This window comes from Poecilia formosa, unplaced genomic scaffold (genome assembly GCF_000485575.1).
Source record: "Poecilia formosa unplaced genomic scaffold, Poecilia_formosa-5.1.2 Scaffold42, whole genome shotgun sequence".
Lineage (NCBI taxonomy): Eukaryota > Metazoa > Chordata > Actinopteri > Cyprinodontiformes > Poeciliidae > Poecilia > Poecilia formosa.
In genome coordinates, this window is record NW_006799981.1 from 1,042,038 (window position 1) to 1,186,216 (window position 144,179).

At 40.3% G+C, this 144,179-nt stretch overlaps 3 protein-coding genes and 1 long non-coding RNA gene across 11 annotated transcripts in view; 1 reads left to right on the plus strand and 3 right to left on the minus strand.

The window, feature by feature from the left end:
• Nucleotides 1-4,350: 4,350 nt before the first annotated feature.
• Nucleotides 4,351-47,262, minus strand: LOC103137630 (fibroblast growth factor receptor 2-like). Of its 4 annotated transcripts, none has more exons than XM_007551445.2 (21): nucleotides 46,875-47,262; nucleotides 46,475-46,549; nucleotides 44,133-44,302; nucleotides 41,520-41,643; nucleotides 38,672-38,862; nucleotides 38,198-38,333; nucleotides 35,511-35,768; nucleotides 31,346-31,515; nucleotides 29,138-29,261; nucleotides 25,736-25,926; nucleotides 24,476-24,620; nucleotides 21,264-21,457; nucleotides 19,761-19,900; nucleotides 16,243-16,364; nucleotides 15,131-15,241; nucleotides 14,845-15,035; nucleotides 14,187-14,309; nucleotides 12,435-12,505; nucleotides 8,846-8,983; nucleotides 8,272-8,377; nucleotides 4,351-5,961 (listed from the first exon to the last, which is right to left on the minus strand). In XM_007551445.2, exons 1-21 carry the CDS (start codon nucleotides 47,245-47,247, stop codon nucleotides 5,797-5,799), a joined length of 3,318 nt encoding a protein of 1,105 aa, XP_007551507.2. In that variant the 5' UTR covers nucleotides 47,248-47,262; the 3' UTR covers nucleotides 4,351-5,796. The 4 variants fall into 4 exon arrangements, with proteins under 4 accessions (XP_007551507.2, XP_007551504.2, XP_007551508.2 ...); XM_007551442.2 differs by having other exon boundaries at nucleotides 21,258-21,457; XM_007551446.2 differs by lacking the exon at nucleotides 24,476-24,620 and adding an exon at nucleotides 25,167-25,305.
• LOC107836174 (uncharacterized) lies at nucleotides 41,656-55,730 on the plus strand. The gene is made up of 2 exons (XR_001662034.1): nucleotides 41,656-42,512; nucleotides 54,449-55,730. It is a non-coding gene; the product is annotated as an uncharacterized LOC107836174 (long non-coding RNA).
• Nucleotides 54,650-70,558, minus strand: LOC103137629 (fibroblast growth factor receptor 2-like). 2 transcript variants are annotated; one of them, XM_007551441.2, is made up of 5 exons: nucleotides 70,022-70,558; nucleotides 67,101-67,363; nucleotides 58,819-59,076; nucleotides 58,419-58,493; nucleotides 54,650-56,246 (listed from the first exon to the last, which is right to left on the minus strand). In XM_007551441.2, exons 2-5 carry the CDS (start codon nucleotides 67,282-67,284, stop codon nucleotides 56,035-56,037), a joined length of 729 nt encoding a protein of 242 aa, XP_007551503.1. In that variant the 5' UTR covers nucleotides 67,285-67,363; nucleotides 70,022-70,558; the 3' UTR covers nucleotides 54,650-56,034. The 2 variants fall into 2 exon arrangements, with proteins under 2 accessions (XP_007551503.1, XP_016526666.1); XM_016671180.1 differs by lacking the exon at nucleotides 70,022-70,558 and adding an exon at nucleotides 67,493-70,013.
• A 28,055-nt stretch (nucleotides 70,559-98,613) lies between these two features.
• The window catches only part of ate1 (arginyltransferase 1), a 54,469-nt gene continuing 8,903 nt past the window's right edge, over nucleotides 98,614-144,179 (minus strand). The window contains exons 6-13 of one of the 4 annotated variants that reach the window (XM_016671206.1): nucleotides 142,203-142,399; nucleotides 138,723-138,851; nucleotides 136,666-136,794; nucleotides 130,477-130,509; nucleotides 125,755-125,936; nucleotides 121,293-121,392; nucleotides 104,044-104,164; nucleotides 98,614-99,203 (exon numbers count right to left, since the gene is read on the minus strand). In XM_016671206.1, coding sequence (XP_016526692.1) covers nucleotides 99,025-99,203; nucleotides 104,044-104,164; nucleotides 121,293-121,392; nucleotides 125,755-125,936; nucleotides 130,477-130,509; nucleotides 136,666-136,794; nucleotides 138,723-138,851; nucleotides 142,203-142,399 — 1,070 coding nt within the window. In that variant the 3' untranslated portion in view covers nucleotides 98,614-99,024. Of the gene's footprint in view, nucleotides 99,204-101,398; nucleotides 103,667-104,043; nucleotides 104,165-121,292; nucleotides 121,393-125,754; nucleotides 125,937-130,476; nucleotides 130,510-136,665; nucleotides 136,795-138,722; nucleotides 138,852-142,202; nucleotides 142,400-144,179 lie in introns of those variants that run through there. The other 3 variants (XM_016671207.1, XM_007551448.2, XM_007551447.2) reach the window with 3 other exon arrangements.

Consider the following 144,179-nt stretch of genomic DNA (forward strand, 5'->3'; position numbering starts at 1 on the left):
CATGCAGAACAAGACATGGTGCCTTGCAAGCCCTTAATCAAACAAAAGTAGACCCCTCCCTCGTGTGAGCACTGACCTGGCGATGAACCATTTATTTTCAGCTACTAAATGGGAGCTTTAGGACCAGAGCCTTCACCGATATATACCCAGAAACTACTAAACATTGGATGAAGGGGTGAAATTATAGATTTGCTTTAAGAATCATAAGATTAAAGTATAGCAGGAACGCATTTGTCTTCCAACCAGAAATGAGACCCTTGGTTTCTCTTATCATGCAGAGCTCAGCTCTGGTGAGTGGAGAAAGTGTTCTGCTTAGGATTGAGCCATGGATATGAGGGGAGTGGAGGAGGGAGGGTCACATGGCAGCTTTGTTAAACTTTAAGTCACCCTCGAAACTACACAACCTCCTCCCGTCCGGCCCCTCCTCCTCTCCTGTAGTCCGTGGGGGTCTTATCTCCTGTGGATGTGGGCTCCTCTGGCCCTCACAAAAAGCCGCGTGTTGACATTCCTGCAGGCCGAGCCTTGTGCAAACACACCAGACCCCACCAGATGGCCAAGCAAGGCAGAGAAGGACTGAGATGTAAAGGATGTGGAGGAAGATTGACAAAAGGGGGAAGAAAAAGTAATAATAATTGGCTTGGTGAAAATCGCATTTACAGCCAAAATGTCAATTTATCAGCCTGACACATGGCCAAAAGGCCTTCTGTTTAACTCTGAGGCAAATTAAGTTCTGAGCCAAATGTTTTCCTTAACAAAACCTTCCTAATCCAATGTGGTTGGTTACCTATTAACAAAAGAGAAGTTTTAAAGTTTCTGAACATGTCAGATTTGCTCTTCCTCACTTACACTTAAACAGAGTTTCTACAGGTTTATCATCATTATAATAAAAATTTAAAAGCTACATGAATTACGAAATAAAACTTATAAGCATATATTATGTACATGTCATAAACGTATATTATATTGATTATTTGTATCACTACGAATACTCTGGCAGGTTTTAGAGAACTGTACCCAAATGTAAAAGCTCAGTTTAGTGGAAGGAGAAAGTGTGAAGTCTTCCACCGTAAACATGGAGGAAAAGAACAATACCATTGGTCCAAGATATTCTATTTAAATACAAGAACAGTTTACATTTCATTTGGAAATCTGGGATCCAGTGTTTGGACTAAGAATGGAAAGCCACAGAATATGAGCTGCTTGAAGTCTAATGTGAAGCACATCTGCTGGTTTTGGTCCACTGTGGTTTCTAAAGTCAACGCACAGTCAACGCAGCCATCCACCAGGAAATTTTAGAATTGCTCATGCTTATCTTCTCGCGAGCATTATGGAAATGATTACTTCAATTTGCAGTTTATTTGGCACCTGCCCACTTCTGCCAGGGTTGATTATGTAACTTGCCAGACCTAACAATGGAAAGAAGATGAAGGCCGTTGTCTAAACCCACCTTAGCAGCGCCACACATTGCAAAGGTCTTCTGCAATATTCAAATGTTCAGATAAACTAAATTGTGGCTTTTCATTCACTGATAAGCTGTGATGCATCACTCTTCATGCAATGAATCAATTCAATACACAAGTTTGACTTTTTGAACTGCGTTGCTGATCTGAATTTAATGAACTTGATTTAAATTATTTCACTGATGGGAAAAATGTCTTGTTTCACTGGCAGATTACTTTACTTATACTTAGTACTTTTCCATCAGTATTAAGGAATTATGCACTGAATGCAAGCTTCTACGTCTTGCTGAAAACTTACTTGGAAGTGATTTTTGTCTCCATTCAAGTGTACTAAAATATTTGCGCTAAATAGACCAAAAATACTCAGTATGATTTTGTGTTGTTGCAGTGTACAATTTGAGACTTTGTATGACAACCTTGCAGAGGCCTTAGTAAATTTTCCCTAAATTATGAAAAGTGTTTAATAACTTTCTGCTGTTTACATTAATAATGCGAGGAAAACATCTGAGATGCTTTGAAAAGTCGCCTCCTCCAGCCTTCCTCCCTGAAGACATGCAGAGTTAAGAATTAAGGGTCAGCGGGTTAATCTTTGGGGCAGTAGACGACCAGAAGCCATCCAAACGGAAACTCATTTAAGGGTTCGGCTGAGTGCGGTGGGTCATGTTTATCAGCTTAGGAGAAGAAAAATGTCTCTCAAATTAAATGAAGATGTAAAAGTTAAATAAATGTTAGGCAGATTTGTGTTAGATTTGCCCCTAAGGACAAATGCCCAAATCTTACCCCAGGTTGCAGAATGTACTGCATCAAATAAATGCGGGGTGATCTCTGAAAGCATTTTCTGAAAAAGGACAGTCCTAATCCTCTGTTTGGTGTCCATGGAGTTCAGCCCTCCTTATGTGTACCATCAGCCTACAGCACAATAGACAGTCATTCCAATAAAAGTCTGAAAGCCAGTGTGGATATCCGGCTCTCTTTTTCTCCAAACTATCCCTTTAATGGTTTATCCCGCCACCCTTTCTTTTTGCTTTCCCAATCCCCCTCCATTCCTCCATATTCTATGGAAAAAAAGGAATGTCTCTCCGACTGAGTTTTTCCTCCCAAGTCCTTTTTTCAGGTTCCGGAAACATGAGGAGACACGTCTACTGGAGGGGATGAACCTGCTGGATGAGTGTGTTTGTTCAAAACAAGCTGCACCTTGGTGATAGATAGAGGGGTCTCTGGGTTTATGCAAAAAAAAAGAAAAAAAAAAAAAAGAAATCAGTCTATAAAACACTTTATTTCCTCACTAAATTACAATTTGCTGCAGCTTGCAGCTGCTTGTGGCCCAAATCATAAAACCACGTTTTTTATGGAGAGCTTCCTTCATGTCAGACTCACATATTTAATCATAGTAACATCTACCAGAAAGAGAAACGGCAAAAACATTAGCTATAGACAATCACAATTTACAAAGTGATTGAAAGTGAACATCCAGCTCTTCTGTATGGACTCCTGTGGTTTGGACTGACACAGAGTTTGGTCAAATAGCTATGAAATTAAATACAGAGATTTATGTTCAACCACAAAGGGAATTTCAGTCACTTTACTGACTTATTGATGTTTCAGACTCTGTAGCCAGCAATTTTAGTTAGAAATGCTTCATTCTACAGCTAAACACAAACATAATCATGCCCCCAGCTGATTGAGGTTTTAAATGATTTACCCAAGACGTTTCTGACAGGAGGTGAGACAGGCAAATATATATATATGTCACTATTTATTTAGAATTTATTTCATGTTTTTAATAATGGACTTTTTTGAAAAATTATTAGGGAAGATGAGTTTTAATTTTATCATTAAATGGGCAACCCAAAATAGTAATAAACCTCAGATCTGGATATTTAGGAAAGAAAAAGCAAGGTTTTTGGTTTCTGATTGTCACAACTATTGGGTAAGAAGTAATTCTAAAACTAAATAAGAGTAAATCACAAAAATACAAGTAAATATTTTAAAAAATATATTAATAACTAAGCTTTCCCCATAGGCATAAACATGAAATAATATGTCAAGTCTAACAAATAGGCCTAGATATATTATATGTGTTTATGCACAATTTTGAGTGTCTAAGTTGGAAATGTTTGCATTGTTACTTGCACGTAAAATCAGCCATGACATCCTCTGCAGCAGCATAATCTACTTTTTATATTTTTAACATATTGTACTTTTTAATAAACATCCCATAGGTATTGTGTGTCAGATGTTAATGCTTAATAATGTCACACACTCATGTATTCCTGAATTCCCCCTTTGAGGGACAATAAAGTTTCTATTTCTTCTATCTGCCACATGTGTAATATTGTGCAGGGCAGACAAGCAGCCACTAAAACAGAGCACAGCCACATTTACTGCTGCTAATGAAACCCCATACCAGATCTGCTGTGATTAACTTAGATCAAATCAGGTAAATCAGCCGTTCGCTCTGCTGAATTGAATCTGTCCCGATAAGAGGAGATCAATGAGCCCATCCATGAACATATTAGGAGGGCCAACAAACCGTTTTTGACTGATCCCTCAGACAGATCGCAACGCAAAGCGGGACCATCATTACAATTACAAGTTTCCTTTTTCATTAATGGAATTGCTTCGACATCATCCCATGAATTAAACATCAATTTAAGTGGATTCAATCTACATCTGTGCTGAGCTTTGCAGTTTTGTTTTCAATCTGGGCAATCCAGATGTGTTCACTTATAGCTCCTTCGCAGATTTGTCCAAGTTCTTGGAGCCTAAAACATGAAATGAAACCAGAATGTACTGTTCAGTAATAACATGGGGTGTACCTTTTTGGCACGTGTACAGAAAGAAATGTCGCTGGAAACAGGCGAAACTCATAATCTGAGACAAGCACAGGTAGGTATATTTTCAACATTTATTCTTTGCAAATGCAGCATGAATGCCTGCAAAACAGCATCTTAATGTTGGTCCAGTAGAAAACAAAAACAAAAAAAACACTTGTTTTAATACTTTGTTTTTCATATTTCAATTTTGTCCTGGGAATTTTGAGTTTATCTTTGTTTCAAATGAGGAAGCAGATTGCACGTAGACATTTTCAAATTATTATGTCTTTTACTTATATATAAATATCCAAAGAATTTCATATCTCAAACCGCGGCAAAAAAAAACAACAAAAAAAAAACTAAACAAACAAAACAAAAAGAGGATAGAAATGGCATCAATATCTAAATACGAAAAGGATTAGATGACTATAAAATGTACAGTTTTTAAAAATTTTTAACTTAATATTCACATTCATGTATAAAACTTACAAAAGCTGGATCTCTCCAAACTTCTAAAAATAGAACCTTTCTGTTAACTGCTGAAGGATTATTTTTAAATTACCATACATTTAACGGATTATTCCATATCATCAGCATTAATGTAATAATTTCCACCATCTTGTTTTTTTTTTTTGTACTTTTTTGATTCATTTTTTTTTAAAATATGTAACTCAATAAATTAACATACTAGCGCAGTCCCTGAAAGCCAATACTTAACTGTGTTACTGAGAAAGTGTGTGTGTGTTTAACAGAAGGTGTGTGAGGAGAAACATAGGACATCTTGTCAGCATAACCTGCCTCATAAATGGGAGCAGGGTGTGGAGGTGGGGGTTGTTTCCAAGTCCATACAAAAAATAATTCATAGTAAATATATAATATATTTTTATACATATTTGAATATATTTACAAATATAGCCAGCACTTTTCATTACATTGTGGATTCCTCCTCCAGAATAATCAGGGATGTTTATCTAGAGAACTGGAAAAAAAAATGATGCACCAATATTACAAAATTAACAAGAAAAGTTTTTATATTTGCTCTCCTCGTATTCCTGTTTTGTTAGTCGGTGCTCCATATGCGAGTCCCTTTTTTCCTATTCGTCTTCTAGCTTTATGTTTTCTTCTTCCTTTGTTTATTTTTTCGTTCATACCAGTCCTTACATTCCTCCAGGAGTAAACAAGTCTTGGAATGCCAGCCACCGCTACTTGATCACCAAGCAAGCAGCGCTGTGGAGCTTCTGGGTAGGAAGATGAGAACCGAAAGATGAGAAAAAGCTGCGTGTTTACACGAGAGAGGAAGAGGAGGCCTCAGGGAATGTCAGCTCGTCCAGTCAGTACGAAGGAGCTTCCGTAACGCGCTCCGTCCCCTCCGTTAAGACCTCAAGTGTTCTGAGTTGGTGTGTGGCAGTGCTAGTCCCCGATCGGGTCCGTTTCAGAGAAGGTGTCTGTGCTACGTGTGTTCAGTGACTGTGAGGTTGGGGCAGGCCAAGAGTTGGCTCAGGATCCAAGCCGGCAGAGGCTCATCTCTTGGCGTTCCCGTTGATGTGCTGGTACTTGGGGAGGCAGGGCTCGTCCGGCAAGGGATCGTGGGAGAACACGGAGTCGTCGCCGGAGGAGCAGGAGCTGCGAGTGTCAGGGAAGCTGGGGGAATACTGCTCCGTAGGAGCACACAGGTCCAGATATTCCTGAGGACGCAGATAGAGGAGAAAAGGAGTGTTAGAAACAAAAAAAAATCTACATTTGGATAAACAACAAAAAAGTGGCACAGGATCAAAAAGCAAACAGGAGAAAATAAATTGAGAGCTGAAACCGGGTCAGCAAGACCCGGGACTTTCCAGAGGAGGACTGGAAAAAGGGTGGGGTTGAGAACAGTATCACCTTCATAATGATATTTATCTGAACCATACCAAATCACCCAGGGAGGATATAAAAAATGGAAAAGAAAAATAATCTTCAACTGGATACTACATGAAAATATTTGTAGAAATAATAGGTAATAAATCGAATCTCGGGCTGCTGTCTGATCCAGCAGAGCTAAGAAGGAAAGAAAGTTGACCTGATCGCTCAGCAGAGCAGTTCAAGATGGGCTGGATGTTGAGAGCAAAACTGGCAGTGTATGTGGAACAACTGTGAGCCAACCAAGACATGAACCTGAACTGACAGGCAGGACAAGCAGAACATGAAAACAAGAGGCAGCCAAAGGACTTATTAGCTCTGAGGGAGCTGCAAAAATCCACAACTCAGGTGGGAGAGTCTGTTCACAGGGTAACCATTAGTCATTTATGGAAGGAAGTGATCTGGTCAGTTTGCATAAATGTTAACCTTTTTGGCAGAGACACGGAGAACAAGGTGAAGCAGAATCCCTGCCTGAACATATACTATCAAAAATGGTGGCAGTAGCATCATGCTTTAGGATCGCAACATAATGGGACTCGGCCAGCTGTTTTCAAGCCAAAGATTGTAAACTATGTATGTAATTTTCCGTAACAAAGAAGCTGTTAGTGGATAACTACCAAAAATATTTTAATTTTCATCTCCTAAAGAAGCAGAAACAGGCATCTAGTAAGTTTTAGGATCAGAATTTTTTCCAAAGTTTTGCAGGGAAGGCTGAACGTCTGGAATTTTTTAAAATGGAATTTGAAACTTGAGTTTTAAATTGATAGTTGAGATTGAATTCGAGACCATGCATACAGTGCATAATTCAACAGAATAGTTCTGATTGAATATAAATGTGTTTTAAAAAAAGGCCAAGTCAAAGTCCAAATATTTAATTTGAACTCAGACAAGTTAAAAATTGATGTTCGCAGAGGCTCTTCATCAAATCCTATTGAATTTTAGCTATTTGGCAAAGAAGAAGGGCAAAAAAAAATTCATACTTTGAGTGTGATGTTACCCAAAAAGATTTGTAGCTGAAATTGCTCAGAGAACTCACACAAGCTGACTACAAAAGCATGTAACAATTTTCAGATTCATATTTGGCTGAAAACCACATCTTATTTTCCTTCCACTTCACTATTTAGCAATACTCTGTCCTAGTCAATCAGAAAAAACAACGTATGGGAATACGTTAGTGGTCGTAGCAAAATATAATTTCCCTGAATTCTCTTGGAAACTGAGGAACAATATACTGGCCCTCTACTGCATCCTCTCCCACAACTTCAGTCAAAACAAATCTGAAACCTGGCCCTGAGAAGCTTGACATAAACAACAGGAGATGGTTTGAAAAAGAATCAAGAAGCTGGCAGAGCTCAGCTAACCGCCATGAAAAAGGAAAGATGAAAACCTCCAGAAATCCTGTTATTAATTTTTGACTCAGTCCAGTCTTGTGAAGATGTTTGTGTCTGTTGAGGCCCCCTTTTTTCCCCTCTGCTTGTCTTTAATGGCTGTTACTGGGTCTCGCTGTGTGGATGAAGAGTTTTTGGGGTTTTGCAGAAAAAAGAGCACTGGCTTCCATTTTCCCAGCTCAACACGAAAAGGCTCATATTACTAAAGATCTCCACATCTGCCAGCGGTTTGGGGTAGAGGTGAAGGAAGGGGGGAGAAAAAGGGGCAAGAAAGGGGAGCTTTATTACATTTGAAAAGTTCGAACTCATAGTTGGGGATTTTTGGCGTAAATACGCGAGGGTCTGACTCCGGAGCAGACACATCTTGACAGCTCTCTATTGGCGGCCTCTTTTTTAGGGAGACAAAGAAGGGAATGGAAAAAAGGCAACGAGGCATCAATGTGACGACTGGACTGCAGCAGCTATGCTGAGCAGCGATCGGATCATCCAGTCATTTCTCAGCAATGGGCCTCATGTCAACCAGGCTCCATAAACTTTCTGGCAGTGCTCAGCCCAAACCTGGCATGGTCCTGCGTGTATCATATTTTGGTGTTTCATCACAATTAAATGTCTGTTTGGAAGGAAGGTGCATGAGGCATGAATTGTGACCACCCAAAGCGAATGAGTTAACAGAGGAGGTTCTGGAGAGGTGTGAAAACCGGCTACACTCACCTCATTCGTGTTCAGGGTGAGGATTCGATCCAGGTCCTCCACTAGCTGCTTGAAGGTCGGTCTCTGCGAGGGGATGGCGTGCCAGCAGTCCTTCATCATCATGTACCTGAGTGAGGAGAAGATATCGTTTTCATGAGGAGTACACAATGGAACGATAACACCGGTACTTTTTCCCTACTTTGTGTTGGTGGACAATTTGTGTTGGGCTAGTCATTTCTGAATGCAAGTTCTGAGACTGCATTTTATTTAGGTGGATCAAAGTAAAGAGGGGTTGCACCAAAAGTATGTCACTTTTCAGCTTGCTATGAGTAAAACAATTTGGCAACAACCTCATAATAATGTTTTATTGTGAAGTTTATGTTGAACTATTTAGGTGATTTCTGAATGCAAATTATTGAGAATTGAGACACTGTTGGTAAATGATCCCAGTTGTACAGATGCCTGACAGAGTCTCAGAGGCATTTTTCATATGCAAACGAGTCTCTCACAGAGTCCCAAGGCAACAATTAATGCTAATTCAGAATATGGATTGGTTGGAAAAGATTTGGATGTTGGTGAAAAGTGTTAAACTTACAGCTCATTGGTGCAGTTTCCAGGCTTGTCCATGCGATGTCCCTCTTTGAGCAGCTTGAAGAGTTCTTCTACGGGAATGCCGGGGTAGGGTGACCCCCCTAGGGTGAAGATCTCCCACATCAGCACCCCAAATGACCAGCTAGTGGGGAAAACAGGAAATATACATGCTTTATTTGCAGAAAAGATGTGGAAAGGTGAGATTTGTATGCAAAATCCAAAGAGAATCCATTATAAGGGAGCATTGGGACCACTTGGCAGATGATTTTCATCCTTTCAGCTGATTAATGGACAGAGGAAATGCAACACAGTAACATCAGTGGTGTCAGTGCCCACTTTCTGTCCTCTAGTGACTTGTGGTGCAAAGCCGCTGGCAGTGCTGCTCGACTCTGATCTCAATGACGCCTTTTGTGCCCAGCTGGCTGGTTACAGAGCCTGGCATTGTCCAGTCGCACCAAACCAAAGCAAACACTGGACCACCCACAGCAGACAAAAGAGAAATAATCAACAAAAGACGTCCAGAGGCGGAGGTGATGACTACTAATTATTAACTGCTTCCTTGCCTCAACTTCCTGTTGTTGAGCTCCACTTCTCAAATGCTAACTCTTCCTTCAGCGGCTTCATTATTGATGCAAACTCAAGAGATGCATTATTTTGTGCAACATAGTGTGCATTACCACAGACTTCAAGTATACCGAGCACATGAGTGGTTCAGCAAGAAAAGTCTGCAAAGACATGAAGGTAGGGCATTTATCATTTCTTTCATCTGTTTACACAGTCAGCCGGCCAGGTCTGTTCTTTCCTCTATCAGTGTTTTGCATCTCAGCCGTTGTTGACACACTCGCCTCTCCTTTCTGTGACACTTTGTAACCATCGCTCAGCACTTGTCAGCTTGTTTAGCCGTCCAAGATGGTGTCCACCTGCAAGCAGCCATGACTTACAAAAATAAACACACAAACTCAGGGGGCTACTTAGCCGAGCTGGCGTACTGCCTTAGAGGACAGCAGAGCACTTATGTGTTTCAGCCAGCTTCAAACATAGATTATGTTTATGCGAGTCATTGAATTAATGAATGCCTCTGTGTAAACAAGGTTAGAACTGAGGACTCATCCATATCTCATCACATTTAAGTCATAATGCTACGTCATACGCTTCTCCTGCAGGACTTTCTCATTGCTGCCTAAAGGCAATGTAGATGTGAATGATAAAACTATATTATGTAAATTGGTGGCTTACTAGAGATGCACACAAATTTGGCTAGTGAGTGGAAACAAAAATCCAATTTACAGCTCAGCCGGCCCAGACTGTTGGACAGTCAGTTTGAAAATACATTCTTTACTCAGTCAGTCAGTAAATGCACCATGACTAAGTGGTCTCACTAACTACAACACTCTTTTAGTATAGAGGTTGTGACTGAAGGAAGAAGAGTTAGGTTTTAAAATTGGCTGGTGTTGGCCAATATTTTCCTGTTCTGGTTCATGACCAAACCAAAGCGCTATAAGGCTGCACTAAGAAAAACGATTCAAGGGTGTGTCTGAATCATGAACTGCAGCCTCCAAAACATTCGGTCTGCTCGGCTGACGAAGGATCTGGCCTGCAAAGAGCTGAAAGGAGCATGTGTGAAATTTGTTTTATTCAGATTTATTCCCGCCCTTGCCTCGACAGAAGTCCTGTCTCCCTCTTCATCTGCTACAGCTACAAAGACAAAAATCTTGAGACACTAGACCCGTCCTCTGAATCTGGGTAAAATCAGGACACATATGTGGGATGAATTTGGAGGTGTCTTTAAATTTGGACACCCTTTGTTGCACCGCTGTGACTTAATTGGCTGTTTAAGGATGCAGCACAAGTCAGACTAACCACTTTCACTCTTTGGTGTGGAAGCGGTTACCGAAAGAAGAGCATTACAATTTTCATCTCCTGGGAAGTCAGAGAAAACATAAAAGGCATAATGAGCTTTACACTTCTGGAACAGGAAGGTTCACTGGATGACAGCAGTTGCTCTGTTTTATGAGCATTCAAAGTTCTTCTATCATGGTGTGTGCTGAATTTGCAAATGTTGGCGTTCTTTAGAAAATCTTAAGAGTTAAGACAAGTATCAATGTTCTCTAGGGAATACAAGAATCGACTCCGGTTTACAGTTCAGATGCTGTGAGATGACATCTTAAAATATCATCTCAGCAACTCACACAATGTGACGTCATCCTTCTCCAAACAAATAGTTTATAATTGCTCAAAGCTAACAAAAATAGTTTAATTGCTGTTAATAATATTTACAATAGTAAAATTAATGTTAGTTAAAATTCCATTAAAAAAAAAAAAAGAAAGTTGGAAATTGGTCAATAAAACCAGTGAAGCTCCAGTGAAGCTGAAGTCTGGCTCTCTGCAACCCTCCACTCATACCTACACTCTCCAGAGCTGCTCCGCTGAGCTCATTTGTTACAACCGCAGAGGGGGGAGTGTCATTGCAATTCATGTATTCATTTAATCTGATGTCATGTATAGATCGCCTGTGCCTTGTGCCGTTTGATTCAGCTCCGCCTCCTCCCGCACACGCACAAAAAGCCAATTACTAAATGTGAGTGATGAATCGTAATTAGGAGTGAGCCAATACAGAGCACTGCAGGGATACAAACACACACACACACACACACACACTCCCTTTCTCCTTAGCTCTCCTGCGTTATTGATTGGCGAACATGAAGGACGCGGTGTGTGTACACAGACTCTTTTATGTGCACACAACGACCGCAGAGGGAAACCAACTTAAAGCGCTTTCCCTGCGTTAATTGAGATGTTTTGTACGCTACTGGTGTTTGGCTTAAGTGCACATAGCGAAAACCTTCTTTCGCTAGGGTCAGCATGCGAGGCATTTATCTAATTGCCACATGCGCTTTTCTGCCGCCAGTGTCTGGAGCAGAAACTTCAAACGACGCTGTCAGGACGCATGAGACTCAAACACCAAAAATAGAGGGATGCTCTCGCTTTGTTCTGTTTTTAGAATGAATACTCTTGATCTTAAATAAAATGAGGAAGAGACAGAGACGGGTCAACGATTCACATAACAGATGAAAGGAACTAAGAATGCTGGGATGAAAGAGGAAGAGGGGGAGTTATTTTGATGGTGAAGCCAGTCCAAAACGATGAGCAGCAGCATGTGCAGAGTTTTGCTGAATGAGGAGAAGAGAGCGAACCGGGGGGGTGAGGTGGGTGAGAGTGAATGTAGGCCCAGAGCATTGTTGTGTTCAGACTTTGGGTAGAGGCCCGAAAAGGTGGGGAGACTTCCGAGCTGAGCGGGAGAAGCAGGAGGAGAGGAGGGGTTCTGGTGGGCTTCGGGCTCCTTCCAGGCTCTTTGAAGACAGTCAGATTAGTAACACAGCATTGGGTACAAGTCTAGCGTGAAATCCTCACTTTTGCCACAGACTGGCCAACACCGGCTCCCTATAGCCAATCACCCCCGCAGTACCCGAAACCCCCCCATTCCAAAAATCCAAGACAGCACAAAAAAACTTCATCTCACTTAAATCTGATTGCACAAACAAGGAGCAGTGATCGCACACGCCACACTAGCTCGTCTGTAGCCTTGTACTCACACATCACTCTGGTGCGTGTAGACCCGGTCGAAGAGCGCCTCTGGAGCCATCCATTTAACCGGGAGACGACCCTGAAAACGCAAACACAGAGGAGGAAGGTTAACTGAAAGTCAAGCCATAAGCAGTCCTTGGAGTCCTTATTCCGGGCCTCATCAGCATCTTTACAATTATTCACTAAAACAGACTGAAATGTGAGAAGCGCCTCGGGATTAAGGATGTAAAAGAAGCGCCTGTCTGGGAGGGGAATTCCCAACGGAGCGTTTATGCTGTTTAAGCAACAGAGGTGATAAACAGGGTCACGGATAAAGGAGAGTTTATCTCTGTGTGCCATTAAAACGGGCCGAGAGGCTAAGCATTCTTGCAAGGTCAAAGTGTGCATTACCTTAATGCTAAACCTAATTTCATGAGCTGAATTGACTAACTTACTTCCTTAAAGAGTGGATCAGGTTCAGTTCTTACATACAGAGCTTTATTACTATTCACATTAAGAACAGTCCACTCATACATATAGTCCACTAAAGTTAAAGTTTTTCTCATCTTGTCATGTTTTACTGCCAGGAATCGTGAGTGCATAAGGAGCTTGAATCATCTGCTGACCCGCTCTTCCACCTGAGCTCTGGATCTCTGCAACTGCTCCAGAGTTACTACGGGTCTTTTGACTGCTTCTCTGATTAATGATCAGATGTTCAAAGCTCGGAATATTGCTTTATAATCAAACGTAGCTTTAAAATTCTCCACACCTTTCTCCCTGGTCTGTGGGCCGTGTTCCTTGGTCTTCATGTTTGTTCACTAGTGTTCTCTAACAAATCTCTCATTCAGAGAACAGCTGGATTTATACTGAAATCAAATTACACACAGGTGGGCTCTGTTTAATAACTAGGCAACTTCTGACAGGGTTATTGGTTACATTTTAATCAGGCATATCATGGTTAACAGGGGTTGAACACCTACACACACACACACACACACACACACACACACACACACACACACACACACACACACACACACGAGTCTCTTTTAGATTTTTATCTACAATAAAACTGTATTTAATCTTTGTGTTTATAACACGATAAAATGGTTTGAATAACTTCGCGGTGCCGAATACATACAGTTTATAAAACAAAAGCAAACGTTCTATAAACGTTTTATTTTGTGGCACCAAACAATAAAAAGTAAAAATTGATGGCTCAGTCAGATCCTAAAAGATCATCGCTGGAGCCGTGGTTATTGTCCCGCTGCTCACCTCCATCATCATCGTCAAATACTGTTGTGGTTGTCAGCTAGTTCTCAGCATGATCGTGCATGCAGTGAAAAGGCAGTCATGCATATTAAATGAGGATGTGCAGGCTGCGCTGTTCTGTGGTGGGAAAGAAAGACACCACTGGGCCACTATGGAGATGTCAGTTATGTTTAGTCTGCTCACTCTCTCCCCTCACCCCCGACTCTCTCTCTCCGTGTCTCTTTTGGGGCTAATTGTGTAAATGTTGATGAAACCAAAAGAACAAGAGACTGAGGGGGTAAACTAGGCATGGTCCGGAGAAGCACTACATTCAGAGCCTGCCTGGGAACCTGTAGCTTCTGCCAAGACACCAGCAGAGGAAAAGGGGTGAAGCAGAAAGACGAGGGGAGGGAAAAACACAGAGAAAAGCCGAAACCATGTGAGCGGATTTCACACTGTTTGCAAAAAACACTCTATAACCTACCAACCTAAACCTTTCAGAGTGCAGCATGCACGTTGTGAGAACTTACATTGGTCGTCTTTTTATAGTAGTCAATGTTGTGGACGTCCCTGGCCAGGCCGAAGTCAGCGATCTTCATGACGTTACTCTCTGTGACCAGGACGTTCCTGGCTGCCAGGTCTCTGTGTATACACTGGGATGGAAACAGTGGAAAAATGAGGTAAGAGGAAGAAAAATGGGATGGTCGAAGCGAGGGAAGAAAGTAAAAGCAGGAGAGGGGTCAGGTCCGTAATTATTTGGACAAATACACGACCCCACACAAGAACATGGCTGGAGATGATTCATACATAGCCATGCATACTGTAAATATGTAAAGACCAAAGTATGTGTGCGTGTCAGACAGTCACATTCCAACAGTGAGAGAGAGCGTGAGGCTGCATTTGGCCAACAGGGCTGTACCCCCATTGTGAGAACCTCCCAATTCTTCTGCACAGAGGGGCTTTTGTCGTGCAATGGGAGACAATACAGGGATTGGGGCAGGGGGTATGAGTAGTGTTTTCAGGGGACCATGTTCCCACAGGGACGCACAAACAAGCTTCCGACATAAAACCCTCCTGGATGCTGTTGTTAAACCCTAAGTACTGAGTACTGGCACAGAGATGTATCCAAGCAGCCAGGGGCTGGAAGGTTGATGTGAAAGTAGGACGTTTCGCCTGTCCTCCCCTTACCTTTTGAGATGCGAGGTACTCCATGCCCCGTGCCACCTGATAAGTGCAGGAGACGAGATCTTTGAAGGTGAGCAGTTCATCGGAGACACGGGCGATGTCGTAGGAGTACTCCATGCCGGGAGGACGGCGGGCTCTGAGGTACTCTCTGAGGTTGCCTTTGGAGGCATACTCTACTATCACATATAGGGGACCTGCACAAGCACAAGCCACAACAAATAGGTGTTCAAACTCCATCTTGAACAGAATGTATGTAATGTATATTAAATTAAAACACCGGTCCCCTCACCGTCTTGTGTGCAGGCTCCCAAGAGGTTGATGATGTTCTTGTGTTTGCCGATCATCTTCATCATTTCCATCTCTGACACCAGGTCAGAAAGGTCCTTTTCTGTGGCATCGTCTAAGAACGGAGAAGTTTACAATCAGAAAAATAGACACAACAAGCGTCTCTCTTTAACCGTTTGACTTTAAACTAAGGGTGTGTCCGGTTCCACAGAAACCCGTCTGGAAGGTGATTGTGATTAGACCGGGACGACAGACATCGTTGGCTAAAGTTACAGCTCCTCACATAGAGTACAAAGGCTTTCAGAGGTAAAAGGAAGAGTGATGTGGGAAATTAACTTCATTGAAGACAGAGGAAGTTTACCAATACACTAAGATAGTCAATGCAGCATTGCGTGCATTCTTCAGTACGATTACAGTAACTTGAGTCACTGTTAAAAGGACTCTACAGAGGAGGAAGGTACACAGGACCTCTGCTGTACCTAATCTTACTGTGCCCTGCAACCCCAAACCAGTCCAGCCCCCTTCTCCTGCTTTCATTAATCACAGCAACTCTCTTAATGTGACTTGCCTCATTGTTTAGATGCTGACAGAGCGCTACCCAACTGCTGCTTTGGGGTCAGGTATGCGACCGCCCCTAACCCTTACCAATCCGACCCACCTTCCTCAAGCCGTCAGTCAGCAGCCACCAATAACAAGTAATAACGCCAGCCTAAGGCTCCACCTTGCACCTTTGCTGAACCCCCGGCTGCAACCTGAATCAGCTAAAGAAACGTTCTCATTTCAAGACAGAATGAAGCAGAGTAAATCTAACCCCAGAGGTCTGACCTCAAGTCACATGTTTAAGAATGAAGTGAGACTTTGATGGTGCAACAAACAGAGACTAGATATGATATAAGATATGATATCATTTTACATCATACCTCTCCTATTGTTTAAATCCTTTTAATAAAATGCAAGGCTAATTGGTCTGAGTTTAATCTGACAATAAGGAGCATACCATAAGTCTGTCCTGCCCTTAACCCGATGAAATCTTCTTCTAATTACTGTGATACAATGAAACTGTGGTATTTTAACTCATGGTTAACACACAGCAGAATCTCATAGAAATCCACTCACCTTTCAGCATCTTCACTGCAACAGTGACCGCCTCCTTGGGTTTGTCCTTATCGATGCCCAGAGCTTCGGCCATCACAACCTGACCGAAGCAGCCTTCACCCAGAGGTTTGCCAAGGGTCAACCTAAAAGAAAATATGTTAAAAAAAATAAAATAAAAAAACAACAACTGGATGCTGATAAGTTCAAATGGTCCACATAATAGGCCTTGCACTGACTCCCACTCTGCAGATATAAACAAGCAGGAAGAAGTGTGGGATCAAGATAGTTAATGAAACCAGGCACAGAGCCACACCCATCTTTCATCCCTTCTGTGTTTCAATCAGATTCTGTTTGTGGGAGTGCTTTTCTGGCTCGGTGAAGTCTTTGCCAGAACAGTAGGTAAGAAGACACACATGGCAGAGATAATCTCTTAATAAACCTGAGTTGAGCCACTCTTTTGTAAACTATTTATCCTGTCTTGGCATGTTCCAGTATACAATTATAAGTCTTTGCAAAGGAGGCAGCTCAGCCCTGACATATTAGCCTGTGATGGATGAATTTCTGTCTTTCTTTTGCAACTAAGAATTGCTGATGAACCTTTTCTTTTTCTTTTTTTTTTTACATTATCAGCGAACTGCAAAGCAGCTCTAGGTAAGTCAGATTGGATTGAGAGTCTGCAAACATCAGTTCTCAATTGGCTTAAGGTCTTAGATTTTGACAGGGGAATGAATATGCTTTGATTTAAACCGATCCATTAGAACTCGGCTGTTTCGTGAAGCTCCGCCCTCCTCCGTCCTCCTCCATCCTCCCGAGTCATCGGCGGCATCAAACAGGTTTTTCTTCCAGCATTGTCCTGCATTTATCACCACCTGAAGTGTCCTCCCTATAACTCTGACCTGCTCTCTTCCTTCATAGGATTGTGGCTACTCTTTCCGTTCTTTATGAGGTGCTGAAAATTTGGGATAATGCTTTGAAAAAATAAACCAGCTTTAAACTTTTTCACAACTTTCTCCGAACTCTTCTGTCTTCCTTGGTCTTGATGATCCTGTTTGTTCATTAATGTTCTCTAACAAGCCTTTTGAAGAACAGCTGAATTTATTATTATGTTTATTTTCAGTCTACTCACTAATTAGGTGACTTGTGAAGACAATTTATTTAGGGCTGTCAGCATAAGGGGGCTAAATGCAAAGGCATGTCGCACTTTTTATATTTGCTTTGTTAAACAACACATTGAAAACCATATATCATTTCTACATATGTTACATGTTACCTGCCTGCTACATACGATCTCAGTGAAACAAAAGAAAGTTGCTGATTGTAAAATAAACGCTTAAGAGGTGGAAATATTTTCTGCATATTTTAATTGTTAGCCATGCCATGGGGTTTGATATTTAACTTTACTACATGTTCTCCTGCCACTATTCAGAGCTGCAGCACCGGTCAGGCCCCTGAACACGCAGTACGACTTGCTGCTTTTTATTTTGATTGAACTAAGTTGGTCCCTCGCCTCATAAAGCCCACTGTCCACGCTATCCAAACATTCACAGCGCAGCGCTAAGCCGAGAGGCCTGAGGCTGGCGCCCTGCGGTAGTAACACAATCCCCTATCTGTCCACTCACACTTGCCACACTCAATGGCAGGCATTCTGTCCATCCGGCCACACATAATTGATGTTATTTTTTTTCCTCAGCCTAAACCGCAAAAGTTAGCATTCCTCAGCATTTTACAATCCCAACATGATCCTTCAGGCACTGGAATGACAGGCAGGGCATAAAGACCCAAACAGAGAGGAAGACCGAGATTTATTTTTTGCAAAGTTAAAACAGCCTCCATTTAGTTTTGGTCGTGAATTAAAATCATAAATTTAATCAATCCGGCATGCAAACAAAAAGTCGAGCATTACATCAGAAGTGCGGTTTTATTGATAAACAATTTCAAATTTTATGAGCCAGGGTTTCTTTTTTTTTTGTTTGTTTTTTCTTTTACAGGCATTCTAACAAAAGCTTCAGGAATTTCCCTTATTCTTTCAAACGCAGAGCCTCAGTTTGTTTTTAAACTTCTCTAACTCTTACAGACTCACTAAGTCCACCCCGAAGCTTATCGCCGCAACTGACACACTGAAACCTCAGCTGAGCTAATTCCTCTGGTATGACAGAGAGCAAACACTCCTCGCCCAAACATGCAGATGAAAGCTGTGAATACCAGCCACTAATTAGCACAACTTCACTCTCTACGAACAGAAGCGTGCAATACGGAGGCTTTCGGTGAGGGAGAGAGGGAGAAAAGTTTAGCTGCTCTCCTAATGATGGGGCAAGTTTCACACCAGATGAATCAAAAGCTTTAATCTCACCAGGACGTCAATCCCCAAATGGAAAAATATTTTTTAAATTATTTAGCAGCTGCTTCAACGCACTAAACGCCGTAAACAGGTAGTGCCCGCACTCTCGGATTCCAGATTTCACTGTTTAGAGGATCCTTTCTAAAGTGATACAGCTGCCTTTCATTAGATTAAATATGATCCAAAAGTTAACTTATTCAAGAAATTAAGTAAAAATAACCTGAAACTTATACATTATATTCATTACATACACACAGAGTGATATATTTTGTGGGTTATATTTTTTATAACCCACAAAAGTTCATTTTGCAGAGTGTTAGTTCCAAGCATAGAACTGGAAAGTTTAGTGGAAGGAAAAAGTGTGGTCGAAAAAGGGAGCAGCTTTGAGAGGATTGCGAAGGAAAGCCAGTTAAAGTTTATGTTATTCATCTTATGCAACATTCAAATGCTTGGTGTATGTTATACATAATATTCAAGTAATAATTTACTACAAACTTTGTTAAACTTTTCAGTCATATTTTAATTCATTGACACTGTTGCAAAATAAAACTGGTGGCACCGTGGGTGTCCTTGGTGGTAATCAGAAGAACTTTGCAGCACAAATCTTTGCAAGGTAAAAACTAACAGACTAACTGTGATGGAAACAAACACTAAAAATCCAAAACTTCAGTTGTTGCACTACAGAATATTTCAATAACTCCCTCTGCAAACTGGAGAGGAAAACTGTGAACCAAGGCTACTTCTGCTGTGTGCCATTTACATCTCAACATATTCATTACAGTATCTTATGTGCCACTGTGTGTGTGAAAATTAGTATTAAGGTAAAAAAAAACAAATCATAAGAAATTTTTCACAGAAGAGAGCAAAAACCTTCTGATCTGTTTTCAATATGCGTTTAATGATAATGTGTTTGCGACAGGAGTTGCTTTAACCTAAAAGTAGAAGTCTGTTTTGGTCTTCACCCTTCTTATCTGTTACTTCTACTGCTAATAGAGTTTAAGAACAACCTGCACCATCCACTTTTAAATTAAAGCTGTAGTGGATCAGCACTTTCTACCGTTTCATGTTTTATGCAGAAACTCAATGTGATTTACATAATTATGGCTTTGAAGGCAGAAGACGTACAATTAGGAACGTGTTACATGTTGCATTTAGTAAAGAACAGAAACGACAACAGTGAGTTTTAACAGGCAGCTCTTACCTGTCTCTGGCAAATTCCCACAGAGGATCCTTTGGAAGGTCGTACTCGGGGATCGGCTCGTCGGGCGCAGAGCTCCGCCGCGTTGTGATTCGCACCAGAGGGGTGTTTGAGTTCATGGATGAGCTTGAATCTGCCGACACCTATGGGAAAAAAAGATATTGGCTGATCACCGTGATCTGGGTCCGTAGGCCAGTTAAAGCTCCAAGGCATCACTAGAGGAGTTGGAAACCTGAGGCATGAATTACACCGCACAACCTGTTAAATATTCAATCACGCCTGCGTCTCACAGTGAATGTTTACTAGTCGTGAAGTTTCTCCAAGGCAGAGATTTGATTTCATCTGCGTTAAAAAGGTGAGCAGCTACAGTAATTCTTGATGAATTTTGTGTTAATTGCTGGTGAGCCTGGGGCGTTAAGCGACGCCCTCTGCACCCTAACCTTACCTTGACTCTGGAATCAGTCTCCTCCACAGAAAGTAATCCAACACTCTCTGAACCTTTTGGTTTCCCTTGAGGTTAAAGAAAGTTCCACACTTGGAAGGAAAAACGTCTGGCTGCAGTTTTCGGCAGCTGTGTTGACTTGAACAGAAATGCATGCCCTCTGAATGAATCTAGGTGTGGATCCCTTGAAATACCTCCACAGTATGTCATCCAAGTACATCTCAATAAATTAACAGATCATTAAAAAGTTATCTTATTTCAACAATTCAATCCAAAAAGTTAACCTTATGGATTAAAATACATTATACACGCAGTGATATATTTAAATCTTTTTTTCTGCCAATTAAAAAAAATGGATTTAACGTATATTTAAAGAAATGTAGACATGTTCTGCACAACATGTCGAGAATGGCTGGGGGTCTTTATTTTTTTTTTTTTTAGACATTAATTACTTTTATTACTGTCTCTGATCTTCCTCTTTATGATAAAGCACAATTTATTTAATATTAATAGTAATAACACATTTTATTAATATTTAGGCCTAAATCTCGAAACCTCAATGAGCTAAAACAAGAAATTATAATGGATAAACTAACTAAATAAGTAAATAACTAAATAAAAAATGATCTTAGGCTGCATGTGCCCAGTCGCAATCATTGCCAAAACAAGCAAATTTTCTACAAGAAACAAAATTTTATTGATTTAACGAAATATGTTCTAAGAAACGACATTTTAGGTTTACATCAGCTAAAAGAAAAAAATAATCTATATTAATAGAATGTGTAATGAATGTATAAAGTACAAAACTTTAACTTTTTCAAGATATTCAAATTTATTAAGATGCACCAGTGCAGTCAGTTGAGTTATTATCAATGCAAACTGTTTGTATTTGTTGATTGTACAAAGATGCATTTGGTCAAAAATAATAGTAATTCAGGTTAATTATGTTCCCAAAGCCATTTATGAAATAATCAGCTGTGTTTCCTTGCCAAATATCAGTGGTGTGTGTTGGCTCCTCTAGACGTGTTAGATGCCTTTAGAACTCTTTATCTACTTTCTGTTACCTGGCGGCGCAGAGGGATCTGTTTGGTCAGCTTGTGGACCGCCGGTGGGCTGCCAAAGTCAGGCTTCTTTGCTGTGTTCCTCATGCGGCACACCACCACAATGCCCACCATGCAGGCAATGAGGAACATGCCTGCGCAATATATTCCGATCTCCAAGTAGTACGAGGTGATGGGTCCTGGAGATTTCTCTGGGGCTGAGAGAGATGAAGGAGCAACGGTCAGGCAGAGGTTAGAGCAGGCGTTTTCCAGACACGGAGGCAAACGCAGACACAGACACTACGAAGATGACTCATGAGTAAATGTAATCACCATCGACGGGCGACTAAACAAATCGCTTTGTAGCACCATCACAACTCCCCCTTCGGCCAACGGTTATTAGCTTCTGTGGGGTCTCGCAGGCCTTCGGTGGCTTTGACAGTGACACCAGATTTGAAATCATGACTCAGACTGAACGAGCGCGCCAGCATGTGTCTGCACTCTGCGTCAATCTTTGAGACACGCGAGCGCAAGCACAAAAACACACCCACAGTTGTCTGAACAATACGTGCTTCACTTCTATTGTGGCTTGTATGACCCGAACTTCCTGTAGTAAAAGGGCTGAGCGTGTGTAAAAGAGACTGTTTCATCCCTGCAGACCACAAACAAGAATCCTTTGCAACGCAGCAACCAAACAGGCCACAAGCCAAGTAGAGCTGAAGGTGGGGTACGAGAAAACTTTTTTCTTCTTAAACTACATTAATGGCAGTGATTATTAATAGGTAATACATAGCTATTACGGCTGAAACGATTTATTTGATGAAGTATACAGGCTCAATAGCAATTTTGCAATGAAGAAATAATTTAATGTATATATATTCTACCCAGAATTTGTAAAGTGTCATAGTTACAGCTTCATCCAGTGTATATTCTGTATAGGAAAATCTTCTATTAAGCATATTTTGCTGTTCAAATATTAATCAGAGAATCCAAATAATATCAACAGATTAGCCCTGTACACTGTAAGAAGTATTTTTTTAGCTGCAGATGCATCTGCAATTTATTAAAGGAATGCTGTGTCATTACATTATATGTAATAACATGTTTATTTTCATATTTAAAAAATGAATTGACATGCTTATTTGCATCTCTTAATGTCATTCAAATGTTGTATAAAAATGCTTAAGTGATTAAATCCCAAACCTGCAGAATGTGCCAAAATTGTTTTCAAAGACATTTTCATTGCTTGAATAACATTGTTTCTATATGTTTCCATTATAAAGAGAAGGTAAAACAAGATGCTCTTAACAACATCAAACAAAAAAAGGGGCAATATGTTGGCAATTAATCACACACGAGTCATCCACTGTGTCGAAGCAGAGAGGTTTGGCTCTGATAATCAAGAAAGTCAAGCCAACATGAAATGAGCGTTGAGCTTTACCTTTCCACCATTGTTTAAAGAAACGTCAAGTATCAGAGCCAGAGAAAAAGGAATAATGCACAATTTAAAGATATCAAGAAAGATGTATACAGTCTGTATTAGCATGCAGAATAAGAACCAATAAGAAGTAGTGACTGGGTGTCTAAAAGGACTATCAGAAGCGAGAAGACAAATCCTCATCTCCTTTGGAATTGCGACACTTAAGTTGCTATGGGAGCACTAGTTTGTTTTGGAGTTGCAATAAGTCTTCTTCAAACCACACTATTATCTCATCTGGGTTTTCAACAGCTTGCTAACCCACAAAATATCATAAATTATATGCTCCCCACTTATGTATTGCACTGATCAAAGGAAGAGACCAAGGAGAGGATTAGCCTTGCACGAAAGCAACTGAAAATGACTTAAAGTGCACATATCAACATTTTTTATGACAAAAACCAGTAATGAAATGTTCTTTTGTGTCCATTCAAAGTGTAAAATGTCTGTTGATGTTACACAGATCTTATAAAAAATGCATAACCACTCTTTCCAAATGATAGTCTGGAGCAATTAGCCATGATAATTAGTTTCAGCTGCAGCTGTTTTTTTTTGGGTTTTTTTAGGTCTGAGCCAAATGAAGGAGAAAGCATTTGACTGCAGCAGCCATTTCATTGTATATTAGTATTCTAACTTCATTTTCAGCCATCACATGTGTAGCATATTATTAGCTATAGGTCACGTTTTAGAGCCAAAAAAACAAGTAATTAGGAGAAACAACTTATGACGGAAAACACAGTTTGATATCGTAGAGCAACAATGATGATTTGACAGCTAAATCGGCTAAAAGTCTCAGCGGTAAAAAAAAAAAAATGGACCAATTATTAACAAAATCTCTGTATGACTTGTGAATAAAGCAAACGAATGTAGTGTATTGATGTAAAAATTGCAGAGTAGATTTACAATGCTGGTCAGAACTGGAGCATAAATAAGGCATAATCTCAGTGCTGTCATTTTTTTTGTGTGTGTTTCAAGTCAAGTCATTCCCCACTGACCGGGATCACCACAAGGTGCTTTTAAAACTTTCCGTATGGTGCTGATTCAATAGGTCTCAAAGGTTCTCCCTTCAGAAAACATTCCTCCTCTAATAAACATTGTAAATCTTTACTTTGCTTCAAATCCAGCTGAAGCTGTCCGTCACTACTTGTGTTTGATGAATATGGAGTTGCTTTTAATAACAACATTATTGATAGCCTGTGTAGATTTAGATTAAAAATTATTTTAGAGACAGACACATCCTAAAATATATCAAAACAGAGTATTAATCCAGAAATAACATAATTTATGTCTGTTTTTTTTTTTTTATTAAAAATGCATATGGAAAATTATTAATGTCCTTCTAAATAATTAATGGAAAAACATTTCAGAGAAGCCCTCATTAAGAGTTGTTGTTGTTTTGAGATCCGACAACTTGATGTTTGATTCAAGTCAGGACTCCAAAAAATTAATATCACATCCAGCCAGAAGAAACCTTAAAAAATGTGGTGTGAATAATTTGGGCTTAACTGTAGGAATTGATGTCTGAGTTCAGCGTCCTAAAAGTAACTTTTTTTACTCTCTCACAACTTTTAGCTACATTTGCGGTTGCCTTGTGTTATTATATATATTTTTTTACAGACATTTAACATCTTAAATTAATATCAGTATCATGAGCTTTAAGCCTTAACACAACTGAAAATGTTTTAAAATAAAATTGATGATATGTGCCCTTTAAAGTGGAAAAAACAACCAAGGGACAAAAGCAAGTGAATGTATATACCTGGAAGCACCGTCAAAGTAGCAGTTTGATAGGAGATCCCAATTGAATTACCCGCCAAGCATGTATACTCCCCAGCATCCTCAAAAGTTACATTTGGCAAGTAGAGAACCTCTATCTCCTTATCTGTGGTGTTAACACCTGCGGTCTGGGGGAAAAGAAGAGGAGGAAGAGGAAATAGAGAAACAACAGAAACAGAGAAGAGAAAAAAAATATGAGACCCACAACACCAAGAAAGAAGTTAGAGGAACCGGATAGTGTCCACGTTAAGATCCTGTGTAGAACTGACAGGTAGAAGATAGAGCCCAGTATTCCACCAAAACACGTGAAAACAAAACAAACACACCTGAAACAAACCCAAAAGGTACCCATCACCCACAGAACCTGCTAAAACCCACACGCATGCATAAACACAGAGATCATGGAGAGCACTGTGACACCATACGCTTTCTCGTGAAAAGCTGCGAGGTGAGTTAAAAAAAACAAAAGAGAGATCATCATCTGGTTATTCTGGTCAGAACAGTGCTTCCATGGCGACACCAATCCAAAAGTCGGTGGCAGCTGAAGGAAAAGGGAGTAACATTTGGGAGAGGGAACGTCCTTGAGACCATCAACAGCACCACCACAGAACAGCAGGGAAACCCACACCGGTAGAGGGGAGTTGAGGTGGTCTTGGGTGGGGGTGGAGGGTTACCTGGAATGACAGTCAGCCAGCAGGACTGGGTGACTTCCCCTATATAATTGGAGACTTTACAGATATATTCCCCAGCATCTTCCTCTGTGACATTGGTGAGGATGAGAGACTCCATGTCTGTGCTGTTAATGCCTGAGCGCTGCAAGCCATCACACAAAATGAGCAGAAAAAAAATCAGGCACATGACAACATCACCCCTGCAGCTGCTACACACGGACCTGCAGGAAACGTCCCCAAAATCCAGCCAGGAACTACAAAAATGACCCATTAAGTTGGAATAAATTAAAAAATAATTGTGATTTAGTCTTGACAAACAAATAATATATTTTCTCAAAGTTTTATGGATGTGATGTTCCTTGCAAACATCACAGCGAAAGGCAAACCACATTTCAAGGAAAAATGTCACAGAGAAAACACTTATTTAAACTTAAAAGGCAAAAGTGTACATAAAGTTAGGGGGAGGGATGTAATGGGTTTCTTATTTGACTTCTCGTAAAATACTGTAAATTACAAAGCAAGAGGGGGGGAAAGTGTGGTTATGATATAAAAATGGGTACAAAGGGATCTACCTTTAACACTTTGACGTAGGGGTTTCCGTCAGGCCTGTACCGACTGCCGTTTACGCTGACGTGTTTCAGCCACTGGATGTGAGGCTGGGCGTCGCTGTAGACCTTACACTGGAACTGGGCGTCCTCGCCGACGTGTACCGTGGTGTTGGCGGGCTGTCCAGCCTGGAGGATAGGCCTGTGTGGTGACCGTTCTGTTGTAGAAGATAAACAACGTATCTTTTCTACGCTCATTCACCAGACAAGAAGAAGGCAGTAGAATTATGCTGCTCCCGGAGTTGCTCTGTTACGTCAGTTCTGATTTGTTCTCGTAGGCTCAGACAGTTATTATGCTGCGTAACCGTGTCAACACGGTATTGTTTTTAGAAGTAGAAGCTGCTATTTAGCATTGCAAAATCAAATGAGATGGATTAGCAGTGCTTCCTAACAACTGGTTATGTCATCCAGTACATGCTGGTGTGAAATATTGACTCTGCTGCCCAGAATTTGAGCTGCTAGCATTTCATTACAGTCTTTCCCACAGCATCGCCATTCAGAAAGACTCTTTAAAGATACTTGGATTATATGAGTTATGACAACATTTAATTTTTGTTTGGAATGAAGTATTTTTTAATTAACAATAATTGTTCTTTCACTGAGCTTGAGTGATACTTGAGGATCAGGACGTTTTATGGTCAATAAATGGTCTCCATGCATGTTTTTGGAGAGTTTAGCACCATCTGCATTCTTCTATAAACTAATATTTACCTTCTGAACCCCAACAGAGGGAGACCTGGGGAACAATACCCCCTTTCAGACCTCCCCCAGCTTTTACAGCTACCCCGAGGAGTCCCCACAGCTCCCACACTGTGACATGACTCATGAGCCCAGCAGAGCCTTTCCGAAACATGCAGTGGATTTATTTGTACGTGTATGTTTATGAGTTTTGGAGTTAGACATCAGCCAGTGTCAGGGGTGGAGATTCTACGTTTAATGCAAAGAAGAAAACCGTCACAAACTACCATTTAAATTCCAGGATGTAAAGACTTCTACTGCCTTTTGCTGACTTTTCTGAAATCTGTCACATCTGATGACTACCTCCCCTTCTTCCGCTCTCCAAAACCAAATCTCCTTCTTTCTGTGCATTCTCAGGGTTTGCCTTGTTTATTGTCTATCTTTCTTTGCCCCGATTTTCTGGCCCTCTTTACACACTCAAACTTTTCATGCTTCCAGAGGGTGGAGACATCAAGCGCTCTCTGTAAAAACAAAATGAATTAGATTCTGTAGTGGTATAACTAAAACAGTAAACGCCTCCGTTTTAGGCGTCCGTAACATTAAACATTTTCCACATTATGACTGATTTTTTTTTCTTCAGGTTTTCTCTTGATGTTTTTTTGTGATTTCATGTGATTAACAATCACAAAGAAACAATCATTCTGTTGCAAGGCGGCAGAAAGATAAATGATTCTGACTTTATTTACAGTACATATAAATATATCCTGACCGATAACTAGTTCCTAAAACTAATCTTGTGATTCGTGGAGTAGCCTGGCAGCATTCCCTGTTGACCAGTGAAGGACTTTGAACTCTGAGCAACCTGGCAACTCGGCTCAAAAGGGTCCGGGGAGGACAGAGACCCAGGAAAATCTCAGTGTGGCACAGGATGGCATGTGGCTGTCCCCACAGTGATGAATAGCTGCGGCATAGCATGTGCGTCAGCTTGTAGCTGCCCGACTGCAACCCATAGTCCAGACTCCAGCTTAAACCGATAAAGTCTAGGTGTTTTTGTTTCTAAAAGCTGATCCTACAGCTCGTTTGAGCTACAAAAAGTCTGATAAAAAAAAGGCTTTGTTTGTCTCCATTTTGCCTCTTTTTTTCCCCCACCCACCAGTCTACTGGGGAAAAATGAAGCCAGAGGTTACAGGCATGGAAGAAGTTTACTGTTCTGCAGTAAAACCAAACAAAAAACAATATGCAGTTAGAAGGAGAGCTTCAGCCAGCTCCAGAGAGAGTAAGAGTATGGGGCCTCAATTGGGGAGCGTGTGTGAACATGTGTTGGCTGTAACCTGTTTCTGTGATGTCCCTATACATTCACATTGTGCAAACACCCTCCGGTATTCAAGTCCAGCCTAACATGGTGCAAATAATGCTGCTAATTACAATCTATGGAACGGTAATAAGTAACGGTAGTAAGAAAAAACATCAGAAGTAACTTCACGTATTTATACAGACTGCAGTCGCTTGGACTGCTCCCCTCTGTTCTGGTAATCTGTGGTTCACTGACCAGGCTTTAAAAAATAACTGCATCATATAAATTTTAACAAGTATTGATGGCTCACAAAGGAGCGAGTGGCAGGCCCAAAATAGATGAGGTCCACGTCGAATTAAGCAAGCAATGTTGGTGTGGGAAAACTTATCTACTACTGTTATCCCACTCCCCCTGTTGTTCCTGCCATTTATTGATTCTGCGAATGGAGTAAAAAACACTTCTTCTTGCATGCCAAAGGTCAGCGAGGCTGAGCTCATCATGTCACATGAGTCTGCTTTAAAGGGTCAGTTCATTTCAGTTTGTCCACTTCAGGCTGGTCAAGTGAATAAATGCAGCAACACTGTTCCACTGAGAAAACAGCATCACACCTAACAACAGCTCCTTTCAGAGGTGGAGAGATTTAATACTTGAGGTTTTATTCCCCAAACTTCCATTGGTATGAAATTTGTCTGCCACAAAAGAAGAAATAAAGGGAAATATTTTCACAGAACTTCATGTCAAAATATCCAAACTGTCTGTCAGAGGTCATTTAAAACTAATTTCTCTAAAACAGATTTGTCCAACATTTTTGTCAGGTTAAAAATGGGCATGGGCCACAATATATTTTAAAATGAAAATAATACGAAATCAAAATAAAAGAAAAACATGTCGTCAGTACTTATCATAACTGTCAAGTTGAACATACTCATACTCAAAAATGTAATATTTCTTGATTTCAATTAATTTGCTGGATGTTTGTGATCCTACATATTATGAAAAAAAAACAAATAAAAGACAAGTGTGACATTTTCCAATGTAATTAAATATTCGTTTGTCTGTGAGAATCTGGCCTTGAACATTTTTGGTGTCTATTTGTATCAATCGCTTTTCCTGGCAGTTGGGGGCCACAATACAGCATTCAAAGGATTCCAAGCAACCCTTTGACATCCCTGGTTTAAAAAAAATATTCCAATATAAAATAATGAAAGCTGCACTGAACCTGATGACATATTCATCTTTGCCATCTGCACTCTTGGCAGCACAGAACACAGGTGTGCTGTGCATCCACCGCACACCTGTCCAATTAAACAGCATGCTCACACACATTACCCTCACTGACTGTGGGAAGTTTTTCCCTACCAGTTCTCTACTTCTCTAACCTCAACAGGCGTACTGACCCACTACATCCAGAGTGTAGGTGTGGTTGATGGATCCAAATTCGTTCTGCACCAAGCAGGTGTAGTTTCCCTTGTCCGATGGAACCACGCTCTCCATGATCAGGGTCCAGTGCTGGAGGCGCACCTGTAGCCAAGATACAGAATCATTAATGTGAGATTAGGAGACATGAAGGAACTAGCAGTGAAATAAAATAACAAGAAGAAAGAGATGCTGCTGTCTGCTAGCTGAACTAGCATAAGTCATCTTGCAAGCAGTCCTTGTAAACCTGAGTATAAACTAAGGTGGTATTTGTTTAAAAAATATTTGAGAAATGTCTTTCTCTATCATTGTATGTGGAACCATCTTCATCGTCTGAGCTGTTTCAAGCATGCAGTTGGCCAAAATTATTTGCAAGCATAGTTTCTAGTGTGCATGGAAACCACAGGTGTAAGCAAACAATGAGGTTTCCATCTATACACTAAAGAGAGACACTGTAACTATTGCGTGTACAGGCCTACATTTCACACAATGGAGAGGTAAGGCCACGGGGCTGGGCTCAGGTACAGCTTTTGTCAAACATTTATTGACAAAAAGAGAGGAATGAAATGCCCGCGGTGTAACTGACAGCATGACTGTATCGTTTCTGGTACTGATTTTTGTCTTAGTTGTAATGAGGGACTGAAAGTCGAAGGGGAAGAGACTTCAGGAACAACCCAAACATTATCTGGGTCTAACTTTTCCTGGCAGGAAGACCCGTACAGCATATCTGGTCATTTTACTCAACCAAGGGGAAGTAATCTACCCAAAACATCAAACTATCAAAATATCAGCCACATATATAGTCACCACCAGATGTAAGACATCTTCATCTAAAACATCAAAAACCATAATGGAAATTTGTTTTTTGCATTCATTCGAGGGCATAATCCTATGTCTTTAAAATAGATGTGACCACAGCTATATTTGATATTGATTAAATCACATGTAGGAACTAGTTTGAATAAGTTACTTATAGTGGACGTTTCTCTCTTTGACTAAGTTGTTAACCAGAAGAACCAAGAATTATATAGGATAACCTTTATTGCCATCAGAAACATGAGAAAAATGTTCAGCTTGATAAAAATCTTCACTCTTGTAGCAAAAGCTCATAAGTTAGATTGGAAAAAAGTCAAAAGAAACTTTAAAAGTAAAGCAAACTTGACCACTCTTTTATATTTAAAACACGTATTCATTCAGTAAACTGACACTTAATTATCTCTGGTAAATCACTCCCCATCATGTGGATGTGAAATGTGCAAAGTCTATACATTTTAGCTTAATGTAATCAAATATATCATGTACAAGGGCTGCACCAATATCAATATCGCAAATGTCTAGACCGCAAAATAGTTTACATGTCAATGTAACATTTAGCCTGTTGGACAGAATCTCAGCAGCAGATCCTCACACAAGGCACCTGCACAGAACTGCTAAAAGTAAAAAAAGTGATGGAAGCACAGATAAAAAGGAAAACAGAAAATGGCCATATATTGCAACAGATATTGTCTTAGCAATATTTACCAATATTAGTGCCATTGTTGATTTTCTAATCTCATGCAATCCAACCATGTGCACTCCACCAGCTATCACTAACTCAGTTAGCAACTTAGATTTTTGCAAGTTCAGGTAAAACTGGTTGCTGTGAAATAGCTCTGACCCAACTGTGTTGCCATAAAATCTCAGGTACAGTACAGAGTCACAACCAGCAGATAAAATGTAAAGCAGCTTTTATTTTTCCTATAAAGCACTGGGATTGTACACTTATGAGTATTTAAATAGATTGTTGATGTTATGCAAAGCTTATAATTGAACTCTTTAAGTCTCTGATGAGAACAATAATGCTAATTGTTGTCACTGGTAATGGGATTGCCATTAGCAGTCTTCAGTATTAGCGCTAACATTGCAGTAATGATGAACTGCAATGTCTGGTTGTGCATGCATACAGATTTATTCTGTTTATTTTGGTCTTTCTTTGAGACTCTGCTGTGTCAGTGTTGTTATGTCAGAAAAGTAAGTTTTTTACATTTATATAAATACAGTTAATCTGAGGGTTAAATTCATTAAAGCTATTAGGAATTAGCATTTCTAATAATTAATTACTCCTTCAAAAGTATTAAAGAATGGAAGGCAAAAAGGGGGACTGAGATTATATTAGTATTAGCAGTTTGGTGGATTAGTGTTTCCCCTACTTTATATCCTCCCATGCGGTCCTCTTGGCGGAAAGGCCTGCCGTTTTTCAGCCAATGCAGTTTTGGCTGGGGGTCTCCTCCTGCAGCACAGCGGAACTTCACTGTGTTGGCAGCTGGCACTGCATGCAACTTCTTCTCCATCTTCGCTGATGAAGTCCAGTATGGCGCGCCTGCAACCAGATAACAAGCCACGTTCAGTCATTTCCTGACAGTGTCGACTGTATCAACAGCTTGACTTCAGAGGAAAATGGGCTGGCTTAGTCCAGAGGCATGAAGGAGCGTGTCTGCAGAAGAATCCAACCTGAACCGTTCTTTAAAGAGGCCCCCTTTTTTTTTTTTTTTCTTGGCAACACTATCCAAACTGCCGTCTGCACAACATGACCTAAAGCTCTGAACTTCCACGACTAAACAAAAACACACTTTTCCTGTGGGCTCTGCAGGGAGCAACAGAAACCAAAAAAAGATCAGCTCTGAGGGGCTGGGCGTTGCTAGAAGGGTAATCGGACCATCACATTCAATTTTTATCTCATTCCACTTAACAGGTTTTTTCCTCCTCCTACTTCCTCCAATTACCATAGCTACCCTGTAAATCACTCGGCTATATATGGACGAAATAGCTGGAGGAACTTATCACGCCTGAAAAATCATTATCTCCCTCCATTGGAGAACATTTCTAAAGCTTTTTAATAATGAAATGCAGCCCCACCATTGCACATATCGATATCTACTGTCTTACTTGTGTTTTTTGCTCTTTTACTCCCAACATCTGTCTCTTTGTCAGCTGGATTTGCTTTCCCTCTCTCCCTCTGCACCTGGGACTGTGATTGTCTAAGCAGATGGGACTGAAGACTGGAAGAGACACTCAAACAAACAACAACCCCAAACGGTCCTCCACACCACCACTTCCTCTTCTTCTGGCCGGAGTGCAAGCGACAGACGGAATACCCACAGATTACACCATGACACATCAAAGCAGCAATGCCCCAGGAGAATATTTGCTCCAAGATTTATTACTGGATGTCTAATCTGTGTACAGATCAACCGGACATGTCCAGCATAGTTGGACAGCTGTGTCAGAACTGCATTCCCTTCCTCAATGGATTAAACTACTTTTTGCCCATCCTGCTAAATCTTTGTCTCTGAGTTCCTTAACCTTAATATGCTAACTCCATCTGCAAACAGAGATAGATTTGGAGGACTGAAGGTTGCTTTCTCTCCACAAAGCAACCTTTGACCTACAACTGACGCCCCAGACGGTACATCAGGTCCTGACTAGGTGAAGGCTGCCGCTTCCCATGCTCTCTGTCCAAAGGGGCAGGACCTTCAGACCTCTGTATAGATGAAGCCAAACTGCCTTGCTGAGCCGACTGCTGTGGCCCCTCAACGGCCCCTAAGCTGTGTGCATCCGGACTCCTGCTCATGCACGGCTGTTTGTCCTCAGCTGGCCTCGGGTAAGCTGAGGTTATCTAACTCCGGCGCTGAGTCAAGATTTTTTTCCCTCAAAGTTCCTACAGACATATTACAGTTCACTTGCTCTTCCTATAACGCAGATACAAGCTCCACTTGCAATGTTTCAGGTGTTACTGACAGCGCAAGTCAGCAAGACAACGATGAAATAGTTTCGATCTGACTGAGCTTGAGCCATTCTGCAAAGAAGAATGGACAAAACTGTCATGCTTTTCCTATTTATTTAGGGGTATCAGAGCAGATACCCCATTTCCACTTTACAACTACAAACATCAATGTGCTTTGTAAAAATGATATATATATATATATATATATATATATATATATATATATATATATATATATATATATATAGTTTGCATTTTAAACAAACTTTTTTTTTTCCACATCACAATAACGTGCTGCTTTGTCTTCATTTATTATGGAAAGTTCCAATAAAACACATTGATGTTTGTGGTTGTAAAGTGGTGAAATGTGGAAAAAAGTTATTAGTGTAAATACTTTTGCAAGACACATTTACACAAAAAAATTAAGAGAAAAAAGGATAAAATGAAATTAGAACAATGTGGAAGAGAAAACAGAAAGCAGAGCCTCGACATTCCCTTCCCTTTCCCAGCACTCTGGAAACGCTTCCATCTCTCCTGCCGTTGCTCGTGATAGACACTCTGGTACTGTGTTTCATCTATTTTTAAGCAACTCCAAGGTGTTTGCGATGCTTTTTCAGCCCAATATGAGAGTTCCACAAGTAAAGTCACGGATATAAAGCTACCCCTTACTTTTTTAACTCTCACTCCCCCCTTACTTCCACGCTCCTCCTTGCTACAGTCCTGGCTGTCCGGCCAAGTCTCAATGCCGTGCTCACAGAATTGTTGGTACTGATCCAATACCACTCTCTCACCCCCTTCTTCCTCTCCTTCCCGCACTCTTTTAATAATATTCTCGGTTTTGAATTTTCTGAAACACATAAGGCGAGAAATTGCAACTGTACTGCCAGAACAGCTTGTTCTTTGTTTCCAGACAGCTTACTATGACCATAATGGTGGAACTTTTCACTCTCCCCCCATTTTTTCCTGTCTTTCCCTCCTTATTTAATGCATTTCAGGCAATTACAGTCAGCCCGAAAGTGGAGGAGGAGAACTCATGGCGAGACGCGATGCGTGTGGAGAATTTTAACAAGATGTGGAAGCCCTCATCGTTACTTCAGCCTCTCTTTGTGAGTGTGTAAGCAAAAGCAGACATGTGTAAGCTGCTGCTATACAAACTAGGGTAAAACTTTCTCTTTCTCACACACACACACCAGCACACATTGGGTCCAGGTGGGTAACTGGGTCCAGATGGCCAGCTTTCATAATGGATGAGCACAGCTGACTGATTTGGCTGGCTTGCTGGTTGGCTCCTTGAGGCCTCACTACCTGGGAGACACTAGCTGAAGGAATCTCAGGAATTCCTGTATTCCCTCGAGCATCTAGCCTGGAAGACACACACACATGCCCTCCCCACGATCTAACTGTATAAGTCCAGACAGGAACATGCAGAGAAATGGGTAAAGGCGCCTTTTGTTGTTGCTAACAGCTGCCTCCGCCCAAACCCCTAAGACAAAACTCTTTTTTTTTTTTCCTTTCTGCTGTTTCTTAGTGACATTTTGACAGCCTGGTCTGTTGTAAAAGAAAAACGCAGCAAAATTTGATAAATAATGTGCTTTTCTCAGTTTGGCTGATTTGTTTATAAGTAATCCATGATGAAAGAGTCTCTGGGGAATAAATACGAAGTGAAGCATAGGAGAATTTTTCTTGTCAAAATGGGAACGACAAGAGAGCATGCCTTTCAACGGAGGCAGACGAGTGTTGATCTTCATGAAACTGGATTAACCAGGATTATTACTTGCCTGTTATTATTGAAGATTATTTTCCGCAGGGTCGTTGGGAGTATGTGAAAGCACCAGAAATGCCCATTGGTAAGCATGGTGGAGGGTCTTTGATTCTGTGGGCCTGTATCTGTTCTAAACTGGCAAATTGTTAGAGCGCATGGCATCCTTAGCTCATTAGAATAACAGAAATATCATTGTATGTCTGAGGAATACAGATAAAATATAAATTATTCATACCTCTTACTATTTTAGTCAGGAATCTGGCTGGGGGACTCTGAAAAAGTAATATTGCTTCCAGTCAGAAAATTTTTTTTTGCAGAGGTATGAATAATTTTATTATCATCCCCACCGAGATAGAGGTCAAGTAAGACATTATAATACAGCAAAAAAAAAAGTGAATTTATTTAGGGCTGCATCGTCTGTCTAGGATTGTAATCTGCAGGTAAGAGATGAGAGCTCAAACTCATTCAAACTCACATTCATTTACCACTTACTAATTTAACTGCAGGCTATCCACCCTGTGTCCTCCAATCACTCTGTGTTGAGGCCTTACTTACCGTAGTTACCATTCTCCTTTGACTTAACGCAAACACACCCGAGACCAAGCATTCAGAGGCTTATAGAGTTTGAGTTCTAGGATATTTAATAAGGACAACAAACACCCTCAGCAGATTCTGTCAGAACCAAAAAACCGTCAGCCTCCTCACCCAAAGAGGAAAAAAAAAAACAATTCTATGGCCATTTTCTGAGCTTAACCTCCTACTATAAACCCATCCACCTCCAAACCGTCACTCCTGCTCTGCTCTAACCTGTCGAGTCCCTCTGACTCACCTGTGATGTTGACTATGAAGCAGACGGTTTCTTTGCCCTCGCTGGTGCAGGCGTACAGGCCTGAGTCCTTGGGCTTGACATCCCGGATCTGCAGCACCTCCTGTTCTACCAGCGTGCGGTTGTTGGTACCCAGAGAGCCGCCATCTTTGGTCCAAGTGATGGTTCCCGTCACCGGCAGAGGACACCTGAGCTTCAGCACCTCGCCTGGGTGCACTGGGGACTCCAGGGGCTTAGAAATTTGGCATTTGTTTGATGGATCTGCGGAGCAAATGGGGAAAGAGTAGGGGAAGTTTGAAGTTGGGGAAGGAGAAAATGGAGTGCACAAAAAGGAGAAGATATAAGCCATAGTTTAGGAAACGACTCCTCACACAGCTCTTAAAGGGATTGACGTGAATCAACATTTGCAATAGGAAGGCCAGAATATAGCTAATAGTTCCCAGTCATTTGTGAAAAGGTCCCATTGAAGCCCAGATCTGTTTTCAGTTCTTTGCTAGGATGAAGTCAAATATAGGAGGAAGTTCATATTTTTCAACATAAAGTACTCGACAAACTGTAGAAAGTAGTCAGACTCGTCAAGTTGCAGTGAGCCGCACAGGAGAGGACCCTAAACGGTGTGAAACAATGTCCCTCCCACCTTACGAATGGTTCAGACTGAGGTTAGGACAGGTTGGCAAGTAAAAGCAGAGACAGACATTAAAAATATGACTCATGAGTCAATGTAATCACCATTGACAGGCGGACTAAACAGAACTCGTTTTGTGACATCATCGCAACTCCCTTTTGTCTGACAGGGATATCAGTAATCCTGGTTTTGAAGAATTTAACAGGCCTTTAGTTGCTTTAACAGTGTCACCAGATTTTAAATCATGGCTCAAACTGAACAAGTGAGCCTCCATGTGTCTGCACTCTGTTTTAATGACAGAGACACGCGAGCACAAGCACAAAAACACACCCACCGTCGTCGGAACAATACGCACTTAACTTCAGATTGCAAAACAAGAGATATTAGCCTTTACTTGGGCTGTGTATGATCTAAACTTCCCGTATAATAAAAAGGTTGAGTGTGTGTGTGTGAAAGAGACTGCTTTACCCCTGCAAATCGCAAACAGAATTCCTTTGTTAGCTCAGCCGACCAAGCAGGCAAGGATGATGCTTTCCAGAGGCTTTTAAATGTGTGCGCAATCTCTTCAAAATGCTGGGGTTTTAAAAAAAATGAGGCAGTGATGAATAATTTTAAGCACATAATGTGACGTTTATTTTGCAATTTTAAACTAGCAGAGAATAAAATTTGTTATAAGAAAAAAAAAAACATATAAAAAGTAAAGATGAATGTAATGACCTGGTTGCATAATTGTGCATCCTTATACTAATTATTTATTGAAGCATCTCAAAGAATCCATGATGCCATGTGATTTTGTTTTTTTCCCTCATTGAATAAATTAGAAATGAATGAATTTCTCAATTTACCAGGGTGGAATTATGCTACTGGAATACTACAATTCCATCAATATAACCGGAATTACATTATAATATACTATATATTCACCAGCATATGAATAAGCCAGATATAAACACTAAAACCAGGACTGAACATAAAATGAGCTTGTGTTTTTTTCACCATTATTTTCTTTAAAAGTGGAATGAACAAATACAAAAATAAATAAATTATAGGAATCAGTAAAAAAAAAAAAATTTAAAATGTAACTGAAAAAAAAAAAGAAATCTATATAAATGTTTCAGTTGCATGCAAAATCATAACCAAAGAGTAGAGTTTCTAAAAGGAGTAAAAGAAGAGTGAAAACAAATCCTCGTTTTGTTTTGGATTTGGAAAACCGTCAAGCTGCTCTGGGAGCTCTACTTCCGTCTGGAGTTGCAGTAGGTCGTCTGCGAGCTACAGCGTTATCTTCTCCGGGTTTTCAACAGCCTGCCAGCTCACATAATATTGCAGAATATATGGTCCCTGCTGGTGTCTAAGATGTTGAGTAAACTGTATCATTGGAGTAATCTAATGGATGAACTCACTAAAGGAAGAATCACCTTGCACTAAAGCTAATAAAATTCCCTTACATAAGAGAACATGATGTAGAGCAATCCTAAAAACTTAAAATCACAGAGTATGAAACACAAATGAATAAACAGCTTTCCATACTAGTTTTTGTGTGTAAAAAAAGTTATTTTATTGTCTGTAATAACTTTGACTCCTGATCAATCTATCACATGTGTGGATTAACTTAAAGTGATTTCTGGGCTAAAGCAGAAGTTGTGAGAAACAGTAGAGGAAGTGGTAGGAGTTGTGAACTTGTGATGCAGCCCTTTTAAATCCCTCACTTGGATTTGTAGATCAGTTTGGTAGATTTTATAGCCACTGTTCTTAAACTGCTCAAACTTACTGGATTAATAACCATATAAATCTTGATTTTATGAACTCAAATTTGAGCTGTTATTGTTTTGGCTAGAAACTGTGTTATGCAAAGTTACCCAAGATTAGCATTAAAAATGTAACATAATCAATCCTTGGAAACATTTGGGTGCATCCTCGACAGTCTTGGCTTACTTGCAATTCTTGTATAAATTAAACTACTTTGGATAAAATCAATTAAGGGTGAAAAGAAAGAAAAGTACCGGTAAGTGATTTTATATACCTGGAAAAAGCCTGAATTATCAAGCATATTTTCTCAGTAGCTTACCTGGGACGACCTTCAGCCAGGCTGACTGGACGGCTTCCCCTTGATGATTGGAGACTTTGCAGAGATACTCCCCAGCGTCTTCCTCTGTGACATTGGTGATGGTGAGAAACTCAATGTCTGTGGGAATGTTTGAGCTCTGCAATGCATCAAACAAAATGAGCATCAGGCACAGGAGCACATAGCAACAAAAACAACAACAGTACACTACTACCCATTAAATACTCTTTCACCTGTTCATGTGAAATGGTAGCTACAATGTTCTGACAGATAAAGTCTGACTTTTCTAAGACGTAAATTAAATCATAACTAGAAGTGCAAGAAACAAAATTATGCCAACATTACGAGCAATATAATGGAAATATAATAAGTTTCTTATCCGACTTTGAAAGTTCAACTAAAACTAAAGAAAATCACAGGACAAGAGAGGAAAAATGTGTTCAGAGTATAAAAAGCATAGGGTGGAAAGTGACCTACCTTTAACACTTTGATGTTGGGGGGTCCATCAGGCCCATAACGACTGCCATTCCTGGGGATGAGTCTCAGCCACTGGAAGTGAGACTCGCCATGAACATAGACGTTGCACTGGAACTGGGCGTCCTCTCCAACGCGTACCGTGGTATTGGAAAGAAAACCAGGCAGGAGACTTGGCCGGTGAGGTTGCCGACCTGTTGAAAGAAAGTAAGAAGAATTTCATAATTGTTCAGTGGTTAAATAATTGGAGACCGATTTTTATGGTTAATTACTAAAATATGTGGCGGTTTTGGAAAGTGCACCATCCTTTGCATTGTTACACATGTAAATATTTAGTATCCAAGTCAAACAGAGGGAGACCTAGGGAACAATGCCCTGTTTCAGACGCCCCCCCAGCTTTTACAGCTACCCTGAGGAGTCCCTACAGCTCCCATGCTGTGACATGACTCATGAGCCCAGCAGAGCCTTTCCAAAACAAAACCTTAAGGTAGGTGCAGTGGATTTGTTTGTACATGCGTGTTTATGAGTTTTGGAGTTAGTCATCATTAGCCAATCTCAACGGATGAGATTCTATGTTTAATAAAAAGAACAAAACTGGCACAAACTATCACTTAAATTCCAGGAAGTAGAGACTTCTACAGTCTTTCTTCTTTTGCTGCCTTTTCTGAAATTTGTCAAATCCTCTCTCAAGACCTCCCCCCTCCTTTCTGCACATTCCTAGGGTTTGCCTTGTTTATTGTCAGTCTTTATTTGCCCCCATTTTTCCAGCATTCTTTACCCTCTCAAACTTTTCCAACTTCGAGAAGGTGGAAACATCAAGCACTCGCTATAAAAACCTAACAACATTATTTACTAAGCGAAACCACAGGACCAGAAACGCTTAGAACTATAACTTAGAAGTGTCAAGACTAATAGAGTGAACCAGAGTCGGTATTCAGTGCATTTTAAAGGTATTATACCCTCTAACCTTTCCACAGTTTTTCCAGTGCATACATTAGCTTTAAGGTGGAAGAAAAAAGTACACAAAATCAGCTAGCAGTGCCCGCTCTATGCAAAACCTGGCCAATAATGTGATTTCATGTCTTATGCTTGGACGTTCTGTAATTAAAACAAAAACAAAATGACTTCAGAAGGAATGCATGTGCAGAATAACAGAAAAGAGGCACAGAGCCTCATGAGAACAGTGGATACAGCAAAGCTGACTAATATCTACTGTGAAGTTCAAAGACAGAACCCAGAACCCAGCAATTGACGGAGCAATCTGACGGCAGCAATCCCTAGTGACCAGTGAAGGACGTTGAACTCTGAGTGACCTGGCAGCTTGCCTCATGGGGAGGTCAGGTCGAGTAGAGACCCTTGAAATACTTAGTGCGGCACAGAGTAGGATGTGGCTACCCACACAGTGTTGAATAGCTGTGATGTGCCATGTGTAGCTGCCCAACTGTGCCCCTTTGTCCAGACTCCAGCTTAAACCAGTAAAGTCTGACTTAGTGCTTGTCACTTGGGCAACAAAAAAAAAACAAAGTTTTTTTTTCCTCTCAATTTCAGCTCTTTTGTTCTCTCCATTTGCACCCTGAGCTAATGACAAAAAATTAGGAAAGAGCTTGTAAAGAGGCAGCAGTAACAACAGATCCAGTCGTAGAAGAGGTTTACTATTCTGCAGTAAACTAGAATAAAAAAGCAAAATCCAGTTGGAAAGAGAGTTTTAGTCAAACTAAGAGAGAGGAAGAGCAAGGGGTCTCAGTTGGTGAGCATGTGTGAATTAGGCGTATTGTGTTTCTGCACATATGCCTATGCATTCACATTATGCAAATAGTCTGAAGAAAATAATATCAGCACAACGTAGGCACTAATAAAAATAAATGGAAGTGTGCAACAAGATCAGGAACAACTACAGCTGTGGATAAATCGTGAAGACGCTTGGATGACGAGTTGGACCACTGCAGCTTCATGTATTTTCTAGTTATCTGTGGTTCACTGACCAGCCTTTAACAGAATGACTGCAGCAGATGAACCTTTATGCGTACTGTTGGCTCACACAGTGGTGAGCAGCAGGTCCAAAGGAGATCAGGCCTATGCCAAATTAGGAGAACAAAACCGGTGAGAGCAAACACACATTGATCTACTACTGTTATCCCACTCTCCCTCGTAGTCTCTGCCGTCTATCGATTCTCCAGAGGCAAAAGCACTCCTTTCTTTCTGAGTTTCAAAGGTCAGGGAAGAGGGATTGACTGAGCTGGGGCTGAACTCACCATGAGCAGTGTGGAGGTCAGCAGCTAAAAGACTGACGACAAACGATCGTCCTTGTTATGCCCGAGTTAGTTTGAAAGGATCATTTTGTAGCAGGGGTCCACTGCATTATAAAGTGTTTACATATATTTAGAAATGTTATAAATGTCCACTCTGGCTTAGTAAAGCAGAAAACGGACAGTTTTATTTCACTTAAATAATATAACGGTGCGTTTGTTATTATTACATATTGCAGTAATAACAGTCTTTATTTATTTGGTGTTATTTTGATGGGTTATTAGCCTTCCTCCAGTCTGACCAGCTCTTTGGTTTCTGTAAGCTGTCTGCTGTAGTATGCAGACAAAATCCTTCAAAAATACTGAACTGATATTTAAAGTTTTAAAAAATATTGTTGTAATGTAATGTAATAAAAACATCTCAGCAGCAGTCCCTGACCTCCACCTGCATCTACAGTACACGTGCAACAATCAAACCGTAAGCCTACACACACACACACGCACACACACACACACTCTATTCTCACTCGCTGTAGGACGGTTTTCCTCTGTCAGTTATCCAATTTACTAAGCTTAGCAGGTATAATAAAAGTCTAGGTACTGACCCAATACATCCAGAGAGAAGGTGTGGTTGATGGATCCCTCCACATTCTCCGCCAAACATGTGTAGTTTCCCCTGTCCAATGGCGTCACGTTCTCCATGATCAGCGTCCAGGACTGGTGCCGAACCTGTGGTCAGATTACAGAATCACAGGTGAAATTAAAGGACATGAACAAATTTAGCTAAAAGAAAGAAATGGAAGAAGGAGGAATTTGCTGGAAGGTGTGAACAATTGTAACTGTTGCAACTTCGTTGTTGTGAACTTTGTGAACCAGGGACAAGTGCTGTTGGCTGCATGATTTATTTTCTGTGACCTCTGAGGTCATAACTTGGTTCTGGAGATGATATAAAACACTACCTAATCTTGTTGACGCTTCAAGTTTGAAAGCTGGAAACACTGTGACAAGGCTAACTGCAATTATCAATGTAAGCTAACAAACGACTGACGGACATTCCTTCATTTTATTCCTACAGAAATATGTAAACTAAAAACGGTGCTTTAGTACTCTGCATTACAGATGTAATCAGATAATCAAAAGTGCAAATACCTTGTAGCTACTTCTAAATTCTAAATATTGTCAGCCATGTTGGATTTTGAGGTGCAATTTATGAGAAGTCTAGAACTTTTTCCACTTGAAATCCTGGCTGCAAAAGTTCTTTCTGGTAGATTTTCTAAGTTAGAACTTAACCACGTAAACTCCTCAGTAGAAATGGTTTGTCTTGTTAAGTCACACACATTAACTAATCTGTTCAGTTCCAAGTTGTTGTTCTATGTTCAGGAAACCTAGAACTAAAGTGCAACTATCAAAAAAGAAAGTTGTACTTGTAAACGTTTGTATGAGGTCATGGGGTATTTGTTTTAAAATGTCTGAGAATCCATGGTCTAATCCTCTCTGTCATTGTACATAGAACCACCTCCGCAGTCTGAGCTGTTTCAAGCATGCAGTTGATCAAAATTATTTGCAAACATAGTTTCTAGTGTGCATGGAAACCACAGGTGTAAGCAAACAATGAGGTTTCCATCTATACACTAAAGAGAGACACTGTAGCTATTGCGTGTACAGGCCTACATTTCACACAATGGAGAGGTAAGGCCACGGGGCTGGGCTCAGGTACAGCTTTTGTCAAACATTTATTGACAAAAAGAGAGGAATGAAATGCCCGCGGTGTAACTGACAGCATGACTGTATCGTTTCTGGTCCTGTTTTTTTTTTTTTTTTTTTTTTTTCCTTCAGTTTTAATAAAGTTGCTGAAACCTGCAGGGGAAGAAACTTGGGCAGCAACACAACCATGATCTGTGCCTTACTTTTCATGGCACAAAGCTGACTTTCACTTATAATGCATTATTTATTAACCAGGAGGATAAGACCCGTTCAGAGTCAGTGGTTTTTTCAAAAAATAGTTGCATAGCTTAATGTAATACAATGATTGTTTTTTATGCTTTACAGGTGGCAATCTGATCTGATTTCCATCAAAATGGCACCCCAATTAAAGAGGTGATTAAAAGAACATTTTCATTTAAATTAAATACATTACAAGCATCAAAGTTACCTTGTATACGGATGTGTGTCGGCAAAGGCAAACTTGTCATATTTGTACCACAGTTTTTTTTTTTATCTAAACTGGAGGAAACCTAAGTGGGAGTGTGCAAAGCATTAACAGCAGGGGCAGCAAAACACTCATTTATTCAAGTGGGTTTTTCCTCTAATGAATAAATGTTGCATTTTTATGCTGCTGCAACAAAATCCATAAAGCACCTTTAACACAAAAAAAAAAAAATCCCACGCAGGAATAACCAGCTAGTTTTTAACTGCAGCCAGTGGAACATTTTTCTGCCTGACTGAGTCCCCCTAACATCCTGAACTCAGTTCAACCCCTGATGCTACCTACTTTCTCTATACATTACTGTCTGAGGGCATTTACCCTCTCAGTCCTGGGCTTATGTTTCTAATTGATGGGGCTAAAGAACCATTTCACGTTACAGTGAGAGACTCTGCACAGTATCCTGGTGAGACAGCGTCCACGGATGAGCAATTCCAATTTCACACCAGAAACCCTGCCCTCGTTTTCTCTGTCTCATCTCCTCCCATCTCTCCAATGAAGGGTGGAAAAGAGGTGAAAGGTCAGTCGACGAATTGTGGAAGGAATCATTTATTTTATTCTTTTTCATATGTTTTATTTTTGTGGAAATGTATTATTTGATTGGTACAAACTCTCAAAAGGTTCAGACCTCAGTAGTAAAATCAGAAAATTGAAAAAAAAAAAAAAGAAGTTAAAGCACTAAGCTTAAAGTGCAGCGTTTTCAGAGAAGTTTTACCCTGTAACAAAATAAAATCAAGTTCCCCCAGACGACCTGGATTTTTTTTTTCCCAATACAGGCTTTTAATTTATCTACAAAACCCTCCATCTAGTTTGATAATTATTTCAAAGACATCTTGGATCAGTGCAAACACCCAGGTACTTGCTGTAGTAGCGTTCAAATTGCGCTACTATAGCGTAACATTTAAAATGAAAGGCAATTCTTCCTTCCCTGAAAGCATATTAAATATGTGCCATTAAGTATTTTTTATTTTTTTTAAATGACAAATTTCATGTTAACTTTTTGTCTGGATTTTACCTTATACCCTTCCTTGCGGTCCTCCTGGCGGAGAGGCCTGCCGTTTTTCAGCCAACGCAGTGTTGGCTGAGGAAATCCTCCAGCAGCACAGCGGAACTTCACTGTGGTGGCAGCTGGCACCAAGTGAAAGTTGTTCTTCATCTTTTCTGGTGAAGTCCAGTATGGCGCGCCTGCAACCAGATAACAAGCCACGTTCAGTCATTTCCTGACAGTGTCGACTGCATCAACAGCTTGACTTCAGAGGAAAATGGGCTGGCTTAGTCCAGAGGCATGAAGGAGCGTGTCTGCAGAAGAATCCAACCTGAACCGTTCTTTAAAGAGGCCCCCTTTTTTTTTTTTTTTCTTGGCAACACTATCCAAACTGCCGTCTGCACAACATGACCTAAAGCTCTGAACTTCCACGACTAAACAAAAACACACTTTTCCTGTGGGCTCTGCAGGGAGCAACAGAAACCAAAAAAAGATCAGCTCTGAGGGGCTGGGCGTTGCTAGAAGGGTAATCGGACCATCACATTCAATTTTTATCTCATTCCACTTAACAGTTTTTTTCCTCCTCCTACTTCCTCCAATTACCATAGCTACCCTGTAAATCACTCGGCTACACATGGACGAAATAGCTGGAGGAACTTATCACGCCTGAAAAATCATTATCTCCCTCCATTGGAGAACATTTCTAAAGCTTTTTAATAATGAAATGCAGGTCCATCATTCCACATATTGATGTCTACTGTCTTTCTTGGGTTTTGTGCTCATATATTTCTATCTTCAGTCTCTCTGCACCTGGGACTGTGATTGTCTAAGCAGATGGGACTGAAGACTGGAAGAGACACTGAAAGACAAACAACAACCCCAAACGGTCCTCCACACCACCACTTCCTCTTCTTCTGGCCAGAGTGCAAGTGACAGAGGGAATACCCACAGATTACACCATGACTCATGAAAGCAGCAATGCCCCAGGAGAATATTTGCTCAAATATTTATTACTGGATGTCTAATCTGTGCACTACTATCAGGTGCTTCTCATCTTGCAACAGCAGCACTGACCGGACATGTCCAGCATAGTTGGATGGCTGCTTCAGAATCGGTTTTCCCTTCCTCAATGGGAGGAAAGAAAGAATCTTCACCTCTCAGTTCTTTTGCTTTTTCTGTGAAAGAATTTTACAGACTGTGGGTTTTCTGGAGCTCTTATAACATTCTGGAAAATGAAGCTCAAAATTACCAGAAACTGCTTGAATCGTTACCGGCTCTTATTATGTGCAGGTTCCGTACATTAAACAATACTGGAACTGACTCTTAATATTTAACAAAACCAAAATAAATCGACTTTACTTCAACATCTATAACCACTGACTAGATTTGTAATCACTTGTAAATATAGATTGGAATTTCCTACGCCAAATACAGATTCTTTAAAGCAATCTTTGTAAAAATCAAATGTTAAAAAATAAGAAGTTTTAGTTCTTTGTTTTAGATTTTGTGTTTAAGAACCGCCAATCCAGTTGAATTTAAATCTGGTCCTGAACTTAAAAGTTTTATTGGTTTTATTAGAGACTAAAAAAGCAGTGACAAAGCCCTTCTTGAATGCATCTTGTGCATTTAATCAATAAGTTAAGAAAGCAAAATAATAATACGTAAAACGTTAAAATTAAGCTGTGGTGTAGGTAATACAAGATGGGATTTATCATTAGAATATAAATCAAGTTTTAGTTGATTTTATTTCAGTAAAAAAAAATAGAAAAGAAAAAATTGTTTTTAAAACCAAACGTTTTTTTAAATTCCAATTTTCATTTTTTTTTCTTTACATATGCACACCTGGAGAAATAATAAACACACATTCCATGCTTTTCCAGACTTTTCAAGACAGTGTAGGAACCCCGTAAAACCGAAGCCTGAGTCGGCGCATCAGGTCCCGACTGGGTGAGGCTCCCGTTTCCCATCCTGTCTGTCCAAAGTAGCAGAACCATCAGACCTCTCCACAGATGAAGCCAAACTGTCTCACTGGCCCAACTGCTGTGGCCCCTCATCTTTCAGTAAGCCTTGTGCATCCGGACTCTCGCTCACGCACGGCTGTTTGTCCTCAGCTGGCCTCGGGTAAGCTGAGGTTATCTAACGCCGGCGCTGAGTCAAGATTTTTTCCCTCAAAGTTTCTCCAGAAAGCTAAATCCATCAATGTCCTTGAAGTTTACATATTACAGTTCACTTGCTCCTCCTTTTATTTATCGTTGCACTGATACAAGCTCCACTTGCAATGTTTCCTGAGAAAATCAATATGGAGACCTGGTGCTAAAATAGTAGTTCCTGCGTCGCATGTCTAGTTTCTAGTTCATTCAACTCATACTCACTTAACTGAACGCTGTCCGCCCAAGTGTCCTCTGACCGGTCTGTATCGTCCTCATCGTCCCCCGACCAGGTTGCATCTGCACAGAGTATCCATGGTTACCATCAACCATTCAGTCAACTCAAACGCACAAATGCCATCAAGCATCCGGAGACCTCCAGAGTTCCAATTCTTATTTTTTTTTTTGAGAACCAACTTTCAGTTCAGTCTTCTGGTCAATCAGGTTGTCGACTATTACTGCTGACCACACACCTAAATCCTCAGCAGATTCTGTTCAAAAAGACAAAATCTTCCTCCACTTCATCCCAAATCCACAGCCACTTTCTGATCTCAACCAACTCCTCCCCACCCAACCGTCTGTCCTGTCCTGCTCTGATCTGTCCTTCTCTGTCTCCCTGACTCACCTGTGACATTGACTATGAAGCAGACCGTGTCTTTGCCCACGCTGGTGCAGGCGTACAGGCCCGAGTCCTTGGGCATGGCATCACGAATCTGCAGCACCTCCTGTTCTATCAGTGTGCGGTTGTTGGTGCCCAGAGAGCCGCCATCTTTGGTCCAAGTGATGGTCCCCGTCACCGGCAGAGGACAACTCAGCTTCAGCACCTCGCCCGGGTGCACTGAGCACAACGTGGGCTTAAAAATTTGGTATTTGTTCGACGCCTCTGCAGAGCAAATGGGGAAGGTGGAAGTTGGGGGGGAGGAGAAAAGGATTGAAGCAGAGAGAGAGAGTGCACAAAGAGGAGGAACAACAAGATGAGAGAGGAAGAAACAAGCCATAGTTTTGGAACTAAAACACCACACACCATTTAAATCAACCTATGCAAGAGGAGAATTGAGGGAAGGAAAAAGCCCCATTATAAGAAACCATAAAACTAGAAATTATCCACTATCTCCCAGTCATTCGTTTGATATGGATCCCATGGAAGCCCAGTTCAGTTATCAGTTGATTTGCATAATCAGCAGATAGATTCATGCAATATCTGCGAAAGCAGCCGGTGTGGAGAAATTCCTAACAATTACTGTGAGCAGGTGAGTGTTAGTAGTCTGCATGTCCACACAATCCTGTCCAACCTCTAACGAGGTTAATATAGATGCCAGGCAAACTGGTGTGCAACTGCAAGCACTGAAGATAGCACTGAATGTCAGCCTGTCAGAGAGGGAAAGCAGCGAGAAAGGTCTGGCGGAAACGCTTGTCAGGCAGGGGATCTGGGAAGGTAGGGGGAAAACCCTTCTTCTTTGACTTTTTTTTCTGATTTCCACTGTGCAACTAAGCTAGAAAACTCCTGACCCGGCCAACTCTTCTGTTTTCTCTCTGTCTTGTCTTCACTCAGCTTCATAATTCCTTGGCCATGAAAAATCTACATCCCCTACAAAGGATGTGCAAAACTCAGCCAGCAAGCAAGAAATAGCACACTACTGGAACTAAAGCGCAATAAAACCTACATTTCTTGGAGGAAAACCAAATCTGCCAGCTAGTGCATATAACAAGTCCAGAATGAAGAGGGAGGAGGGTTTCCAATCCATGAATACGAGTAAGGAACTCTGGGATCGGAGAGATTGTAACTTACAAACACGCACTCATGCAGCCCTGAAATTAATTCCCTCACTTGACATGTTAATAAGGCTTAAAACTTGGAACACTTTCAGTGCCTTGTGAAAGTATTCACATTTCCCACTTTACACCAGCAAACATCCTATTTGTATTTAACAGAAGACATTGAAAGCTGAAGTATTTTCACAAAATAAAAAATAAAAAAAATCTCAAAAGCTTTCAACCCCATATTAAATCAATTTCTCTTAAGAACAGAACTGGCAGATTTGTCAACAGTTTCTCCTCCGTAAGCTGTGACTCTGCAGCTCCTTTAAGGGCCTGATGCTCTGACTAACACTCCGCTTGGCTCTCAAATTAGGGCCACACTGTTCCCAGTGTTGAATGGTGGAGTGAACATAGTCCCATGAGACATTTAAAGCTTGGGATATTGTTTTATTGCCTAACTCTGCTCTAAGCCTCTCTACAACTTGACCCCTGCGGTGTGTTTCTCGGTCTTCACGATGCTACTTGTTCACTAATGTACTCTAGGAGTCCTCTGATGCCTTCACAGAACAAACTGATGTGATTTAATTTCTGAAAGCAATTGCTTGCACTGGATTTTATTTATGGCTAGATTTTATGTGTAAGAATATTTTACCTTCCACTTTAAAGTTGTGGAGAATTTTGTGCTTCGAAAGGATGAATACATTAAAGTCTGTCGCGGTAACTTAGAAAAGCACAATATTCAACAGCAGGGATGCATGTTATGTTGCATATTTCACATATTTCTATTGGTATTAGTCTGATAAATAAAACTGGGACAATATTAATAACCAATGTTTATTTCAATCTAGTTATCATTTGTGCATGTGTTTCAATATCAGTGACAGATTGTCGGTTTCTTAGAAGACATGTCAGCGGTGTGATTGTTTCGAAAAGTTAGGGAAATATTAACACAATGTCAGTAAATATGTGTAAAATCACCAATTACAGCAATATTAATACCAAATATCAACATCAGTCCAAGTTCTCATATCAGTGCCACCCTATTCGAGAGGTGTGAAGTAAAACTGGAAGGAAGGCATTTTTTTTTTCTCTCGGGTGAAAATGCAGCAATTTCCAAAAGCTCTGTGTTTGTTGGAAACAGCCTAAGAACAAACCTGTTTAGAAAGATTGGAGAGAGGAAAAAAGCAGCAATGGAAAAGCAAACAAAACAAGCCAGTGATGATGGTAAATGAGGAGAGTTTTGGCTGGAGCCTGATAGGTGTAATTATAGAGGCAAAGGAACTCCCAGTTTTTCCCTACCTCAGCGCACCTTTTCAACAACACCCCCACCACAGTCATATGTGCTTGTGGTGAGCATGCATGTGTGTGTGTGTCGTTGAAAAACAGCAGAATGCATGAAACACACACACACACACACACACACACACACACACACATCACTGTTGAAAGGTTTGGGAAAGTCATCGAGCAACAATTCAGAAGTTGGGGCATGTGCGCAAACTTTGAAACAGTCCCCGCAGGCAAAGAGGCAGGTACAGTTCCAACATTGTCTTTGTTGCTGCTAAAGCGGAAATAATTAACCCCTCCCTTCCCAGAAAGGCCTGAATGTGTGGTCTGATAGGAGGAGGGTCAGGTTGATTGATGGGGAGCTGTCTCCGCTACCTTTTTACAACATTTCTACACCGCAAGCCTCCGCTTTGGCATTGCAGCTGCTGCAAGGTTTTCCCATTTATTAGCATCTTAAATAAGTAACTGCTGGGATGCGGGTGTGGAGAACTTTAAGATGATCCTGACATAACGAAGCAGCACCTGGGATGTGAATACACACATGCCAAAACAAGTACAAAAGCAGTGGAAAGAAATGTCTCTAAATCTTATTAAAGGACGTTTTGTCATCCTCCATTCCTTATCACCACTGTGTGCATCTGCCTCCCTCCATCAATCCCTCCTTCTTCTTCTACTGCCCTCCCTTTCCGCTTTGTCCTCTCCTTCCCTCTTCCCACATATCCTCAACCCCCAACCTACTCCCACCAGTGACCCCGCTGACCCAACGCTGACCCTTCCGTAACCTGCTGACACCTCTCCAGCATACCTGATTGTTCATGGGAACCTCTGACATTCAAAGAAGAGCGCACACAGGAACTCCATCGGAACAAACAGTTTGAACGGATTGCACAACACTTTTAATAATCTAGAAACAAATTACTTTCTCATTTCCCACTAAGCAGCTCTACTCCTCCTTGCCACTTTCATCTGTGTTCTTCTGCCCACGCAATTAGGTTTCAAAACTCGCTTTAGTGTCTCCTTTTCCAAAAAGCTACAGCAGGTTTCAGGCAGTCCCTCCTCGTTCCTATCGACGCTGGCGGTAATTAGTCCTGCAGCCCAACTGCAGTGAAACGCACACTGCAAAAACACAAAATCTTACCCAGTATTTTTGGGTGCAAATTTCTTAGCACACTTGAAATAAAACAAAACCAACTTACAAGTAAATTTTCTGCAAGACATATCAGCTGGTTTTGACAGTACGACTGTTCTCAGTCAGTCTTGCTATCTATCAGTTTTGCACAAACCAGGATGTGGCTATTAGTTGTATTTTTCTGAGTTGATCCATCTGTTATTTATTTCCACTTATCTTTGCAGGGTCATGGCAGCTTTGGTGCCTATCTCCAACAATTCCCGGGTGAGAGGGAGGATATTCCTTGGACAGGTCACCAGTAATGAAACTAATTTTTTACCATGTTAAAGTTAAAAATAGCTCCACAGGTTCAGCGCCCTGAGCACCAAAATAACACATGCAAACTAACACTCCACATCACCCTGAACTCCATCAAGAAATGGGCAATATTTTTTGTTGCAGGGGTCATCGTATGGGCTTAAAACTTTTATTACAATATTTTGTGGTGCTATTGTGATAACGACAAAAGTGACAATATGAATCATTTCTGTTTTTAGGTAACTGTATGGCTGTGACTGCAGGGCAAAGAGATCACAGCCACACAAACACAAATTTTCCGTTTGTGTGCTTCGTGGGACAACAGTCACATGTATTTATATTCACTGTCATAGAACAAACAGTGGAGAAAATAGTAAAAATAACAATCCTGACAATACGGACAGTTTTTTTTTTTTTTAAATCATTCCTTGTAATTTATCATGACAGCAGTAAATCAGGATTCTTAACGACATGAAAAATGCCATTTTGTTGTACTCAATTTTATTTACAATCATGCACTACTGTATGATGGCCTGTCATAAAATGCATTGAAATTTTTAAAAATGTGATAACGCGCCTATGAAGCTGCATGCGCTTCATCCAGTAGATGTTTAGATAAATTGAATTAACCAGTAGCTTTTTAACAGACCTACATGCATGAGCCAAATTAGTTTGGTTTAAGCCAGGCATCTGTATCTATGTGTACTTCTCGTTTCTCCTTTCCTTTCTCATCCGACACCTGAGCGTGCCAATTCCGATTCCCATCTGCATCCTGCTGCGAACCAAACGGCCCAACCTGGCACAGGCAGAAGCTTTTCCAGGCTCCTTATCAGGCCAGTGTGAGGTGGAACGGCGCAGCGACAAGCCAAGGCAAACAACACACTGGGACCTTCACGACCAACACCAGCCAACGGTAAGTTAATAAAAGTCCTCGTGTGAAAGCTGCGCATCCAGTCCAAAAAGCCCCCACCCCGAATCCTGTTGCTCACTAGCACACACACACGCAAACACACGCAAACACACGCGCGTGCACACAGAGTGTGTTTATGTAGAGCTCATTTCCACTGTCAAAGCCACACACTCCAGAAACACACTGCATGTCATTAACTGGCCAGCTGACACTTTTATGCATTTACAACTGCACTCCTACTGTGTAAATACTAGGGTGTTACAGATAGGCAGGTCTGTACCTCATTCTAACACAAAAACACTCTTACACAGAGTTTTTCACTTGTTTAGCATGAGCTCATTTTGTAGCTAATTACTGAAGAAAATCAGGTAGCAAAATACATTCCAGAACATTTCACAACATCCTTCTGAATGAAAACCTTAAATTCATCTTATTCCAGTGTCTGTCTAAGCATCGAGTCTCTTCCTTCTTGTACAATGGAGGCTAGATTTATTTAACTACTGGAGTATTTTGGAAAAACCGCCTCTCTGCTGATCAGAGCAGGTTTTTTTAGGAACAGAGTTTGGCAGCAGCTCCAGGAACGCAAAGCCAAACTGTGAGCCGACTTCAGTCAGCTGCTCTCATTCCAGGGTGCCTGGTGCCATGTTCATCCCACATGAACTACAAAAGGCACCCAATGTCAAAGACACACACCTTTCAGATTAGGCTTCATTGTTGTTCGGCTCTGTCAGTGCGTCTTAATCGCTGTGCAAACGGAGAGCGCCTGGATGATGTAAACACCCCCATAGATACTGAAGCGTCTGCGGCGACAACAATGGGTCTGTTGTGGAGGCTGTAGCCAGCGAGCTCGCTCCACTTCTTCTGTTACAGCGGCTACAGGTAAACAAACTAGCAGGGCCACCGGAGGTGCAGGCGTGGGCTCAAAGGAGACAAGACTGATATGCAATCTGAAGCATCTCCAGCAATCTGTGCTCCTCCACACACACACACACACGCACACACACGCACACACAGGCAGCGGTGTGACCCGAGCTGCAGGGCAGCAAAGGGTGGAGCTGCTGGAAATACTAAACATCTCTAAAGGGGAGGTTGTTGTTAGGTTAGAGGAAGAACGAGGGATTGGTATTCTGTCTCTTCGACATCTGCGTACTACAGGTAGCATGTCACTCTGATTCAATCAAGTACAGCCGTTCGAGCTGAACAGAGAAACTGGCTCAGATAAGATAGGACTGTGCAAGTTTTGCAATACTATGAAGAAGAATTTGTTGAACTTTCTCCAATATCGTCACCTTATTAGGACGAAACAAAGGGATGCCTGAGTTTGAAACAAGGATTCAGTTTTTGTTTTATGTTTGAATGATCAAAAGCATAAAAAACGCCAAGCTTTTATTTATAACACGCACGATTTGAAGAGGCATGTGAAAGTTAGAGTAAAAGTTCAGTCACTTTTACTCTGAAACCTCTGAATAAAATCCAGACCTACCAACTACCTCCTGAAGTCACAAAGTCTGTAAAATCAGTAAGCCATTAGCAGCATCATGCTGTGGGAATGCATTTCTTCATCACTGACAGGGAAGCCAACAGGGAAGACGGAAAATTAGAGACGAAAACTCAGAATCTGCCACACAAAACTTGAGCAAGGAATGGAGGCTCACCTTCAGAATGGCTCAGTTCAAACCTGAATCCAACTGAGAATCTTTGGCAATGTTTTAAAATGATATTCACAACTAAGCTGGCTTATGAATTAAAATCTCAATAAAATGCACCAAAGGTTGTGCTCATGCCTTGATAACCTGTGAGATATAAATTCTTTTGCAAAGCCCTGCATGCCTCACCATGTGACCCCTCGAAGGTCTACCCATCTTAATCTGCAGTCACATGACTTCACCGCTCACCAACTCTCTGTGATCTTTCCAAGAGAAAGAGAAGTCAAATATGCACAAATCCTCTTAGAACTTTCCTAGAGGATTGTGTAACGGCGTGAAGCTCCCTCCGTCCTCCCTGTGGCCACATAGCGTAGCGTTCGAGCCGTGTGGGGGCTCTGAACTCACCAGCATGGAGCCAAACAGTCTGGCATAGAACAACAAAAACATCAGGAGACAGCAGTTCAGGCAGCCTCTCATCAAGGTAGGCAAAGAGGGATACGCTGACCTCCGGGGGAAAGGGCAAAAGTAGGTAGAGTGTGGGTGTGAAGGAGAAGGGGGTTGTGGTTTAAAAAGTGATGCTCACTTGTTGGCCTAACTTAAAATTAGCATCCCGATTAAAGCCTGAGAACAAAGAGCTGTGGAATGCGGTTCACCGTCCGTCACAACAACTAATTAACTTGTCTCTAGCCAGACTGAGACAAGCCTAAAAATACTAGAAAATTACACTATAGCAGTGCAAAGCAAGTTTCTGAGGCGTTAGGAACGACGCGTTTGGAGTAACGCAGCAGAACTTTCCCTGTGCAGACGTGACTTTCTCTCCTCACCCTCTGTGTTCCTCTTCTAATGCAGGAAGGTTTAGTAGAGAGATGCCAGGATAAACACAGTCCCACCCTCGTTCTCCCACACACACACACACACACACACACACACACACACACCAGAAGGTCGCAAACCTGACTTTAACACTCAATCACACCCTGGACCAGCAGAGGGAAAACAGAAAAGTGTGAATCACTCACCCCCTGGTGTGGAAAACAACACCTCATCACTCTGAAGTAAATTATTCTCCTTTTGTTTGTTTAATTAAATCACAAGCTCAGTGGGAACTTGCAGATTTCTAATACTCTCCAAACACTTGACATCTATGGATAACTTTTCTNTGGAAACCACAGGTGTAAGCAAACAATGAGGTTTCCATCTATACACTAAAGAGAGACACTGTAGCTATTGCGTGTACAGGCCTACATTTCACACAATGGAGAGGTAAGGCCACGGGGCTGGGCTCAGGTACAGCTTTTGTCAAACATTTATTGACAAAAAGAGAGGAATGAAATGCCCGCGGTGTAACTGACAGCATGACTGTATCGTTTCTGGTCCTGTTTTTTTTTTTTTTTTTTTTTTTTCCTTCAGTTTTAATAAAGTTGCTGAAACCTGCAGGGGAAGAAACTTGGGCAGCAACACAACCATGATCTGTGCCTTACTTTTCATGGCAGAAAGCTGACTTCCACTTATAATGCATTATTTATTAACCAGGAGGATAAGACCCGTTCAGAGTCAGTGGTTTTTTCAAAAAATAGTTGCATAGCTTAATGTAATACAATGATTGTTTTTTATGCTTTACAGGTGGCAATCTGATCTGATTTCCATCAAAATGGCACCCCAATTAAAGAGGTGATTAAAACATTAAAAGAACATTTTCATTTAAATTAAATACATTACAAGCATCAAAGTTACCTTGTATACGGATGTGTGTCGGCAAAGGCAAACTTGTCATATTTGTACCACAGTTTTTTTTTTTATCTAAACTGGAGGAAACCTAAGTGGGAGTGTGCAAAGCATTAACAGCAGGGGCAGCAAAACACTCATTTATTCAAGTGGGTTTTTCCTCTAATGAATAAATGTTGCATTTTTATGCTGCTGCAACAAAATCCATAAAGCACCTTTAACACAAAAAAAAAAAAATCCCACGCAGGAATAACCAGCTAGTTTTTAACTGCAGCCAGTGGAACATTTTTCTGCCTGACTGAGTCCCCCTAACATCCTGAACTCAGTTCAACCCCTGATGCTACCTACTTTCTCTATACATTACTGTCTGAGGGCATTTACCCTCTCAGTCCTGGGCTTATGTTTCTAATTGATGGGGCTAAAGAACCATTTCACGTTACAGTGAGAGACTCTGCACAGTATCCTGGTGAGACAGCGTCCACGGATGAGCAATTCCAATTTCACACCAGAAACCCTGCCCTCGTTTTCTCTGTCTCATCTCCTCCCATCTCTCCAATGAAGGGTGGAAAAGAGGTGAAAGGTCAGTCGGCGAATTGTGGAAGGAATCATTTATTTTATTCTTTTTCATATGTTTTATTTTTGTGGAAATGTATTATTTGATTGGTACAAACTCTCAAAAGGTTCAGACCTCAGTAGTAAAATCAGAAAATTGAAAAAAAAAAAAAAGAAGTTAAAGCACTAAGCTTAAAGTGCAGCGTTTTCAGAGAAGTTTTACCCTGTAACAAAATAAAATCAAGTTCCCCCAGACGACCTGGATTTTTTTTTTCCCAATACAGGCTTTTAATTTATCTACAAAACCCTCCATCTAGTTTGATAATTATTTCAAAGACATCTTGGATCAGTGCAAACACCCAGGTACTTGCTGTAGTAGCGTTCAAATTGCGCTACTACAGCGTAACATTTAAAATGAAAGGCAATTCTTCCTTCCCTGAAAGCATATTAAATATGTGCCATTAAGTATTTTTTATTTTTTTTAAATGACAAATTTCATGTTAACTTTTTGTCTGGATTTTACCTTATACCCTTCCTTGCGGTCCTCCTGGCGGAGAGGCCTGCCGTTTTTCAGCCAACGCAGTGTTGGCTGAGGAAATCCTCCAGCAGCACAGCGGAACTTCACTGTGGTGGCAGCTGGCACCAAGTGAAAGTTGTTCTTCATCTTTTCTGGTGAAGTCCAGTATGGCGCGCCTGCAACCAGATAACAAGCCACGTTCAGTCATTTCCTGACAGTGTCGACTGCATCAACAGCTTGACTTCAGAGGAAAATGGGCTGGCTTAGTCCAGAGGCATGAAGGAGCGTGTCTGCAGAAGAATCCAACCTGAACCGTTCTTTAAAGAGGCCCCCTTTTTTTTTTTTTTTCTTGGCAACACTATCCAAACTGCCGTCTGCACAACATGACCTAAAGCTCTGAACTTCCACGACTAAACAAAAACACACTTTTCCTGTGGGCTCTGGAGGGAGCAACAGAAACCAAAAAAAGATCAGCTCTGAGGGGCTGGGCGTTGCTAGAGGGGTAATCGGACCATCACATTCAATTTTTATCTCATTCCACTTAACAGTTTTTTTCCTCCTCCTACTTCCTCCAATTACCATAGCTACCCTGTAAATCACTCGGCTACACATGGACGAAATAGCTGGAGGAACTTATCACGCCTGAAAAATCATTATCTCCCTCCATTGGAGAACATTTCTAAAGCTTTTTAATAATGAAATGCAGGTCCATCATTCCACATATTGATGTCTACTGTCTTTCTTGGGTTTTGTGCTCATATATTTCTATCTTCAGTCTCTCTGCACCTGGGACTGTGATTGTCTAAGCAGATGGGACTGAAGACTGGAAGAGACACTGAAAGACAAACAACAACCCCAAACGGTCCTCCACACCACCACTTCCTCTTCTTCTGGCCAGAGTGCAAGTGACAGAGGGAATACCCACAGATTACACCATGACTCATGAAAGCAGCAATGCCCCAGGAGAATATTTGCTCAAATATTTATTACTGGATGTCTAATCTGTGCACTACTATCAGGTGCTTCTCATCTTGCAACAGCAGCACTGACCGGACATGTCCAGCATAGTTGGATGGCTGCTTCAGAATCGGTTTTCCCTTCCTCAATGGGAGGAAAGAAAGAATCTTCACCTCTCAGTTCTTTTGCTTTTTCTGTGAAAGAATTTTACAGACTGTGGGTTTTCTGGAGCTCTTATAACATTCTGGAAAATGAAGCTCAAAATTACCAGAAACTGCTTGAATCGTTACCGGCTCTTATTATGTGCAGGTTCCGTACATTAAACAATACTGGAACTGACTCTTAATATTTAACAAAACCAAAATAAATCGACTTTACTTCAACATCTATAACCACTGACTAGATTTGTAATCACTTGTAAATATAGATTGGAATTTCCTACGCCAAATACAGATTCTTTAAAGCAATCTTTGTAAAAATCAAATGTTAAAAAATAAGAAGTTTTAGTTCTTTGTTTTAGATTTTGTGTTTAAGAACCGCCAATCCAGTTGAATTTAAATCTGGTCCTGAACTTAAAAGTTTTATTGGTTTTATTAGAGACTAAAAAAGCAGTGACAAAGCCCTTCTTGAATGCATCTTGTGCATTTAATCAATAAGTTAAGAAAGCAAAATAATAATACGTAAAACGTTAAAATTAAGCTGTGGTGTAGGTAATACAAGATGGGATTTATCATTAGAATATAAATCAAGTTTTAGTTGATTTTATTTCAGTAAAAAAAAATAGAAAAGAAAAAATTGTTTTTAAAACCAAACGTTTTTTTAAATTCCAATTTTCATTTTTTTTTCTTTACATATGCACACCTGGAGAAATAATAAACACACATTCCATGCTTTTCCAGACTTTTCAAGACAGTGTAGGAACCCCGTAAAACCGAAGCCTGAGTCGGCGCATCAGGTCCCGACTGGGTGAGGCTCCCGTTTCCCATCCTGTCTGTCCAAAGTAGCAGAACCATCAGACCTCTCCACAGATGAAGCCAAACTGTCTCACTGGCCCAACTGCTGTGGCCCCTCATCTTTCAGTAAGCCTTGTGCATCCGGACTCTCGCTCACGCACGGCTGTTTGTCCTCAGCTGGCCTCGGGTAAGCTGAGGTTATCTAACGCCGGCGCTGAGTCAAGATTTTTTCCCTCAAAGTTTCTCCAGAAAGCTAAATCCATCAATGTCCTTGAAGTTTACATATTACAGTTCACTTGCTCCTCCTTTTATTTATCGTTGCACTGATACAAGCTCCACTTGCAATGTTTCCTGAGAAAATCAATATGGAGACCTGGTGCTAAAATAGTAGTTCCTGCGTCGCATGTCTAGTTTCTAGTTCATTCAACTCATACTCACTTAACTGAACGCTGTCCGCCCAAGTGTCCTCTGACCGGTCTGTATCGTCCTCATCGTCCCCCGACCAGGTTGCATCTGCACAGAGTATCCATGGTTACCATCAACCATTCAGTCAACTCAAACGCACAAATGCCATCAAGCATCCGGAGACCTCCAGAGTTCCAATTCTTATTTTTTTTTTTGAGAACCAACTTTCAGTTCAGTCTTCTGGTCAATCAGGTTGTCGACTATTACTGCTGACCACACACCTAAATCCTCAGCAGATTCTGTTCAAAAAGACAAAATCTTCCTCCACTTCATCCCAAATCCACAGCCACTTTCTGATCTCAACCAACTCCTCCCCACCCAACCGTCTGTCCTGTCCTGCTCTGATCTGTCCTTCTCTGTCTCCCTGACTCACCTGTGACATTGACTATGAAGCAGACCGTGTCTTTGCCCACGCTGGTGCAGGCGTACAGGCCCGAGTCCTTGGGCATGGCATCACGAATCTGCAGCACCTCCTGTTCTATCAGTGTGCGGTTGTTGGTGCCCAGAGAGCCGCCATCTTTGGTCCAAGTGATGGTCCCCGTCACCGGCAGAGGACAACTCAGCTTCAGCACCTCGCCCGGGTGCACTGAGCACAACGTGGGCTTAAAAATTTGGTATTTGTTCGACGCCTCTGCAGAGCAAATGGGGAAGGTGGAAGTTGGGGGGGAGGAGAAAAGGATTGAAGCAGAGAGAGAGAGTGCACAAAGAGGAGGAACAACAAGATGAGAGAGGAAGAAACAAGCCATAGTTTTGGAACTAAAACACCACACACCATTTAAATCAACCTATGCAAGAGGAGAATTGAGGGAAGGAAAAAGCCCCATTATAAGAAACCATAAAACTAGAAATTATCCACTATCTCCCAGTCATTCGTTTGATATGGATCCCATGGAAGCCCAGTTCAGTTATCAGTTGATTTGCATAATCAGCAGATAGATTCATGCAATATCTGCGAAAGCAGCCGGTGTGGAGAAATTCCTAACAATTACTGTGAGCAGGTGAGTGTTAGTAGTCTGCATGTCCACACAATCCTGTCCAACCTCTAACGAGGTTAATATAGATGCCAGGCAAACTGGTGTGCAACTGCAAGCACTGAAGATAGCACTGAATGTCAGCCTGTCAGAGAGGGAAAGCAGCGAGAAAGGTCTGGCGGAAACGCTTGTCAGGCAGGGGATCTGGGAAGGTAGGGGGAAAACCCTTCTTCTTTGACTTTTTTTTCTGATTTCCACTGTGCAACTAAGCTAGAAAACTCCTGACCCGGCCAACTCTTCTGTTTTCTCTCTGTCTTGTCTTCACTCAGCTTCATAATTCCTTGGCCATGAAAAATCTACATCCCCTACAAAGGATGTGCAAAACTCAGCCAGCAAGCAAGAAATAGCACACTACTGGAACTAAAGCGCAATAAAACCTACATTTCTTGGAGGAAAACCAAATCTGCCAGCTAGTGCATATAACAAGTCCAGAATGAAGAGGGAGGAGGGTTTCCAATCCATGAATACGAGTAAGGAACTCTGGGATCGGAGAGATTGTAACTTACAAACACGCACTCATGCAGCCCTGAAATTAATTCCCTCACTTGACATGTTAATAAGGCTTAAAACTTGGAACACTTTCAGTGCCTTGTGAAAGTATTCACATTTCCCACTTTACACCAGCAAACATCCTATTTGTATTTAACAGAAGACATTGAAAGCTGAAGTATTTTCACAAAATAAAAAATAAAAAAAATCTCAAAAGCTTTCAACCCCATATTAAATCAATTTCTCTTAAGAACAGAACTGGCAGATTTGTCAACAGTTTCTCCTCCGTAAGCTGTGACTCTGCAGCTCCTTTAAGGGCCTGATGCTCTGACTAACACTCCGCTTGGCTCTCAAATTAGGGCCACACTGTTCCCAGTGTTGAATGGTGGAGTGAACATAGTCCCATGAGACATTTAAAGCTTGGGATATTGTTTTATTGCCTAACTCTGCTCTAAGCCTCTCTACAACTTGACCCCTGCGGTGTGTTTCTCGGTCTTCACGATGCTACTTGTTCACTAATGTACTCTAGGAGTCCTCTGATGCCTTCACAGAACAAACTGATGTGATTTAATTTCTGAAAGCAATTGCTTGCACTGGATTTTATTTATGGCTAGATTTTATGTGTAAGAATATTTTACCTTCCACTTTAAAGTTGTGGAGAATTTTGTGCTTCGAAAGGATGAATACATTAAAGTCTGTCGCGGTAACTTAGAAAAGCACAATATTCAACAGCAGGGATGCATGTTATGTTGCATATTTCACATATTTCTATTGGTATTAGTCTGATAAATAAAACTGGGACAATATTAATAACCAATGTTTATTTCAATCTAGTTATCATTTGTGCATGTGTTTCAATATCAGTGACAGATTGTCGGTTTCTTAGAAGACATGTCAGCGGTGTGATTGTTTCGAAAAGTTAGGGAAATATTAACACAATGTCAGTAAATATGTGTAAAATCACCAATTACAGCAATATTAATACCAAATATCAACATCAGTCCAAGTTCTCATATCAGTGCCACCCTATTCGAGAGGTGTGAAGTAAAACTGGAAGGAAGGCATTTTTTTTTTCTCTCGGGTGAAAATGCAGCAATTTCCAAAAGCTCTGTGTTTGTTGGAAACAGCCTAAGAACAAACCTGTTTAGAAAGATTGGAGAGAGGAAAAAAGCAGCAATGGAAAAGCAAACAAAACAAGCCAGTGATGATGGTAAATGAGGAGAGTTTTGGCTGGAGCCTGATAGGTGTAATTATAGAGGCAAAGGAACTCCCAGTTTTTCCCTACCTCAGCGCACCTTTTCAACAACACCCCCACCACAGTCATATGTGCTTGTGGTGAGCATGCATGTGTGTGTGTGTCGTTGAAAAACAGCAGAATGCATGAAACACACACACACACACACACACACACACACACACACATCACTGTTGAAAGGTTTGGGAAAGTCATCGAGCAACAATTCAGAAGTTGGGGCATGTGCGCAAACTTTGAAACAGTCCCCGCAGGCAAAGAGGCAGGTACAGTTCCAACATTGTCTTTGTTGCTGCTAAAGCGGAAATAATTAACCCCTCCCTTCCCAGAAAGGCCTGAATGTGTGGTCTGATAGGAGGAGGGTCAGGTTGATTGATGGGGAGCTGTCTCCGCTACCTTTTTACAACATTTCTACACCGCAAGCCTCCGCTTTGGCATTGCAGCTGCTGCAAGGTTTTCCCATTTATTAGCATCTTAAATAAGTAACTGCTGGGATGCGGGTGTGGAGAACTTTAAGATGATCCTGACATAACGAAGCAGCACCTGGGATGTGAATACACACATGCCAAAACAAGTACAAAAGCAGTGGAAAGAAATGTCTCTAAATCTTATTAAAGGACGTTTTGTCATCCTCCATTCCTTATCACCACTGTGTGCATCTGCCTCCCTCCATCAATCCCTCCTTCTTCTTCTACTGCCCTCCCTTTCCGCTTTGTCCTCTCCTTCCCTCTTCCCACATATCCTCAACCCCCAACCTACTCCCACCAGTGACCCCGCTGACCCAACGCTGACCCTTCCGTAACCTGCTGACACCTCTCCAGCATACCTGATTGTTCATGGGAACCTCTGACATTCAAAGAAGAGCGCACACAGGAACTCCATCGGAACAAACAGTTTGAACGGATTGCACAACACTTTTAATAATCTAGAAACAAATTACTTTCTCATTTCCCACTAAGCAGCTCTACTCCTCCTTGCCACTTTCATCTGTGTTCTTCTGCCCACGCAATTAGGTTTCAAAACTCGCTTTAGTGTCTCCTTTTCCAAAAAGCTACAGCAGGTTTCAGGCAGTCCCTCCTCGTTCCTATCGACGCTGGCGGTAATTAGTCCTGCAGCCCAACTGCAGTGAAACGCACACTGCAAAAACACAAAATCTTACCCAGTATTTTTGGGTGCAAATTTCTTAGCACACTTGAAATAAAACAAAACCAACTTACAAGTAAATTTTCTGCAAGACATATCAGCTGGTTTTGACAGTACGACTGTTCTCAGTCAGTCTTGCTATCTATCAGTTTTGCACAAACCAGGATGTGGCTATTAGTTGTATTTTTCTGAGTTGATCCATCTGTTATTTATTTCCACTTATCTTTGCAGGGTCATGGCAGCTTTGGTGCCTATCTCCAACAATTCCCGGGTGAGAGGGAGGATATTCCTTGGACAGGTCACCAGTAATGAAACTAATTTTTTACCATGTTAAAGTTAAAAATAGCTCCACAGGTTCAGCGCCCTGAGCACCAAAATAACACATGCAAACTAACACTCCACATCACCCTGAACTCCATCAAGAAATGGGCAATATTTTTTGTTGCAGGGGTCATCGTATGGGCTTAAAACTTTTATTACAATATTTTGTGGTGCTATTGTGATAACGACAAAAGTGACAATATGAATCATTTCTGTTTTTAGGTAACTGTATGGCTGTGACTGCAGGGCAAAGAGATCACAGCCACACAAACACAAATTTTCCGTTTGTGTGCTTCGTGGGACAACAGTCACATGTATTTATATTCACTGTCATAGAACAAACAGTGGAGAAAATAGTAAAAATAACAATCCTGACAATACGGACAGTTTTTTTTTTTTTTAAATCATTCCTTGTAATTTATCATGACAGCAGTAAATCAGGATTCTTAACGACATGAAAAATGCCATTTTGTTGTACTCAATTTTATTTACAATCATGCACTACTGTATGATGGCCTGTCATAAAATGCATTGAAATTTTTAAAAATGTGATAACGCGCCTATGAAGCTGCATGCGCTTCATCCAGTAGATGTTTAGATAAATTGAATTAACCAGTAGCTTTTTAACAGACCTACATGCATGAGCCAAATTAGTTTGGTTTAAGCCAGGCATCTGTATCTATGTGTACTTCTCGTTTCTCCTTTCCTTTCTCATCCGACACCTGAGCGTGCCAATTCCGATTCCCATCTGCATCCTGCTGCGAACCAAACGGCCCAACCTGGCACAGGCAGAAGCTTTTCCAGGCTCCTTATCAGGCCAGTGTGAGGTGGAACGGCGCAGCGACAAGCCAAGGCAAACAACACACTGGGACCTTCACGACCAACACCAGCCAACGGTAAGTTAATAAAAGTCCTCGTGTGAAAGCTGCGCATCCAGTCCAAAAAGCCCCCACCCCGAATCCTGTTGCTCACTAGCACACACACACGCAAACACACGCAAACACACGCGCGTGCACACAGAGTGTGTTTATGTAGAGCTCATTTCCACTGTCAAAGCCACACACTCCAGAAACACACTGCATGTCATTAACTGGCCAGCTGACACTTTTATGCATTTACAACTGCACTCCTACTGTGTAAATACTAGGGTGTTACAGATAGGCAGGTCTGTACCTCATTCTAACACAAAAACACTCTTACACAGAGTTTTTCACTTGTTTAGCATGAGCTCATTTTGTAGCTAATTACTGAAGAAAATCAGGTAGCAAAATACATTCCAGAACATTTCACAACATCCTTCTGAATGAAAACCTTAAATTCATCTTATTCCAGTGTCTGTCTAAGCATCGAGTCTCTTCCTTCTTGTACAATGGAGGCTAGATTTATTTAACTACTGGAGTATTTTGGAAAAACCGCCTCTCTGCTGATCAGAGCAGGTTTTTTTAGGAACAGAGTTTGGCAGCAGCTCCAGGAACGCAAAGCCAAACTGTGAGCCGACTTCAGTCAGCTGCTCTCATTCCAGGGTGCCTGGTGCCATGTTCATCCCACATGAACTACAAAAGGCACCCAATGTCAAAGACACACACCTTTCAGATTAGGCTTCATTGTTGTTCGGCTCTGTCAGTGCGTCTTAATCGCTGTGCAAACGGAGAGCGCCTGGATGATGTAAACACCCCCATAGATACTGAAGCGTCTGCGGCGACAACAATGGGTCTGTTGTGGAGGCTGTAGCCAGCGAGCTCGCTCCACTTCTTCTGTTACAGCGGCTACAGGTAAACAAACTAGCAGGGCCACCGGAGGTGCAGGCGTGGGCTCAAAGGAGACAAGACTGATATGCAATCTGAAGCATCTCCAGCAATCTGTGCTCCTCCACACACACACACACACGCACACACACGCACACACAGGCAGCGGTGTGACCCGAGCTGCAGGGCAGCAAAGGGTGGAGCTGCTGGAAATACTAAACATCTCTAAAGGGGAGGTTGTTGTTAGGTTAGAGGAAGAACGAGGGATTGGTATTCTGTCTCTTCGACATCTGCGTACTACAGGTAGCATGTCACTCTGATTCAATCAAGTACAGCCGTTCGAGCTGAACAGAGAAACTGGCTCAGATAAGATAGGACTGTGCAAGTTTTGCAATACTATGAAGAAGAATTTGTTGAACTTTCTCCAATATCGTCACCTTATTAGGATTTCATGTGATAATCCAAAACAAAGGGATGCCTGATTTTGAAACAAGGATTCACGTTTTGTTTTATGTTTGAATGATCAAAAGCATAAAAAACGCCAAGCTTTTATTTATAACACGCACGATTTGAAGAGGCATGTGAAAGTTAGAGTAAAAGTTCAGTCACTTTTACTCTGAAACCTCTGAATAAAATCCAGACCTACCAACTACCTCCTGAAGTCACAAAGTCTGTAAAATCAGTAAGCCATTAGCAGCATCATGCTGTGGGAATGCATTTCTTCATCACAGACAGGGAAGCCAACAGGGAAGACGGAAAATTAGAGACGAAAACTCAGAATCTGCCACACAAAACTTGAGCAAGGAATGGAGGCTCACCTTCAGAATGGCTCAGTTCAAACCTGAATCCAACTGAGAATCTTTGGCAATGTTTTAAAATGATATTCACAACTAAGCTGGCTTATGAATTAAAATCTCAATAAAATGCACCAAAGGTTGTGCTCATGCCTTGATAACCTGTGAGATATAAATTATTTTGCAAAGCCCTGTATGCCTCACCATGTGACTCCTCGAAGGTCTACACATCTTAATCTCCAGTCACATGACTTCACCGCTCACCAACTCTCTGTGATCTTTCCAAGAGAAAGAGAAGTCAAATATGCACAAATCCTCTTAGAACTTTCCTAGAGGATTGTGTAACGGCGTGAAGCTCCCTCCGTCCTCCCTGTGGCCACATAGCGTAGCGTTCGAGCCGTGTGGGGGCTCTGAACTCACCAGCATGGAGCCAAACAGTCTGGCATAGAACAACAAAAACATCAGGAGACAGCAGTTCAGGCAGCCTCTCATCAAGGTAGGCAAAGAGGGATACGCTGACCTCCGGGGGAAAGGGCAAAAGTAGGTAGAGTGTGGGTGTGAAGGAGAAGAGGGTTGTGGTTTAAAAAGTGATGCTCACTTGTTGGCCTAACTTAAAATTAGCATCCCGATTAAAGCCTGAGAACAAAGAGCTGTGGAATGCGGTTCACCGTCCGTCACAACAACTAATTAACTTGTCTCTAGCCAGACTGAGACAAGCCTAAAAATACTAGAAAATTACACTACAGCAGTGCGAAGCAAGTTTCTGAAGCGTTAGGAACGACGCGTTTGGAGTAACGCAGCAGAACTTTCCCTGTGCAGACGTGACTTTCTCTCCTCACCCTCTGTGTTCCTCTTCTAATGCAGGAAGGTTTAGTAGAGAGATGCCAGGATAAACACAGTCCCACCCTCGTTCTCCCACACACACACACACACACACACACACACACACACACCAGAAGGTCGCAAACCTGACTTTAACACTCAATCACACCCTGGACCAGCAGAGGGAAAACAGAAAAGTGTGAATCACTCACCCCCTGGTGTGGAAAACAACACCTCATCACTCTGAAGTAAATTATTCTCCTTTTGTTTGTTTAATTAAATCACAAGCTCAGTGGGAACTTGCAGATTCCTAATACTCTCCAAACACTTGACATCTATGGATAACTTTTCTTTATTTTTTACAGAAGGATGTATTATTTTCCTTTTTTTTTCCAGCCCATAGAGTGGAGCCAAATTTCACTAAAACGTCAGCATTTAAAGTTAGGATTGGTCATTTGATCAATCCCAAACACCTTCCAGCTGCAACAAACATTGTTATGTGGACATCCCTCCGCCGTTTACCTTTCAGTCATGAGCTCACATTGTTTAAGACAGGAGGCAACATTTTCTTTGCCATCTCTGTTCTATAAAAAATTGTCTGAGGCAAAAATTTGGTCCCAAAATTGTGTTTTGAATATAATTTTACTGTGCCAAAGTCAAAGAGAAGAGGAAGGAAGGAATCCATTGCTGAAAGACATTTAAAAAAGGTGCTTATTATGCAGACTGTTATGCCTTCGTACTGTTCTGCTCTTTAAAGCAAAACCAGCTGAAAAAAGCTGGTTAATTAGTCAGGCAATCTGCAACATAAACACAGCACTCAGCTGTAGCTTTAAAAAACAGTGACGTGTGCCGTTCCTTTGGTTTGCACATGATAAAATATTTCATCAAATTTGCCTTTCTTGTGAGGTAAAGAAACATGCAGGAACCTTCTTTCAGCCAGCTGACTGGCAGTGCTTTGACTAGGCCAAAAAAAGCTCAACGAATCCAAAAGCATGAAACAAAATGTGTGTATATCTTTAGACTTGTTCCTCCCCCAGACTTGTGCTCATGCTGCTCACCTTCAGGTTCCACGTTGGTCTCCTCCTCCCTGGTGGCGGTGATGGGCGGCCGGGCCACGCTGACGCTCAGCAGAGACAGCAAGACGGCGGCCAGCAGCCAGACCCACAAGGCCATCCCGTCAGAGGGGGAAAGGGCTCCCCATGCCCCCCTTCTCCACCACCTCCCCCTGGACACTGATCCCATCTGAGGGGGTCCGCCCAACCATCAACTGCTGCGGTGGGGGTCAGCCTGTCACTCTCTGGAAATCACCCAGTCGCCTGGACTGGGAGGTGAAGGAGAAAGGAGGATTTTTGAATAAGAGGAGAGACGGAGACACTTTTTATGTTTAAACAGCAACAAGAAATACTTGATTCTATTGCTTATGTAGAAACTAGTCCTAGTTTACATTGACTTTGTTTTTGGAGTGGAGAAAGCAGAGAAATGCTGTCAAACAAGCCATGCCACAGGCATGCCGAAGCTGTGAGGCGGCGCAGCCACAATGCGTCTCCACTCCTGGTAATCATATGGATTGAGGGTATATCGTGAGAGCTGTAACAGTGCTTTTAAGTCTGAGTAAAAGCACTGTTACTCAGACTCAAAAGTCTTTATTCAATTTCGCACAAATCTGAAATGGAAAAACAAAATTCTCCAACACCGTCACCTGTTCCATTTTTACTCATATACCGCCCCCCCTTTCAACTCAAACAAGGACATATTTGTGAACGATGAGGTGCAGCAGGTCTTAAAAAGCGCAGCCACCTTCTTCACTTCACTTTCATGCGCAACAGATGCACCAAACCTGTTGCCTTCCCTGCTGCTGCTGCTGCTGCTGCTGCTAATTGTTTTTAATAATACTCCCTTGACTCGATTATGAGACCAGCTTTAACTGGAAGGCAATATTTCAATACTGGGACACACGCGTGTCAGCCTGTTTAGCCAGACATCTGCGGTTGAAGCGCGGTTTAAGTGTCTCTGGAGGTTTGCTCAAGTCACGCTTCCCTGCACTCCCTCTGTTCCAGCTGGACGTGTCGGCTGCTTTCACCCTCAAAGACACATCTGATTCTGGCTTTTTAAACAGAAATAGCATCTAACACTTTTTTTTTTTTTTTTCATTTTAAACTTCCACAATTTTCCAGACTTAATTTTCAAAATCTTAGATTTTTCCATCATTTTTTTCCCAACACTCCACACATGTTAAGCACATAAAATTTACCCATTTGGGATTTATTCCACTAATCAGCTCTATTTTCAAATCAACAGCATACATATAAAATACTAAAACAGATTTCTTAAAGGACAACTAGTGAGGCTTTCATTTTGCTTGCAAAAATTCAAAAACTAACAATGATGGTGCTGTTTGGTGTCTCAGCAAGACCCAGTTTAAAAAGTCAGCTTTAAAACCTTGATATAGGATGTTATAGAGGCCACAAAGACGTGAAATTTCTCTGTTTGATCGTTTCTAATCAAAATGTTTTCAGTCATTTTCCATCAGTATCTCAAAACCAAACTGACAATAAGAAAATGCATGTTAGGATGAGAGTGAATCAAAGATAAACGATGTGATATGAATATGAAATAATGTCAAAACATGTTCTTTATTTATTTATTTATAAAGATAATGGAACAATAAGTATCATCTGTAAACTTTTCATTGCTCAATTTCTTGTTTCTACACTTATGCAACCGTAGAAAATGATAAAAATAAATACTTTTCCAGACTCTCCTAGACTAAATAGGAGCCCTTAACAGGAGAAAAATCACACATGATGTTGAAAATACGTCTTTAGATTTGATTAATTTCTTTGATTAGGCATGAATGTGTTTTATTGATTATTGCAATCATTGCTCGGAAACTCATCGGTTCACTTATCGGGAACGTTCTAGAGCGAAATCAAAACAGGGATTACTCTCCAACTCTATGAAGAAAAAAGTTAGATCGACCGAAACGGAATTAGAGGAAATAATAACTGCACTGCTTGAAAAACGCAATCCCTGCTGCAGAGTTTGGATTTTGACGCACCAGACGTCAACTTCTGCGCCACACATGAGCACAGCTTTTTTTTTTTTTTTTTTAAATACTCCGGTTCTGAATGACATTTCTTGGCACTGCATGAATTCTCATTGAAATTCAAATAACTTGGCTTTCCTCCCCACCCCCCTTCCACAATGGGGGCTCATTTGGAGCTGCTCTGTGATTTAGGGCTCCGGCACCAAGCGGTGAAAAAACAACTGCAGTCACGGGGTAATTGGCAACATAAATGCCATGTAGGAAAATTAAGCCACGTAATAAATAACAAGGACACTTGTTAATGGGCTCTAAAGTGATGATGATGCAAGGTGTAGCGTAGCATGGTGTACCTTTCTAAAACAAACTCGCTCTGCACGTTTTCCCTCAACACACCATCACTGTGGTGGCAGCATCACGCTGTGGGGAAGGGGAAGCTTTAGAAACATATCAGCTTATCAAGGCAACCCCTAAATGCACTGGATTCATTAAAGAATCAATAAATGATGTTATGAAATATATTTACATTTTAAAAAAGCAAACTCTATACATTTTATACAAAATGTGGTGGTGTCAGCATCATGCTGTAGGATGTTCTTTGGTGGGGAAGGTAGAAGAAAATCAAGTGAGGCTGAGGTTTATCATCCAACAAGTAAACTGAGAGCGTTCACTTGTGAACTTTAACGTGTTCGAGGAATATGAGCAATGCCATTTTACGCATAGAACATTTTTTTTCCATCTGAATATCTAAAAGTAAACTTCTACAGAGTTGTTCCTCAAGAAGCCCAAGAATGAAACACAGTTGTCTTTCAACGGCAAACCCAGAGGATTTCTTCTCTAACTTAAGGCGGCCGCAGGAGTCTTTACATGCAATACGTTGGGGAAGAGTTTGCGAAATTGCGTCCTTATTGTAAACAGACAAAAAGAAAAACTTACCAGAGAGGACTAAAATCGTGGAGATCTCTGTTTTGACATGCACGGATAAGGGAGGAGAGGGCATGAGATGAATCCAGAGAGAGAGGAATGTTTCCAACACCACAATGCAGCTAAAAAACGAAGGAAAAAAATCGAGGCGCTGCCTTTTCTCAGCTTACTATTCCACAATCAGCCGGCATCGACTCTGATCAGATATATCCAAACCCAGATTTGCAGCTGCAGTCTAATGCCATGCAAGGAAATCCGAGTTTACGCAACTTATCCTTCGAAAACAGCGCAGAAAACCATGTCGCTGTCCCCCCTTTCTCCGAAACTTTCCTCCCCGTCACCAAGTTCCTTCCAGAGCGCAAAACATGCCCGGAGCTCCCGAGCTGCACACTTGTCAACTAAACAGAAAGTCTGCAGGCGCTACGGACGTGGAAGGAGGCTGAAACTGGAGCAGAGGATAGATGTCCGATGCGGAATGTCATAAAATCCATCAAATCTCGGTTCCCTCCGGAGAGAGAAGCGTCCACCAACAGCCTTCGCACGGTCTTCTCAGACTCTTTTGTCAGGTTTAGTTTTTTTCTCTTTCTTACGTCTTATACACCGCCCTCCTCCTTCCATCCAGAGGGTGTCACTCCCCCAAACCCCCCCTTCGCACTCACAAGAAGTTGTAATTCGAGCCACTTCCTGGCCACAGTGCCTTTGGGCCCTGCCTTCCTCCGCCCATCACATACTGCAGACTTCCCTGCGCTCTAACTTGCTCTCACACGGGGTCCAACCCGAGTTGAGCGTCTGTGCTGCTGCTCCGCTCCGGAGCTGTCCGAGCTGAGAAATACAACGCCGCCTAGTGGAAAATAAATAAAGGGCGCGCAACCAGATGTGGAGTCCAGTCGTCTCTACCCTGCCCTGCGAGCCGTACAGCCCGTAAACTTCATAAAAACACAACTATTAAACTCTGAGATGAAAAATAAATATATTTTACAAAAGAACCAAAATAGCTGTTATAGTAGTATAATAACCTCAGTTGCGTATTTACGAATTCATCGCTCTGGTACAGTGCCATGGACACACTTGACTTGAACCTTTCCACATTTTGTCTCATTACAACCCCAAACATCACTGCATTTTAATGTATCTGACTGAGGAACACAAAGCAGTGCATAATTATGGGAATGAAGGAACATCAGATATGGTTCTGAAACTTTTTTGCAAAGAAAAATAAGAAATAAAAATTTCCCTGTTTTGCATATATAAAGACTGATAACTGGCATCCTTATTTGCAAAATAGATTAAGCTCAGTTAGATTATATGGATGCAATTCAATAAGTACTTTGACTAGGCCTTTAAACCAATGCATATGCTTTTTGATCTAAGTTCAGGGTCATAATCCTGCTGGAAGGTGAACCTTTGCCTACGTTTCAAACAGGTTATTTTCCTACAATTGTACTGTATTTTACCTTCATCCTTCTTCCCTTCAACCTTGACCAGTTTCTCTAACCTCTACTAAAGTAAAACATTCCCACAGTATGATGGAACCACTCCCATGTTTCACAGTGGGGATGTGTGAGGATCCCCACTACAGGATTTCTACAGGATTTCTCATAGTTTATTTCAACAAGTTTTTTCTTTGTTGTTGTTTTTTTTTTCTCACGTCTCTTTCATGAATGACAGGTGTTGTTTTATCTCCTAACCCTGCTTCAAACTTCAACAAAGCCATAACTTGTCTGCTGGGTTCCTGGGTCTTCATGATGCTTTGTTTTATTCTAAAATCCAAATACGTTGAATCTTGTGGTCGTAATATGAAAACATGTAAAATATATCTTAGTGAGTCAATGAGAGTAAACAGAATCTTTGAGGATAGCTCATGCAGTCACACACACACAAAAAAAAACAACCATATAAAATAGCTTGCAGCATCACCAAGTCTTAGAAAGTGTCCTATAAATGATCTGTCTGCAGCCACCTCAGGAGAGAAAGAAGGCAGCCCCCCTACAGTTTGTCCCCCACTGCCTCAAGCTGTCTCCTGCATTTGTTCGGCTGTTCAAGTGCTCTGAAAGAGACACAAGAGGGGATGGAAAACTCTAATCTCTGCAGTGTTTTTTTTATTTTTTTTTTATTTTTTTTTGTCTCCTTTTCAGCTTTTTTTTTTTTTTAAACCACATCCATTCAAATCGAGGAGAGGCACTAACAAGACTCCAATGTAAAGACTCGAAATGTGAATGGAGAGTTTTGGGTGATTGTTTTTTGTCTTCCCCCGTCTCCGCCTGGCCCAGTGAAGCCGTCAGATAACACCGGATCTGACAGCTTTGGGTTGGAATAAAGAGGGAGCCAGAGGCGGGCCTGCAAAGTTCGAGTCATTTTTCAAGAGTGGGACAAAATGCCCCCCACAGTTTCTGCCTCTCTGTGTGTCTCTTTCCTTCCTTCCTTCCACTACACAAGTCTATTTACAATCAATTTATTTCCCCGGCACTGAGGCAGCCTACGATGGAAAGAAAAATCATCCAGCAAGAGTCTCGGGGCCCTTTGACTGAGCACTGGATGCACTCGGTGCCCTTGCTCTGAGGTATCCTTCAACCTGTCACCGTCTCCTTTATCTCCAACCTTTTCTTCCGCTTTACTTTCCCCCCCACCCCCCTGCACCATTCTCCTCTGTGTTTGGACAGAGTGAAAGAGAAAGAAACACAATCAGCCTCTTAAATGAACTTATAGATTTCTTGTTGCTGCTGATGGGGCTCATGAGGACGGGCGCTAATTGCAACGCTTGTCCAGCATTGTGTTGATGTGGGAGAAGTTCTCACTGCTGGGGCTGAATCAGAACCTCTAACAAGTCATTAGCAGCACCCCCTGCTGATATGATGATTTTAAATGCTGCTGGAGTAAAATAATCATTACACTCGCTTTACGTCCTGGCATTCTCCAAAATGTGGCTCAGACTTTCAAAAGTTTGAAACTGGTATTATTTTTTCTTTGTTTTTTTTTATGCAATCCTTGGGAAAACAGCAGCGAGTTTGTTTTAATTTCAGTCAAACCCCAAGAGAAGAAAGCATGAAACATTCTGAGTTAGATCAAAGTAGCCCTAAAGGAATTATGCGTGTCTTTGTTACCATTTGAATAACAGTAAGTGTTGTGAATCTAGCAGGGAAACAATATTTAAATAAAAATGTACATTTTTAACTTAGATTTTCAGGGGATTTTATGTCACAGGCTCATACAAGAAATGTGAAGTCGAGAGATAAGTTTTTAATTTTATTTATACAAATCTGAGAATTGTGCCATGTACTTGTATTCAGCTCCACTGAGTTAAGATACTCTAAATGCTGCCCATTCATCTTTGCATAATTGTTCAGGTTCACTCAGATTGGATGGAGGCAATCTTTAATGATACATTTTCAAGTCTAGCTAGGTTGGATTTAGGTGAGTAGTACTTTGACTGGGCCATTCTGACACATGAATGTTGTATCTTTATGGTTCTTGTCTTGCTGGAAGGCAAACCTTTTGACGTTTTGCAGCCTATGAAGATTTGTTTTTTCCACACTTTTTCTCATCAACTCTGACCAGCCTTCCTGTTCCTTCCTTCTGCTCTGACAACCAGACAGTCTGTTTGTTCTCACTGTGGATCAGAGCACAAAAAAAAAACCTACAGAGACAGTCACTGTTTTTATTTCTCTTCTTTCTCAGGTTAACAATGAAGCGGTGTGTTATGATAACTTTGCTACGTCCAATTCAAGAGGCATCCCTTTTGTTATTCCACCAATGTGACACTGATGCTGAACAAATAAAACATCAAACGTGGACGAGTCACACTATGAGCAAAATATGAACCTAATGTGTGGCTGTGTGATGACGGGGGATGGGAAAGATTGGAGGGAGATGTAGGAAGTAGGAGCCCATTCAAGCCTCTAATTCAAACCATGTATTCCATGAAACAAGAGCCTGAGCTAAGAAGTGTGAAAGGAAGGTTTTGGTTTTTGGTTAGAGAGAGAAAAACAGGCTTCCTCTAATTTTGTAATGTAAATATTTTAGATTTTTTTTTTTCACACTTTCTGAATCTTTGGTGCGTTTCTTAAAATAAAAGCAAAAAAAGTTATTTATCATAGTTTACGATGCAGATATTTACACAACCTGTAAAAACCAGACTACAATATAAGGCAGCTATATTTACATATAGAACCTTTCAGCCAAATGCAGCTTAAAGTGGTGTAGTACATGAAGAAAAAGACAACACACAATGTAATACAATGTATCACACCAATAAAAATAAAAAAAAAAAGTAGGTAAAGATAGGCAGCAGCAAATAGGAAGATTTTTAAGCTAGTTTTAAGAAAACCTTAAGGTGGGAGCATTCCTGCAGCAAACAGGAAGCTTATTCCAGATTTTGGTGCATAATAGCTAAAAGCTGCTTCAGCATGCTTTGTTCGAACTCTTGGAATAGTTAGTAGATTTAATTCAGGTGTTGTTAAAGGTCTCGATGATACATTGCAATGAAGCAGCCCAGAGATGTAGTCTGGGCTTTTACCATTTAGTGCTTTGTAAGCCATCATTTAAATCTATGAACTCTATTTTTTGAGCAACAGGCAACCAGTGCATATAGACCACAAGACTGGACTAAAATGTTGGTCTCGTTTTAAAGGCAGAGGGAAGGAAAACAATGAAGGAAGGTTGGAAGGGCACAAGGAAATATGAGAGGAGAGAAAGAAAAAGAGAAAGAAAGGCAAAAAAGAAAAGGAAGCAAGGAGGGAAGGATGCAAAGAAGAAAGAAGGAAAGGACAAAAGGAAGAAAGTAAGGAAGACGGGAATGAATGAAGATTGGAAGGAAAATCATATTTCACTTATAATAAAACATTTTTCCCATGTAATGAAAATTGGCAGATTATTTACTGTAGGTGAAATAATCTGCCAAAGGAAGATTAAGGAATTATGAACATAAAAAAAAGCTCATCATTCTTGCTGAAAAGTTACTTGAAAGTTAGTGTTGCCTCATCTCAAGCACACTAAGATATTTGCACTATAAACTAGACCAAGCAGACCTGGTATGTTTTTTGCGTTTTTGCATCATAGACAAATGAACAGAGAATGAAATCTGGAAACACAAATCTTTTTTATTCAGTGTTTTCTTTTCTACACTCCTTCAGACTTGGAAAACACTGAAGTCAAATTCCATTATTTTCCACCGGCGAAAGAAATCAGCTTGAAAAATGGACAGCAGCTCCATGTTGGAGTTTCACTCTGACTGCTGCTCTCTCTCACCTGGCCTGACTCGGGTCATTTTGCCGTTCTGCTTTCACACCCAGGGGCCGCATGGTGCATGTCAGAGCGTCGTCCTGCCCACCGCCCACTGGGTTCGCTTCATCTGGACACCCAGGCCTCCGCTGTCTTCTCCTCCCTCTCAGCAGGTAAGAAAGAGCAGGGATAGAGGGAGTGCTTGGAGGGGAGTGGAGGCTCAATCATCCAGATTTCTCTCATGTTTCCACATCGGTGCTCTGGAGTGTTTGGAATAGCTGGGATGCCTGCTCGCAGTCAGGCTCAGCTGAAAGGCGGACACCAGGAAACTGGGGTGGCATTTGCAGCATAAAATTGAGACTTTGATTGTCCCGACTTCCTCAAGCTGCAGAGGGAACAAAATAAGACCTGCAAACGTTCAGCTTTACTTTTGATCAGCATGCTTTCCCTCCCACCTGACTGGCACCCATTACTCCCAATAAAAATAACAGACCTCTGTTTTTTCCACAGGGAACCTCAGACAAATGCTGAGTGGAACTGACAACTTTAAACCTCCTCATAAAGTGAAGAATGACCACAGATTTTTTTTTCCTGGCTTTTCAACACTGATAAGGACTTTCTCCCTCATTTTTCACTCTCCACCTTTGTCTCCAAATCTCTCTTTTATTTCACCCTTCCTCTCTCCTATTTATCCAGGGCTCAATAGTCACACTGTGCACGAATGCCAGCATTGTGCTCACACACACATAAATACAAACACATTACACAGCTCATTTGGTTCAGAGAACAGGTCACTTCAGTCGTTCCGACTATGACGCATCACTTTGTAAGTAAGGACTTCAGACTGTACACAGAGTTTGTTTTTCACCCCAATCTATCTGCCTTCTAATGGGTTAACTGCATCTACCCTTATCTGCTGTGCCACAAAAGGGGCCAACCTTCATTTTTTTGTTGTTGTTTTCTTATCAAAGATAAAGGCAAAATGATCCGTCACTTGTTCATGGGTTCTTTGTTAGTCTTTCACCGGAAAAAGGAAAAGAAAAATCAAACTTAACATCATAATTCTGCTGTCAGATAGACCACATGTTTCAGAAAAAAATTAAAAAATCCTTCAAAATTGACTTCAACAGACTTAACAGTCACAAGCCCTTGCACACACACAAAATAAAAACACCGGGTTAAAAGTAACATATTCAAGTTTTTCGCTTTCTTGCAAATGAAAATCCTGGATGAACTATGGATTGATCCAGTCCTGGGTTTAACCAGCGACATCGCCAAAGGAGGGTCGGCTGCAGTGACCCACCCGAGCCAAACAGTTCCTATCAGCTTAAGATTTTATGAAAATGAACTCAGGAAAAATTAGACTTTAAAGCTTGGTTTAAGCTTGAATCATGTACATTCTAACAACGGCTCTAGGTGAGTCAGAGATGGGACAAAACATGCCACTTTAATTCCCCTGTTAAATTTGGTGAAGGATCTGGCATGCATGTTATTTCAAGTGTAATAAAAACAATGAGACTTTCCTGGTTAAATGAAAGTAAAGTAAATAAACTGAAAAAATAAATAAATGCCATGAAAAAAAACCCTGTTGTTAGGTAAAGAGAGGGAACCAGAACTTTTCACAAAGTACAAAGACTGAAGAAAGAGGCTGAAAATCCCAATGTGTGTTCTGTAAGTTTGTGAAATGTTATGGAAGAAGATTATCCTCCTAATAAAGTTGTTCAAAGCACTAACAAATTTTGGGAAATTTGGAGAACATTTGATTATAAAATTATGATTTGCACCAAATTATTTCTTTATTTTAGTAATGTAAGGCCTTGATTTCTGACAAGGAGTTGGATAAGTAGATTAACTAAAGTCGCAGCCTGTAACTTGCCTCTAACTCACTTTTGTAAGCATTAAACACTTTAACATGGCTTCACATCTCCCCTGCCTAAAAGAATCCAAATCCTTCTATGCACGCCTCAAAAGCTCATTAACTTAATGACTTAATTTAGGTTTAAGATTTAAAACATGTTCCTGCTGATGTCGGCAGTCTGTTATTTTAAGCATGGACGTGCTGCTGGGAAAATTTACCTACAGACAGACTGTTGAATTCAGTGGATAAGGCTGCAGTGATCCATGCAGTTCCCCTGACCAGCACAGCAGGAAGTCAGGTTAAACATTACACCAAGCACTGAACCAAACTGTTCCCCCGAACCAGCGGCCGCTCTGACTGACACAAGATGTGTGCTTTGTAGTGCCCACAATCTACTGCTCTTTTCCAGCAACTCTATCCGCCGCTGCGAAGGGAACTGATGCTATCTTTGATGATGTCCTCAAGGACTCCCTTTTGAGTCAGAGCGGCTTCTGAAAGACTTTCACTGCAGGTGTTTCCTATTGTGAATCTTTTCACGTTACGCAGGTGAATCCAGCCTCTATGAGAGACTTTCGGTGAGAGTTGTTTTTTGTTTTTTTTTTCGCAGATGGTGGTAAGCGACACACTAAAGTGGGGTGAGGAAAGAAAAAGGATAAACTCATACTGGACTGCCCACCTTTTGACAGAGCAATGCATTCCCGGCATAGACGTGGCTTTCATTGTGTTTATAGATTGAGGGAGGCCCAAGGAATAAATCATGGGGTCATTGAATAGGCTGTCTGACCTTTAACCCCCAGGCTGAGAAAAGACCCTGCTCTATGTCCTGATGTCATCAGCAAGTCATTACCGCCAAGGCTCTCAACACCTCTACCATCCTACCCTAATGCACTCCATCGACGTGCTGTTTGAATATCCCCCCGGCTGTGGCACTTAAATCACTTGTTAGCATGGCAGTTATAGACTTGACCTTGCCTTGGCGCTGCTTTCCATCCCCTGCTTCCCTCACATCAGGCCATGTTTATAGTTTCTTCTACCCCTCTTTCCTGCCCCAGTCCAAAGTACCCTCAGCTACGGAGGCAGCACACCAAACTCAGACAAATGCGCTTTATGTGGTTCGGTTGGCTGCTCACAGCAAACTTTTGTGTGGCTGGTTTTTCTCAAAGTACGCCCGTCCATGTTTTCAGCCTGGACCTCTGTGCTAACGTGGGCTTTTGCTTTTGAAAGCAGCAGCTCATCCAGAAGATGTTTGGACATGTGTCAGTGGTCCGTCGAGAAGAAGCATGTTTGCTCTTGTGTGGGTGACAGAGTCTGTTAGAATGAGACAGAGGCACTGAGGCCAGGCTTATGTTTTCTTAAGAGACACTGAGGTGAACTGAGGTTAACTATTTTGACCGTGAACGCCAATCTGAGACCTAATTTGAGCTGAGAGGTCTCCCGAGCAGTCACCTCCTCACCAGGACCCTGACCTTTAAACCCTCCAAGCTGCCTCTGCTCTATATCCAGATAAACAGATACAAGAGAGGGGTGAAAGTTCCCGAAATACGTCTTTTATTAAACATTTTATACAACCCAAACTGGAAGTTGGCAGTGTGTTGGAAAAGGTGTAGCTTTTCTGTCAATGTTTCAAAAAAATAATGTTGACATTGTTCGAAAGACAGCCTGAGTAAATACAAAATGCAGTTTTCAAAAATGGCTTTGTAACTCTTTCCAGACTGATAGATGTCAGTAAGTCTGCTTTTTATCTGGTCTGGAATTTCTTCAGATTGGTGAATTGTTTTTCACTTTTTGAGATGTTTGGCCTACTTCAAGCTGTTGAGAAGCTTTTCTTTAAGGGATTTCTTGATTCTACAAGGGTAGCAAAAATACATCTATGTGTGACTGGTTAAAGAAAACAAGAAGTTTAACTCAGCTTGACTTATCTTCAGTTTAGCTTATTTATTCTGCATACATAATTATTTTACCAGGTACTCTTGAGACAGAATTAGTTGCAAACTATGCTAAGACAAACTTATTGCAAAACTCTGTTGCCTGCAGAGCAATGAAATCGAATAAATTATTAAAAACATCAAAGATTTAAAAAGAATTCTTTCTTTTAAATGAGTACAGGCGTATATGTTATTAAACTGAGGTTTGTGTGTGTAGTTTGTAAAATGTGATGTCTGACTAATCTTGTGGATATTAACTGTCTGATGTATTGTATTAATATTTTTTGTGTTTTATCAATTGGACCTCAGGAAGACCAATAACCACTTCAGTGGAAACTCATGGGAATCCTAATAAATAAACACAAAAACAGTAAATCTCAGTTAATTCAGAATTTTAAAAAGGTGAGCAACTACATGTAACATAAGATCAGACTGCTTTGGGTTCCTATTTTGCCTTAGTAATTGAACTCATCCTTCTAAAACTGCAGTTTGTTGTTGTATGCACGTTACTCAGGTTTTTTTTTTTTGACAATTCTTTTGGGATGATCTGAAATATAAATGTGGCTAAACAGCAAAACCAGGCGAAATACATAAAAGACCCAATAAAAGGGTTCTTACAATAAGAATTAATACATATTGGTAAAAAGAATTCCTCAAGCCTTTCTGTTTGTGCTTTACTTCACAAAGTTTCCATGCTGTTTACATAGTTTCCTGTGCCTGGTAACAGAGAAGCGACTGTGTAAAGCGGAATGACTCAAGGCTTCATGTTGCTGCATGCCCACCTCCGGAGCTCTGACTGACAGATTTATAGCACCGTCTACCACATCGTTCTGCACTTGCAAGTTTTAATCACGCTGTTGAGCAATGGCATTCTCTGAAAATCCCATCTCTCAGCATCTAGAAGTTTCATTTTCATCCACCCTCTCGCCCACAGCAATAGCGGAAAACTTGAGGTGCTCAAAGAAAAGCAGATTAAAAACTCCTACCGGGCTCGTAAAATAACCAAGTATTCATGAGGGCACCTGGATCAACTCCCCCCTCCAGAAGTGAACTCACCTCAGCACAAAAGCACTTTTGACTAATCTATGAAAATTAAAGATTATGTCTACACCAACCATGCGAGGCTTGCCAGGAGTAGCCCTTTACAATTACAGCTTCAAGTAAACAGTCGTGTGTGTGCCCGAACATGCAGTGGATAATGTGTTCTTCATTCTATCCCATTCCTTCAGCAGCCTGAGACCCCCGTTGGTGTTTATAGCGTATTCCATCATTATAATCAAATCTCTGTGGAAAAATGGGATAACGCCAAGCAAAGCAAATCTGGGTTTTTTTGTTGTTTTTTTTTTGTTTTTTTTTTGAGAACACAAACAATGAAAATGGCAGCTCATTTATTTCTGTCTAGCTTAGTTCTCTTTACCTTAGATTTGTCAAGTTCTGGTGTTTTTACACTTACCTTAAATGATGTAATCTTATTTTAGATATTGCATTGTGAGGCTTAGTTTAGGCTAGCTTTGTTTACTTCATTTTAATCTAATGTTGTCTAGTTCAGCTCATTCAGCTTGGCTTTACTTTCTTATTGTTTTTTGTTCACTAAGCTACAGTTCTGTTTAGTTTAGTTTCCCAGAAATATGTCACTTTTATCTTAAGAAAACCTACAAAGTGTGAGTTCCACTCAGAAACACCTCGTTATGACCACCAGCATGCCACTTTAGACCACCAGGTTTTTAAAGACCATATTGAGATGTGGCAAGTTAGTAATTATTTCTTGAAGGCTCTTTTTTTGTTATAATACTGCAAAGCAAAAGCTGCAAACTAAAACACATGCTGAAGATTTGTGATATTCACAACGATGTTCATGATTTGATCTGTGCCATAACACGAACACCACTCGTTCTAATTTAAGTACTTTACCTGCCGTGGTGAAAACAGGTGAAATTAGAGCGACGGAGAACGACTAAAAATACAGACACGACTTTAGTAATGTCGCAAACCTGCCGTGACTCATCGGGTAAACAATGAATCATTGTTTAGCGTGTTTACTGTAATTAAAAGTACAGTCGCTTCAGTGCAACAGTGTGGGAAAACCTCAGGTTGTAATTAGTGTAACAGTGAAAGTCAAGAAGACACACCTTTGTAAACTGACTCCTGAGAACTCAGATATTCACCCTGGAAACTCCTCCTCTAACTCTTCTTCTGGCTCCACCATTAGGCTTCGGGTAAAAAAATACTCCCCACTAACGTACGCACAGACAACATGTGATCTGCATGAAGCCATCTCAGCTCCGGCCTGGCCTGTCTTTCACGTGCAAGTGCTGCCCAGCAGGAGCTGTCAGGGCTTTAGCACATCACCGTAATTTACAGGGACAACGAACAACTGCTTCTGCTGCTATTTATTAATGATCACACAGTTTTCTTCTAAAATAAATCAGTACATTCCTTTAAGAGGAGTTTTTTTTATGTTAAGAGACGGGAAGAGGTAACCTCTGACCTCTGGGCAAAGAAAAAAATCAACTCAGAGGTTAAGTTGAACACTGCACTAATGAGGTGCAAATTTTTCATCCTATTTCTCTGATTTTTGCAACACATAGAGTAAGTAGGAGATTAGAAATATTGTGAAAGAAAAGGGACAGTCAAAAGAAAGGAGCACGACCCAAAGATCAGCTGAAGTAAGAGGATAAGTCAGAAATGCCGAGAAAGGCAGCCCCCTCTCTACATTTTGCTCTCCAGCCGGCGAGCCAAATTGTTCTGCAGCAGAAAGTGGTCGCCTCTGTCGATTGATGTGCTAATAACGCAGATCAATTGCTGTTTATCTAGCCATACTTAGAAGAGCTGAAATCGGTCCTGGTGTAAACATTAACCAGAGCAATGAGAGTTGCCGGACGGGAAAGAGCTTTCAGGGAAAATGAAGAAATTTGCACTCACATGGAAGGACAAACAGAGAAAGTTCTTAGCAGAACTAACCGAAGCTGCAAACAATGGAGCAAGAAAAACATTATCAACCTTTACACACATACGTTGTACTAATCAAACATCTAGATTTATTACGTTCCAAATCAAAAACAGTGTATTTTAAAGTTGCATGATGTGTAAAGTATTCATAGGTGTTTTCTATTTTACTCAATCAGAAACCGTTAAAAATGGGGGGGAAAAAATTTAAACAAAATTCTGAAAAGCATAGCATGATTATTTAGCACTCATTGGAGATAAATACAGGGTAATTCAGGAGGAAAATCTTCAGCTGTGGCTGACCTGGGTGGAGGTTCACTGGTCAACAAGGTACCAGGTCAACGATCCTAAACAGACAGCATGAGCAACAATGGAAGAATTTAGATCAAAACATAATTGTGTTAAAATGACCTGCAAAACTTGACCTGCAAATCTGTGATAAAACTTGAATATTGATGGTTACAGACGCTCTCCAACCACTCTGAGTGAGTTTGAGGGTTTTTTCCCCACGGGACTAGGCAAACACATTAAATCTAAAAACAAAATGTTGTTTTCCTTTCTCCAGACATCCATCCACTCCTTTGCATTGGTCTAACACTTTAAAAACCAATAAAACATAATGGAGATTGTGGTTTTAATGTTACAAAATAAAACATAATTATGGGTTATTAATAGTTTTGTCAGGAACCATAACATTTTCATGGAGGCTTTTGCTGTCCAGTCTCATTTAGATTTAAAATTCCTCTCTACTATGATACAAAAAGTTCAGGGTTTTTTTTCCTTCCAGTGATATTTTAATGAGTAGTCCAAACTGTAATTAACATTTTAAGGAGTTACGATGCAAAATGGTGGGTTTTAAATTTGAATGCTAATCAGAGGGTTAGGACATCAGAATGATTTCGTCTCGCCCTGCTTTTGGGTCTGGGAGGGGGTGAGCCTGTTGTGTGCACACTCATGTGTTCCTGGTGGGACTTGCAGCCTGTGACCATGATGCCTGATACTTTGACCCAGAGCAACACCCTTCACCCTAAACAAGATGCACAAGCACACACAATGACCAGGTCAACAGCCACTTGCTCAGACCATTAAAGAATTGCAAAACTTGTATGACAAAGTAAAGGTGAAATTTGCGATTTGTAAAGAAGAATAACACCTTTTATTTTTAGAGTTCTGAGACGTAGAAAAGTTAAGACAGACAGTGCTCATGTAGGCATTCTTGTAATTTGGGAGTGTCAGAACAGGCATGGGCCCAATGGCCCCTGGCACTGGGGTCTCTGTGTTTGGTCCATGGCTCTGCGTCTGAATGGGCCAGTGGCTTAGCTGAGAAATGTGTGTGCACAAGGCCTCCACGGTTAATCTGCTAATGTATTGCAGAGGTCAGGAGGGTTTCGCACCAAATCAATGGAGGGATTTACACAGCTTTCCCCTGGAATGTGCTCCATCCGCACTCTGCTTTGGACAAGAAAAACACATCCACCTTCCAAATTGTCATTCCGTTTAATGACAAAAACATTTGAAAAGTTCTGTTTGTATTCCCAACTTTGTTATACGTCCACTGCAAAGAGTCAACAGAAAGAGAGAGACTCGGCTTTGCTTATCTGAGTTTCTCTGACCAAATACAGCAACTGTATTTGAATAAAGTTGAACTAGAACAGGACAAAGGATGTGCAGAATGTATTTACAGTAGAAGATATTTACTGGGTTCCATTTTGTTCATGTCATGTTTCTGTGATTTTATAAACTCAAATTTTAGGATACTTGAATGACGGACGGATGGACGGTAGAAAAGCAGAGTCACATAGATCTCAGGTTTGAACTTTATTGATCTAAGGAAAAGTTTTAGAAAGTTCCTAAAATGATACAAACAGGAGGAATATTTCTATTAGCCACGTTCATGTAAGCAAGAAGCAGGCACAGCTTCACTGAAGCCAGGTAGAAACAGACATCAGACAACATTTATGCAGAAAATTTAAATCATCATCAAACAACCAGAACTGATCTCAACCTCTCTTCTTCTTCTTCTTTATCTGGACTCTAGTGTGAATTTAAAACCAAAGTAAATCTCCCTCTGCAGCTCAGCCAACCTGTTTCTCATATGAGATCACCTGAGATATTTCAGACTTCTTATCTGCAGCGAGTCTGACTTGTTTTATTCAAGCGTCTGCACGTTTGCGTTTGCATGTGCGCATGTGTGTGTGTGTGTCAGTGAGATTTGGGGGTGAGCAGGAATGCAGCCAGCGCTCCATCCCTCCTCTTGTTACCTTCTCAGGCTGCCAGACCGGGCCAGGCTCAGGTCATAAATATAAGCCGGCCTGGATAGAGGAGGACACCCGATCCCAGACAAGCAGACGCAGAGAACGGGGGCCCCGGCTTTAAAACCCCAGACAGCCGAGCTCGGACCAGAGCAACCACAGACACTCACACAGACAGCTCACTCGCACCAGCACAAAGGTCACAGGGCTCCATGTAAGTCCGCTCGGCTCCTTCAGCTTTGATGTTTGGCTCAGAAGAATCTGGTGTTGTTCTTTTGCCTTTATTTATGAGAGTAAGATTAAGCAGCACCAACCTGGAGGGTTGGTATAAAGGGTGGTTCATGTAGAGAATGGATTTACGGCCAGCTAATAGACGCAGGATCTGAAGAAGATTGATTTAGTGACTATTTTGTATTAATTTGTCCTTATGTTCTGGATCATGCTCCAACCCAAAAACATTGACCCATTTTAGTTTTAATGGTAAAGTCCACCATATTTCAGTTTATGCACAACTTCCCCAGATCCTTTGAAAGAGAAACAGGTGGGCACCATCACAGACCCTGCTGCTGACTTAACAGTGGGTATGAGGTAGTTTTATAAAGAATGTCCCTTTGTTTTACTCCAAATCATAAGAATTAATTAGTCAATCAGTTATTTTTTTAACCCAAAGAGTTCATACACATCAAAGGAAACACAAAATACTTCTTTATATAACAGAAAAACAGGGGGAAATGAAGAGTCAAACAAACAACAAAAAGAGATTTTTTTCTTTTTATTTTCATCCGAGACCATAATACCTAAGAATGTTATTTATCTAGATTTTGACACAGATTGACACAGAATTTGAATTCTGAGTTTTTAGTCAGAATTTTACTTAATTATTTTCGGTGGCCCTTATGTTCTTCCATATAGTAATTACTTTTTTTTTTTTTTTAATAAAAACAATCCTTATTTTTGATTCTGTTTTCTTGCTCTTCTACATCAGACTGATGTATCTGTGTGAGCTGCTGCAACGCTACGTGATCTATCTACCAATAGTGTGTTTTGCTGCTGGGAGGAGAACCAGAACTGATAGCCAAAGGTCTTTATAAAGCCTTTAGATCAGGGGTGGCCAATCCTGGTCCTCGAGGGCCAGTGTCCTGCAACTCTTAGATGCAGGACACCAGCCAACATCCTGGTCCAACACACTTGAATCAAACAGCTGAAAGTGCAGTCAAGTTCTCCAGAGTCCTGCTAATGACCTCATTATTTGACTCAGGTGTGTTGAAGTAGAGACACATCTAAAAGTTGCAGGAGACCGGCCCTCCCCTGCTTTAGATCATACAGTCTACAGTTCAGAGAAAGTCTGACGCGTCAAGAGGATTTTACAAAGGGAGCTCATAGTGTGCATCTCAGTTTGCTACATACGACTGAAAAAAGCAGCAGCTTCTGCAAAGACGTCCATCCCAACCTCAAGTTCACTCGCTGCTCCCACCCTGCCTCTGGCCTCTGGCCCTGGCCTCCTCAGTGACGTGATCTCTCCATTCATCTGCCAGATTGTTTCCTGTGCATCAGGAGGGGAAGTGATGCGGGAGTCAGCTGTTGGATAAACCCACAAAAGCCCCCCAGCTTTCAGTCCATGAAGGCCCCCGGTGGCCTCTGCCCTCTGTTCCCATCGCCTGTCTGTCTGTCACTCCTTTTGACTGACGAGCCTCATCACCTCCCACGGCCACACCCACTCACACACACACTTTGAATATCATTTGTTCTGTCCTGCCAGCTTCCAAAAAATTGTTTTGCATCTTCCTTTTTGTTCGCCTCCGGTTCTGCAGAAAATGACGCTGCATCTGTCATCACTGGGCTGATACTGATGTTACCTTTCTCTCTGCAAAATGGCAATTCTTAGAGAAAACGAGAGACTTCTCACAAAATCTAGTATCCGATGTGTTAGTATGCTGTTAAAATCATTTCACAAAGTGTTCACAGTGTTAAGAGAAAAAAAAAACAAATAAGCAGCATTTATTGAGTAACTAACTAACTAAATACATTTTATTTACCGATTACTGAAAATTGACTGAATTAATAAACGTTTTCAGGAAAATGAACACTGATATTTGTGGCGGTTATAGGGACAATAGCCATCTGCAAATAGCTAATAAATTTAATACTTAAAATGCCAAATATCTCTTAATATGAATTAATCCACACAGTGGAAACTGCCTTAGCACAGAAGACATCCACAGTTTTCCTTATCTCAGGTCTTGGAGGAACAGCTAATCATTGGCAAGGAAAACTTATGACACTCCTGGTTTGTTTTGCTCGCAGCGTGTTAAGCAGCACTGTGCCCAAGCATTTCTGCTTCCAATGCTGCAGCTCTTTCAAATGTTTCAGATACGTTCTCTCAAAAAAAGGCAAATTTTCCACAAACAATTTGGAGTTAAGGTTCACAGAAAAATTTAGGAAAAGGTGAATCAGGGAATACTTATTACCTTTAAGCATCAAAACACTGCTCAAGATTTCCATTTTAACTTGTTCCCAATTTTCCCTCCTCTTTCCTTCCTTCCATGTTCCAACCACATATTGCCCCTGGATTGAGCTCTGTCTGCAAAATGGAGGGCAGTCCTGATTCAAGACGCTTTGACGGAAAGTCATCTTTGGAGGCCAAAAATTAAGCTCAATGTGTCTGAAAGCCAAAAGCTTCAAGGAATAAATGCAGGATTAAGAGGAAACCTGTGGAAGGGAGTGAGGAGGACGTCTGTCACGGTGAGAGAAATGTATTTTGGAGAACGCCGCATGGGGCGTTATCTTGAAAGCATGATTAATTTGTCTCCCGTGAGAATGGGGGAGAATTTCAGTGTCTGGTTTGGGATGGTGATTTCCATAGTAACAACAAACTGGTTCCAGTGGGGTAAGCAGGGATAAAGCAAGTCTCACACAACTGTCTCATTTATGTCTCTCTTATGTTTGTCTCATTTCAATCCATCTGTCTGCAGCGCAGAAGTTAATAAATTACACTTTAAAAACATATTCGTATCTCTTGAACTGATTTATAGTTTTTTTTTCATGAGACAATTAGAAACTTCAATGTATTTTGTGATAAAGCAACACAAAGTGGAGCAAAATGTATGAAGTGGAAAAGAATCCACTGCAGCTGCAGCTGCATGCATTGTAGGATTGTCTCAACCATCTTTGGTGAAACTTTTGTTCATTCTTCTTCATAAAATAATACAAACTTAGTCAGATAGGACAGAGTGTGTCTCTGAACAAATTTCAAAGTCTGCAAGTTCAAGCTCATGACACCAACATTAGCCCACTCTTCTTTTTTTTCTAGAAGCTGGTTTCTGCTTTGGGGACCTTCCTGCTCAGACATTTTAAATTCAAACACTGCATACTCCACATGTGCGGCATCAACCATCATTTCCCCTGTTCTGTTTACCGAACAGTAAAAATCCAGCGGCCACAAACCGACGTGGTTTCCCTCTGAGGCTCCTCGCTCCAGCCGCAAGCGACAGAGTTTCATGAGAAATAATGCTAATAATGAGGGCAAACCGACGGCCCAAACGCTTCCTTCCCACTGCTGTTTGGGTTTTTGTTAGATTGCTCCTCTTATTACCGAATCGGCCGCTTACCCGACACTTTCTGGTGCCGTAAAAGTGGTGCAGCTGAACTTGATCTGTGCTCAAGTCAACGATGTAATTTATTTAAACCCCAAACAGGCTGAAAATGAGCGTGCCGGGAGCTCCGGGCCTTTATGAGCCCTCAAATACCGAGGACAGAGAGGTGGGATTAGAGGGCATAAACGGGACAGAAAAAGGAGCAGAGTAAGGAAGACAGGAGGTGAGAGAAACTGAGGAGGGAAATAACAAGAAAGTTGAGGACAAATGGGTTGTAGAGGCCAGCTTTTCTGTTCTCCCAACTCTGGATTCTTGGATAATGACCGGCCTACGGTGGTGCAGAGCTTCGCCTCGCCAAATGAAACAAGAGACCCAGCCAGCCTGATGTTTTTCATTTCTCCCCTTTTCTCACACATATATATATATATATATATATATATATATATATATATATATATATATATATATATATATATTTTTTTTTTTTTCATTTGTGACGCAGCATCAGCATTTAATTTTTTGAAAAACCACACAGCTTTCCTCCCGTTTGCTGATCTTCTTTCTTTTGCCTATTCAGCAAGATCGCCTTGCCAAAGGAGGGTTTTGTGGGTTGCTAACCACTGGAGGGGATGTTTTCTGAGAAATCCCCTCTACCAATAACTCTTTGCTGCAACTTCACATGCTGACCTCCATGAATGACTTTTAAATCCTTTTTTTTAGGGGAAACATCTTTATTTATCAGCGACCTGCCCTTTATTTATCAGGAGATGGTGAAGTTGATAGGCGCAAAATATTTCCATCTAATTAATCTAGTGCTGTGTATGTTCTTGGATGAGTGCAGGTATGAAGGGACAGTGTGTTATTTCCCCATCATTTGGGGGCAAAGCCAGGAATAAAACCACAGAGAAGACTTTAAGCCTGTCCTCTCACGCATGCCTAGCAAATCTTGCAGTGCGGAGAAGCTGCTGTTGATCGGTTCTGTTTGCTCCCGATGAGGTGATGAAACAGGACTGGGACCCACACCACTGGGGATTTCTGGGATCAGTACACCGATTCTGTTTCAGAACGGATCAGACAGTCCGGCTTTGAAACAAAGAACACTTTCTGCTGATAAATCTGTATTTTGTCCTGACTTGACGTGTGACAACAGTAAAGTTGAAGTTTTGATTTGTGTTTGGGATCATTGGTCTGCTGGAGCAACCAGCTGTGTCCTATTCCAATCATCTAGCTGCAGGTTTTTGGGTGAATCTGGAGGTTTTCATCTTTATTTCATATTCAAAGCATTGCATGCTTCTGCCACCACCATGCTTGATATTTGGTAAATGTTATTTTTGGTCAGCTGTGGTTTTAGCTTTTAAACTCTCATGGATGCCATTTACCCATTATCCTCTTTCTTATTGTTGAATCATGGACACTGACTGCAACTGAGGCAGATGAGGCCTGCAGTGCCTTGGATATTGTTCTAGTTTTTCCTGTGACTTCCTGGATGAGTTGTCTTTCTAACCCTTTCCAGACTCACAGATGTGAACAACTTTGATTTCTCATCCCTTCTTGAATCTGTTTGTATTGGGAAACGATCTGCTGCTTTTTAAGATTTTTGAACCTACTTCATGTTGCAAGAGAAGTTCTATTTAACTTGTTTCTTGTTTCTGCAGGTCTAGCAGTAATCGGGACTGTGTGAACAAAAATTGTTGGCACAGTTAATACATCATTTGAGCAGGGAGCAAGTATATTTTCATAGGGCTCTGGTTGCTTTTTTTTCCTCAAGAATTGAAATCATGGGGTGGTCTGTGGTTTGTAGGGAGAGTGACTGCTCAATATACAGACAAATGAGTAAAATAAAGACTAGTAATGCAAAAGAAAACTTTAAAAAATGTTATAAAATCAACACTTGAAAGATCGTTTTTTTTAATTATTCATGTTACTTTTGTCTGATATTAAGATCTGGTTGATGATCTGGCAGATTTAAATGTGGCAGAAAAGCCAAAACAAAGGGAATGCGTAAAGAAGAAAATTGGTTCTTCACAACACTGTAGGTGCATATAAATTTCCGATCGACACTGTAAATTGTGCGCCATGTCATAAATGTTTCCTAAGCAATTTTTAAAGCCGCCCTTGAAAACTTTTCCAAGTTCCTTAAGCGAAACAGTTTGTCTCATTTACTTCATCCATCAGCAGATGGCAGCTCCACCTGCAGCTGCACCTTACTCCAAACGACATCCTGCACTTTGGACCGCCTGCGCTTTGCCCACTTATTACCAGAAAAAAAAACATATTTGCTCAGTTAAGTATTTCTGCAAACATTGGCATTGGAACAGAGTCCAGGTAGTCTGGCCAAGGGTGATGGAGAGATTTCCGCTCCAAGAAAGACATCACCTGCTCCTCGTTGTGGCAAAAGGAGCCAGAGGGTTCGACCTGCTCTGCACACGGCCTTTCTGCAAGGCCGTGTGCAGAGCTTTGGCTGGACGTCTCCGAGCTAAAGCGAGGCCCGTGAAACTTCACTGACATCTCCAGAATGTGTGGCTAATTGAGAATGTCAGCTCATGAGGGTTTTCTGACCAGAGGAGACGGTTGTACAGCTGTACAACACTTTGGGTTTGCAGGCCTGTAAATAACAAACCAGTGATTAATGGCATATACATGACAAATCTGTAGGCTGTTCTTATCATTATGCATTCTTTAAAAAAAAAACATCATTCTACAGCTCAGTAATGCATTGGGAGCATAAATCCAAGTATTTAATCTGTTATTTTAAATGTATTGTAAAACAAAACGGCCTTTAAGTCAAGTTAAAGGTATTTATTGTAACATTAATGATAAAAATAATTGTTAGTGATGGAAACATGCTTAGTAAGCCACTGCAGACTATTAGGGAGGCAACATTCCTGTCTTTATTGGTTATAAAAGGCCTGGCAAAAGTATTCACATCCTTGGAAACTGTTCTACGTCTTTTAGGTACATTTTAGTTTGTTATTCTGCGGGTTGGTGAACCTTCACCTAATTCTTAAGTCTTTTGGAGCCTCAAACGAGTTTTCTTCACGGATTGACCTGCGTTCAGATCCAACAACCCTGACTAGCTTCCCTCACCGTTTATCTTTCCATCTTGATGCGATGTGTTGAACAAAGCTCTGGGAGATTCTGTTTCTTTGAACCTGAAGCATTCAAAGAAACAGGGAAGGTTCAGACCCCTTAGATCCCCTGGGTTCAGGGGGTTTGAATACTTTTCCTCTGCACTCCATGCATGTTCAGCAGGGGAAGTTTTTCAGTAACCATTCCTCTTCTGATATGAAGGAAGATTAGCCATGATTTTCATAACAATAATATAACTAAAATGAGTTTCTAGATCATGAAGGTTAACATTTTTGGTTAAAAACAGAGATTACAAACAGGTAGATCTATTTATTTGGGGGGGGGGGATTATAAAGACAATTGCACTCATTGGGTTTTTGTTTAGGGGGCTGAATAAAAAAATGCCACACTTTTTAGATTGTATTTGTAAAAAAGAATTAAAGCTAAACTGAATATGTTTTCTTTTCCTCCAAAGCAATAAGGTACCTCACACTATATGAAATTAAATGAAATAAAATATGTTGGAGTCCTCCCTCCTTCTTTCCCAATGACTGGATAGATGTTTGGATAAATACTAATGTAATGGGAAAAAAGGGGTTTTGGAAGACTGTGTGTATGAGATTGTACAGCAGATTATATGAGACAAATGATGAATTCGTGGTTTAGGAATATTTTGAAAATGCCTCAGTTTTCAGCCTCTTTCTGAGACATAATGACCAAGAATGTCTGTGCTGCGATTTTAACCATGCAGATCATTTTCTGCTCTCCTAGAAGGGGTCCAGATCGCCCCTCCAGACGCAGCATGTTGCTGCGAAAATGCCAAACTCTCCCGTCCAAAACAACGGCGCTATTCAACAGGCAGTGATTTAAAGCTCTGCAAATATTGGCTGCGCCGGCTTTCACTGGCAGAGACTACTGTTTAAAAGAAGAGGATGTGCTGGGTGGGGTCCGCCCTCTTTTACCTCTATCAAACTGTAAACCTGTTGGAAATATGTTTTTATTTATACACACAGAGAGGCAAGTTTCTGCTCCGGACAGGACTGAAAGAAGCAACGAGACGATTTAGATTTTCCAAAAGAGACAGCTCGCATATTGAGAGGTGGACCGACTCCCACAGCCGGCTGACAGCCCCCCCCCCCGCTCTATTCAGGCTGACACGCTGGTATTGTGATGCCAGCGGGAAAGTGTATGGCTGCCTGAGTGAGGATGGCAGAAGAAGATGAGGACAAACAATGGAGGGGAGAGAGAAAGACGAAGGGAGAGACTAATGTAGGGAGGGAAAGCGAGGAGGCATTATATATGATGACAACATTTACCTCCCTGCAGTTATTATCAGTATCCCCACTCAGGGAGCCCCACTTTACCTCATTTAGTCAGAAAGTGATTAATTAATGACAAATGACTGTGCTTTTATCTGTACAGGAGAGGTGTAAGAAAAAGCACTCTTATTTTCAGGGCACATTTAAAAATAAATCATCAGATATTTTAAACAGCAATAAAAAAAAAGGACTTAGAAGTTTTGGCTTCTTGTATCTGGGATCTCATTCTTTCTGTCACAATTCACATCTCATGGTGAGAGTTGGAATGTAGACAGACCTGCAGATAGAGAGCTTGGCTTTTGACTCAGCTCTTTCTTCACCACAGCAAACTGGAGCAGAACTCGCATTACTGCAGAGGAAGACCTGGTACTTCTGTCCATCTTCTACCATCAGTCATAAGACAGCCTCTGTTCGAAGCCCCATTTTAAGATGTAACAATATTTGTTACATTTTCAGCTGGTGCAGTTCCCGTTCACACTGCACTGTCAAACAAATCAAACCAATTGAGAAATCTGTTTACCGTATTGCTTATAGTATCACTGCACTAAAAACTGCTAAAGGAAACAACGCAAAAACCTCTGCGGAAGACACTAGCTGTGTTTCCATTGACCATATAGTCGCTCAAATTGGAATTACAAAGCTACATTTTATTAATGGCCTCACATTTTCAAATTAAAATGTGTGTATTTTACAAAACGGCAATGGAAAAACGTTTTTCGCATCACTCGAGTCATGTGATCAACAACCAGATGTTACTACTGGTGGAAAAGACGAAGAAGACAACAGGAAGTGGTAGGAGGAGGATGGCGCAGCAGGTTTTTAATGAACAAACTTATTCATGTGTGATTTTAATTGCATTTCTTATTTAATGGAAGCACCACAATTGACCCTTGAGGCTGACCCTCAAAACCATCATTTCCTTTTAACTGGTGGCTCAGTAGAAGAAAAGGGGCTCCCTCAAGATGATTTCAGTCAAGAACAGACACCGACTGCAGCGATTTTGTATTTGCATAACTAACAATTTTGCATCTCATTAAATATTTACACCAAGAAAAAGGTGCAACCTCTGTTAGTCAATACGCCCTCTTCAGGGTTGGAGTACAAAACCTTTTGCAAGGGTTGGGTTGCTTTGAGTCACCACATGGAAAATAATATTTCTGGGATCAGATTCATGATGCATAGCAGCTGGAGAGATTGGAGCAGCAGATGAGGGCTCAGTGCAACGGTTCACCTCCTGCAACAGCCTACCATCAGTGGTGTAGAAACCAGCATGGTTGACCCCAACATGGTGTGAGCAGTGACCTCAGAGTTAGAAGACGCCAAGCTCATCTAGGCAGCTTTGCAATCATCTGTTTCCACTTGGATTTGAAGATGGAACAATGATACTTCTCATATTTTAAAATGCAGAAAACATCTGTTTGAGGTTGGTCTTTAGTTAAATGTGGAATCTCCCCTCATTGATCCATCAGAATTAAATCCACCCCGTCAACAAGTCTGATTTATACGTGCATTTTAAAACCCCTTTAACGTGTCAGGCCTGCAGGGAGTGTGAACTGTTTCACCAATAAATCAGCCGATCCTACTCAGATTATTCCAGCTTCATCCCCAGGATGCCTGAGCATACTGTATGTACATAATAATGTGATGCTTGTGGGTTATTTCCACTGTGTCCAACAGTGAGTTGGATCAACTTGAAGCTCCATGTCAAAATGCATTTTCTACGCTCCTTTAATAACACAAGCTAATCACTTCAGCTCCGTCTCTGGGCGTACAGTGTCTCCGCTCATGCCCTGCATCCCCAGCGAGGGGTTCCAGAGAGCGCCGCAGTGACAGTGTGCTGAATTTGGGTGACAGGGCCCCAGTGGGAGTGAGAGAGAGTGGGCACCGCCTCCCTTCCCTCTCTGCTTTTGGATAATCCCCAGGAGAAAAGGCCTGCATTTAGGGCATGATACGCTTAATCCAGGAGGCCCTCGTGGACAAAAGGATCCCGGCACTTCCTCCAGCCTGGGAGCTTCCGCTGGCGTGGGTGCCAGTACAAACATGAGCCTATATTACACATCTGCATTACAACTGAACAATGACGATGAGCAGAAGAGTGGGCATGAGGGAAAATCCAAGGATACAAACAAAAACACGCCAATTTGCACTGTACTTACTTGATGCCAGTCCAAACAAGTAGCGTTACACACATGTAAAGGCCAGATAGAGTAAACATGCTACACATGCACACGCACACACACACACACACACACACACACACACACAAGCATGGAAACATGCAGCAGTAGCTGCTCAGCTGTGGGCTGAGGGAGTGTTTACATTCTGCCCTCTGGTATAATAAAGCAAGGCTTTGCGTGCAACGCGTGCAGATCTGCTCGCTGAAGGTCCGAAGAAGGAAAACAAAGATAGAGATCAAACACGTTGCTGCCTACATAAAGTTTCATATTTACAAACAGGAAGACGGCGTCACATACTGGCCCCTTCATACCTGCGACTGATGCGATCTGAGCGCATGCTGGTGGATGACAGCCGCCCTGAAACCGAGTGTCTCTGTGTTCATATCATTTAGAAAACAGACTAGAATAAGCAAATCTGATTGAGCGCAGAGGCAAACTGTGAAACATAGTCGCTCTTAGATTTATGTAAACAGTGGAGGGATTTTTTTTTTTCTTTAATTCTTTTTCATGATTTCCACATGCAAGTTTGGGAAAATAGGGAAAACCTCAAACTTGGAGACTCCTCGTCTTTCATTCCGGACTTGTTTTTTTTTTTCTTTTATTATTATTATTTCATGCTGTCTAATCTTCTTTTCTCAGCCTATTATGAAGCATTTTCATAAAGCCACAACACATCATGAGAGGAGGAGGAATGTTTGAAGGGTTCACCACTTCCTTAATCTTTATTTTCACCAAATGCAATCCTACATCCTAGAGTTCTGGTTAGAAACATCAATGTGTATAACTTTACATAGACACCCACTAATTTTTAAATAAATGCCTACAGAGTTCCAAAGCATCAACAAGCTTCTCCCATAATTCATGCTGGACCTTTGACCATAGAATCTATTCATTCTTTTACAAGGAAGGACTCGACTTTTAAGCACAGTCCACACATTTTCACTATGTTTTAAGTTGAGGTTACCCTTAGGTGTCCCTTCCAGAACCAGTTCTAGCCTGTTGGAACAGACCTATTGTTTCTGTGGCTCCACCATTTAGCTTTTTAAAATTAAGTTTATGTAGCCTTCTTTCATTATTATCCCATTAACTGTTTATTTGTTTATTTAAGGATCCCCATTAGTCTCAAACGTAGCAGAGACTATTTTTACTGGGGTCCACATCAACGTTACCATAAGAATCCTTTGTGTGCAACTGGTAGCATAATCAGAATCACAGCATAAGCATAATGTACACATTTTGTACAGGGAAGAGTGATAGTTTGAGAGAGGAGTGAAACTCTAAAAACCAACCTTAAACAGAGGAGGTGGCCTCAGGTTTCATCTTTCCAACACCGACTCGTTACCTCTGGCAGTTTCACAGAAACTAACACTTTGAGACGTTGAGACCAAAAAACGTTGGAATTGATGGAGACTTGGAAGGATTGTCGGTGTTAACGATGCCAACGGGGAATTAAATAGAGCCGGGGTGTTTGGATATAACGATGGGGTGTGTTTGGAGGATTCAAGGTGAGGCTTTCAAAGCGGCGGATGCTGTACCCTCTGTGAAGCAAGGTGGTGGGAGCATCATGCTGTGGGTCCGTTTCACTGCCAGTTGGTGTGGTGCGTCGTAGGAAGTGGACATTTCAACATAAATTAGGAGCCAGATGCAACAGAACAATGATCCAAAGCTGGTCTCAGCGCCGGTGCACGTTTATGTTTCAGTTTGCTGTCTTGAATTTCAGTACCTGAAAATGCCAACGTCGATGTGTTTGTAACCATCGAATGATGCTTCTGTGTATAAGAGGATCGTTTTCTGCTTTTTAGAAATATTTTATTTATTTAAAAAAAAAAAAATCACATTTGAATCAACTAAGTGCAATTTATGGGAAAGGGATAATTTAACATGTTCCTGTCTGATCAGTGAGACGTTTAAATCTACAGATGTTGACCCTTGGCTGAACGGCGTTCCAGCAGCAGATCATGGTCCTCTTACTTCATAAGAGTTATAGAGTGTGACACAAGTATATATCTTGAAGCATTAAGGGCTCATTATAAACTCCATGGCTGGTCTGAGCCACTTGTTTTTACAGTGAGAGCTCCACCACAGAACTGGCTTCTGCCCTCAACCAAAATTTAAAGTGCTCTTGACGGTGCCAGGAGAGTGAGTGTGTGTGTGTGTGTGTGTAAGCATGCCTAATGTGGGAGAGAAAGAGTGCATCCAACACGGCTTCTAGCCAGCGTCAGTGTTCCTGTCGTGAAGAATTAGCCTGTCAGTCTTTTCTAATTTCCCTGGACATGGACTGCTCTCAAACTCAGGCTGGTTTTAACCTGGAAAGGCCCGACTCCACATTTTGTTTTCAGAAACTGAGGTGAAGACAGCAGGCGAGTCAGGCCTCACCAGAGTCGCTGCGCTGGGTCAGGCTGACAGCAAGCCGCTCGCATGACTGAATGCGAGTTAGAGTTTTTATGTTACTTTAACTTTTTTCTCATTTTCTCACATTTCAGCCATAAACTATTTATTTCTTTAGATGAATCAACAAAGTAGTTAAATTAAATAAAGATTTTATTCCAACTCTTGGTGTTTATCAAGCTGCGTAAGTCCAACTCACCCTGGATTAAAATGTATTTTAAGTAGAGTTGCCGTTACACCGCAATCATAAAAGGAAAAATACTCAATGCGGTTTTCAAACACCACAGTCAATAAAAGTCTCAAAAGTCAATAAAATGACTTTTGAGTCATTTTACTTCATTTATATCTGTAGTGTCTGCTTCCATTTGCCTGCCAATTAAAATAAATTCTATTATTGATGGTCAAATAAAGGATCACTTCATACTAAACTGACATGTATTTCAAAACACAGTTCTGGAGCGTGTCATCTGTCTTTCTGGTATTTTAGCTAAATATTTTTATTTTCTGGTCAACTACATTAGCAGGGTACGTTGCACTAGTTTGCTTTGCTGGTTCAAAAGACTGACTCCTACATTCAGACTCAGTCCACAGAGTAGGATGAGGAGCTCTGTCATCCGGAGGAACTCAAAGTTACCTGAGCTGAAATCATCAGAGAGCTAAATTATTGAGTATGCAAACTGTTTATTTGGTTTAAACAAACAAAAGAACAGAGGGACTATATAAAGAAAATTACACTTAAAACAGAAACATGGTTTAAAGTAGCCTTGTACATGAAAGTCATTAAATTACTGATATGAGACAATAAATGTGTTTTTTATTGAATAAAAGTGAAACAAAGAAGACAAATAGCTGACTTTCCAAACAGAGCGTGTCGTTAAGGAAGCAGTGAAGTCAAACTGGAGTCAGGTTTCCAACCCGATGCTGGTTGAATGTAAAAACTTCAACATAAAATTTAAGGATGGTTTAAAAGAAAAGAATTCAAGCTGATTATCGTCTCAAAAAAACCCCCATTCAGTCCACTGGTCTTGGAGCAAGTCAGAAAATCATCTCAATAAATTACATCATCACTGAAAAGGTCATTTAATTCAGTAATTTAATTCAATTTGGACGATTATGGCCTACAGCTAATGAAAACCACTAATTCCTCAGAAAAATCACACCCTCACTTAAGTACAACAGCATAAGAACCAGCAATCACCCCTGGATGTTCAAAGTCCTGTTATCAAGCATAATGATGGAAAGTTGAGTGGAAGGATAAAGTGTGATGAAAAAAGCAACCTGTACCTCCATGCAACATTGTATTGACGCAGTAGATAAAAAAGGAACCTTGATCAACTAACGAGCTTGCATATTGTAAAATACATAGATATAAATTTAAGTAGGTCAACATTTTTGGATTTAGTATTCCTTAATTTGATTTTTTACTGAAACACTTTTCTAACCTGAAATATTCATGCTTTTTCACATTTCTTTTGAATTCTGAAAATTTAAGCACAAAAAAAATAAATAAATAAATAAAAATTGAACATTTTCAATAATTTTCATTAGCCTGGGCTGATTATCTCTATATTTTACAAATCCTGAAACAACACACTTGATAAAGAGCTGTTCCCTGCTTTTGTTGCCATCTGGATTGGCTCAGATCAGCTCCGTTTCAATGCTTTGACACAGTTTGTAAACTTTTATACATTTGTCCTGTTTAAAAATGATTGTTTTTAAACAGAACAATTGTCTGACCCCGTAAATTCGTGCTCAGTTTAAACACCAGAGGTGCAGGATAAAACAATGATATTAAACTGGGCTAGAAGCCAAAAAAAGACAAACAAAACAAAATGATCCTTTAGGTTTCCTTAAAATGCATGAATCCATCTTTGAGATTTTAATATTGTTGGGTGAAATTTTTCCATAAAGTGAATGAAAGATAAAGCTATGTATATGTACATATAAATAACAAAAAAGGAATATGGAAATAGGAATCCTCTGCACTAACATTTTTTGTCTCGTGTTTAATTAATGTTCCTAAAGAATGTTTTTTTTTTTAGCTGTAAGCCATAATCATCAAAATGTCACTGTTTGCAAAACACTACTTTCTGATTTAAATGAGCTTTTCATTGATATTCTTATTGACTGGGCTGTATGTATGATTAGGTACCTGCTCACAGTAGATTGTGTTGAAGCAAGCGTAGTGAGGCTACAGCAGGGAGCTCTTTAAGAGACAGAGGAAACCGATGATTCTCCAGGGCGAGGTGGCAGTGGGACGATGCTCCATGTTCAGGAGCGGTAGAGTAAGATCCTTTCCGCGCAGTCCTGACCGACCAAGCTGGCGTACTCCTGCACCTCGGCCTTGTCGCTGCGGCCCTTGAATTTGCAGCTGTACACTATGTAGGGCATGACGGTGCGCTTGTGCAGCACCAGCGCTCTGCCCACATCCTTGACCGCCTGAGAGTCTCCTAGACAAAAACAAAGCACGTATAAAAACAAAATCAGGACCACTGTGGACGCATCCAACCCCATAAACTTTGGTTTTTATTTTTCTCTGCTCATTTGAATTAACCTCTGAGTGCCTTGGCAAGGATGCCTCATTATTCCGAGAAGCTGTTGGAGGGAATCTAACTCCCCTGTGCCTTCAGGTTTGAGTCAGCGCGTGAGACGGATAGTTAGTTGGTGTTACTCACAGAGCCCGTGCCATTCACTGCCAGCTACCTTGTCTGCGTGTGTCCAGAAGCTACGAGCTGCTCTCTGGAGACTCGGATGGAAAAAAAGGTGAAAAATGTTGACCCTCAAACACTTAAACGACTGCCTCCAAGAGAGAGAGGCTGAGCCAAGCCGCTAACAGCTGGCGCCAAGAGGAGGGGGAGGAGGGCACAGCAGGGAGCGCCCGGCGAGCCAACCAAACTCAAATATACTCTGCAACAGGTAAGAAGAACGCATGCCAGTCTCAAAGTGCAGCACGAGCAGAAAACAGACTCATTTTCTTCTCTTATTCACTGGAACTGCTAAGCTACTTAAAACACACGACTCTTAAGATTTGCAATTCAACATCTGAAGTTCAGACCCGATGGTTTGGTCTATTAGAGCAAATAAGGAACATCATCAGGTTAGTGAAGTCAAAACAAAGAGGAAAGTTTTTAATTTATGTAATTCAGAGTTTCACCGTTTAAACACTGGGTGGTGTAAAATAGAGGTGAAGACGATTATGAATGAATTTTTACTTGATTCACGACATACAATTTCAATGTAATTTATGTTGAACAGCACTTACACTTCTGTGTCTGTGAAAGGTGCTTTGTAAATAAACTTTAATTACTTAACTGCATTCATGCTTACATTAACTAACATACAAGTGTACTGCCTTTATTTATTGGTATCAGAGGGAAGAGGTTTATAAAATCCCTATTAATAATATGAAACTTTGTGGTTATAATGTAGCTAAGCGAAAAAGGGTTGAATGGGTTGGAATACTTCCGCAAAGCACAGCAAGCTACCTTAAGGCAAGGAGAAATGTGTTTTTATCCTTTAGGTAGAGTTTAAAAACTCTCCTGGAAACTCATATTTTATTTATTAGCTGTGTTTCCCTGGAGTGCAGGGATACAGCTAACGATCCACTTCTTGAAAAAACTGCTGAGTCTGGAAATTGAAGAATGGTGGAGCAATGTGACGAAGAAAATCAGCGGTGCATTACGTTTCCTCACGAGGGATTTTAAAAGATGTTACGCAACTCCCCAGTCGCCAGTATGCTGGTCCATGAAGAATTAATGTAAGCTGAGGGGATGAGAGTGAAAATATTTAAATGTCTGATGCTTCCTAACTTAAACTCACCTCAGGCTAAGGGTGATTTGCCTCCCTATGTTTCTCGTCACAGTGACAGGACACTTTAACAGTAACCGGAGTTACACTCATTCACCCGATGGAGATATTAAGAGGTGAAGACTTTGCAGAACACAGTGGGTAGCAGCGTGCGGCTTTCAGATGGTTCATTAACCGCAGCACTAACACTGAACAGAGGGGCCATCTCTCCCTCCTACTCCAGAAAAGCCAAACATCCGCTCCTCACATAAACAACTTTCCTTTTCTTCTTCGCTCGCTCCAACCTCTGCCTCACTTTGCTCCTCACTTTGAGCGGATCCAGATCCTGTTCCTGTCAGGCCAGCCGGACGTTCAGTGACACGCCGTTCTGAGGTCGCAGCGCCTTCGAGGCTAGAGTTCAAGGGTCAGGGGGAAGAGGAGTGTTGAGGGTCAGGGCTGAGGTTTGGGGCCCTGACACCTCGCCACGCTTCTCCTTCTCGTCCTTTCCATCCCCAAAGTTCTTAACACCGGATGAGGGTCAAAGAGCCATTGGGTTATGACCACTTCCTGTGACCTAATGTTGAAGATCCAAAATGGGACTTTCTTTTCAAAAGAAAAAGGCCACGAAGGCAGTGTTGTGTATGAGAGGTCCATTATTTGACAGCGGAGACCCAAAAGTTTGAATGCTGTTAGCAGCTGAAAGAAAAACTCTCAATCTGTTTTTGACCAAGAATGTTGATCTCACTTCTTTTAATTTTAAAGGATCTTATTGTTATTATTGCTATGAAAATCAAGGTGAACTTGTGTTCAAAGCAGGAGAAGAGCACTAGGGAAACCATGGAAAACAATGAGATCTTGACATTTAAAACCAGCGCCATATTTATTGTCAAAGCAGAGTCTGTTTCATGACTTTCCAGCTGCTGCCAGCATGGGATTTCATCTACTAAAGTCTGCGTGATTATTTCAGCTCACATTTTAGTTGTCAGGCTAAAACAAGAACAACGTAAGACATTCACCTTGTTACAGAACAATGCCCACAGAGACACAGCCAGAACGGTTTAGATTAAATTCATGTGTTAGAATGTCGTAGTCAAAGTCCAGACCTAAATCTGACTGAAATTGGGGCAACTATTAAACATACAGTTTTACAGACATTCTCTATCTAAACATCTGGCAGACCTGCAGCTGTAGTTGTGGCTAAATGTGGTTCAACAAACATGAGGGCTGAAAAAAACAAACTACACCCTTTTCTTTCTTTTTCTTTTTTTGTCCATTTATCAAATAAAATCCAAATAAAGCACATACAAAAATTTGCGAAACATCCAAGAAAATATTCAAGGGGGATGAAAACCTTTGCAGGGCCCAGTAAGAGGGAAGCGAATCCATCAGCTCCCACTCAGACTGGGAACATTAGCACTCATCAGGGTAAGGAGCTGAAAGCACTGTGAGGCACAAGAGAGAGTGTCTGACTGATAGACAAGATATGGAATGCAATAAGCCAGAAATATAGTAGAGGAGTCAGGAGGCAGAAGAAAGAGAAGTGGGTGACATCAGGTAGGTGTCATTTACTGTAGGTAACACCAAAGTACATCAGATTGTTGCTAACTGATATGTTTTACAATCAGGAACGTGAAAGGCACCAGCAGAATGTAAATGCACCATTTCGATGCATGAAATTACACAAATTGCCACTTATTGTTTGCGTTTCCCGTCTGGCACCTCCTAGTTGCATTTAAAGCCAAACAAAAGACAACAGACACATTTTCTCCCATGTTTATGCTGCTGAACGGCCGATGGCCCAGCTTCTCTCCCTGTCAAACAAACAATGATTGTGAGTGTGTGAGAGACGCTACATATGTGCTGTACATTTGGTCTACGTATGTGTGCACAGACTGATGTCCACTAGGGGTCACAGACACGGTGGGACACTCAATGTGTCAGCAACAGCCGGGCTCAGCGTTACTCCAACCGGACCACCAATAAAGTTCTGTGTGTTGTGTAAATGAAGAAGGCAGTGACTTGCAGTTCAGCCTAACTGATGGTGTGTTTTTTTTCTGCACAGAATGGAATAAGACAGTTCAGCAGCAGGAAAAACACCCAGCCGACATCGACTCACCTTCCTCCTTAAAAACCAGGAGCGGAATCAAGCTTTCACCAGTATTTTGTGTTAAATGCCAATATAATTTTTTTTTTTTTTACACAATTTGAACAAAACAAATGCCACTTTTATAAATAAAAGAAACACACATCACCAACAGATCTCTGAGATTAACAATTGAAATGCAAAACAATTTGCATAAAGTGAAATTAAAATACACAAGTCTTCACAAATGAACAAGAAAGTTCAGTAAAAAAATAAAAAAACAAGGGAATGAGTAATATGCCTGCAGAGAATGAAATAAAACAGTTCAGCAGCAAGAAAAACATCCAGATGACATCAGCTCACCTGCCCATGACAAAGGAACCACGTAAAAAAACACTGACAGCGCTGGAAAGGCAAAGTCGGCTTGTTCACGCACCGGCTGCAACAGTAAGGCCTAACGCTCAATAAAACCATCCTGTTTGCTGCTGAAATCTATATAGAAATCAAAACTAACATCTTAACAAAATGCTAGCAGAAAGACTGTACATTTCGCCCTCTATAACAACTTTCAGGAAGTAAATTAACAGCAGCTCAATGAGAAACTCCATAATAGCCACAAACAGAATGGGGAAGAAGGAAACAATGTTAATAATAGTTTCAAGATAAAAAAGAAAGACAATAAAATTAGAAAATAAAGAAATAAAAATAGAAAAATAAAATTAACAAATAAGGGATTTTTGGTGGAATAAGTTATGTTTTATGTTGTGTGTTAGAATCTGTTTAATGACTTGAAAAATGTCAGTACAGCTAATAAAAGCAAACATAGGAAATGTTTCTCAAAGCAGTCTCAATATGAATGAGTGTTTTCTTTCTGCTGGTGCCAGTAAACAGCTCCTAGCACTACTTGCTGTCACTTCCTTCACTAAAATAATACAACTGTGATTGTGTCCTTTACCGTTTACTATGTGTATCCGACCCAATCTCTTTCACAATTGCCTTCTTGTCTCCACATGTTTACTTTTACTCCTGACTGGTGGCTCGTTCCTGTTTGACACATATTTTGTTATTTGGATTAATAAGGAGAGGGAAACAAGAGTTACATGCTTGCTTCTCCACAATTTACATTCACAGAAACAATCTTTTGGCATTTCCAATAACTATTTATTTAATGCAGACTTCATGTCATTCTAAAAGTGCACTGTCAAACTGACTGCACAAATTAAAGCAGAAAACAGAAGATTAATTTGTCTTATGTGAAGACATAAGAAGATAGAAGATGTGTGTCTAACTTGCTGAGGTCTGCCAAAAAAGGAGCATCAGTGGCTTGGTAGGCTGCTAATTTTAAAATAATACTGAACAAATGTAGAATAGGACTGACTCAGTTACTTATAGTACTAAACACCTTCAAGAAAAAGCCGTACCTGCATCAGGGTCCTGATTTAATCGAGCATAGCGGGAGTTGTTGAGCAGCGGTATGCATTGCTCCACAGAAACCCAAGTGTAGGATTCTGGGCAGAGGAGGTCAGCGGGCCGGTACTGTCCCTGAGAAATAAAAAAAAGACAAAGATCCAACGTCAACATGCTGTTGTACCCGCACACTTTCCTTCCGACATTTCTGAGAAAGATTTTTGACCATTTATACGTATTTATATAAATTTTTAAAATGGAAACTGAAAGATGACGGATGGTAGAGGAGGACACATGGACTGATGGCAAGATAGAGAGGTGAATGAATGAACATTATCAAAACTTGTCTGGCTGTCCGTGATGGACGGATAGAATGGAGAGGTGGATGGATGAACAAATGGGTGGATGGGTTGGTAGTCGGATGGACAAATGGATAAACAAGTGGAAGAGTAGATAGATGGATGGATGGATGAATGAACAATGAAGGTATGAACAGACAAATAGAGATATGAATGGATGACCAAATGGATGGTTATAGCATAGTTTTGTGTAAAGAGATAAACTCCGGACCTTATATGGTAAATCCCAGTAATGTGTGCTTTGTTTTCATAACAGCAGCTTAATAATAATCCATGACTGAAGGAACTTGTTTTTCAGACATCCATAATTTAGACAAAAGAACAAGAAATACCTTATTATAGTCTTAAATACATCTCTACACCTGAGAAAATCTTAAATGAAATTACACCTTTTTTCCAGACATTTTAAGACCATTTTGACTAGCAGAAAGAAAAAAAAAATCACATTTAAATCAGCAACGTTTTTAACGTGCCACATTTTAGTGAGTGCAAAGACATCCTGTTTTTAAATAATTACATAAAAAGTACTAAACAACTCTTGACTGCTGAGCATCATTAGCTGAGAGACACTTGGTCAAAGTTAGACAAACCTTTGTTACAACACTGATAAGACCATTTATACAAACTCTAGTGATGACCCTTCACAACTCGAGGCTTGACAAGTTGTAAACTGACCCCAGGGTCGAGGTGAAGACCCTGGGGTCTCCCTTCTCTGAAGGGAGAAGCGGGCCGGTACTGTTCCCTGTTATATCTACCCTTCTCTCTGACTGGAGTTTTGTCTACAAAGTTGAGTGGGAAACATAAACATACAAGCTTATTCTTATGTGTGCTTGCTAAATGGATGCAAGTCTGTATTTGACCTAACATTTTGGATGGAAAGTAAATCAAGCAGAACAAAAGCAGCTGCAAAGTGTAAGGGGGGGAGGGTGAAGGGGTTGAACGGACAGAAACGAGGCACAGGAGGGTCTATTAGACTCCATTATCAGAGACCTGCGTTCTATCACACGGCTCCAAACAAATACAAACTGCAGAAAGAGCTCTGTAAACAAGCTGGCGCCTGCAGCAGGCCTGCTGTGCTGCCTCAACACACACGATATTTGGAGTTTATATATGACGGCACACTGTAGGACAAAGACTCGAGCGTTCCTGGAGTTTCATACACAGCTGAGGTCAGAAAGTGCTGAATAAGTAAACACAAAATACAGTAATCGAAATGAACTGTAAATAATAGAGACAAAGGAAATACCACCAATGGAAATAATATAAACAAACCCTTCTTATTGTGACCGATTTGTCAGAGGGGAGAGAATAAGCTGCCTGTTTTCACTTGCAACGAATTAAGCCTCTTACAGGATGGAAAGGTTAACAGAAAAGTCAACTTTTTTGGAATACAGTTTTCCAACAAACTGGCACCATGTGATGTAATGTTCCAGGCACTATCCAACTGATCTAACCAATCTCCTGTATAAAAACTGGATCTCTTTTTTTCCCAAAAGGTGCTAGAAGTAAGGAGCGCACCTGCATCGGCATCGATTTCCTTAAAATTGGCTGAAAACTGTAAAACCAATCACATCTCCCCATCTTATCCATCTCCACATACTGTCTTCTAGATAAAAATAAATAAATAAAAAAATGGTATTTGCAGTCCAGCCGGTCAGCGCAACCCTACTTGAAACCTCTGCTGTGAATCGGCACTAAATAAACAAAGTAAATAGAATCAAACAATCATATATTTTTAATCACCATTTAAAATTATGCTTACAGTAGAAAATAGATAAAAATATGACCATAGCAGCTTCTGTGGATTCCTCTCTGCATCACACACCTACCTATGAGGAAACAACATTACAGTGCACCAGATAGCAGATGAAAGAAGTCAGAAAAAGAAGAAATTCTCACTCAAGTAAAATAAGAAATAACTTGTTTAAGTGCCTTTGCTAACAGACAAATGACAAATGGCATCTACAACAGACACACACACTCATCTAGTCCCAACAAGCTCCAGGCTCTTATACAACTGTCAGCATGATTACCCTTACACTCTCACACTCTGCCTCCTTTCTATAGATTCCTTCAACACAAGGAGACATACCTCTATACGGAGAACCCGCACCTGGCGGCATGTAGAAACACAATGAGACACACAGTTCCTGCTACAAGTGACTACAACTCTGCAAAAGCGAAATAGAAACAGGAAAGGGTTACAGTAGAAACTACAAAGATGTGACGGGAACAGAGATAGCCTTTACAAGAAAATAATGGGAAAAAAGTACAGAATCAGGCTAGCTCTTAACATCCCACAGATGTGTTGTTTTTGTTTGTTTACTCTAACCTACTTGTGTCAATGTGTTTCTACAATAGATAAAAAAGTCTTTCTGATTTTTACAGGCCTATACTTTCTGTTTATTGCGTGAGGTTTTGAGAAAAAAGCTGGACCAAACCAAAATGATACACAGAGTCTGATTATGGCACAATTCCTCAATCCTCACTTGAAAGGAGACAAGATGCACAGAGTGAAATGACCCATCTTTTAGTGGTCTGGAAAGTTGACTGCAAACATTGGGAAAAAAAACAACAACGTACTACCTCTGTATTTGTGAAGCGCTTCGCTGTATTGCACTCTCAAATCTTGCTTTCCAAATTTGGCATGAAGACCTTGTAATTCACACATGCCCCACTGCTTCCATGGATGATGCATGATGACAGAGCTCTGCACACACAAGTCTTTTTTAAGCCAGTGTAATGGCAAAGACATCACACTCGAGTTGAATATGCTCCAGAGATTTGCTTATTGTTGTGGCAACTACTATGAAAAATAATATATTTCGTATATTCTATTGTTACAAACACTAAAAGTCTGCAAAAAAGATTGTATCTATGTATGTTTCTATTTTAAAGGGGAAAAAGTGTCATAATTTAACTCTTTAGTTCTGCAACTTTGCTATTCTTTGAAACTTTGGTAGCCACATTGGATAATGAAGTCAGATGGCTTAAGTACCTAGATATTTAAAAGCTAAAATACCTTCAGCAAGTTCTACATTTGATTTTCTGTGTTTGAAAACTGGAAATTAAACCTTTAGGGTGTAAATCTAACACACCTTAACAGCTGATAGTGAAGAGACTTATCACTGCAAATGCTATAACTGAGTGTATGCGAAATCAAACAAAAGTTTAAGTCCCTAAAAATTATAGAAGGACTCCCTTTCTATGAATAAGAAGATAACCTGCAGTGTAACTGTATTCATAAGAGTAACCTTCAGGATTGTTTCAGGCCAGAATAAAGTTTTATGGGTTTCTCTGTCTTTCCTGATGAAATTTCCCCAAACAGCCCAATCTATCACAGACTCTCCATTCTTTGTTAAATTTTAACAAAATTTAAATTTCTTAATTTAAATGAAAATTGAGAACAACAAACATTTGTAAAAAGAGAATGTTATATTGTCTTCTATGGGATATTGATATATGCGCAAATATGATGCAAAAAAAATAAATAAATAAATAAATTACAGTTTCCAATCTGAGGGCAAGATCAAATAAATATCCATGGTACTTTCACTGTCAATCTGAAAGTTAAATGCAATTATTCCATTAAAATACTGAAAAAGGTCTCAAAACTGCATTTGTTTTGATATCTATATTTGAAAACCAATTGGTTTTTAATCATAGCATAAGTTTTAACATAAGTTATAAGAGCCACTAGGAGAGTTGCAGGTTGCAGACTCCGGTTTATTGTTTTATTGCAAATTGGGTCTTTATGGAAGAGTAGAAGAAGTTCTGTTTGCAGTTTTATTAGACCACATAGCAGTCACAGCAAACATGGAATAAGATGAGATCAAAATTTTACTTTCCAGTCTACAAGCATCATTTACCCGTAAAGACCATCCACAATGTAAAACTTGGTGTTGGCAGAATCATACTGTGGGGATTATGGAAGAACAGCTGTTAGAGGCAGCAGAAAACTTCAGACTGGGGTCTAACATTGCTGAGCAATTATGGAGAACAATTAAGCTGCTGACATGCAAATGTATTCATGTGTTAGAACGGTCTAGTCAAAGTCCAGATCTAAATTCAATTGGGAACATGCAGCAACTTTAAAATTAAAGACCTCTGATTGCTCTCCAACCAATCTGTTGGAGTTTGAACCATTTTGCAAAGAGGCAATAGCAGACACTTTAATCTTTAGATTTGCAAGGCACTGCGTGTGATGTTTGGCTGTGTGGTTGTCAGTGAGTAAGCAAAGGGTCAGTGTTTACAGGAAAGCAGTCTACTTCAGGGTAGATTTTCCAGTGAACTAAACTTTTTACAAGAGAGTAAAATTACTCAACTTCATTTGAAAAAGAAGCTGCCCCGGTGTAAACAATTACACAACCTCAATCATCTGAACTAAATAAACACGTGGAGGGCTTGATAAACAGTTACACAATGCTGTGCAGATGTATGATCGCTCCCCACTCACTCTTTTCAGACCACACATAAAGACAGCAGAGGCCCTGTTGTCAGAGAGAAATTTATTATCAAATCAAAACCTCCACTGTCCCTTTTGCTCCTCCCTTCTGTTGTGTTTTCCATCAACCCACTTCTGTCATGCTTTCGCCCTTGGTAAAATGGGGAACTACGCCCGAGGCTTATAGTTCCAATTCATGAAAAAAGCAATTAATCAGACCCATAAATAAGAGTACAGCCAAGGAAGCGTCGTGAAAACGCACGCATTTTTTGCCTTCTTCTTTAAATTCCACCTCAAAACTTAAGAGGCTGAAAATTAGTTTGGTCTATGGATCAGTTAGGAATCTCTTTCAGACCTTCAGCTTGTCATGAACAAGTTTTTATTAGATTAAAATAAAAAATAAAATAAAAAAAGTCCTCATGTCCCATAAAACCCCAGTTTATTTAGTTCAAAGTATATTATCTACTATGTGTTGGTCGCTTCCTCCCTTCACCAATTAGTCCTTTTAAAGTTTTAGTCTGAGTACAAAAAGAAGACGTCTGTTATTGGAAATTTTGGACAGACTCTTCATCAATTTACACCTGCCAGATGCCAAGCGGTGATTTCAAGTAATTTCCCATGAAATTATTAGGAAATGGAGTTTTCTGATCTTCAGCTCTAGATTGGCTCACAGAAGACGGAAGCAGCTAAACGTTCGAGTCAACAAAAATGAGGAGTAATCACTGATGCACACTTGTATTTCAGTTTCCTTATATTGAAGATGTATTCATCTTAAAAATGAACAGCTTTTTGGTGTTACCCACAGAATTAATTTTAATTTCAACTTTTCTAAAAATGTTTTTGGAAAAAGTCATTATTTATACATTTACTTTAGAGAAATGTGTTGTTTTATTGTTATAAATATCAAACGGCACTCTAGTTAAACACTCAGGATCACAGGCAGAATATCAGCATCTTAACCAAGTGAGGATATTTCAGGTTTAATGGACAGGAGGAAAATAGATGAATTTACAGCAAGAATAAGCTGTCTATATCAGCTTATTCTTGTAGGGCTCCAGGGAGGCTGGTACCTACCTGCAGTGGTCATCAGGTGAGAGCTAGAGGAAGTGCATGCTAACTCTATGTAGAAAGAAGCCAAGCTTGGATACAAACCCACGACCTTCTTCCTGCAAGGCAACAGTGCAGCCAATGTGTTTCCTAGTGTCCATCAGCATTGTTTAAAATTTTATACAAAGATCTACCTCCCTGTTATAGCTGTGATATTACTATTTATATGAGTCGTGCACTGAATACAGAGTTTGAAATCAGAATATAAAAAAAAAAATCAGCTCAAACCCCTTTAAGAAAAAAACATCTGTTGGTAAAACTGAAAGAACTAATTCAGCAAATAAAGTACCAAGAGTGTATTGCAAAATAGAAAAAAGTTCAACTTTGCTCTGTTTGTTTTTAGCACCAACAGTGCAACCCCCCCTCAACCAAATTAAGTTTTTTTGTTGTTGTTTTTTTTTTGTATAATAAAGCAAATGAAGCATGAGGACAATAATGAAAGGGATAAGCTGTTGGTCAAGTTCTCAGAGAAAGTAATTATCATTTGACCCAAGCTGAAGTCGAGGTCAGCATGCCACATTTGTGATCTTACTACATCATGTTGTTCAGCTGGCCGTCTCCCAGGACAGACCTGAACTCAGAGAGAACACAAAGAGGCCTAGTGTGGCCCAAAGCCAGGCAGATCTAACCTGCTCTGGCCCAGGCCGGCACACTGACCCGGGGTCAAACTGAGCCAATCTCTGTCAAAAACCAATAAACACAGGCCCTGATCCCAACAACCACACTCTCTCCTGAACCTACAGCTCTCACAATGCACTCCCTTTATCAGCCTGAACATGTTGACACACCTACATTCTGCCAGAATAGAGTGGGTGGGTGGGGGACTAGCTGCATGGCCTCTGGCTGCTGATGGACACACGTAAACGGTGCAGCTCACAGACGCAGCAAGACAAACAGAACAGAGGCCTGAGCAGATGAACGATCAGCAAAGACAGACAAGTCCAAACAAACGAGATTTCACTTCAGACAGACGCAGTAAGCCCTTCAGTAAAGATATGAAAACCCACACTGCAATGCATTTTACTGGGATTTCATGTATTAAACCAACACAAAAGGAGTGCATGGTTGTGTAGCGGAAGGAAATGCTTCTCAGTCAAAATGTTCAACAAATAAATACATGAACCCTTTATTTAACAAGGTAAGTTGATTGAAAACAAATTCTTACTTTCAACAAGGACCCGTTCAGAAAACATTTAAAACATCATTCAACAGAATATCATACAGTAAAAAACAAAAGAATGCCATAAAACAGAGGGAAAATGGAGCAGTGGGTATATGGATCCTGCCTCCCTGAGCTAATCTTTTCTTGCTACAGTCTTTCTAAACTTTGACTTGGCCATTTTCACATGTTTCCAGATTGTCCTTCTGGAAGATGAATCTCTATCCCACTCTCAAGACTAAACCCCATCAGCTTCTCTGTTCACTCACATCACCATCCTCATGAAAAGAATGATTTTGGTTGAACACCTTCGTCTACATTTAGTGTCCTCTGAATGGCGCTAGGCAAACTTTAAACTGAGCTCTGTGAGCCGTTTAAAGCTTTCAATTATATTATCCACTAATCCTGCTTCTCCTCCTCTTGTTTCTGAATGCAGCTTGTTGAAGTGGATTTAATTTAGGAGCATCACAGTAAAAGGGGATGAAAACAAGAGCACAACATACGTTTTTGATTGGTAGAGAAATCTGAAAACCATACACCATCTTCTTCACAATTGCACACCAATTTGTGTTGCTCCATCCTGCATCTCTTCTCCATGCTTTAGCGTTATAAGAGCTAAAACATGCCAATGAGGGAATTCAACCATTTGATTCAGGTGTGTGGGAGAAGGTATGCGTCTAAAAGTTGCAGGACAGTAGCTGCTGAGAACTGAACTCAGGCACCTCTGGTCTATTTAATAAACTCCACAGAAACTAAACTAAAGTTTGTTGCTGTAATGTAACACAATCTAAAAGATTCAATGGGAGCTTTCAAAGGTGCAGCACTAATATGAATTTGTGTGAGAGAGAGGATCCTCAAAATGTCTGGCAGGATTTATGCAAACTGCTGCTGTTTAAACACTTGGGGCCCACTGAGGCCTTTTCACCCTACTCAACACATCACCACAGCACGACCTTCAAATAAAGCACACAGACTGGTAGGTTTCCCCCCCTTTGGGCCTCTAGACAACCGCCACAACTCCTTCCACCCAGCCCACTCTGCCCAGCACTCCTGTGCCTGGCTAAGCGTCATGGCTCCATGGCTGACAGGTTAATGAGGAGAAAATATTTTTACAGGATCGCATTTCGAGTGGGCCCTGAGAACCAATGGCAGCGCTTTTTATGGGCATCAGCTCCAAGACCGGGTACCTTTTATCTCTTTATCTCCTCTGGTTTTTCATGGTGAAGGGGAGCTGTTACACCTTTCTGACACAGACCACAACTCTCTGACTTGCTGCCAGAACTGCAACTCTAATCTCAGTCTTAAAACTCCACCACAGACATCTTATTATAAAGCCAAACCTAAAACCACAGTCCACAGAAAGTCTAACATGTCTAACAGCGTTTATGAGAGCAGCTCATTGTCTCTTGTGGAGCTTATCGAAGATCTAGATGGATTCCCAAAGAGGCATTTCAGACAAAGTGGCGCAGCTGCAGCGGGTTTGAAAATAAATAGAGGTGAAGCTAATGGCAATGCAAACACCTCGAACTGCCAGCTAGAGGGCTCTGGATCTGCTCAGCATGACACACACTCCAAACTCTCATTTTTGACCTTATGACCCTCAAACCTCCCCCTCACTCTTACCCTCCCACCACCCGACGTTCCGCATCTTCGTCCCGCCACCACCAGTCAGAATGGACCGTCTGACCCGACCCGCTGAACTCTGCCGCCTCAGAACCTAACCCCGTCAGCGCCCCTCGTAGGAGGTGCCAAGCGCCGGCCGCTGCCCGGCTCCGCTGCAACCTGCTAATGATTTGTTAAAAACACAATCGTGGCGAGACCGAAAGGGTGGGGTGGAGATGATGGGGCATAAAAGAGCAGAGGCATTTTTTTAAAAAGCTTAAACAAATGTTTCTGCTGAGTTGCGCACTGATGGTGGTCTCCTGTCGAGCTAAATCAAACAACAACACTTCAGTTCGAAAAGGCTCAATTTTGAAACGGGGGGAGGGGAGAAAGCTGGAAACTTTAGGGTTGAAAATGGTCTAGGTTGAGGTTTGATGTTATTTTGAGGGAGCACGGGACTTTACCTGAACTGCTGAAGGGGAAAATACGACAAATTATCTTTTAAAAGTCAAGATAATTGCAGCTTCAACCAAGCACAAGAAAAAGGAGCCTATATCAGGGTAATTCCATGTTGAACTGAACTGACCACAGTACCTTTATAACGTACCACCTCGATCTGAAATAATGTTTAAAGAAATGGGATCACCAACAACCCTAGAATTAAAAACTGCTCCTGCCCGTCAGGCTTATAACAACATTGGAATAAATGAAGAACGAAGTTTTACTTCCTGTTTTTATCTCGGAATGGAATCAGCTGGAAGTTTCTTCAGACACTATTAATCTGTCATCCCAACCGGCATATATGCGGCTGGTTTTGAACAGTTGCTGAAAGAAGAACAGAAACAGAAAAAGGCAGAAAAAACAAGGGGGTTGGGGGGTGTGGTTGTCCTGTGTCTGGACCAGCAGCATCTGTGAAATCCATCAGTTCCACACGAACGCCGCTGCTCAATGTAAACCTTATCGATGCAGGTCGTCAAGATATGAACGACTTCATACACCTTTAAAGCCTCTTGCAATTTTTCCACTTTGAACCCACAAACTTCAAAGTCTTTTATTGAAATTTCATGCAGTACCAACTCAAAGTAGAGCACAATTAAGGAGTAAAATCCTATGTGGTTTCAAAAATATAAAAAGTGTAATGTACATTTGCATCCACCCCCCATTTACTCTGATACCCCTTAAAAAACAAGTGCAAAACTGCAGTGTTCCACAAATCTGATCTTTATCGAAAAGTCTCAAAAACAAACAAAAAAGAAACGGAATTGAAAGAAAGTTCTGTGAAAAGAAACTGAAACATGGTGGTGGCAGCATCATGATATGTGGACACAGCAGGGGAAGAGAAACTGGTCAGATAAATGTAGCTAAAAACAAGAAAGTAAACCTGATGGAGGTTGAAAGAGACTTGAGACATACAGCCAGAGCTACAATGAAGAGGTTTATATCTAATGTGTCAGAATTGCCCAGTCAAAGTCAAAAGCTGAGTCTAGTTGAGAATCTGTGGAAAGACTTGAAAAGCAAAGATTACACAGAGACGGTCCGCTTCCGATCTGGGCAAAAATTTCAGTCTGTAAACGTTCAAAGCTGGTAGAGAGATCCTCCAAAACATGTGCAGTTGTAACTCCAGATGTTTATGCAGGATGGACTCATGGGAAAATGCAGGTCACACCTTTTAAGATTTGTATTTGTTTTCAAATAAAACAATAATTAAAACTATAAATTAAAACCATTAAAGCTAGTTTCACTTCTAGTTTTCTGATTTGCTACAGCAAATCCCAATAAAATGTGTAGATTTTTTTGTTTGTTTTAATGTGACTGAGTGAGTAAGAACAGATTTTCAGGATCATGCATAAACAGAAAATAAAATAAAATCGAGAGATATGCTTACCCTCTGGAAAAATACTAATCTAAGAGGAAAAAGCAGTTGCTTACAGAGATGAGGGTGTCTACATGCATCAGATTAACTATGTCACTCCCAGTATACCCAGATGTTCAACAAGTGACGCAGTAAATGTGAGGTCACACACGTACACATAACACGCTGTCTGTTTATGGCTCCTTGAGTGAAAATAGCACGCACGTAGAATCATGACAGCCTTTTAGCGTGTCACAACCCGCCACGATTAACGAGAACACACAGAAAGCCTGTCTGAAAGTTCATTCATTAAATGAACAAACTTCTTATTGAGAACTATCTGGAAAAACTACAAGGAATGAGCAAAGATTGAAGAGGAAAATGTTTTGACTCAATGAGAACTAAATGCAAACATCTGGACATGAGTTTATGTGTGCATAGCCTAAAAAAAAAAAAAAAAGTTTCTAGTACATCTTCTCTAATTTATGTCCTAAGCACAAGGTAGTAGGTGCAACAGGTGACAAAAGCCTGCAGGCATTCACTGATTGAGACAAACATTAGCACTGCAGAGGGCCTGAAACCACATCCAAATTCCTTCAGTTGTAACCTAATGCACTCTTCCACACAGCCACTGACACCTGGATGGATTAATTTTGGGTCCTCTTTATTCACAAGCTTTGGCCATGTGGAAAAGTGTTGGCTGGCTCTGGAAAACCGACCAGCTTCTCTGACAGCGTTTGTTATTTGTGGGTAAGGAGGAGTTGGACTGAAAGGAAACGGAGGTGCAGCTGCTGCAAAAAGAAGTTCTTTAAAAGTCTGTAAAGCACCGCCGGAAAACGAATACTCTTTTTCATCCTGCCTCCTTTTCTCATTTGGCCCACATCTTGTCACTTTTTTTTCTCCCCCTTCATCAACCCTCTTCCTCCTTTTTTCACTCATTTTACCAACTCCTCCTTTCTTTGTGTCCTCTGTGGAAAATTTTATGGTTTCCTGAGCTCAGAGCAAGACATTCTTCCACTGAACAATAATAGCAAGACCCACTTGATGTTACTGTTACTCCAGCACCAAGAGGTTAGAACAGCGTTAGAGTGAGGTGCAGGCGTGCCTCCCCCTTGAACAGGCCTCAAAACATTAAGATCCAGAGCAGATTGTCAACGGAAGTATTTGAATGCTTCATTTGCTCACTTTAAAGTCTTGCTTATTCAGATTTAAATGCAATACCTCAGCAGCCAGAAGGTTACGCTCATCATGGATAGAAAAGCGAGTTTCAAGCAGGACCTCTGGTAGCTTTTTGGCCACCTGAAGCACAAATGCTTTTTTAATCCTGACAAGTTTTGTTTTCTTGAGGGAGATTAATTAGGACTAGCTAATTGAAACCAGAACGTCCTCAGTCTGCAGAACGTTTTCACATCAAGTCAAACACATATTTTAGATGAACTAACACTCCTGCCTAAAGTAAATCACTTTTGAAGCAGGACAGATGTAACCGACTAAACAAGAAATCATTTCTCATGTCTTTGTTGCTTTGCATTTATCATTTTTCATTTGTACAGAACAGTTTAGTGTTGCTTCAGTAGTGAATAACTGCATGCAAACTAATGCTTTGCCGTGTTTGGATCTGTCTACAATAGTAAAATAACGTAGATTCATCCCGCTTCTCTCAGTCCCAGCTGCTGCCTAAAATGAGTCGCACACAGCTGCCCTGAACGCAGTCTCAGCGCAAAACACTGTGCAGAGGACAACAGAGTGATGGATGGATGGAGAGAGGGGAAGAGAGAGAGCGTGATCATTTATAGTTATCGACTGAAATGCTTCATATGTTTTTATTTAAATAACATATGAAGCATTTCATTATTTTAATATTATTATGAGTAATTATTTTTTTTATGAGCCTGTTCTTTTGCGCGTGTCCCCTTCACTTGGTAGCCTACACACTTATGCATGTGGGCGGAGCGACAACACTGGTTTCAAGTCACCATAAACTGACAGGATGTTGACCAAATGATGAAATAAAACGTCTATAAGCTCATCAGAAATTAGCATCTGCCATGACAAGAAAGTTCTTTCTGGGGAGAAATCTTCTGGGCGGACTAGGCATGTTTATCAGAATTGGTGCTTTCATAGCTTATGAAACAGGAAACAAAAGACAATGCCTTCAAAGTAAAAGCTCTTTTTTTAAATGAATCAACATAAATTGGATTTGCATAATGAAATGATAGCTTAAGAATGTTTGAATGGAAAACTGGGTGTTCCAGCAGATAATGGTCCCCATAACACATCAAACATGTTTTAATAAATAAAACATGTTTGATGTGTTAACCAAGATTTAACCGATAACCAAGATTTAGCTTTTGGAAATACCCGATTGAACTAGCTACTTTATACTAAAAAAATGTAGGATATCCTTAAACGCTGAGTCAATCAGCAGATTTATATAAGTTGTAACAAACCTGTCAGTAACAGTGGTCCAACATTCAGCCACATTATGCAAGAAGCTTATTGATGACTGCAAAATGTTGGTTGAAGAGCAACTTGCTAAGAGAGGCTTACACCAAAATTAGTGAGGATGTATGCATACATATAAGCATGTGTGAATAATTTATGACACTTTGCATAAGAAATCCACCATGAATATAAACAACTGCAACCAATTCTTGATTTTCAATTTCACTGAAGATGTGCGACGTAGTGAATAACTGCATGTAAACTAGGGTTTTTGCCATGTTTTTATCCGTTTTCTTTTTTCTACACTCCAGGAGAAAGACAATGATATTCATTAGAAACCTAAATGAATATAATATTAACAGCCATAATGATAGAGAACAAATACTGTTGAAATATTTCTTAATTATAATTATTTAATTATTCAAGTTCAATCATTCAATGATTATTTAATTACTTACAATTAAATAATTTATAAAATATTAAAACACAATGATTATAATTGTTTTTATAGAAAGACTAAATTGTTGTGCAAATGAAAGTGCTGTACGAGTTAAGATTATATATATATATGAATAAATTACAAAGCCGACCTCAACAACTTTAAACACCTTAAAAATGAGCAAAATCCAGAAATTCCCCGTATGGAAAATACTTTCTAGTCCATAAATATCCAATAAAGAAAGGTTTGCATACTTATCACTTACACTTTCAGACTCAGCTTGCATTTGGTCATGATCTGTACAGAAATATCTATAGTAACATGAAGGGCTGAGATAAGTCCAGAGAATTCACGGCGATGAGGTCTCTGTCTGTGTAAAGCCATAAGACTCACTGTTAGCTTTAACATGTGAGGCTTCATGTGAAAGAAAAATGACCAAAGGGCCAAGACCTCTGCACACATTTAGACTCCAACAGTTTCACCTTCTGCTCCTCACAGGCAGCTCAACATCCGAAGGCCAGGGAGGGCAAATGGCCCAGGGACAGAAGCCAGGGGCAGAATATCACGTCAAACCCTGAACCGCCAGCCAAACCAGTGAGACTCTGTGGGACGTTCAGTCCCAGCTTTAGGAACAAAGGAGAGTGTCTGACACCAGCCAGGCGTCCTCCCAGCTTCTGGCTGTACTTCAAGTCTTCCGAGGGCCCTTTAAGGCTTCCCTACAGGACCACGTCCTGCCGTTGGCAGTGCTTACAAGATCATCTTGCCTGGGGCCGTCTCCCTGGTCACACAACCCAGCCAAAAGGATTCTCCTCCAAATTAACAGCTCAAGAGTAACAATAACAGAAATTGAGATTTTTAACTTTAAATGGGTAGCACAATCACGCAGACAGAAAGTATGCAGACATATAACAGATATAGTGGGATAAGAGACTGGGCAAGAAAGCTTTTAGTATCCAAGACTTTATGCACACCAGACTCAAAATATACAAGTTGCTGGACTATTTTTGATGATTACACTCCAATATGTACTTTGTAAGAAATGTGTTTTCTCTCCCACGGTTGCAAGAATAACATAAGATCATTCTGTTCTTGCAGCTCTGGTTTGGGAGCTTTTGCAGCTTCTTTTGGACAAAAATTATGTGTCTACAGGAACCTGAAGGACTTTCCTCTTGTGTGGTATCTAATAATTATGCCGCAGTAGATGGGATCTATGAGGAGGCCTTGAGAAGTATGAAATGTCCTGATCAGAAAGAGTCTCTGTTCTAGTGGTTAAGGTATAATGAAGAATGTGTAAAACTGTTTCTAGATATTGAAAGGTGCCAAAAAAAGAGAAGAAAACCTCCCACACAAACGTTTCATTCCTCACAGTAACAAAAATATTTTTGATTTTCAATATTTTAAATAGGGATACATGTTTCCAAATAATGATTTTCAAGATACAATCTAGCAACTAAAGCATTTTATTTTTCTGTTTTTAGATTTAATACATTTTCTTCAATGGGACATTATTTTTTTTTTATAGAAAATAATACTAGGAAAAAAAAGCACAAGGTTTGTAACCTGTTAAGAGAAAAATGAATATTCCTCATACGCTATTGGTTTCATTTTTTGCAAAAATGTAATGCATATATGCATGAAAATAACAGGAAAACACTGCTAATGCAAGCATTTTAAAACCATGCAGATATTTAAAAATATTGTTAAATTCTTTAACTTTTTTGGCCAGAGTTATTTTGACCCACAGGGTAGGGCCTAAAGTCCGCAGATTGCAGACCTTTCCACTAGTTGGAGAAGAACAACAGAAGAAGGATTCAAGTCTGGAAAGTCATCAACATGTTTCTAAATTAAACTTTCTCTTCTTTTGTCCATACTTATTAAAACATGGTAAATGAAAGATGAAATGTGAACCTCGTCCTTCAAAGGAAACCTGTAGTATTTAAAATCTGCTCAAATTTTAGAATTTTAGGACATCTTGGAACGCTGTAGAAACTCCACAAACACAAAATTAAGAAGATGGTCAGTCCAAGGTTCAAGCATTTCAGAAAAACAGGAATTATTGTTCGCTCGTCTAGCAAAGAGTCACTATTATAACCTTTTGTTCAAACTGTTTTTCTTTTGTGCACTATTGATGTTTTCCTTATATAAAGCACTTTAATCCAAACATTTCTTTACAACTATCTTCTTCCAGAAATGTCGGAAGTATAAAAACAGCCATGACTGAAACAAGAGGGACCCACAAGTAGTGGAATGGTGTTGGAATAGGTTGAGTGGTGCCCACTAGGGTTCAAGTGCTTATAACTTGGCCACTAAAGAGACTGGAAGCAAGCGTGAGATCCCAAAACCAGTAAACCTCCAACACAACACCAAAGAAGTCTTAAAAGAGTCAAACAATGTCCCAGTATGTCGGTGCATTAATGAACTGAATATATGCAAATCAGACAGAGGAGCAACACACTGTGCATGTTGCTGGGAGCATGTTTGAGCGTGGGTGCTTTTCTGTGGGACTGCGAGAGTCTAAAGGTGGGAAATGGGCAACCTTCTCACCCTTGTTCTGTGTTCCCTCCCCAAGAGTAAAATAGGAAGAAGTGGGGAGGTTGTGAGCTAGACACTGCAATGACAAACACACAAGAAAAGATATGGGGGAGGGGTAGTAAATGCCAGTGTGAGAGGGTGAGGTGCTGTGGTAACAGCGCAAGTTCTCAGACAAACATTGTGATCAAGATTCAACACACAGACGCAAACACAACACACTCATGTGCATTCCTTGCACACACTGTCAAACTGAGAAATTGAGCAACGCGTGAAGCAAACCCAAAGCAAGATGAAAGATAAAAAGATATGGCGGTTTGCCATAATCTTCAACAGCACGTCAGTCTCCCAGGAACAATCTCTGGGAACATCTAACGTAGAAACCGAGGACGGTGTGAATGAATAAAAGCAAAAGGAATGAATAGTGATTATCTGAATAATGTACAACAATGCTTCCCTGAATAAAAATATGGATTGCAGATTTTAAATGACAATGTCAGAAATTTTGAGTCACGTTTTGGGATTTTCCCAGAAAATTTGGCTGAAAGTCTCACACTGTTAGAGTTCTTTGGGAACTAAAACCCAATTTAACATACATAGCTACAACAGTTAGCTTCAGAGGAGAAACATGGTTGTAGTAGTCTGTTGATTGGTACAAAAAAGCCATTTTCCCAAAACAGTTGTGTGGTGTGGATTGGCTCTTCTTTGAGCCCTTTTGCACCTCAAATGAATTCACCCTGTTGGATATTTTACCCTTTTATTGCTTTTACAAATCAGTAATGGTCAACAAAATCTGGCTTTTAATGTCAAAGTAGAAACTGATTCCTACAGAAATGATGACAAATAAAAATATGCAACATGAAATAATAAGATTACATAAGTGATTTCTAACTTATTCAGTAAACATTTTTGTTAATCGTGATTAATTTGTAACAACAATAAAAAGGGAGATATCCAAGGGAGTGATTACTTTTTACAGGAACTGTAACAGAAAAAGCAACCCATTTTAATCTATTAGTTTCTTTTTCGGTTTTTATAAATGGGTTCATACTCCTCGAACATGGACATCAGCTGTTCTTTTGTTTTTGTCACAGAAATAGCTGTTGTATTGATGTTAAATAAGAAATGTATCTGGCAAGGAAAGATTCTCACAGTCACTGAAACGAGAAGGGGTGAACAAACACAAGAGGACAATAATGTAAGGACGTGCTTTTTACTAGGGGGTAAAAACAAAATGAAACAAATTGCTCAAGGTTAGGGATTCATATTCAGAGGTGAGGAGCTTTGAGTTTCTGAAAACACTGTACATGTTAGTAGTGTAAGATACCTTGTAGCGCATCTTGGGGCAGGAGTGAACGTAGAAGCCCAGGTAGTAGTAGCACAGCTTGGTGGACTGTTTCTGCAATTTCCTGGTGAAAGCAATCTCCCTGTAAAGGGGGGACATAAAAACACAGTTTGTAAAAACAGTTTTGCAGGAAAACGCTGCACAGAGATTAATCTTAATTTGTTAAACAAAATGTTGTTTAATTTTTTTCATATTTATATTTTCTCAATGAAATTAAAATGGCCCTCATATGTGTTTGTACCTGAAAATTTTAACAGATGATATCAAGACAACAGAAAAATAAATGGAGGTGGACACCTCAGGTCTTGTTCCATGTATTTTTAGTTGACATATAAATGATGTTACCTGCACATGTTCATGTATTTACTGATTTCTGTCTCACTTAAAATACAGTTGAACCTCTTGTTCAAAAGAAACATCTGCAACGATTAAGCTACAAGAGATGAAATGTAATTGAGAGATTTGGATCTTGGTTAGGAAGCCTATTGAATCATATCACTGTCAACAAATTTTGACATTTTCATTAAATTTTCAAATTTCAAACTATTTTAAATGTTTTTTTATGACAAGTTCCTCAGTTGTTCCATGAACCTTTGGTCTGCCTTACTGGTTCAGCAACACACGGAATATCAAGTGAGAATTGTAAGATGGCGTTATGTACAAACGGTCTGGGACAACAGGTGGACTTGTAAAATTAAAACTTTTACTGCCTCCATTTGGATTGAATCTGAAACAGTTTCTTAAAAAGGACCAAATATTAAGTCATGAAAAGTCACAAGCATCTCTTATTGAATTTCATGGCAATTTAATACCAACTTGCTTTGCATTAATCCTGATGAATGTTCTGTTTTTACTGTTTATATTTGCATTTTAAACCTTGTATAAATTTTGCTGCGTTTTATGTAACCAAAAGCCCAACTAGGGACATGAACTGCAAATTAGCTCATGCTATAAATATTCAAGTGTGATATAACCCCTACTTCACATTTGCCTCTCCAGAAATAAACCGGTAAAGTAAAAAAAAAAAAAAACTGTATGAATAACTGCATTATTGTTTTTATGTACATTTGAGAAGCAAGAAAAATACATTTAATTGTTCTACACCTTAGTGTACCCCAATTATTAAGAAAGAAAAATGACATTTTCTTAAAAATTAATCTATGAAGCATTTGTATATCGAAGAAATTAGAAAACCAAAGTGGTTCTAGCAGCTTTGACCAGTACCAAAGCTCAGGAAGTAAACACCCATTGCTTTTCTTGGACTCATCTCATCATGGAAAAACAACCGCCCTTCCTCCGCCAGCGTTAACCCCTCAGGTGGAGAAAAGGAACTGAAGAGAGTGCGTAGAATAAAGATTAAGAATCTGCAGGATTTATGCACCGCTTTTAAATACAGTAAATGTCTTGCCTGCTTTATTTTTCCACAATAGCTTCCTCCTTAATTGCATCCTTTTACTCAAAGTCTTTTCCCCCTTTCCTTTAGCCATTTCTTCTCCTCTTCCATACCTAAATTCAAGCTTCTCTTTTTGCTCCCTTTTTTGTTTCTCTCTTCCTTCCAGTGTTCTGTGCTTCACCCACTGAAAGAAAGGGGGAGAGCTCCCTTTCTTATGATGCTTAAGAGACAGAGAACGAGGCCTTAAAATAAAATAGATGCACTGAAAAATAAGAGTTGGGACAAAGGAAGCCAGAGAGAAAGGAGGGGGAGACACAGGGAGTGAGAGAGCAGGAGGAGAATATAAAGGAGGAGGGTCAAGAAAGAGAAAGGGATGGAGAAGAGAGGCAGCGAGAGCGAGGTGATAGAAGGTCACCCGCTTTCTGCCAGGTTCCTGGGTTCCCATCCTCTTACTACAAAAGGGCCCGGCAGGCCTGAATTAGAGGAGGGGGGTCAAGAGAGGGGAGGCGCCCATTCACAAAAAGCCATGTTTCCCCCTTTACTTGAGGCCTTCACACCCCCGCCTCCAGCCCCATGGCAGCAGCTTGAGTCTGCCATTATCCCCTCTTCAGCCATCTGACACTCCAGCACAAGCCAATTATCAAGGCCTCTGCTTTTGCACAGCTTCCCTCATACTGATGTGCATATACACACAAAGGGCCTAAAACAGTGCATACCACGAGGAGCTGGCTGCAGATCTGCAGTGCATGCAAAAGCATTTCCTTCTGAAAACTATGAAATATAATTTATCTGCTTGCTGAATCTGGATCATAAAGCGAGAAAAGAGAACTTGGAAAGCACACAGAGGCTATTATAAACATATCAGTAATTACACTGGAGTCAGTATATCACATAGTTGTTTTACCCAAATGGAAGCCGTTTTAAATTTAGTTTTAAAATGTGAATTTTGCTTTAAAATGCCATGTCTTTTAAAATACAGCACTGTTTCATGCCACAAGAACCTCAATAAGGGACTTTTTGTTTCTGCTCTTCTCTGTGTGCATTAGGCCTGGGATATAGTAAGCAAAGCTTGTATGCATGAAAGGTCTCAGTGTCCCCCCCTTCTGTTTCACAACTGAATTACATGTAAAAAAAAATGCAAAAGATCAAATGAACAAGAGCACAGCTGATACAGAATATAATTACAGAATAAATAAGCATTTTCTTTTACAAACACATTTAGCGACTTTTAAATGCTGAGTCGGACAGTATTACAACAGCTGGATAACAATTACTGTGACTGCACAGATTCCACACTATAAAGTGTTTTACACACGTTTTTCACCCTCTTTACCCAAAAGCTTGATATTACTTGCCTCAAGATGTTACCTTATTAGTAAACGCATCTCTCAGAGTCAGAGCACTCCTAACCTGTCATGTGAAAATGGAAAAGACTATGGCACTACTGAAAATCCACCTAATCTGAAAGGAGGGAAAGAAGTGGATCAGACACAGAAACAGTCAATGGTAACTATGAAGCAGCTGCAGAGATCCACAGCTCAGGTGAAGAATCTGTCACTGGAATAAATATTAGACACACATTTCACAAATCTGACCCCTGTGGAAGAGTGGCAAGAAAAAAACGTTTTAATTTCCTTAAGCCATTAACTTGACTCAACAAACATAAAGAAGGCCCTTCTCTGATCAGATGAGACCAACGTTCCAGTCAAATGGGTGGAAAAAGCTAATGCTGCATATCCTGTGCATATTTAGTCATGGGGCTGAATAGTAAAAAATCACACCACACTTTTCAGTTTTGTATATACAAAGAACTGCAAATCTAGAATTATTTTCCCTTTTTGCCACTTTTTGTTGGTCTATCACATGAAGTACAATCAAATTGGTGGTAATGTCAAAAAGTTCAAGGTGGTATGAATACTTTAGCAAGTCACTCTTCTTATGCATCCACTAGACTGGGAATGTGACACTGTGGCTGACTGTCAGAAGGGACAATCAGCCACTGTCACAGCCATTGATCTTCTCTCAGCAGATCAATGGGTGTGAGAAGCCATTGATCTGAGAAGCAGATCAATGGCTTCTCCAAAGATGGAGGATTTTATTAAACTGATGGATTATCAGTGTTAAACCCCTAAAATAAAGAAAATTAGTGACAGAGAAAAAGGAAGAACAACCTCTGCAATGTACAGATGAAGTACTAATGTACAGTACACTAATGGGCTAACAGAGAATGAGTGTGTGCGCATGGGCTTCCTCCAGAACATACTTAATTAGACTTTAATTAGTAGAAAGTGCTTTGGAGAACATGTAAATTCTGTGCAGCAGGTTGTAGACACAGTCTGTACGCCAAGCAGACTCGAGTGTCCAGAGCAGATCAAAAGCTCAGACTCTCGTGTCTGTAAACAAGGGGGAGGATTTCAGTCCCGCTGGCTCCCTCCTCCACACAGAGCTGTCTGTGTTACTCTTAGACTCAGGCTCTTAAAATAATAAGTGATGGGAGACTGTGAGCTTAGGATGACCAGGGAGTTCCCTCTATTCAGGCAGCAGCAAATATTTTGACCTCTGCTGTGCTGATTTAGTGCAAGATTACATTTGTACCTACACCCAGACACCCACAGCTCGCACTGCAACACCTGAAAATGACGCACACATACCTATGTCTTCGACCTCTGAGGATAAATATTTAAAAAAGTCTTTCTCACATTATTGAATTACATCTTACAGGAAATGCAGGATGTGTGTGCCTATAGGGTGTGATTGCATTCTTATATTTCAGCTTGGAGGAGAGACCTGTCGTCAGCTGAACCACAAGCAGAGCACTGCCGCAACCAATCAACTCTGAAGAAAGGGTCTTTTTTTTTTTTTTTTTGTTTTACCTAAAGCATAACAGAGCCTATGATGTGGGAAACAGTTCAACAGATCAAATACAGAAAGAAAAAAATTCAGTTGAGATGCAGTGGAGAGATCAACAAAAGGAGTTAATCGTCTACAACGGCCGGTGTTTAGTTTCTCCTCCGGAGGCAAAGATCTCTCTGTTGCCCAGGAATTACTAACCTGAGAGCAGAGTAGGACCCTAAAGACAGCGATGTAAAGTCTGGGTGGTAGTAGAGGTAGACAGAAGACACACATGTAGGCAAGATGTCAATCACTCCCACGGCTACGATGCGTCCATCCAGCCAGTACTGTTGGTGGAAGGAGCCGTATCCCATCTCCGGTCCATCTGGAGAATGTTCTGCCTGGAGAAATAATAATAACAAAAACAGGAACAAAGGAAAGGAATAAATTAATGGAAATAATTAGAGTCATTGACCTGATAGAAAATGAACCTCCGTCGGTTCTTGCTGAAGAAAAGCATCCACATAACATAAAAATGCCACCATGTTTCAAAAGTGGCTTGTTTAGGAATGTGCAAATAGTAACGATAACTGTCAAGTTACAAATAATTCATTCTGAGCTGTGAATCTCTGCAGCTCCTCCCAAGTTACCATGGTTGCTTCTCTGGTTGATGCTCTCTTTGCTCATATTTGTAGGTCTGCAGCTGAGCCATAATCTTCCCATTGAGATATTGAAGGCTTAGGATATTGACAACCTAACCCTACTTTGAATTTTCCACAACTTGACCTGACCTGCCTGGTGTGGTCTTTATGATGCCATTCACAAGCTGCATGTGTACTGAGATTGTCTATGTTCACTATATTAAAACCACCAAAACACACTGAATTCTGTGGTTATAATGCAGCAAAATCTAAAAAACAAAGCTCCAGTGTAAATCTTAAATGGATATTCACACATCTGTATAATGGTGTATTATAACTGCTGTATTTCTCGGCCAAGTCTTGTGCATTATGAGTGGGTGTGTACAGTAGCCTCCCATTTAGCCTGCTAATGGTTCCCAAATGTGGAGTGAAAGCTGGAGCAAGGAGGGGTTGCGGCTGGGTGACGTGAAGGACTGACCACAGAAACTCTCCAGGAGAGGACTTTTTAATAAAAGAACCTGCGTGAGCAAAACCCATTCCACCAAGCGGTTGTGGCGTGCTGCCAAGCTTTCTACTATATATCTGCGTTCGCTCATTCCATGTGGCACCGAAGAATGTGGGTGTAGGTGTGCACCCGTGAGCTCGAGTCTATCCTATTAACAAAACGCTTACGTTTTTCACAGACACACTGTTTCTCATAAGAATCTGCATGCTGGGTTTTTCAATCAAACTACTTTTGCGCTTTTATCCCTGCAGCTTAAGACCAGAGGCTTGGGGTTAGGGTTAAAAGTCATGTTAAGTTGGAGTATTTATGTATGTGTGTGTGTGCGCGCGTCTTTCTTCGGTGCACTAGTAACAGGATCCTGCTCCTGAGCCAACATTCATCTGGACGCAGTTAAGCGGCAGACACTGCCAGTTATCACAACACAGAGAGAGCTGGCTGAGTAATCCGGGGATCCGCTGGGGCCGCATTCTGAGCAAATTAAACCTGACCAAACAGAAACAAGGCACACAGCCTGAAATACACACTCCCAGCAGGGCTGATGGTTTTCTTAGATGTAGCCGGTCACTCAAAATCAGACACGGGTCTGATCACCTTTATAACACCATTCACACCAGAGTCAGACACAACTATCTGTTTATAGAGCAGCTTGTTATTTCCATCTACCAGTTACTGCAAAAACACTGGAGTCTTTGTCAGAGGCCCCACTCGGTCATTTACAAGCTCTAAGTAATGGAAAATAACACAAACGGTTTTGTTTTACCCCACCTGGAGTACACACGCCTGTCGGAGCCTGAATGTTATGAATACTCATGCACCGTCCACTTCAGATCTCGTCTGACTGACCTGCGTGCCACCTCAGACGACAGCTTAATGGTCATGTCCTTGCCACTGTGACAACAATCTCAACATTCCCTTGAACACTTCAAACCACCTGCCACCTTTCCCAGTAGCCCCAAATCGCTCACATATGGCTGAAACACAAGGACATGTGGGCAGCATGCAGAGCTGAGAGCGAAGAGGTGGGTGAACACCATGATGGTTTCAACCTTTTGATTGTTTCTGAAGTAACGTTTAGTGAACAAAACTAATTTAAAAAACTTTGATAGTGATAGCACTTAATTCAGCTCTGTGCAGTTACAATGCTTAGTATCGACTTCATCTTTATTTACAATCAGCCTGGCCATCGCCTTCCTATGAAATTTCACTCAATTCTCAAATACACAAAAAGCTGTATGTTTAAATTCAATGGAGTATGTCAAAGCATACAGCTTTAACATAAACCAATAAGACGGAAATTTTACTTTTAGATATTTGAATTTTTATGTTCCAGAAAGTAGGGTCATAACTTGCAAATGTTTCCATATTTAATTTTCTTTTCTTTTTTTCATACAGGGTAGGATGTATGTTTTTCAAAGATCTTGTGGAGCTAATTTCTTACTTCAAATACAGTCAATTATTTTATTTCTCAATGGGGTTTCAGGCCAGGCCCCACAAAAGTTCCACAAAAACACAGAGGATCTCACAGAACAAACCACTGAGAATGTGATGAATCATCTACCAACCATAGTACTAAGTGCTCAGACAGACAAATTAAGAAAAAGCTTAAGAAAGGGAGCACATAATGCAGAAGTTTGAGTTCAGTCCAGCTTATAAAATTCAAGCCACCTCCAGCTTCGCAAAACTCAGCATGACTACTCCTCATTATATCTGAGAGTTGCCACTGTTCCTCTCATGGCACTAATGTAAATGTGCTGCGAAAAGAGAGGAAGGAAAGATCCAGGTGCGGTTAACTACTCTACCTGGATTTTACCATGAATCCTCTGCAATTCAGAATAAATGAAACACAGCAACAAATAAACACAGGTCAGGCAGCTGCAGCTGCATTTATAGCTGTGCAGTTTTTGCAAACACTTTTAGAGATGCAGGTTTACATGCGAGCTGAACCACACGGTTTGGAGGTCCATGTGGCGAGCGTCTGTGTGTATGTGTGTGTGCTCTAATAGCTCTCAGATTAGAGACAGATGGAGAACAACACGCAGAGCAGTGCAGATTTTTATGCATGATAATTCAACACTTGGAGAGAAACAGGAGGAGACGGAGAAGGAGATCGTCGAAAGTAATAAAACCAAGTTGTGCAAGAGGAGGCGAAATGAAAAGGAGATGGCCGTTTGGAGGGGAGGAGACAGTCCAGGCAGAAAAATGTGTTGGGCAGCATGCCACCGCGTGAACACGTATGTGTATGTGTGCTGAGCTGTGTAATTCAGAGTGCCTGGTCGCCAGCTTTGACGAGGTGATAAAAGCTTGTTTCCTATAAACACTAATGATGTTCATTAGTGAAGACCTGAGGGGCCACACGGGACAAAACGGAGTGACTGTGTTTGTGTCCGTCTGTTTGAATGTGCTTCTGGACGTCAAACCCATTAAAATGGCTCAAATAAGTACCCGTCTTGGGGTCTAATTGTTGATGTAATTGTCCTGGCCCAACAGGGCCACTGGTGTTTCTGAATGACGAAGCTCACCGGGTCTGTGGTGTGTTCATACCCCGCAGTGAAAACACAGAAGGTTAAAACTAAGTGCCTTTTAGTTATTTTCCTTTATTTTAATAACCTAAATAGCTACCTTTAAAAATGAGTAAGTCTTTAATCATACATTCACCTTAGAATCAGGCATGGGATCTTTTCGGTGCGTAAATATTGAGCTTCTTGGTCACAATTACAAGCATATTTGAAAGAACTGAGGTGAGACTTTCAAATGTAGAAACCAAATGTAGGGTGTGGTTACTCTGCAACTTGCTAAATGATATTGATATAAGTACGTGAGTTGGGTGTGTATATTTGAGGGTGTGTTTATACTTTTTCCCTTTGGATTAGAGAAAATTCATCATAAACTCAAAGTTTTAGATTCAGTTCGAATTTTTTAAAGTCCTTAAAGTTGTCTGTGGTATATTAATTCCACAGACACAGGGAGAAGAACCATTCAAATGTGTCTTCAAAAGCCCTAAATTAATATTATATTCTTGCCAACTACAGTAGACTGCTAGTATTTCCAACTATAACATATTTGGCTAAAACCCTCATATACTTGAGACCCACACATAAGAATACTAATAACAGCCTATTTTAATAGTTCAAACAACAAATATACCTTAAAATGCATTAAGATAGACAGTGGAAAATGCCTTGGCACTACAGCAGAAGCTAACATTCATGGACTTCCTTATCTCCGCTCTTGGGGATACCGACAATCAGGAGAAACACAAAAAATGAATGGCTTAGGTGCTTTACAAACACAAGCCACACGTGTGTGAAGTGTCATTGCATTTTGGCAAGGTATTTCAGCTCCTCAAGCTCCATTTTCTTTCAAATACTTTAAACATGCTCTATGAAAAAAATCTGCAAATAGGCTAAGTTCAGGAAGTAAATTGGAGCTACATTTCACAGAATCTACTCTGGGGTCCTCAAATTGAGTGCAGTAGTACTTGTGCAATCTGGAGACCACATTTCTCAGTTTCCCCCAAATATGCAAAAGAATCCCCCTTCTTGAATATCTTAACCCCACTCAATCCAGCTGAAGGCTCATCAGGAGAGAGCAAGCAAAGGGCACATATGTGGTAGAGCAGGAAAACTGGTGAACAGTTGTTTTCATTAGGATATTTCTGTTTTTTAATTGAGATTTGTAAGGCCATAAAAAGCCCGTAATCTTGGAGCAAATCCTTCCAGATAACACATATGGACAAACACAAACATTTTGAAAAAGGTTTTGTTTAACTGTCAACAAGTTAAAGAAAATACATACCTCAAGTGGTGAATCACAAAGAAATCTCCGGAACTGTGGAGGGAACGGAGAGAGAAGATAGAAACTGTTAGTTATCTGGGTCACCAACTCTTTTCAATAGGCACAAATGAAAACCATACACATCTCCTTTGCCTTCTTATATTGTTTATCTGTTTCCATTTTCTCCTGGCTTAGCCGTCACAGAGCCTTTCTGCACAGGCATAAAAGAAGCCTTTATTTACACAAATGAAAACATTTACCCTTTCAGCCAAGGCTTGCAGTCTAGGAGAGGACACAATGACAGCTAAAATAAGCAGTGCTGCCAACGTCAGAAGTCCATCTCTCAATGTACGTTAAAATGCACAGCAGATATCAATTACAGTGGGGGTCTCTGCGTTTGGAAATAAGCATCTCTGGTCTATTATCTATAATATTTCCTGTGCTTCTTTTTAGCTGGGGAATTGAGAGTGGTGTGTTTACAGTAGTGTTGGCCTTTGGGCAGGAAAACAAACTCTGCCTCCTTCAAGATTATCCGTTCCAAAACTAGAAATATAGCAGTGATGGACAGTTTTCACTTTTATACCGTCACACTCCATTTCACAAACACATGCGTGACTTTTATTTGCTTATTTCATAATCTAAAGTTTGATGTGTGTGGAGCAGGTCTCACAAAAACAACTAGAAAAATATAAAAACACATGGACTCAGAGGCTGCAGATAAGAGTTTTAAAACAGGAGACATAATTTATGCTGGGTTTCATATTGTCCAAAGCTGTTTCACACACTAAGAGGTTACATAATGACTAAGTTTATTTACTGCCAAAGCCCCTACTCTTCCAAAAGAGAGAGCATTCCTCCATTTGTCAGCCACAGTTGTTGGGAGCACCAATGACATTAAACAAACTGTATTACTTACTGCTAAGAGCTTATGCTATTGTCACAGTTTTCCATCATTTCACATTGGTCCATACATGAAGGAATGAAGCACATTCTGTGCAAATTTAAATACTGCTACTTCCTATACATGCAGTAATTTGAAAAATTTAGTGTGCAACTCTGTTGACCGAGTGTCTTTTTGTGCCGTTGCTCGCTTGTTTCTTTATCCACAATTAATAGCCCTCAATCATCTTGGGCTGCAACTTCAATGTTCTATACATGAATGAATCCAAGAAGTCAAACAGTCATTAGCTAAACTAATCACAGGTTTAAGTCTCCTGCTGTCCCAGATACCGCAAGAATACTGTAAGCCAACGGTTTTTGTTTTTTGTTTTTTTTTTGTTTTGTTTTTTTTATAGCTGGAATATTTCCAAAACTACAACAATACACTTTGACTATTCCAAACTCCACAGGCATAAACTACAAACCGCAACAAACTAAATCCTTTCACCTTCAAAGTAAGTTTTAAAAGCCATTTAAAGTGTGAGAAGCAAAGGTGAAACTAAAAATGCTACACAGTGCCTTAACACACAACTTTAATGTGTACCACATTAAAAAGACATGAACAAATGAAAGAGACTGCTTAAATATAAGACAAATATGATTACAACCTGAGTTTACTGCACATTAGTTTACCAAATATGTTACCCATGAAAAGTCATTGGCATATTTGTCACATTATTAAACAGTGGAATTAACTGGTGCTTTAATAATGTGCCTACAAATCTAATAAGAGCAGTACTCATAGAAAAAATGCTCCAAACAACTATTTTTTGACTTGTGGAAACTAATTCTATTGAGTCAGCTTTGCTGATGTGCAGAAGAGCTCATCAAGATGCCAGTAAAGTGCAATTTTCCTCTCCTGGCTCTGCCAGTCAAATTACTAACTGTAAAACTTCCAATGTGCAGTATAGCTGAAAGGCACAAATAAAACATTTGTTAAAACTGGGGGGAAAACAGCTGGTTTACCAACAGAAAAACAGCTGCAGTTATTAGATGACATCATTTATTGGGGCCTTGCAAAATTACTGGCTGTTGTATGTGTGTGAGTGAGACAGAAATACCAAAAATTTACTTGTGGTTGAATACTGTCCCGTTTAGTAAGCCACAACCTAAATGTTAACTATGCATTTAAAATTTTTAATGCATCCAAATGGATATGTGGAATGTGCCTCAGCTCTGAACACTTTTTCTCAGTCTCTCCTCCTCCTCCTTACACCACCTGCAAGGTTAACCCAGATATGCAAATCCACACTGTCACAGCCACTGCAAGACATGAAGTTTATGCAAAGGCAAAGTCAACTGGCATGGAGGAAGAAAAGAAGGATTTCTGCATAACTTCAATAGCACCAACTTTTTTTTCTCTGATCAGATACAAAGTCAAGCCATGAAGCTGCAGATGGAACATCCTCATGTGCATCCACACATGGAGTCCATCTCTTCCTCCTCAACTCTCCCTTTCTTACAGTAAACACCCATCTGTGTACAATTAAGGCTCGCAAGCAGCCATTGCAAGCACACACAGTTGTGTTCTTGCACACATCCAGTACATTTAAACAAACACATCTGCTTCAGCCTAATTGCTACTTCAACCTCTCTCATCAGTGTGATCTTTGCACAGTCAAACTGCTGCACTTATAAGTGACAATATGCCTGTACGAGTTATGTGCAGGCATAGGTAGAACAACTAGTTATGCTTGTACAATCTGTTAATATTTTGTTCTCTTTGGTTACAGCTTTGCTTAACGTATATACAAATAAGTTACAGAGACTTGTAATAATCATGCAAAGCTCAGAGAGTGGTAAAAACAAACCAGTGTAGAGTTACAGTGGAAACTTGGTTGCTGAGTTCTGCTGAATGCTCTTACTGTGCACCAAGATGCTGCAAATAGTTTTTTTTTTTTTCCATTTGTTATTTTACTAATTTTTCCAAATCCTCCCCAGACATTATTTCAGGAGTTTTTGTTTACATCAAATGCAGATGTAGCAGGATTTGTTTTTCTGACAATGATTCCCACATGTGCAGGTACTGAGAGTCACGACTCACTGAAACAGTTAAGACCATTAAGCAACTTACTGTTTGATTTAATGTGTGCGTGCATGCCTATCTGAATAATTGCTGGTATGTGCTTCAATTCTGTCAGGAAACTAAAATTAGATGAAGAGGAAATTTTTTTGGCTATTTTCAAGTCATGCTTTGCCAGGAAATGCATACATCCTTATACAAACAAAGCACTTCCCCCTGTTAGGACCTTATAATCTCTAAAGATCGAAAACTTTTGGGTAGGGTTAACTTCACTCAGCACGAACACAGTTTTTTTTATTGTCGACTGGCTCAGAACCATATTAATTGTAACCAAAGACATTGGACAAAATGAGATCAATGCAACAATAAATACTAAGCAAGCAAGAAGAGGGCTGAGCGGTTATCAAAAGGCAGTGTGGAAAATATAAAGATTTGTTTTATGCCAACTTTTCCAGACTCCAATTACCAGAATTCTCTGTCTATTTTAACAAGACTGAAAATGCAACTCTATGGCAGATAGATTTGGATTATTTACCCACTTTTTTACTCGTGAATAAAACAAACAAAAAAAAAAACGGGAAAAAATGCCAACAATTTCCAAAACGCAAAAAAAACCCGAAGAACCCCCAAGGAAAAAAAAAAAAAAAAAAAAACAAAAGAAACAAAGAAAAAACTTAAGACTTTGATGAGTCCAAAAATAATATCTGCAGATTTTGTAAAATATTGTAAAAAACAAAACAATCGCTTTTAGTGGCAACCACAACGGATCAAACTGTACAAATTAATAACAGAGCTCGCAGAGGAAAACAGCAGGTTTGCATGTTAATCCAGCATTTTATTCTTACAGTCTGTTTTGTTTTAGTTTGTCTTATTTGTTACATTCCAGTTTTACAGCAGGACGACTTGCAAACACGAATCTGAAGCTCTGCCTTTGCCGTTTCTGCAGTGACCTTAGGAAAGCAGCATTAGATTTGTATTAACATGCAAAACACATCCCATAGAACAACAAAACACATGCATGCACTTGCAGCAGCATTTGTTGCTTCTATTTAAAACTTATTTCATAATCAAAAAACACAGACTCATAAAAATATTCTAACAGCAACATTTGAAATTTCTAAAAATGGCTTTGAGATAGTTTTACTTTCTTCACCTCCACAGAGTAATTAGAAGTCCACACATCAATTATTGGTTTATTCAATATTTTCACCAATATTATCTTATATTATTGATATAGTAGAATGCAAACACTTCAAAACAATTATGTCCAACTTGACTGAGTAGCTTTAAATGCTGCATTTGCAAATCAACCAGTTACTGGTACTGCATTAAAAAAAAGTTTTCAAAGACTTAAAATGATAGAATACTGAAACAAAATACTGGGAATGTCCAAGAACTAAAAAATGCTAAGCAAAGTACCACCACAAAACTCCATCCTTGGTTTATACTGAAATACAACCTTCCTAACAGGGCCAATCTCTGTCATAAATTTATTTCACTAACCTAGTTCGGACCTGGTTCCTGCAGATGAAAGAACTGCAGGAATATTCTTGGAAAAATATTCCTGCAGTGCAAACACACCTTAAAACCTCTACACGTCCCACTGAAAGTGGGTCAATATTACGTAAACAGAATGAATGAATAGTCCCCTATAAAAGCTACACCTCAGGCTTATAAATGAATAGGTTTTCTTTAAAGCGAAATTAACCCAACCATAATTCACCACATACTTTATAAACCTCTATATGCAGAACATATTCAACATGGAAAACCAATTTTAAAAAAATCTGTGCAAAAAACCTCCAGGGAGCAGAGTCACTTATGCAGTTCCACACCTTTATGTTACATATATATCAAGCTGCAGCTATTCACACATGCTACCTTTTAATAGAGTTAGTGCTATGGCACCAGACAGGAATCTGACACGGTCTGCCCAGTCTGACAGCCTTCATTATTTATTAATTACCTTACTTTTACAAGTTGTAGAATTTTGTATATTTACCGCAGCCTGTTGGCAAAAGGGTGGAGAAGGTTGTTTTTCCACCCTAGAGGGATAAAAGGCCCACTTAGGTTGGATGGGATTTCTGCATCTTGGACAAGCTTTTAGAATAATTTTACACAGAAATAAATTATATTGCAACTTACACACCAAATAAGTCACAATATGGTTTTCTGTGTCTTAATTATATCTAAGCTTTAGAAATATATTGACTGAAGCTTGAACTGTTTATTAAGTGTCAGCCACATTTATTGTCCCTGATAAATATTTGTAGAAGTCTCAACAAAAATTTAGATTTTACTTAGTAGCGTCATAACACACACACACACACACACACACACACACACACACACACACACACAAAATACAAAAGTACAACTTTGGATTTGGGTACATTTTTGCAGTGGGGAAAAATGTCAAATGTTAGGAAATTATTATTTTTAACAACATTATATGTTACAATTATTAGTTCCACTTAAAACACCTTCAAATTAAATGAAATTGAAACAGTGTTCTAATTTAAACTTAGAAGTTTTTTCAGTAACTCATATCAGCATAAACTATTAATAAATAATCAATGTCTTGTAAAGAGAGTAGGAAGGTAAAGACAGCAAAAAAATATTTATATTAAAAAAAATCTATGGTGTTCAGAGAAACCATTAGTCTATATTTACATGTCAACTGGTTGTTTGAGAGTGATGCTGAAAACGCCATCACTCTCCTACCATCACAAACATAGAAGTGTAGATTGATAAACCTTACCAAGACAAAAACTGGAAAAAAAAAAACATCCCAAGAAGATCAGGCGTACAAAGGCAGCAAAGGATGATTATGTGGAACTCTACCAAACCTCATGCCAGATCAACCTAGAGGTTATTCACCAGACACTCCTATACCAAACATAGGGATTTTTTAAATCCCATTTTAATGATAAATTGCCTGAGGTTAAAGTACGTTTCAAGATTAAGAGATTAATAAATTCATTGATTTGTAAACATTTTTTTGGTGTGATATCTGCAAGAAAGTGCTGAAGGTAAAGTCTCTAACCTTCTTATTACCATCTTGTCAGCAAAGACTGAACTTCTCATGGCTAATATAATTCTGTCCATAGTTGGCCCTAATTAAAGTGCCTGTTTATACCAACAATCTACAATGAAATACAAGTGAAAATAAAAATGAAGCAGCAGGATACTGTTAGAAGCATCCACAGTAACCTCCAATTAGGTGAGGGATATTATACATGCAGTACCTCACTCTCTCTACATTCACTTGGATCATCACCATGAATGGCCATCTGGTAGCGGGCGTACAGCGCCGCCGATTGTTGATACGACGCAGAGAACTGGGGGTCCTCAAAGTTCACCGGCACTAGCCTCACCTTCAAGCACAAGGCGCGGAGGAGACAAGGTGGAGGGGTTTGGGGTTTATGAGGATTGACAATAAATTTGAAGACGATGAACAATTAGGAAAGACGTTACAAAACAAACAAACAAACAAGGATGAAGGGATGCACAGTTAGCAAACAAGCGCTTTGGTATCTTTAGATAGGCAACAGTGTCTTAGTGATTGAGCAAGGTGGTTATGCAGTTAGACGCATTTTAGTTAGCAAGTTTTGCACAAGGCAAACTTCTACCGAAGCTTGAAATCAAATTCTAAGAGACTGATGAGAAACTTGAGGATGAGGCTAGTGCACTACTCAGTTTTTCACTCAAATCGCTCGGAGAAACCCGTGACGCATACGGTGTCGATGGTCCAGGAGAGCAAAAATTTTTGGAGAGATCACAGCAGACAGACTGAAACATCCTCTTCTTTAATACCAGAGACCCCCATAATGACCATCAAAAAACACCAGGGTAAGTGTAGATGCACTCGCAAAGAAATTAAAACCTGATTGTAGTTTGGATACAAAGGACTATTGAATAAAGGCACAAAGTTTAAGAGTTTTTAAGTTACTACCCTCATACAGAAACACATTTAGACAAACACCACTCTCAACAATGATTGTTTTTTTTTGTTTTTTTTGTTAAAATATTATTTAATTTATTGAGTAAAAACTGTATCCAAACCAACCTGGTTGTGTGCCAACAACTTCCCTGCTAAACATTAACTGCTTGTGCCACCCCCTGGTTTGTAATAACTAGCAATTTGTTGTTTACGTGGCAGTAGAGGAATTTTGGCCCATTCTCATTTACAGTGTTTAATTTCAGCCCCTGTTAAGGTTGTTTGAGCAGGAACAGCCTGTTAAAGGGCATGCTGCCGCATCTCCATCAGATTTAACTTTAAGTAGGTCACTCCAAATCCTTTCAACCTTTGGTCTAGTTGGTGCACTTTGGATCACTGTCAAGCTGCATAACCTAAAACCAATTCATGGATTCATCAGTTACTGCAATTCAACCAGGTCCTGAAGAACCTGAAGCGCCTGCACCTTTGAACTCTCCAATGGACAACATTTTTGGTCTCTTTATTGTTGTTGAATCATGAATGCTGATTTTAATGGAGGCAGGTGAAGCCTGCAGAGCTTAATATGTTGTTCTAAGTTTATATGTGACCTCCTGCATGTGGTGCTAATATGTTGTCAGAGTAATTTTGAGAAGTCCTAATATACACATTGTTTAATGTTCCACTGTTTTCTGGAGTCTCGTCTTCTTAATTGCTTTGTAATCCTTTCCACATATCAAAAAATGTCTCATCAGTTCTTGAATTTCCTTAAACTTTATATTGTTTATTTATTTCTCGATTCTTTTCATTTTATTTTTATTTAAACTTTATTTAACCAGGAAAGTCCCTTTGAGGTTAAAAACCTCTTTTTCCAGAAGAGTCCTGGCAAATCTGCGGGGCGGGCAGTGGGTGTGGTAAATGAATTTGAGCTCAGCTTTTGTGGGTAACTGAATTTGTGAAACAACCAGGGGATTTATTATACTTTTACATAGGGCAAGGTTGGCTTGGATAGCTCTTTTTTCTATTAGCAAAATCCACATTTAAAACAGTTTTTTGTGTTCAGGTTATTATTCCCCTAAAAACTTGTCTTTCCTCTCACAAATTTTTTTTTATTTTTCAGTTAGAATTTCTAGAAAAGGTTTTTTATTTTTTTTATTTTGTTGATTTCACCTTTTCAAATTTAAATTAATTAATTGTACTAAACTTACTTTACATTTTAATAATTTGACAGATCTGAACTTCTAATATGTTAATACCAAAAGATAAATCTAGAAAGGAGCTTCAGATGTATCGCTGAAACTGCCAAACCCTCCCTGCCCCTCCATCTCTGGGTAGATGAGGGTTGACCTATGCCCACCACCCGCTGACCTGGCTCTCGGAGGGTTTGTCAGGAGGATCCTTGTGAATGGCCATCTGGTAGAGTTTGTACACCTGGTAGGAGGCGTCGAAAGAGGCTTTGAACTGCGGGCTAGGGGGATTGGAGCGCACTAGCCTCACCTTCAAAAAGAATATCAGCAGACAAGGGTTAACATCCACACAGAAAAATAAAGAGTGATGGAAAAAAAAACATGAGAGGTTATTAAAAAGCAATAAAGGACAATTAAAAATAAAAAAAAGCAGGGAAAGTTTGAGTGAACAGTTACAAGTAGCAGACTTGGCACATCTTTCATAGCTAATTCAACAGTTATAATGTCGAATTAAAGCATTTCACATTCAAAATAGAAAATTGCAATGTAGTCGCTTTTTGTACAGTCATTGTAAAAAGAAAGCAACCCCCTCCTCTTTAAATTCCAGAGCATAATACATTTTTTATGCTGTAACATGAAGGGTTTTTTGCTGTGCATTTCTGACAAAATCTGACTTCTATGCCAAAACATATCTTGATATTATCAATAGTTTCCCTGAAGAACAGCTCACTGAAGTGTTGTTCCATCATTAGTGTGTTAACTCTCTGTTTTCCAACAACTCATTGATTAATCAGCTTTTGATGTAGTTCTATACATTTCCTCATTTTTAAGTTGCTTTGGTTAAAAGCAACTGCCAAACAAATAATCATAAACATTTCCATTTAACTGTGGGCAGATAGAACTTGGAGAAAAAGTAGAATGTTTACATGGCATTAAACACCAATACAGTCTCTCTATAACTCAGTTACATGATCAACCCAATGAATGTGGTTTGCCTAATTGTACTACATACATCCAGAACTGATGAAGGGGGAGGGCTTTCTTTTCAACCAGACTGTACATGACAGAAAATCATAAATAGAAAAAAAAAAGCATGAGCTCAACTCAGTGACTTCACCATGTTGTTCAGTTTTGACTGAAATCAAAATGTGTTTGTATGAAACTGACAACGGCATGCGACTAACTGCTTACTAATAAGTTGACGAACATCAAGTGAATTTATGCTGTATCTAATGTTATATTTCTAAATTCAAAACTAAAACGATTAAGGAAAGGCAGTTACTTTAACAATAAGAATGAATTGTCTGATCATGTTTCGCTGTAAATGTATTAAAGTATGGTAAACAAATATGTGAAAAGCTACTTATATAGCCTCTTTCAAAATAGAGGTTTACAGTGTCCTAAAAAAATAACAATCAACATCAAAATAACTACCATGAGTCAAATAAAAATTTTTAAAAGGTGCATTTTACAATGTTTTTATGTTAAAGAGGCTCAATTGAGGCTATTAAAGTTATGATGCCAAAACATATCAACTCAACCCAATAATAGAGACATAATAATCTTATTTTGTTCATAGACCCATAGTCATAAAATGGAAGTTAATCCAGTAAAACTTTCAAACTAATGTTCTTTAAATAACTGGTTGAGATGAGCAATTTGGTTTAAAACGAGCATTTTATAGGGAACTCCAAATAATACACCACATTTTCAATTATATTTGTTTCCACAAGAAGCACTTTCAAATCAGAATGGATAATCATTTTAAAATCTGGTCCCAGTATAATAGATCCTAAAGTGGAGCATGCTTTGGGGTAGGAGCGCTCTGCAACAGAAAGCACAATCTTATAAGTCTCAAACAGATAAAATACATGAACATAATGTTCTGTTTTAAAGCTTCAGTGGGATAAGACCCTAATGCAGGACTTATAACCTCCATAAAAGAAGTTGCCAAACAATGAGTAATATTTTTTAACAGTCTATGATATGCTAACATCCACAGCCTATTTTTTTGTTTAATCAAAATTATTGGAGAGCTAAGAATTAGACTAAATAGAAAAGAAAAAGAAAATCAGGACAAGGTTTTTGGAAAGAGACGTGTCTGAGTGTTGCTTTCTCAACTTGTGGCTCCCCTTTTTAATTAAGCGCCTCTTTGTTTGGAAGCTTTTGTTGGCCAGAGAGATGTTGCCATATGAATATCTGAGAAGAACAGGATCCAAAACTGAACTTGAGGTTTGTTTGGCTTGGATAGAATACCGACTTTCTCATGTGAACACTTGCCATCTTCACCTTGTAGCCAAACCAAAACACCGAGTCTACTGGACATAGAAGCCATATAATTAACTACATCCTTGACTCACATAATCCTAAACATTTATTATTATCATTCAAAATTGACTTTACTGACAGGGAGAGGCTTTATTTTACAGTATCATTTATGCTAAAGTGAAACTGACGTTTTGTGTACATATTGCAGAAAAAGCCCAGCTATGAATGATCAAAGAGAGATTTATCAAAAGTGATTAAACTCCAAAGATAGTGGCGGCTCTGATGATAATGCTGTGGAATGTTCCACAGTTTCCTTCAGAAGCTAAAACATCTCTGATGTTGCTATACTGACCCCTAGTGGTGGAAAATAAAACCGCACCGACTTTTAAGACCTGAAAACAACAGATAGGCTGATTGTAAATCTATATATTAGTCCTCCAGATGCTTTCAGTTTGTTATGGACTTAAAACCAAACGCATAAATAAAAGCAATGATATCAACTTCCTATTCTTTCTCAAGATTTATTTTTCAAACAGTGTCCTCCACATTCCTTGTTACTATTAGACTTAAAAGCCTCAAGTCAAATTCACATTATTTCACAGTAGAACAATCGCTGCCAAAAAAAACTTTGATAAATTTTCTGGAGACTTTTTTTATTTTGCCTTCCTTGTCATCACTCCTTGAAAAAGGAAAATTTAAACATTAATACAAATAACTCTTCAAGGTCAAAGTTAGTTGAAAAGCACTAAAATGAGTCACAGATCCAGAAAAATCAGTTAAATTGATTAAAAGCGTATTTAATTTTAAAGAAAGAAATCTAATATTGCTTCACTACATCTGATTTATACTGCAGTATTGACCATGTAAAAGCCTCCCTAACGCCTTTAATTAACCTTCATTTGAGAAGCCTAACCTTGCACATTCATTTAGTGAAATTACATGATTAATGCAGGCTAACAGATGAATCCAATATAGATGCATTGATTGGGAAATGGTCTCACTGCCTGCTTCGCTGCAGCATCTGGCTCTAAATCTGCTTCAGACCAAAACTGACGTTATGCTACCAACCTCGGTCAGAAGCCATTGCCAGCCATCATTCTACATCAACATGCTTCCTCCTGAAAGTTTATTTCCATGTCTTTGCTTCATGGTTCTGCTAAATACTGTGGTTTCAATGTCATCTAAAGTTTCATCGGTCTCTGTGGTGTGCCTGTCGTTTTGTTGAATTCGATCTAGGAAGATCTGCTTTTTCCACTCAGCTATTGCTTCCGCGCAAATAAACACACGGTGAAGTCACTGTGGTCGAGGAAGAGGCTTTAACCAAAGAATGTCATTTCTTTACGCAAAATAAAGCCAAGTTACAAAAACAGGCCGCTTTAAAAACTCTGCTCACCTCAAGGCGATCAGAGGAGCTGTCCTCTAAAGACTCGTTGATGAACTCCTCCAGTGTTTTGGGTTGGTTAGTATGGGCAGGCTTTGGTGGCAAGACTCCAGCACCATGTTGTCTTTTCTGGTCTTTCTGAAGACGACGCTCCTTTCTTAAATCTTTGGCCTTTCTGCTGGGCGGACGGCTAGGATCTGCTCCCAACCCTGTGCCAGAAGAGGAAGAATGACTGTCAAAACAAAACTGGAGTATGAGACTAGAACTGGAATTAGTCTGATGAGCAGATTCAGGTGATTGTGGGAAAGGATTTGCTTCATACAGATTTCTTCTATTTCTGAATTACTTTCAGTGTCAGGCAAAAATTTCATGGATATCTGCAGAACAGAGTTTTCAAAAGAGGATTTCACTTAATGTAAAAAGCTAAGACCTAATTTCTTCTAGACCTGTAAAATCTAGAAACCACTTAAACAGAACCTGACAACATGAAGCATGCTAAAATATTTCCAAAAGTAACAAATCATCAAGAACAAATGCAAAACAAACTCATTGACATTTATCACTCTAAAAAGTGACACAAAAGCATTTCTAAAGAAGTGGGTGACTTTCAGCTTGACCGATTCTGACTGGTAACTGAGTGGAAACACACACACAAAAGAAAAAAATCTAGATTTTCCAGTCATAGCTGCCATCCACAGCAGCACTCTTCCATGTTGAAGTTGCCACCAAGTGAAGCAGAGTCAAAGTTGCCTATTTTCTGTGTCAGTGAGGTGTGGCGGCTACTTAATAGGAAACAGCATGTTGACTGTTAATTTAGGCTTCCATTATTTAACGAAGTGAGAGTTCAGCAACTGCTCTTTTTAAGCATGTTGAGCTTTCAACCTCTGTTCATGGAACATCTTGAACATCTTGGATTTGGAAATGTTGGCAAGCTTTAAGGAAATCTCAGTGTTAAGACAAGAGTTACGACCTGTAGCGAATACTCAGTGAGGCTGCTGTTTCAAGTTACAATAGCTAAACAAGCTAACTACTAGCAAGGTGCTAAAAAACAGTTTAAAATCTCAAGTCGGTCAACATTTTCTTTTTAGATAAAATTGTAGTAAAGCTCTGCTCTACAGGAACTCGTTATAATTTTAAAGAGAAAAACTATAACTACGCTGCATTCTCCTAGTACTCTCCAATTTTTGCATTTGCTGTCATTTAAATGTTTTACTTTTTTCCCTCTGTTCATAGAAGCTGCATTTAGTTTGTTGTTCTATTTAGCTACACGTTTGAAAACTGGCTAAAAACTAATTTCTTTAGCTGTATTTCTCTTTTACTTCTTACTTTTTCTCTAACAGAAAGTAATCTTGGATCTGTGATTCCGTTTCCTTTTTGTTCGTCTGCTCTGTCTGAAGGAGGGATTGCTGCAAGTCAGTGACTCAATGCAATATCCCAAGTTTCCATAGACAGAAAACATTTCTGATGAATTAACTAAACTTGATACTTAAACTTGAACTTAATAACTAAGATCAAATTAACTTTTAAAAAGTGACTTAAGATGACATGTCAAGTGACATGTTGTGAATTGGCACCATATAATTAAACTAAACTGAACGGAGTCAATTGATCTGTGCATCTCTGGTTTCAGCCTAAAACTGTGCTGAATATCTGAACATCGGGCTGTTTTATGTGTTGTGGACATTGTTGCAGCTTCTGAACTGTTATAAAGCAATAAAGAATGGGCAAATAAAGTCCAGATGGTTACCAGGTATGTAGTATTTACTAAGAAGCAGAAGTCATCATAACTAAAATGAGTTTATCCCTTACAGGAAGAAAGCTAATGGAAACAGTTTTGTTTTTCATGCACACAAACTGTTTTCTTTCTATGTGTCCCCCCCCCTTTTCCGTCCCCACCACTACAACGTCTTGGGCTCCTGCCAAGCTCTGTAGGACTCCGGGCATCCCATGTCAACAGTTTACACCCCCACATCCTGTTTGGAGCAATAA

Coding starts and splice junctions, on each gene's coding strand:
- LOC103137630 (XM_007551442.2), bottom strand. CDS start 47,247: ATGGCTTGTTTCTTCCTCTCTCATCTTGTTGTTCCTCCTCTTTGTGCA. Junction 35,769..38,197: donor CTGGCTGAAGGTCGTCCCAG/GTAAGCTACTGA, acceptor TTTGCTCCGCAG/ATCCATCAAACAAATGCCAA. Junction 8,984..12,434: donor TACACGCACCAGAGTGATGT/GTGAGTACAAGG, acceptor TTTCCCCACTAG/CTGGTCATTTGGGGTGCTGA.
- LOC103137629 (XM_007551441.2), bottom strand. CDS start 67,284: ATGGGATCAGTGTCCAGGGGGAGGTGGTGGAGAAGGGGGGCATGGGGA. Junction 59,077..67,100: donor GACCAACGTGGAACCTGAAG/GTGAGCAGCATG, acceptor TTTGCTCTGCAG/AGGCGTCGAACAAATACCAA. Junction 56,247..58,418: donor GGCGGACAGCGTTCAGTTAA/GTGAGTATGAGT, acceptor ATCTGGTTGCAG/GCGCGCCATACTGGACTTCA.